A 144,179-nucleotide genomic window follows, 5' to 3' on the forward strand; every position below is an offset into this window, starting at 1 on the left:
TATTTAAAAGGGTAGGGCCGGTGTCTTTGGGCCCAGCAGTCTCATAGAAAGTGGCCGATGAGTTTGGGAATCTTCTCAGGTCACAAGGCTGGAGCTAGATGGATAAATCTAGCATTTCCTTGCCCTTGAACATGATGATGGAGAGCAGAAGCTCTGGGATCAGACTGCCAGCATCTACGTCCTGACTCCACCAGGACAATGGTCTGGTTCTCTGACCCCGGAGCAGTACATCCAATTTCAGTTTGGGTAGGTATTGAGTTATATCATAAGCAGATGTTTGCACTTTTCTTCTTTACTAGATTGTATGCTCCTCGAGGGCAATGATCGTTTCTTTTTCAATCATCCATCCATTTATGTCTATCTGTATAAATGTCATCAAAGTAGGGACTTATAGACGGGTGTTGCCTTACCCTATTCTGTGTACAATATTAAGCTGTCATGTAAACACTGCAGCCCTATAGAAAAGATACAATTAGCTCCATTTTACAGAGGAAGAAACTGAGGTTTAAGTGATTAAGTTATTTACCCCAAGTCATGAAGTTAGTACCTGGGAAAGCCAGCTGAACCACCCCTACCTAATAAGAAGCCAGAAAATGACGCCCAAATCTGCTTGATTCCAAAAGTCAAGCTCTGAAGCCTGACGCTGTTTACCTTGTCTAATCACGAGCAATGCTCGGCAGACCTTCATATCTTGGGGGTGACCGATGTGCTCTGTTTCTTTGTCAGAAGGTCGTCTAGAAGGGCTTCCCCCTCTGTTTTTGAACGTCTCAGATGATAAAAATGTATTCCTTTCATGCTGGCTGTCTTCTGAGGCCCCGGGAGTTTTTTTTTTCCCACCCAATATCTCTTTCCCAAGAAGAACTAAGTTACCAAGTAAAGGACATTGAGTTGTTCTGACTTTGACTTCTCTGATCATAACTTAAAAAAAGTTTTTTGGGGGAGCACTTCAAATCAGCTCTGGATAAAAATACTGCAGCTTTCTGAGAAATATGGCAATTTTGGCCCCCGTGGGAAAGTGTGACTTTGGCCTCCAGTCACATCTTTTATGGGCTCAGAGGGATGCTAATGTGGGAGGTAACAAGGCCATGGCTCCACTGAAGATAAAACCAGGAGCAAGTGGGAATTCAGTATGACCTTATTGTTTCCAGACCACCAGAGAGAGTGAGGCATGTCTTTTTCAATGGAATCTAGTGGGGTTGTGAATATTGGAAACAGTGGGGAGTAGGAAGTCAGAGTAGTGGATACTGGAGAGCAGAGTTAGCAGACCTCAGCTGCACATCTTTCATTTTATTTTATTTTATTTTATTTTATTTTATTTTATTTTATTTTACTTTATTTTTTCTTTTTAGGGCTGCACCCGCAGCATGTGGAAGTTTCCAGGCTAGGGGTGGAATTGAAGCTACAGTTGCCAGCCTACACCACGGCCACAGCCATAGCCACAGCTGTGCAGAATCTGAGACTTGTCTTCTACCTATACCACAGCTCACCACAACGCCAGATCCTTAACCCCCTGAGTGAGGCCAGGAATCGAACCCAGGTCCTCATGGATATTAGTTGGGTTCTTTACCACTGAGCCTCAGTGGGAACTCCTGTTTTTATTTTTGCCATGGAAGTTCCAGGGCCAGGGCTCAAACCTGTGCCACAGCAGCGACCCAAGTCACTGCAGGTCCTTAACCTGCTGGACCACACGGGAATTCCTGCATGTATTTTAATGAATTCAAAAGATTTTGAATACTTTGGCTTTGTGTGCTGACACATTCTGGGGTGAGGCATGGAAAAAATCATCACGGACTCAGCTGTTGGGGGTTTCAGAGGTGGAATGAGACACAGGAGCCTGCCGACTGTGGGATCCCATAAGATCTGGAGCTGAAAGATGGGGAGAGCCAAAGAGGGCTCAGTTTGTGTGAAGTTTAACCACCTCCAGCCCCAACCTGGAAGATGGGGCAGGGGAGTTTGCCCCTGAGTTAGTGAGTCTAGCTCTTGGCACTGGTGGGTCTATTAAAATGATGTTAGTCTGGTTCAGTGAACTCTCCTGCCTTCTTAGCCAGAGAAAGCTTGTCACAACCTTCAGTGATGTAGAGCCAGAAAGTCCAGTTTACTTCTGAAGAAAATAGAGAGGAGTTCCCTTTGTGGCTCAGTGGGGAATAAACCTGACTAGGATCCATGGGGATGTGGGTTTGATCCCTGGCCTCGCTCAGTGGGTTAAGGATCCGGCATTGCCCTGAGCTGTGGTGTAGGTCACAGACACAGCTCGGGTCCCATGTTGCTGTGGCTGTGGTGTAGGCTGGCGGCTACAGCTCCGATTCGACCCCTAGCCTGGGAACCTCCATATGCCAGAGGTGTGGCCCTAACAAGTGAAAAAAGAAAGAAAGAAAGAAAGAAAGAAAGAAAGAAAGAAAGAAAGAAAGAAAGAAAGAAAGAAAGAAAGAAAATAGAGAAAGAAAGGAAGGTCAATGCTGAAGCCACCTATGCAAATCTGCAAAGGGATGAATTACTTTTAGTCAAGGGATTACTCAGTTAAAACAATAACATAACAGACACACATGCACATACATACAAACACACAGACACAACAAACCCAAATGTCCTAGGTGGAAGGCTGAAGGCACTGCCAAACTTCTGGACATGTGTAAGTGATTTTACTTTTCACCGTGATTTATTCAAAACTCACTTGTTTTCCCAAAGAAACTGGGGAGACTCTTGATCCTCTCTCTATGAGTTTCATTGACGTTCTGCTGGTATTACAAGGTTAGTTCTTTACTAGCTAATCCTCAGCACCTGGTTTTATTTTTTATTCTAGGGATTGTCTGAGCTGTTTAACAGATTACTTGTATTAAATATTTGCTGAATGCCGGGTGTTCTACTAGATACCTTACTTGTCTGGCTCATAACTCTTTTTTTTTTTTTTTTTTTTTTTGTCTTTTTGCCTTTTCTAGGGCTTCTCCTGCGGCATACGGAGGTTCCCAGGCTAGGGGTCTAATCGGAGCTGTAGCCACCGGCCTACACCACAGCCACAGCAACGCTGGATCCGAGCTGAGTCTGCAAACTACAACACAGCTCACGGCAACGCTGGGTCCCCAGCCCACTGAGCAAGGCCAGGGATTGAACCCGAAACCTCATGGTTCCTAGTCGAATTGGTTAACCACTGCACCACGATGGGAACTCCAAGGCTCATAACTCTTAAGAGTTGTATATCATCACTTCCATTGTCTAGAAGAGGAAACAAGCTTAGAAAGTTCAATGACTTGGCCTCAAGGCCACAGAGTGGTTGGAGCTGGGATTCAAACATAGTTTTCTCTGACTGCAAGGCCCTCTGTGGCAGATAATACTTCCTGGATTAGGTTTCTTCTTCTATATTGACTGTTAGTTTGCTTAAGACAAATTTGTAGCCTATTTCTGGCAAGGGTACAGAATCTGATGAGATGTGTAGTGAATTAAAATCTGTCTTTCTCTTATTTTCTCTACTTTTATTTCCCCATCTCCCAGATGTACATACTTGTTTGTATCATAGATATGATATACATATATATATAGTAAGCTGTCTATAATGTGTTTTTGGCAAGATATCAGTGTGATATAATAGCAAATGGGAAGGAAATACCTGTGTAAATAACTGCTAATAATTTTTCATAGAGTCATAAAACCTAGCATATCTCCTATTTCTTCTTTTTTTTGGCGGTTGTGTTCAGCAGCTGATGTGGGATCTCAGTTCCCAGACTAGGGATTGGACCTGGGCTGGAGTGGTGAAAGCAGTGAAAGTGCCAAGTCCTAACCACTAGTCCACCAGGGAACTCCTTTATTTCCCATTTCTTTACTGCCTTCCTTCTCTCTCTCCCACTTTCTCTCTCTTATTCTCCTTCCATCTCTCTCTGACTTCCTCTCCCTCTCCCCCCAGCCCCTTTTTGACTAGTAAAAGCCTATAACTATTGCCAGACTTTTGGCTATCAGCAAATTATTTTTTTTAACTGATTGACTCAAATATGGCTAAAGAAATGGTTGGGAGACTTTCCTATTCTTTATTCCGATGTCCTTGAAGTTCAGGTGACTTTGGTTATAAGAGGCCCAACAATTTTTTTTGTTTTGTTTGCCGCATTCCTGGCATGTGGAGGTTCCCAGGCCAGGGATTGAAGGTGTCCTAGCAGCAAGCCAGGCCACAGCAGTGGCAACACTGGATCCTTAACCCACTGAGCCATTAGAGAACTCTGAGGCCCAGCTGTTTGATAACAAGTCATTTGCCTAGAGCAAAGTAGCAAATGAAATGCATTATGCAAAGCCAGTGAACTGCATAGTTTTATCTCTTTGTTGAAAGAGAAAAAAAAAATAACCATCCTGGTCACTGTTGGGCATTTCCTATAACCAGACCTCTTAAAATTATGCTAAATGTGACCTTCTTGCACTGAATTAAAGGTTGCTTTGGTTTCTGTTGTTAGTGTGATGTTGATGGATGTTCTGCTTATCAGCTTCCCTACCTTGCAACAGATCCCTTTATGTCTCTTGAATCATAGTTTTCCAATTTGAGTACCCCTCTTCAAGATTTTGCTTCTATATCCCGTTAACTGAACATTTAAAAATAGGCAAACTATAGCATTTGGAGTGGATAAGCAATGAGGTCCTGCTGTATAGCACAGGGAATTATATATAGTCACTTGTGATGCAACATGATGGAGGATAATGTGAGAAAAAAGAGTATATGTATATTTTTGCAGTACAGCAAAATTGACAGAACATTGTAAATAAACTATAATAAAAATGTTTTAAAAATAGGTGTATAATATTTTTCATCATCACTTTATTTTTTCATTTTTTGGTCTTTTTAGGGCCACACCCACAACATATGAAAGTTCCCAGGCTAGGGGTCGAATGGGAGGTATAGCTGCTGGCCTACACCATAGCCATAGCAATGCCAGATCCGAGCTGCATCTGCAACCTACACCACAGCTCATGGCAACAACAGATCCTTAACCCACTGAGCAAGCAAGGCCAGGGATCAAACCTGGGTCCTCAAGGATGCTAGTCAGATTTATTTCTGCTGAGCCATGATGGAAACTCCTCACCATCATTACTTTAAATGGTTGTCAAGGGTTTATTTCCAAGAACTTTATAAATATTGACACAAAAATAAAACTCTGAGTTCCTGTTGTGGCTCACCGGGTTAAGGACCTGATGTTGTCTCTTGTCTCTGTGAAGATGCAAGTCCTATCGCTGGCCTGACTCAGTGGGTTAAGGATCCAGCATTGCCCCACGGTGTGGTGTAGCCCTAAGCTGCAGCTTCAATTAACTCCCATGTACTGCAGGTTCAGCTGTAAACAGGAAAAACAAAACAAAACAAAACTCATTCATCACTCAATTATTATAACTCCAATGGACTCATAACCCATTTAAGACAAGAACACATGAACGAGTTCTTCTATACCAATCAAAAATTTTACATCACAGCTTTTGCTCCTAGAACTTCACCGATCTATGGTCTGCTGATTGCCTTCCTATGGGTCACATTAAAAAAATCCCCAATATAGAGAGTTCCTATTGTGGCACAGTGGAAATGAATCTGACTAGTACCCATGAGGATGCAGGTTCAATCCCTGGCTTCCCTCAGTGGGTTAAGGATCTGGCTGTGATGTAGGTCACAGATTCAACTCAGATCCCGAGTTGCTGTGGCTCTGGTGTAGGCCAGCAGCTGCAGCTCAGATTTGACCCCTAGCCTGGGAACTTCCATATACTGCAGGTGTGGCCTTAAAAAGCAAAAGCAAAAGCAAAAAAAAAAAAAAAAAAAAAAAATTCCCAATACGGGGGGACTCCTTGGATTAGCCAGCTCAAATCCTGAAGAAGCGCCTCTTTTGGCAGAGGGCTCAGACCTCATCAAACTGTGGTTGGTTGGGGTCATTTAGTCAAAAGCATGGCTTGAGGTAGAACTCCAAGGGGATGCTCCTCCAGTTTTCTTGCCATGTGTTAAAATCAGTGTAAGTTAGATTTTTCTTTTACTTGCAGCTGAAAGCCTATCTAATTGCTGTATTGTTCTTCAGTTGTCTGTGTAGGTGGCATTTCCTCTGAGTTTTCCCAGATCCTCCAACATGGATTTAGGGTTCTCTCCTCCAAGGACCTGAGGATAGTAAGCAGTACCTCCTTCTACCTCAGCATTTGACTGTTAACTTACCACTTTTTGTCCTATTAGACCTTAAAATCCTTGAAGTTGGGAACTGTATTTAAGATAGAGCTGTGTCTTCAGCACTTACAGAGTAGTAGCTTACCCTATGATAATTGCTGTAAATACTAATAAATATTGTCTATCAATATATTTCCTAGAGAAAAGAGCTTTAAAATAAGGATAGAGGGGAGTTTGGGTTTAGTAGATGAAAACTATTGCATTTGGAGTGGATAAGCAATGAGATCCTGCTCTATAGCATGGGGAACTATATCTAGTCACGTGTGATGAAATATAATGGAGGATAATGTGAGAAAAAGAACATATATGTGTGTGTGTGTGTGTGTGTATGTGTGTATGGTTGGGTCACTTTACTGTACAGCAGAAATTGACAGAACACTGTAAATCAACTACAGTAGGAAAAATAAAAATCTTAAAAAATAAAAAAATAAAAACAGCAAAAAATAATAAAAAAAAGAATAGAGGACATCTCTCTATCTCTTATCTATCGAAATACATTCTCTGTCCTGATGGAGAATTTGTTAAAGAACTGCCTTTTGAAAGAAAGATCACAACTTCCCTGGACTCTTGAATGGAGAAGCCCACCTTACCTCTCAGCCTTATTGCAAATATTTTTGTATCCAGTGGCCTAAATTGACCTGGAATTTTTTTTCCTGTATTATTTAACTGTTGGTTCAAAACTTAATTGAGTGTAAGTCCACAGTGTCTTCAGCTGAGTGGATCTTGCTTTTAAAGAACTCAAAGCATCTGCATTTGAACCCAAACCCTGGATAATTAAATTTATGTTGTTTTCTTTTTGATAAATAATATATCATATGGTAAAATGTGTTTGCATACCTAAATGCACTGCATTGTATTTCATGGGTATTAGGCAGCTTGATATTTATTATGAAACCTATAATAACTATGGACTGAGGGCACTTAAAATGGAAAACACAAGATACCTTCTTGGTTAAAAGGTTATTTTGTTCTGTTCTGTTGCAAGCAGCATGCAGAGGAGAAAGAAGAGGACTCCTTTCTGGCAATGCTGGCAATTCTAAGAGCAATGAGTGGAGTTCCCTGGTGGATTAGCAAGTTAAGGATCCAGTGTTGTCACTGCAACAGCTTGGGTTGCTGCTGTAGCATAGGTTCAGTCCCAGGCCCAGGAACTTCCACATGCCTTAAGCTCAGCCCCCACCCCCAAAGAGAGTTCCCACTATGGTGCAGTGGGTTAAGAATCCTAGTGCAGCAGCTCGGTTTGCTGCAGAGGCACGGGTTCTATCTCTGGCCCGCCACAGTGGGTTAAAGGATCCAGTATTGCTAAAGCTGCAGCATGGGTTGCCGCTATGGCTCAGATTCAATCCCCAGGAGCTTCCATATGTCAAGACCAATGTGTGATATGCTGAGTCACCATGGAGTGTAGATTTACAAAGTAATGAGTCATTTCTAGGAGTTGATTGGACATGACCACTGTGCCTTGGGTATCCCAGAAAAACTGGCAGGACAGCATTAGCTGTCCATTTTGTAATAACCCAGATTAACCTGAAACATCACATTCTGTAATCCCACAATGGAAAACCTACTGCTCTAGAATCAAGACATATACTAGTCTCCATTGTGGAAGAGCAAAACCTTAAGAGTTTCTGCACGTTTCTGGCCTAGTAAATGTGTCATGCAGTTTATTTTTCAAAAAGTGACACATAAAACACCCAATTCAATTGAACAATAAGGTTTGGCTTTTAGGCAGTTTCTTGTGTGTGACTTTAACAGGTTTTCCTGGGTTGATTCCAGGCATTTGTAAGGAGTAGTGCATGAATTAACAACAGTTGTGCACTGAAAATTAAGTGTTACCTTGCTATTTATGCTCCTATAGCTCTCGGTGCAAACCCCAGAGGAAGACCTACTTCATGAACAATTCCTAGCAGGATATCCTTTCCATTCCATGATACTAGAGAGGGAACATAAAACATATGAAGGGAAAAAAAAAGCACACTTGGGCTTTTGGTTCCTTATTACCTCAGTGGATTGGTCATCTGCTCTTTTTTTTCAAAGCCATAAAGTTTGATACAATGAAATCCTTCCTGCCAGGTTGCCCAGCAACAACTGAACCTGAGTAAATGAGGACTTGGTCACAGAGACAATTTTGTGTAGAATGAGATGGTACTCTTTTAAGAACCCCCTCTTTCTTTTTGAAAAAACTTTTCTCATTAAAGTATAGCTGATTTACAATGTTCCCTCAATTTCTGTTGTACAGCAAAGTGACCCAATCATATATATGTGTACATTTTTTTTTTGGTACTATTTCCATCATGTTCTCATCCAAAAGACAGGACATGGTTCCCTGTACTGTGCAGTAGGACCCCATTGCTTATCCACTCCAGAGAATCCCCTCTTTCATGGGTTTATTCAGATTTTTAGCTTTCACCCACCCAGGTTCAATGGATGGGGAGGCAGAAGGTTTCAGCTTAGTCCTGTCTCATCTTGTTGGGTGGAGACATACAAGGGGGTACTTGGGACTCCCATATCAATGTTGTCTTGGGAGGAAAATTGGGAAGAGGGCCAAGTGTGTCTTCAAAGCATTTTAATCTGGGATCTCTTCTCAGAATTAATTTTCATGGTCCTACATGAATACATCCTGCTTATAAAAAGAAGATGCTGTGATAAACCTGAGTTTCTCTTGGCCACTCTCCCCAAGCCTAAGCCATTCCCAGAGGCACTATTATTATCAGTGCCTTGAGGAGCCATCCAAGAACATTAACTACATATTTACGTACATGTATATGCACTGCATGTGTGGAGGTGGTGGGATCTTGCTTTGTGTGTACGTATGAGTGTTTGCTTTACAAAAAGGAAGATCAGACTATGGGTTTTGTTTGGCCACTTTCATTTTTCAATCAATATTTCCTGGAGATGTTTTACATACATGCTGTTCTTTTTCACTGCTGCGTATATTCTTCTGTGTGGTGTACAAACAAAAGTAGACTCAGCCCTTCTGTCTTTGATGAACAGGTACGTTGTTTCCAGTGTCCTTTTGCTTTCCGACCTCTTGGAGTTGGCCAGTCTCTTCTAACTCTTGAGCTCCCAGGGTCTGCATGTTGTTTCCATGATGCAGAGAAGGACCTCTTGAGTCTACTGGGTCACCCCTGTCATGTAAAATTTCCCTTCCACCCACCTGGAGAGAAGTGCCAGATTAAACTAACTTATTCTCTGATCTTCCTCCATTTCAGAACTTGGGATGGCTCCCTGCTCCCTGCAAGAGTGGTTCTTAAACATTTATTGACCATCAAGTTTATCTAAAATGCTAACTAAAATTGCAGATTCCAGGGGGTGTGGAGGAAAGGGAACCCTCCTGCACTGTCGGTGGGAATGTAAGCTGGTACAACCACTATGGAGAACAGTATGAAGGTACCTTCGAAAGCTATTCATAGAACTACCATATGACCCAGCAATCCCACTCTTGGGCATATATCCAGACAAAACTTTCCTTATAAAAGACACATGCACCTGCATGTTCATTGCAGCACTAATCATAATAGCCAAGACATGGAAACAACCCAAATGTCCATTGACAGATGATTGGATTAGGAACATGTGGTATATATACACAATGGAATACTACTCAGCCATAAAAAAGAACAAACTAATGCCATTTGCATCAACATGGGTGGAACTAGAGACTCTCATATTGAGTGAAGTAAGTCAGAAAGAGAAAGACAAATACCATATGATATCACTCATACCTGGAATTTAATATATGGCGCAAATGAAACTTTCCACAGAAAAGAAACTCATGGACTTGGAGAATAGACTTGTGGTTGCCAATGGGGAGGGGGAGGGAGTGAAATGGATTGGGAGCTGGGGGTTAATAGATGCAGACTATTGCCTTTGGAATGGATTAGCAATGAGATCCTGCTGTGTAGCACTGGGGAACTACATCTAGTCACTTATGATGGAGCATAATGTGAGAAAAAAGAATGTATACTTGTATGTGTAACTGGGTCACCATGCTGTACAGTAGGAAAATAGGTATTGGGTAAATTAAAAAATAAAAATAAAAATAAAAATGCAGATTCCCAGAATTAACCTCCTGAGAGCCAGCTGCAGAGGTTCTGGGGAGAGAGTCAAGGAAACTGCATTTCAGCACAGACTTTGGGTGGTTCTGTTGGAAGAGTCATCTACATTTTGAGTGACAAGGACCTAATCACACATTTCTCAGCACTTTCCCACCTTCCTCTATCAGATCCAACCTCTCACCCTCTTCTAATCACATATCAGATTCCTCTCTCTTGTCTACAGATAATTATGCTTATGTTTCTGAACTTTTCTTATTTTGTTTCCTCTGCTTTGATTTTCTTCTTCACTCTCCCATTCAAGCCCTAAATCCACCTGGCCAATTTCCACTCATTGCTTAAGGCCCAATTTAAACATCGCTTTTCTCCACAAAACTTTCCTTCACTCTCTCCAGCCCACTATCTTTCATTTGGTCCTTTATTCTGTTAAACTAATACAATGTGTACTTGTCACATGCACACACACACATACACACATTTTTAAATGTCCAGCTATACAGGTCCCCATGTACGGTTGTTAAGGCTGTGTACTGCACAAACCTGGGGGCGTCATTTACATGAATAATTATTGCATGTTTATTTTGAAAAATTTCTGGCAGATGACAAGAAAGTGTCAAGAAAGACAGCTTTTTCAAAATTGCACAAAGGACCATAGGGGAAACCCAAAGGCTGGTTAGATAGGGTCTATTTTCTTCTTAGCCTATGAGTCATTTGGGGAAAAATTACAGAGGGCATAGTGATCTTTGATTTACCAAACTATTAGCATAGCCATCGGCACATGGCCATAAAAAAGTCAACATCTACTGAAACTTTGCTGTGAGTTCTAAAGATTTCTCATGTTTCAGTGTATTAAGGTTACCTAATTCTCACAATGACCATACAAGACAGCTGCAATTATCATCTCTTTTTAGAGATGACAAAACTGAAGCACAGGGAGGCTAAGTGACCTGTCTGAGGTCGCACAGCTGGGATTTAGCTCAAGCTGCTTGACTCCTAGCCCAAGCTCTTAACCATCCAAATACGTTCATTTGAATGATTATATTCTGACCATAGCTAACTTTATTTACTTTTCTAAGGTAATAATTTAGGCACTACCCTGTGTATCCTTAGATGCTGTGGGATAAAACGGATAAATTAATGATAATTGGCATGTGTATAACCTTTCACACAATTACAAGGCACAGTCACATATAATGATAATAATAGTCTCTGTTTTGTTCTTTTTATTAAGTGCTTGTTATTTGTTAAGCATCTCTCTAGAAGATAATTTGCATGAATCCATTATTCATTATTCTGTTGAAAAGACTGCAGTAATATGCAAAAATAGAAAATATTAGTCCCACTAAACAATGAAGAAAACCGAGTTTGAGACTGAGTGATTTGCTCAAGGTCCTGCTGCTCAACTTAGCACCCCTAGACCTGCCAGCAGGAAGAAACAGAAGCTCAGAGAGGCTGAGAGCCTTACCTTTATCTTGTGACTTAAAACTCCTATGCTTTGCTCCACAGCGTGGTGTCCCCTAGATTAGCTTAATATTGGAGCCAGAATGCTCCACTGTCATTTTAACTGTAAGTTAGTGACAAAACTTAATGATAATAAAACTACGTCTCACAGATGGGGAGACAGGCTGAGACAGTTTCAATGATTTGCCTGCCGTTTCCAGGAGCTGGTTAAGTGAGAATGTCAAGCTAGGAATTCTGACTTCAAACACATGATCAGCAGCTTGCAATCCAAGTTCTGGACTTCTACATGAATAATTGTTAATTACTAAGGCAGAAGGCCTCACTTCCCTTGGAGTCTCCCTAGAGTGTCCTTCCAGAGCTAGTGTCTCTGATAACAGCTGGCAGTCCACATCACCACCCCCAAATGACATGATCCTATTTGAACTTCCAGTGATAAAATCTAGGCTGTGCATGGCTCTGACTAGAAGGCTGGCAGCACCCAGCTGGCTGAGATTCACCTAGGAAATGTGGAGTCTTCTGAGGAGTCACATGCGGCCAGGCTCCCCAGAACCCAGGGAGCTGAAGCTATGGGCTGTTTGTGCTTATAGGTCCTGGTTGGAGAACCAGTGCTAGCAAGACCATTTGCACCTGCTCTGAAGCTGTCTTTACCTCACGTGAGTGCAGTTTTGAAGGGTATCTCAGTGGAGGCTGCATCCCCATGGGGATACCTAAGCTCACCAGTCTGCCTCTTTCTTGCTAAAGTGTTGGTTAGCCAGGGCTTTGGGGAATATTTTAAGAGATGCCTGTGTGTAATATTGGAGATGGGCTAAGGCTGGTTTTTTTGGTTTTTGTTTGTTTGTTTGTTTGCTTTTTAGGGCTGCGTCTGTGGCATATGGAAGTTCCCAGGCTAGGGGTCAAATCAGAGCTGCAGCTGCCAGCCTACACCACAGCCACAGCCACACAGGATCTGAGCCATGTCTGCAACCTACACAGCAGCTCATGGTAATGCTGGATCCTTAACCTACTGAGCGGGGCCAGGGATCAAACCCGCATCCTCATGTGCCACAATGGGAACTCTAGCTAAGGCTGGTTTTGAAGGGTTGGATCAGAGACAGACAGCCAATCTGGAGTGAGTGGCAATTCCAGCTTAGGAATTCAAGGCCATTTGACTCGAAAGCCCCAGTTGTTTTCTCCATATCCCAACACCCATCTTATCATCAACTTCCTAATTGGATATTATTCAAATTCACCATTTTTCAGAGCAGAGATGGAGGCTCAGAGGGTTTCTGTGATAAGCTCATACTTTAGGGCCAGAATTTGATTCCTGGCCTCAGGATCCAAAAGGTCCCATCTTTTGCTCTGTGTTGTGTTGCCCTTAGACTAGCTTAATATCATGGCCCAAACTGATGGCTTGTTGAATTTGTTGTTTTGTTCACCTCATTTTTCATACAACAACAACAACAAATAGTCATGGGAACTCATGAATTAGCTATTGGAAAATCACCTCCTTTGCCAAGCCTCATCTGTAATCTAGCCTTGGTATTGGGTTTGAACTGAATGTTCTGCAGTGATGCTGGGGACTAGGAGGCAGGTGTGAGGCCCACTGCAGTCATGTGTTCACTGTGGGCTTGAATAATGAAGTGGGGCTTTGAGATTCTGTGTCAGATATGAGGTCAGGAGGGAGTGTGAGTCAGTGGTTAGTCTCCTCACCACCCCCAAGGGAGCTTTTCATTTACATTTTTTTTTTTCAGGGCTGCACCAGTGGCATATGGAAGTTCCCAGGCTAAGGGTTGAATCTGAGCTGCAGCTGCCAGCCTACACCACAGCCACAGCAATGTGGGATCTAAGCTGCATCCTTGACCTGCATCCAGCTGCAACACTGGATCTTTAACCCACTGAGCGAGGCCAGGGATCTAATCTGTATCCTCATGGATACTAGTCATTTTCTTAACCTGCTGAGCCATGATGAGGAGCTCCTCATTTATTTTTTTAATTTAATTTTTTTATCTTTCTATTTTCAATCTATTGATCTGGCATGAATCCCCATCCCTTCAGTTTATTGTGTGCCAGCTCTGGGTCAGTGAGTCTGGGTGCCTGGCTGTTGCAGTGGGCAGGGTTCACGGCCTCCTCCCTGTGACATGTGGGCTTGAGGCAGTTCCTGGTGGGGGATAGGCACTGAGGGAAGTGGACATCACCCAAGTTTTTGTAGCTCATGTGTTTTGGGAACAAAAATGATTTGGAATGCAGGAGAGCTGGGAAGGCAATCAGGACAACAGAGCAGAAGAAAAAAAAGCAAAGACGCAGGCAAAAGCCAAAACAAAATTCAGGAGCTGGAGCTCAGGTGAGGGATGAAATAATACCTACTTTGGGTGTGAATCTACAGGTGGATGTAGCAAAGGGTACATGGCAATCGCCATGAGGAGCAGCACTTTCTAGATACTAGCAATGCCAGGGTCAAGGAGGGGGGACCTGGTGGCTGTCTGGAGGAGAACAGTGTCTCCAAGGAGAAGAGTCCATCTCCTACCTGGAATGGGGATGGAGAAACTAGGGTCTGCCAATCAGAATCAATATCTGCAAGAGGTGGGCACCCACTGGGCAATGGTTGAGTCTGGTTCTCCACCCACTTGTTGCCATAGGAGCATAGAGTTGATGGTCTGTAGCAGAAAATGTCTGGTGACTGCTGATACCTGGCTCAGGTGAGTCACGGGTTGACAACCTCCTCTTAGGAATTAGGTCCAGTCAGGCTCAAGGATCATGGTGATACAGTTTCCGAATGTACTTCCTGATTTCTGCCTCATTCCTCAGCTGAAATTTAGGCTCAGGCTCCTCCCTACCCTGTTTCTCTGTCTCCACATCACCCAGGTAGAAGCTATGGCCTGCAACTCTGAGGCATAGTCTGATTTGGACATCCCTGAAGGTACTGTGAAAAAATCATGACTGATTGTGGCTGATGTGGTCCTAGAAATCTTTCCTTTCCTTTCCTTTCCTTTCCTTTCCTTTCCTTTCCTTTCCTTTCCTTTCCTTTCCTTTCCTTTCCTTTCCTTTCCTTTCCTTTTCCTTTTCCTTTCTTTCCCTTTCCTTTCTTCTCTTTTTTCTTTTCTTTTCTTTTTTTCTTTTTATGGCTGCACCTGTTCCTGAGCCAGGGGTGGAATTGGAGCTGCAGCTGACCTACACCGCAGCCAGAGCAACACCCGATCTGAGCTGCATCTGCAACCTACCCCATAGCTTGTGGCAATGCTGGATCCTTAACCCACTGAGTCATGACAAGGAATCAGGCTGTATCCTCCTAGAGACAAAATCAGGTCCTTAACCCGCTGAGCCACAATGAGAATTTCTTCACTTAGGATATGATTGTACCGATGAATTAGAGTATAATCCGTGGTGGTCATGTTTCCATGTGCTCCTGCTACTGCAGTTACTTAATTCTTGCCAAGTCCTTAATTAACAATCAGAAAGTATACTTTCTGATACTTTGGGGACTTGGTGGAAATCATATGTCAAGCATGAGAATATTTCTGCTATTCTGTCACAAGGCAGAGACCAATATGGAGAAAAGTAAATCTGATGCACAAACTCCCAGCCGGGATTATTTAGGTTCAAATTCCTCAGCATCTAATAACAAAGATATGTCTTCTCATTAGGATTGCCAGACCACAGAGAGTTTTCCTCTGGAAGTTGCACACATCTGGACTGGAAATTTAAAAAAATCATCACTTACTTCTACACAGTTGGAGATTTACCATAATAGAGATATAAGGGCCAGATTTTTTGCTTTCCACCACAGACTTTCTGATTCACCTGCAAAAAAATTGTTAAATGCTACAACAAGGTAGAGATGCCACTGTGAACATGAGCTCTGAGCTGCTAAGCCTTTAAGACTTTGTTCTCTAAGAATCAATGCTGGTAGAGCAACAATTTTGAATCACTTGGGGAGACTAGAAAAGATCTCCTTGTGAAATGTGGGGTGGGAGGGATAAATTAGGGGGTTGGGATTGACATATATACATTACTGTATATAAAATATATAATGAGGACCTACTCTATAGCAAGGGTAATCTATTCAATACTGTGTAATAAACATATGGGAAAAGAATCTGATTTACTATGTTTATGTTTATTTATAACTGTTTATATATAACTGTTTATGTTTATTTATAATTGTTTATATATAACTATATAACTGATTTACTTTGCTGTACACTTGAACCTAACACTACTTTCTAAGTCAACTCCAATAAAATTTATCTAAAAAAAAATCCCCTTGTACAGAGAGCATCCAAGATCAATTAAATGAAGTCTCTCGGGAGGGGGCAAGAAAGAGAAATTGGTCTCTGTAATTTTATGAAAATTCTCCAGTGAACCCAAATGTGCAGCCCGGGTTGGAACCCACTGCTGTAAGGCCAACTTCCAAATCTAAACCAGGGTGTAGGTGTGATGGGATATTGCTCTTCTTAGCTCTTAGCGTGACCAGGGTTCCTGGGCAGGAGCAGGCTCCCTCTGCCTCAAGCCTCCCTACCTATGTTGCTGAGAAATAGGATCATTTTCTATATCAAACAGGTTGAGAGCAGCTGGTGGTTTAAAACTCATCCCTTTCAGAATACCTTTTGTGGCTCAGCAGGTTAAGAACATGATGTAGTATCCATGAAGATGCGGGTTTGATTCCTGGTCTTGCCCAGTGGGTTAAGGATCTGGCATTGCCATGAGCTGTGGCATAGTTCACAGATGCAGCTCAGGTCCTGTGTGGCTGGGGCTGTGGCTGTGGCTGTGGTGTAGGCTGACAGCTGTAATTCCATTTCCACCCCTAGCCTGGGAACTTCCATATGCTGTAGGTGCAGCCATAAAAAGAAAAAAACTCATCCCTGTCATTTACAGGAAGATGGTGTGAATGTCATCAGGCCACAGCTGTGGATGTTGTCAGGCATTTGGGTCAACCCTGCATGCTTCCAACAGAGGGCAGCTGCCAGGTCTGTGCTCCATCTCTGTCTCTGCCTAATCTGTCTGTGCCTCTGCCTGCTTACCTACTTATCATTCAATTTACTTATTTATCTTTCCAAAAGTTTTAAAGGGGAGCCCTAGGAAAATAGCATTCTCAATTTTTAATAAGTAGGAGATACGAACGAGTGATTGCTTAGATTCCTGTTCCTCTGGATTCATGTACCTAGTCCCTTATTCTAGAATTTCCTTACCTGCGCTCGTTCTCTCGCGTCTCGGGATTTACTTACTTGGTCTCTCTCTGGAACCCCCTCAGCCACACTTCTCTGTTTATGTACCATTCCCATTCCTCATGACCCACACCAGTGCTGCCTTCTCGGTGTATCCTGACATTAGAAATGTAACCTTTTGCATTTTTGAGCTGCTCTAGTACTTGCCCCCTGAGTCTTAAAGCAGTAATTACTTTGCACAGCAAGCAGGTGGATGCCTGAAAATATGTCTGAGCTCCTGGTGATGGATGTTATTGGTGGCCTATCAACCTCCCATTCGCTTGGTGGCAGAGGGTGTTTTCCAAAATATGTCGCAATGGCCATTCTAATCTCATATATCTTTCCAGAATCTTGCCGTGGAATCATCAGGATGTGGAATTTCTGTTCCTTCCCCTTGAAACTGGGTGGGCCTTTGTGACTTCTACAAATGGAGTGAGACAGAAGTGAGGTTTAGTGTGATCTGTTGTGGTGCAGCGGGTTAAGGATCTGGTGTTGTCATTGCAGCAGCTTGGGTTGCTGCTGTGGTGCAGGTTGGGTCCCTGGCCAGGAAATTTCCACAGGCAACAGATGCAGCCCCAAACCCACCAAACCAAAAGAGAATAACAAACAAACAAACAAACAAAAAACAAAAAACTAACCAAAAAAACAAACAAACAAAAAAACAGAACAAAAACCAAGGCTACGTTAGTAAAGGCTACAGAGCATCTCACTGACTCTACATTGGGACTTAGGTCTTCAGAGGCCTGAGTTGTTATGTAAGAGTTTCAGTGACTGGGAAGCTGCCGCACCAGGGAGACCATACAGAGACCACGTGGAGATAGAGAGAGATGCCGAGGGGTCCCTTCACGATCCTCAAACAACCCCCTCCCCCAGCTGATGCCATGTGGCACAAAAAATAGTTGTTCTGACTGAGTCCTGCCAAAATTGTTATTAAGCTGAATAAGATTGTTATTAAAAACGTTTTTAGGCACAAGTTTAGGGTGGCTTGCTCATAGGTAACTAGAATATTACTTTTCCTCCTTCCTAAAACAGTTTCAGTTTTGTTCCACTCTCCCACCAGCTCAAGGAAGAGGAAGCCTGGCCCATCCCCAGCTCTAGGGTCTAAGAGCATAGGAACACTTCCCACTTGCAAATGATCGTTTCAGGGTTCAATTCAAGCTGAAATACAAGGGGAGAGATTTTGTTGCTTTACTATTTTTTTTTCTTTTGGAAAAACTTCTGAAAGCGACTTTTTCCCTCTCCCTTTAGATTTTTGTCATGTGCAGATGTGAGGTCCAGAACCAGTACACTTATATCGTCACCACCTTGAGTTGAGTCTCCTTCATGGAGGAGAGCAGAGGCCAAGGATATCGTCAAGGAATAGAGTCAGAGCCACTAGATCCCACCATTCCTGAAGCCCATGCTACCACAGGACTTCCCATTATATGAATGTTATGTTAGGGTCAGGTTTTGCTGTGAGTTATGTAGACCTAAAGTAACAATGGCTTAAACAAGATAGATGCTTAATTCTTTCTCATGGAAAAGTCTGTGGGAAAGCAAATTAGGGCTGGTACGGTGATCATATTCTATGAAATCCTCAGGGACCCAGGATTCTTCTAGATCATCATTCCACTATCTCTAGGATATAGACCTTATCCTTAAGGTCCAAGATAATGGCATTCATTTTCCAGGAGCCTGGAAGGAGAAAGGCATAAGGGAAAAGAAAGCAAAGTGTATGTACCATCTGTCTCTTGGGGAAGATACTTAGAAGCTGCCAAATACACTTTGGCTTATATCTCGCTGGCTAAAACTTAGTGTAAGGGAGCCTGGGAAAGTAGTTTTTATTTTGAGTGGTCAAGTGCTCCAGTCATCACAGGTGATAAGGCTATGGGATACTGGGGACAATTCAGTCTCTGACACAGTGAGGCAATACTGCTTTACCATTTAGAATGAGTTTATATTATATAGCCAAAGATATCTTGACTAATACAACATTTTTCTAGTGTATAATCTAGAATATTCTCTTTGTTTACCCAGGAGTTCAAGTCCTGAGGACCTCGAATCAACAGGCAGTAAAAGTAGTCATGTCTGTTTCCCCTCACTCATCTTATATCTCTTTTTAAAAATTAAGTATAGTTGCCTTATAGTGTTGTGCCAATTTCTGCTGTACAGCAGTGACTCAGTTATCGTATATATACATTCCCTTTCTTATATTCCATCATCATATATCTTTTAAGGGAGAAGATGTAATAGCATAGGGATAGTCTAAGTCAAGGATGGAAATATCCTTTGTATTGCATGCCAGCCCCATCATATTAATCCTGCAGGAGTCAGGTACCATATCCTATATTGTTTGCTGTGATTACCTAGCACCTATTATAATGCCTAGCACCCAGTAGGTGCACAATAAATAATTGGTTGAATAAATGAGTGACTAGCTGTGTTCTGATGGATTTATATAGATTGCCTGAGGAGCTGTGTTGAGGAGAATTCCAAGGCTTTGTTTTGGCTGAGCCATGATCAATTACTGATATCTTTTGTGAGCTCAGGATGGAGGATGTCAGGATATTTGCCTTTGCTAGTGAGTGATGGAGAAATACTAGGTTATTCTTCATAGCAAATAGCAATTATTATGCATCTTACACATATTATGCATACTTCTAGATCTGTTTTTTATTGAAGTATAGTTGATTTACAAGATTGTGTTAGTTTCTGCTGTACAGCAGAGTGATTCATATATATGTATATTCATATGTATATATACACACATTCTTTTTCATATTCTTTTCCACTATGGGTTATCACAGGGTATTGAGTAGAGTTCCCTGTGCTACAGAGTAGGACCTTGCTGTTTATCCATTCTATGTATACTGGTTTGCACCTGCCAAACTCAGACTCCCACTCTATCCCTCCCCCAGCCCCTTTCCTCTTGGCAATCACAAGTCTGCTTTCTATGTCTGTGAGTCTGTTTCTGTTTCAAAGGTAAGTTCATTTGTGTCATGTTTCAGATTCCAGATATAAATGATATCAAATGATATTTGTCTTTCTCTTTCTGACTTATTTCACTTCATATGAGAGTCTCTGGTTCCACCCATGTTGCTGCAAAGGACGTTATTTTATTTTTTTATGGCTGAGTAGTGTTCCACTGTATAGCATATTTCTTTTCTTTTCTTTTCTTTTTTTTTTTTAGGGCTCCACTGCTGCACATGGAGTTTCTCAGGCTAGGGGTCCAACCTGAGCTGTAGCTGCCAGCCTATACCAGAGCCACAGCAAAGCAGAATCCAAGCTGCATCTGCAATCTACACCACAGCTCACAGCAATGCCGGATTCTTAACCCACTGAGCAAGGCCAGGGATTGAACCCACCTCCTCATGGATGCTAGTTGGGTTCGTTAACTGCTAAGCCATGACTGGAACTCCAGCATATTTATTTTCAATTGAAAACCATATTTTCCTGTAAAATTACATTTTTTTCCCACATAAGAAAAACCTGCCCCAGTACCTTGCCCATGGTAGGAATCAATTAATATTTGTTAAGTATCAATCATGCTTTCCCATGACAGTGCTGTGCACTCAGCATGCAATCAATCAACTGCCACTTATTGAAGAATTTGAATTAAATATTTCTATGTATGTCTCCATGTGAATTTATCCCAACTAACACCTTTCTTTTTTTTTCTTTCTTTCTTTCTTTCTTTCTTTTTGTCTGTTTGCTATTTCTTGGGCCGCTCCCGCGGCATATGGAGGTTCCCAGGCTAGGGGTCGAATTGGAGCTGTAGTCTCCGGCCTATGCCAGAGCCACAGCAACACGGGATCTGAGCCACGTCTGCAACCTACACCACAGCTCACGGCAATGCCGGATCATTAACCCACTGAGCAAGTGCAGGGACCGAACCCGCAACCTCATGGTTCCTAGTCGGATTCGTTAACCACTGCGTCACGACGGGAACTCCCTAATACCTTTCTAATGAAACTTGGTGGTAATGCTAAATTGAAGGAGTAGTAAATACTAGCGAAAGGCTTGAACCAATTAAAAAAACCTACGTGAAGATGGTTTTGCAAGTTCCTGTGTGGCTCAGTGGGTTAAGAATGTGGCATTGTCACTGCAGTGGCTCCAGGTTCACTTCTTGGAGTGGCATCTTCTGCATGCCATAGGTGCCACCTCCCAAAAAAGAGATGGTTTTCATTTATTTCCAAGGAAAATAATTTAAAGTATATGATAAGCTCTAGGAGCAATGACAAGGACAAGAATGTCAAAGTAGTCATGGTGACAATGAAAAGTCAATAACACCCATCTGTGCAACATGCTCTCCCAGTGGGGAAGAGCAGGGGTCTTCTGTATTATTTATTTTTTTGCTTTTTATGGCCGCACCCATGGCATATAGAAGTTCCCAGGCTAGGAGTCAAATCAAACTGCCTGCCTCGGCCTCAGCCACAGCAATGCAGGATCTGAGATGCGTCTGCAACCCACACCACAGGTCCCGGCAATGCCAGATGATCCCTGACCCACTGAGGAAGGGCAGGGATTGAACCTGGATCCTCCTGGATACTAGCTGGATTCGTTTCTGCTATGCCACAATGGGAACTCCGAGCAGGGCTCTTTTGGATGGAACGCCTCATGGAAGAGAAAGGGCCAGTCCCTCTTCTCAGAATCTTTTAGGTACTGGTTCATTTAGAATGCCAGGTCCTGGAGTTTCCTTGTGACTCAGTGGGTTAAGGATCCAGTGTTGTCACTGCTGAGGCTCAGGTTGCTGCAGTAATGTGGATTTGATCCCTGGCTGGGCAAATTCCACATGCCCTGGGTACAGGGAGAAGAAAAAAAGAATGCCAGTTCCTGTTTTTACATCTATATGCCACATCTTCAGAAGAGGCTCATGTGAGTGGAATTAAAAGAAAAATTGCAAGTGAATAATAGTGATTCATAATAGCTATTGATTGAGGTCTTTCTATATACTAGACACTACTCTAGTGGCTTTATATTTATGTGTAATTTAGTTTTTATAAAAAACCATTGAAGTGGCTACTATAAAGGAACTACGGATTGATTTATGAGTAGAAATGTAAGGAGAGTATCATGCAAAGCTTAGTTGAGAAGGATCAACTAAGAGGAGGTTAGGATTGTTGGCTCAGGAATACCTTGCAATTATTTAAGACCAAAGCAGAGTCACTCTCCTCCACGCTTGACTTAGAGAGATGTGCTTCAGAGAAGGAACCCAGGCTGCATGCTAAAGATGGCATTATAATGGTAGTGGGATGTCTAGATGGGTCCTCAGGGTCATGGCCTTTTGAGATGCTGGACTGTATGTATTAGCTTGGATGGAATGGGCGGCCTCTATGGGTATTGCATTTTCTTTCAGTAGCATCACACATAGGATATGCCCCCCTCCCTCCCACACCCTCCACTCCCATCCCCACCTCCACCTCTTAATGTCCCCACCTCCACCCCTTACTGTCCCCACCTCCACCCCACCCCCAACACCTGGTAGAAAAATGGTAGAGGAGACACAGCTATAGGAGAGTTTTCTTTGAGGTGACACTCTAGGATCTTTCTAATCCTTAGAAGTCACACATCTTTACATCAGAAAATCCCCCACTCTGGACATTTTATGAAAATTTTCCATTTCTTCCTCTTTCTCCCCTTCTCTTCCATGCTTTCTTTCTTAAAAAAAATTAGATCACAGTGCTGAGAACAGGGGTGGGAGCATATTAGACAAATGCACTATTGCCTTCTCTTCCACCTTTATGATTTTTGTGGCTATGGGTTCCTGGAAAGAGACAGAATGTTACAGAAATTCGACAAGATCTTGTACTGGGGACAAAGGGGAGAAAGCGATTAACAGAGAGTCTCTTGTAAACCCACTCACTACGAGCAGCTCTTTCATTGCCCTACATCCTCATGTGTTCGATCCTCCTTCTTCCTGGAAACTTCATGAGCAACTCAGAGTATATTTTAAACAAAGCTACTCTACTGATTTCTGTGATGGAACACTTCTGCCCACTGGTCTGGGAAAATGTGCAAGATAAGTACAAGGATGAGCATAGGACCTACAGAATTTGTGTCAACTGGTTTGATTAAAGGCAAGGCGAGGATGGTGCTTGATGTAACCCAGTTCCCTTCCTCAGGGAAGCTCTGAGTTACCCTGGCCCAACGTCTGAAAGTCCATAGAAAATGTCCATGAGATATTAGATTGTGGAGGAGTAATTTCGGTGATAAGGAGTAGAGGAAGTCACTCAACACATAGGAGGTAGAACGTGGGGTTAGCACTGAAATTCTGTTCTCATTCTTGAACATTTTTCTCTCCAGTGTCCCAGCATCTGCTCATTAATGGACCAAATAAGGGCTGTGGTTCCCTCTCACGATTAGAACTCATGTGAAGATATAGAGAAATGAACATAAAGTGGTATTTGTGCCAAGTTTCATAGGTTTTGGAACTAAAATGTCTATAAAATGAGTAATCAAACAAACTAGGAGATTCCTAAATGACTGAAGAAATTGATTTGATATTAATGGGAGTTAAATGACCCAGGGGATGGAAGTGGAAGCAGAAAGCTGCTGTGAAATTAGGAATCCAGTAAGAAGGCAGTTGGCTTCTGGAATTATTTTGGAATCAACTTACCAGCTGCTAAGCGCACACTGGGATCTCGTCCCTTCTGCTGTTTGGACCTCTCATCACTTGAGATCAGTAGCTTCAAAATAAGAACAAAAATGTTTATTGAGTTTTAGGACTCTGACTCTCTGCTTGTGAAGAGACGAAGGTGTGACGTTGGGCTATCTGTTAAGGCTTTGATATCTTCCTATGGTTTGTGTGCTCATCTGCCAAGTTGGCTGCCCTGAAGGAGCAATTACTATAAGAAAAATCAGAATAATCAGGGATTCAATTTTGGCAATAAAATTGCTTTCGTTCCCGGGGTTTTCCCTCTAGGTTTCTTGTTTATTTCAGGAAAACTCTAATGACTTGAACTTCCGGAATACCATCAGATCTTCCTGAGGTCTGCAGTGTTCTCCTAGCCTGAGTCCTTCTGCTTTGTTCTGCCGTCTCCTGCCACTCCTTTATCTTTGGGCTTAATGTGACTTGGATATTTTAATTTTAGGAAAACCAAACCTGTCAAAACCAGGGGATGTGCCACAGGGTCAGGGCTTCTGGGGGCAAAGCTAAGTACTGATTGATTTCCCTTCTGCTCCCTGAGCCAGGACTGGCCCTGGGACAGCTGTACTTTAATAGAAGCTGTTTGAAGAGACTGCTATGATCATTTCCAGATTGTTCTTTAAGCCCAGCTAGGATAAGTTTCTTCAAAGTCTAAATGCAATGTGCCAGGGAAGTTACCTTTATCTCCCAGCCTCTGTTTTGTCTCTGGTGCTAGAGTCCTCATGACCGCCAGGAATCTGGGTGGATTCAACCAGGAATCTAGGTTCTTTTTCTCCCTTCTTTCCCTCTTCCCTCTCTCCATCTCTTTCTCCTTCCTTCTTTCTTTCCTTGCTTCCTTCCTCTCCTTCTTTCTTTCTTTCTCTTTCCCATAGTCAGTATGTTTTACATTAGGTCCTCAGACCTTATTCATCTTAAAGATGAAAATCTGTACTCTTTTATCAGTGTCTCCCTATTACCCCCTAGATAGGAGTCTAATTTCTTGTCCTATTTTTAGTTGTTAACTGGGTAAGTTTCAAACTGGATTAATGTTGCCTATGTCCTCTAAATTTAACCAGGTTTCCAAGTTAAAACCTGACACTGATTCTATGACACAGGTAACTGAGAGGCAATGGTTAGGGGTAGGAAGTACTTTCTATGTCAAGAATTCAGAGGCTGAGAGGAATAATAATGCATTTGACACCTGGGGACTCCTCTAAGGTGAGGAAGGAGCTTGTGATTCTGGAAACTAAACCACTTTTGCTCCAAAAAAGCAGAGGGATGAGCTAGTGAGTTCATTTCTACTGTGAGTCAATACAATTCTTTTTTTTAAACAGTTGAGTTCTTGATGTGGCTCAGTGGGAACGAATCTGGCTAGGAACCATGAAGTTGCAGGTTTGATCCCTGGCCTCACTCATTGGGTTAAGGATCCGGCGTTGCCCTGAGCTGTGGTGTAGGTCGCAGACACAGCTCTGATCTGGCATTGCCCTGGCTGTGGTGTAGGCCGGCGGCTACAGCTCCGCTTAGACCCCTAGCCTGGGAACCTTCATATGCCGCAGGTGTGGCCCTAAAAAGACCAAAAAAAAAAAAAAAAAAAAAAGAGAGAGAGAAAATAACAGTTGATAAAGTTTTCAAAACAACAGAAAGATTTCTTTTTGTTTGTTCCTTTTCTTTTTTTCTTTCATCTTCCTTCCTCCCTTCTTTTTTCTTTTTTTCTCTCTTGCCAGTATTTCCTAATGTAAAGAATCCAAAGCAAGTTACTTCATTGAAAAGTAAAGGATCTGCCCAAAGTACCCATTACATTTTACGATGTCCGGAGTGCTCTATTTATACCATATTGCTATTTTATGATGCCTATCAAGGATTATGGATACAGGCGTTAGGAAAAATTGCCTTTTACGTTTGCTCATCTCATAGTTCCATCATCTACTGCCTTGGCTTCCACATTTAATAGGCAAGAAATGAAACTTGGAAAGATGTGGTGTACCAGGCATTTAAAACTCAATGTAGCCACTCAAGGGGACTATAAGCCTGTCCCTGATGGCAAAGGCCTTGCCTTAGACACTTTCATGCCCTAGAGGATCCAGCCTAGCATCTCACACAGAGTGATGATCATTCAACTTTGTGGAAATGGAGGGTATTAGTCTGAACTGACTGGATTCCTCACTCAAATGTGACTTTCTGCAACGAAGGGACTGTGTCTTTGAGGGAGGAGGGAATGGGGCATACTGAGAGTTTGGGGTTAGTGATGCAACCTATTACCTTTAGAATGGATAAACAACAAGGTCCTACTTGGTAGCACAGCGAACTGTAACCAATATCTTGGGATAGACCATGATGGAAAAGAATATTAAAAAAAGAATGTGTATATGCATGACTGAGTCACTTTACTGCTCAGCAGAAATTAGTAAAACATGGTAAATCAACTATACTTTAACAAAAAAATTTAAAAAAGAGAAACAAACCAACATACTATGTTGCACATACTAGATAGTATGTAGCAGAATCATTAGCTATAATACATAGTTTGTGCTCAATAAGTGATGAAAGAGTTGATTTTTAGGTTTATATGCAACTCCTAGAAGGCTTTTGAGAACACACACAACAGGCATATGCATAGAGTGTTAGGTAATCTGTTTATTCTGCTATAATTTTAGAAAAGGGATGAAAGAACACCAAACCATTATAGCTGGGGCTGTAACAATCTAATTGTATGGTACTAGTGTGGGTATTATTTTGGTTATAATCCCATGTTTTAGAATTCAATGACGGTTGATTATTGGCTTTTACCTGTAGAATATTCCAGAAATTCTCCAGTCATGAGTAACTAGCTTGTGAGCTTCAGGCTTGTGTGAGTTCTATGTGCAGAGCTCTGCAGGGACACTGAAGTTTTGAAGGACTAGGTTTTCCAAATGGAGGTGATATCTGTTGGTATAAAAGAATGTGATAAACCCTAGGCAAGGCCAAAGGGGACCCACCCTAACCAAAGAAAACCACACGTGTGTGTGGTGTGTGTGTGTGTGTGTGTGTGTGTGTGTGTGTATGTAAAATACAACCCACGGAAGTGTTTTTTCATATATAAACTGGCCATTTTCAGTTCAGTTTCTGTAAAATTACTATTCAGATATTTGCCCTTTTTCTATGGAAGATTTTTTCATATGTATCTTAACTCCTCTGCCATATGTAGTTCAAATGTTTTCTTGTCTATTGTTTGCCTTCTGGCCTTGGCATCTCTGTCACATGAGGATGTTTAAGGAATTCACTCTGTTTTCAGAAACCTTTCTCCTATCTTCTGTGGTTCTGTGGTGCTACGGTAACTCTCGGTTTTCCCTTCTTCCCAGAACTATTCCTTTTCCATTTATCTTATTTCCTCTTCTTTTCTTCACTTCATCAGTAGCTCTGAATTCTACCCACTTGGTCTTTTTTCCCCCTTCCCTCAACATCTGGAATATTTATCAATTCTTTGTCACTTCTCACCTTTATTCTGATGACATCCTTGTCTACATCTCTAGCCCTAGGTGTAGATGTACATGTTCAGCTGTCCATCAGACATCCACAGCTGGATGTTTCTCCCTCATTGTCCAGAAAACTTGGGTAAGAATGGAATCTCCTTTTCGTTTATTATTATTAAAGTATAATTGATTTACAGTGTTGTGTCAGTTTCTTATGTACAGCATAGTGACTTTTTCTCATATTATCTTCCATCATGTTCTATCCCAAGTGATTGGATATAGTTCCCTGTGCTGTACAGTAGGACCCCATTGCCTATCCATTCCAAATGTAACAGTTTGTATCTACCAACCCCAAACTCCCCAACCATCCCACTCCCTCCCCCCTCCTCCTTGGCAACCACACTCCTAATACACACTTCCCTGAATTTCTCAATAAAATCAGTCCTCTTTCACTTGGACTTGAAACTTTGGGTTCTCCTTCACTTCCTATAGCACAGCACTTATCCCAGTTTTGTCAAAGTCATTCTTTTCCTCTCTTTGCCCAATGCCCCGTCCTGGTCTAACATCTGTCACCTTGTGAGGAAATACTCTCATTTTTACAGATGGGTAATTGCTCCCATCTGCACACAGTGTTTGGTGTAATGTATCCGGACATGCTCTTGTACTTGGAAGAGTGAAGACACACTTCAGGGTGAAGGTTGTGGGTATGGGGTTTCTGGACAAGAAATCTCCCTGGTAGAGTGAAGTCATGTATGATGTCAATGCCCTGGGGAACAGGTGGACATTCCCATGAATCTATGGAAATGAGGAATGAGTTCCACGGAGATCTTCTCTAAGTTAGATGTTCAGGTAGTTGATTTGTATCACTTGTTTCATTTTTTATTTTTAAAAATCTTTTTGAAGTATAGTTGATTTACAATGTTGTATCAATTTCTGCTGTACAGCAAAGTTACCCAGTCATACACATATATACTTTTTTTCTCATATTATCTTCCATCATGTTCTATCACAAGTGATTGGCTATAGTTCCCCATGCTATACAGCAGGAACTCATTGCTTACCAAATGTCATAGTTTGCATCTACTAACCCCAAATTCCCAGGCCATCCCACTCCTTCCACCTCCCCCTTGGCAGCAACTACAAGTCCATTCTCCATGTCTGTGAGTCTGTTTCTCTTCTGTAGGTAGGTTCATTTGTGACATTTTATTTTATGTATTTTTAATTTTTAAATTAAATTTTAAGTTTTTTATATTTTCTATTATAGTTGATTTACAATATCTGTCGATTTAGATTCCACACATTAGTGATATCATATGGTATTTGTCTTTCTCTTTCTGACTTACTTCGCTGGTATGAGAGTCTCTAGTTGCATCCATGTTACTGCAGATGACATTGTTGCTTTTTTTAAATGGCTGAGTAGTATTCCACTGTGTGTATGCACCACATCTTATTCCATTCATCTGTCAATGGACATTTAGGTTGTTTCCATGTCCTGGCTATTGCTAATAGTGCTGCTATGAACATACAGGTGCATGTATCTTTTTGAATTGTAGTTCTGTCTGGATATATGCCAAGGAGTGGGATTGCTAGATCATATGGTTTTACCACATGGAACACACCAGAAGGTGAAGATCTCAGGTAAGAGGCATGCAGGGAATATCAGCCCTTAGGGTGAGTGTAGTATTCAGAGACAATGAAGATGAGGCCAAGCTAGCTAGGGAAGGATTAGAGGCGTGTTTCATCAGTCAGATTGTTTTTCTGACTACTCTTCCTATGTTTCCACTTTCTTCTCCTTTATGATTTAGTGAAGACTTTTATAGGTGTTGGCCAGGGCAGACCTCCCCTGGAATCTGCATGGTGGTGGTAGTGGGTGGGCTCAAAGGGAAGTTTCCAAGTGGGAGCAGTTACAGTACTTGGGGGGCAGTGTAATGAAGTGATTGAAGATGTGACTGCATAGCCAGACTCCTGTCTCACCACTTTCCAGCTGCATGACCTTTATCAAATTACTGGGTCCTTCCATGTCTGTTTCCTCATCCATAAAATGACAATAGTAATGATATCCCCACAATACAGCTTCTGGGAAGATTAAATATATTGATATATGTAATGTGCTTAAAGAAATGCCTAGCATGTAATAAATATTATATCAATTTCTGCTTACACCAGGAAACTCTATTCTAAGTACTAAGTTTTGGAGAGTCTGCATTTTACTTTGTTAAGGGAAATGACATTATCTTATATCCTTCATGCCTTGAAAATTGTACTCACTTCCCATTTGCCACTCTGATCTGGATTTTCTAGTCTCTAAGTCATGTATTGAATCTTATGAATAGGATAGTCTTGCTCAAAGTCCAGGTTCACCATGACCTTAGGTTAATTTTTTTTACCCTTTGCTTTGTTCATGGTGACCTTGTATTCTATGCTTGTTCCTACCTCTTTGTTTTCCTTAAGAATATTTCTTTACCTGTCATGCTCCTTATTCCCAAATCTTTCCCCTCTCCCTACCTCCCATCCACAAACTCTACCTATCCTTCTAGTTCTGTATTAATCTTAATTTTTTTCCAGGAAGTATTCTATGACCACCTTAGCTTTCAGCTATTTATACATCATCTCAATATATAGTTCACATGTACCTTGAACTTAACACACTTAGATCTGAGCTCTTTATCCTCTATTCCTCCCATTCATTTTCTTATATTTTCTCTCCCATTTCTGCCAGCCCTAGGATATGAGTTGATGACAATCAATCATGACCCAATAGAGTAAGAACACCCAATAGAAACACATCATTATATTTTATCAATTGACTACCATGTTGTCTTGGTTCTACATCCTATGTAGTTCCTTATTCTATCCCTCTCATTAGTTTTTGTCTCAACCACTGAAATAGACTTCTAATTATTTCCTCACCTCTAATCCTTTTCAACCTCAAACCATCTTCCATGCAGCAATTAAAATAATCTTTATACTACACAAATACAATTTATCTATCTATCCATTTATCTATCTATCCATCCATCCATCTGCCTACCTCTGTTTATCTATCCATCCATCCATCCATCTTCTTACCTCTATTTATCTATCCATCCATCCATCTAACTACCTGTCTGTCTATATCTGTTTATCTATCTCTATCTACCTATATGTAAATACTTTAGTAGTTCTCGTCGTGGCTCAGTGGTAATGAACCTGATTAGGTTTGATCCCTGGCCTTGCTTAGTGGGTTAAGGATCTGGCATTGCTGTGAGCTGTGGTGTAGATCATAGATGTGGCTCTGATCCCACGTTGCTGTGGCTGTGGCTGTGGTGCAGGCTGGCAGCTGCAGCTCCGATTTGACCCCTAGCCTGGGAACTTCCATATGCTGTGAGTGTGGCCCTAAATAGACAAAAATAAATAAATAAATAAAGTACTTATAGATAGATATTTGTAGATATCTATCTATCTACAAACAGTTGAAAGTAATGAAAAAATATATATTACTACATAACACATATACTACGTTGAAACTAAGCAGTTTGTTTACAGGTCTGCCTTCCCAGCCAGACTGAGTTCCCTGTGGGTGGGATTATAGTTTTTCATATCCTTCTGGTTTAGCATGATGGTATGTTCTAGGTGGTCCATTAAACACTACTGAATAAATTAAAACAAAATAAATCATACTTTTTACACCTAGAGTGTAAAGTCTGCAAGGGCGAGCACAGGACCTTTTATATACACGTCCGTATCTCACTCATGTTTGGAATTTAGTAGGCAATCAATGACTATGTATCGACAAGCTCCATTGAACTCTACTACATAGCAGAGTCTGTTTTATATTATTAATAAATGTTTTTATGCATAGATGCCATGCTCCTCTAATTAAAGTTCTTTTAGGGTAAGGACAATATTTTATACCTTGCTCTCCCCGCAGTGATTCAGGCAGTGCTGTTTAATGAATGTCCAGTAATGTAACAACCAGGTAGCAAAGCCTGGATTATTTCTTTGCAGCTTTTATGGCTTTTTACTTCCTGGAACAGTATCTGGTCTCTCCCATTAACGGTTCCTAGTGAAGATGTTGCTGAGGCCTCTGGGAACAACAACCTTTGGTGGGCTAAGCAGGGGCTTTAACTCTTTATATGTGTTCTGATGTGCTCTGACAGGAATAACAGCTCTAGGTGTCTCAAATAACACACTCTTGAAAGCACCTGGCCATTGACTTTTGCCAGGAAATGGCAGAGCTCCAGGGTCTGCTCATGCTGGCTGGCAGGGGAGCTGAGTGAATTCTGGGCAGCCTGTCAAACTTGGGTGGCCGTTTTCAATTCTGCCCCAGCCAGCAGCGCGCTTCTCTGTGTTTCCTTATCTGCCAAGCAAAAATGCTAATTGTCTCTCATCTATCTCAATGAGTTATGATGAGGCTAAACAAGACTATTCAATATGAGGGAAGCAGCAGTTGGAAGTGCTTGAACAGCATCAATGCTGAGTAGAAACCGGAAAATTCCTTCTCTCGATATTAATACCTGCTGTGACCTATAGCTGAGTGATGGAAATTATAAATGATGAGGAAGTAGAGATTTGCTCCATTAGAAAAGGATAATTATAGAATTATGAATATGAAACGCCTCTTTTTTCTTCCGTTTTAGTGCATTTTAATCCAATTACAGTATTTATCCTCTTTGAGGATTATGTATTTTATTAGTAACATAAAAGGAATGAATAACATTTTAAGCCCAGTTCCTCTATTCTTAACAGATGGGGCAGATGGGGAGTGCCTCCCATCAAAAAACCAAAAACCAACCCCCCCCCAAAATCCACGATTGCCTGGGTCAGAAGAGTTGTTGTTACAAGTGGTCAGACACTGCCCCCTGGTGGTCCAAACTGATCTCACATTTCCTCCAGAAAGGGAAACAATCCAAAGGCACCACATCCTAGCCTGTGGGTATCTGAAGTTGTCTTTGTGTCTCTCCGGCTTTCTCTCTCCCTCTCATATACAACTTCTTTTCTTACTGGTCTTCCTTACTCCACCATCTTATTTACACCATAATAACCGCCATTATATAATTTTAATGTTTATATATAGATTTTATAACATATATGCCAAAGTGGTTTTGCTTGTTCAGTTTTTATGGTTAAGGAAATATTTATTGAGCACATACTATGTGCCAGGCATTTTCCACCACCTCAGATAAGAATCTTTGGACGACTTTATCTTCTTTAATCCTTTTATTCTAACAAGAGTATGAATCTCATTTTCATGGCCATTTCCCCAAGTTGTGTGAATGTATGTATGTGTATGTTTATACTGATTTGTTGTTAATCTCCCCTCACAATTATGTAAGATCTATGAAAGCAATAATCACATTTCTTGTGCTCAGTATTGCATAGTTAGCACCTAGCCAAGTGTTTGGCCTGAAGGCCTTCGATGGTGTTTGTGGAGTGAATGGATAAAACTTGAAATCATTATAATTGGAATGTGATAATTGTTGATAGAAGCAAACATAAATGGTTACAGAAACAGAGAGGAGAGCCAGCCAGCTGGGGGGAGTGGGAAGAGATGGAGATATGTCCTAAAGGAACCAATGGATTTATAAGCTGCAGAAGGAGGCAAGTCAGTAGAGAGAACAGTGTGAGCAAAAGCATGGGTCTGAAAAAGAGCATGGCATGTATGTGCTGTGATTCAATAATGATGGAGGGTACATGCTTAAGACCATCCAGTGGTCAACTGCCAGCCATTGTAAGACTGTGAGATCCTACATTGGTTTCTTAGGCAGATCACCATCTGGGTGGCCTCAAAACTGAGAATCAAGTTCTGCTCATTTATATACACAAGGCTTGGTGTTTATAAACATTTAAGGAATCACATCTTTATTTTTTTAATGTTTTAATTAAAAAAAATTTTTTTAGGGCTGCACCTGCAGCAAATGGAGGTTCCCAGGCTAGGGGTCAAATCAGAGCTGTAGCTGCTGGTCTATGCCACAGCCACAGCAATGCCAGATCCAAGCCACATCTGCGACCTACACCACAGCTCATGGCAGTGCTGGATCCTTAACCCACTGAGTGTGGCCAGGGGTCGAAACTGTGTCCTCATGGATACTAGTCAGATTTGTTTCTGGTGAGCCACGATGGGAAATCCTCATGCCTTAAATATTCAATGCAACCATGAATCAGTAAGAACAGGAGTAGAAGAAGGACAACCATGAGGATGACTGATGCAAGTAGAAAATAAGTGAAGAAAACGGGCACATGTCTGCGTGTAAAAGAAAGAGCCAAGGATGGAAAATGAATGGGGACAGTTTTCTCAGGTTGTGAGAACTTCATGATAGATCCTCAATGAATGTTGAATGAATCAATGAACTGGAGGACTTGTTACCAGAGAAATAGTGAGCTGAATCTGTTGCCATGAAATTCTACAGAATGGGCAAAGTTTCATTCCATGTATATCATATGCCAGGCACTGGGCTAGTTGAATTAATAAGTTCTACTTTTGTTCTTGGTTTGGTGTTCTGCTCATTCTGCAGTACCTTAGTTGTATATGCCATTTAGAGACTGAGGCCATTGATCTGCTTAGATTTTTACCCAAATTTCTTAAGTTTCATATGTGAAAATAGTGAAGAAAATTCCCAGAAATCTGGGTAAGACTCCTAGAAATTGACCCCTACTTAAAAGTTTAGAAGCTTTGTTCTGGGTGTGCTGCCATGAAAATGATCTTTCGGCTTATTCATAGAGTAGGATTTTACCTTAAACTTATAGGTAGAGCAAAATCCGCTTTGGAGATGTTTTCTTTGCATGCTTTTGTCTTTGTTCCCTTTTAATTTAAAAATTAAAGCATAGTTGATTTACAGTGATGTGTCAATCTCTTTTGTACAGCATAGTGACTCCGTCATACGTATACATATATTCTTTTCCCCATACTATCTTCCATCATGTTCTAGCCCAAGAGATAGGCCACAATTCCCTGTGCTGTACAGTAGGACCCCATTTCCTATCCATTCCAAATGTAATAGTTTGCATCTACCAACCCCAAACTCCCCATCCATACCACTCCCTCTCCCTCTCCCCCTTGGCAGCCACAAGTCTGCTCTCCATGTCTGTGATTTGCTTCCATTTTGCAGATAGGATCATTTATGCCATATTTTATATTCTACATGTAAGTGATATCATATGGTTTTTGTCTTTCTCTTTCTGACTTACTTCACTCAGTATGAGACTATCTGGCTTCATCCATATTGCTGCAAATGGCATTATTTTGTTTTTTATGGTTGAGTAATATTCCATTGTATACATTTACCACATATTTTTAATCCGTTCATCTTTAGATGGACATTTAGGTCGTTTCCATGACTTGGCTATTGTGAATAGTGCTGCAATGAACAATGAACGTAGAGGTGCATGTACCTTTTCTTTCTTTCTTTCTTTTTTTTTTTTTTTGCTTTGTTTTAGGGCCACACCCATGGCACATGGAAGTGTCTAGGCTAGGGGTTGAATTGGAGCTGCAGCTGCCAGCCTACACCACAGCCACAGCAACATGGGATCTGAGCTACGACTACAAACTACATCACAGCCCACTTCAATGCTGGACCTCCCAGCCACTGAATGAGGCCAGGGTTTGAACTCACATCCTCATGGATACTAGTCGATTCATTTCTACTGTACCACAACAGGAACCTCTGCATATATCTTTGTGAATTGTAGTTTTGTCTGGATATATGTCCAGGAGTGGAATTGCTGGATCATATGTTAGTTCTTTTTTTTGATTAGCTAAAATTCACAGGTCTTTTATTTTATTTTTTCTTTTTATGGCCACCTATGGCATATGGAAATTCCCAGGCTAGGGGTTGAATTGGAGCTGCAGCTGCTGGCCTATGCCACAGTCACGGCAACAACAGATCTGAGTCACATCTGTGAACTATACAGAACTTTGTGGTAATGCTGAATCCTTAACCCATTCAGTGAGGCCAGGGATAGAACTCAAATCCTCATTGATACTAGTCAGGTTCTTAACTTGCTGAGCCACTATGGGAACTCCTAATAGGTCTTTTAAATAAAAGTATTATTTGACAGTGTATTTCACTGCCTGGCAAGAGCTTTCTAGAATTTATTACGGTTTCTGGAGGGCCTGAAAATTTAAGAATCTGGCCCAACAATTTACAAGTGGTCTGGATTTTTCTTTTTCTTTTTCTTTCTTTCTTTTTTTTTTTTTTTCAGGGCTGCACCTGCTGCCTGAGGAGGTTCAAAGACTGGGGGTCTAATCGGAGCTGTAGCTGCTGGCCTGCGGCACAGCCACAGCAACACAGGATCCGAGCCACATCTGCAAACTACACCACAGCTCACAGCAATGCCGGATCCTTAACCCACTGAGTGAGGCCAAGGATCGAACCCGAAACCTCATGGTTCCTAGTCAGATTCGTTTCCGCTGCGCCATGGTGGGAACTCCTCTCTTGCATTCTTAAATTTACTGAATTCTTTAGTGGTAAGACAGTGTGGAAGGAACCTGATAAGAGGCTTGAAAAGAAGCTTGATTTGAACTTAAACTCAGGAGGTTTCTCTTTATAAATAATACTTTTTGGATAATTTTTTTTAAAGTTCTAAATTGTTATTAATTACTTTTGGAAAGGCCATTATTGGTAAAAATTCAGTGAGAAACCATTTTAGTTATGTCAAGTAGGAAGAGATTTAAGAGAATTTGGTGCTTTCCAGACCTTTTTAAGTTCTGCAAGAGTGCAAGTCAGAGGCACTTTAGCCGAGTGGTCCAGAAAAATCAGCAAGTGGCTGTAGCCACCGAGGAGCCGGAAGATAGCAGGCAAGGTCCATGGTCACAGCTGTCCTGAAGTGAGGCGTTATTAGGGACATGTGATTGCTACAAAAGGTCAAGTTTGCTGAAGCCCCCACCTCCACTGCCAATTCCAGGGGAGAAAGAATGACTTATACTTCTCTTCCAAGTCTAGTGCAAGCACACATCCCTGGCAGAATTTATAGAGCATCATGGACTCTGCTGGCAAAGAAGATAGGAAGCGTAGTTCCCGGGGTCATAGTCCTCGGGGAGAGTGCAGAGGGATGAGGAAGATGCTGAATAATGTTAAGGCAATATCTAGCATATTCATCAATCGTAAGTAGAAGGGCTATAAATCTTACTGGCTTCTTGTACTGAAATAGTAGATCTTTGGGTAAGATTTTTTTTAGAAATTAGAGAGTACCTTTTATGAATTTGTATTAATTCATTAATTAAATTGAGGTATGGTTGTTGGACAATATTATATGTTACAGGTGTACAATATTGTGATTCACAATTTTTAAAGTTTATGGAGTTTTCCCATGGCACAGTGGGTTGAGGATCTGGTATTGTCACTATAGCAGCTCAGGTTGCTGCTGTGGCACGTATTTGATTCCAGGCTTGGAAACTTCCACATGCCATGGGCAGGGTCAACACCCCCCCGCCCTCCCCCAAACCCCACAATTTTTAAAGGTTATAGTCCATTTGTAGTTATTATAAATTTTCTTTATTCTCTGTTTTGTACAACAGTGTCTACAATAACTTCTAGCTTATTTTATACCTAATAGTTTACACCTCTTAATCTACTTCTCCTATATTGCCCCTCCTGCTTCCTTCTCTCCACTGGTAACAACTAGTTTATTCTTTATATCTGTGAGTCTACTTCTTTTTGTTATATTTGCTAGTTAGATATATTTTAAAAATTCTACATATAAACAATGTCATACAGTATTTGTCTTTCTCTGATTCATTTCATTTAGTATAATGCCAAGTCCATTTAAGTTGCTGCAGATGGTAAAATTCCATTATTTTTTATGGCTGAGTAGTATTCCTTTATATCACATCTTGGCAATTGTGAATAATGCTGCCTTGTACTTTGAGGTGCACATGTATTTTCAAATTAGTGTTTTTTTTCACATACCCAGGAGTTGTTATGTGTTCTTAAATGTATGAAGATATCCTTATTTTGCCTTTGCATTTGATTGATCATTTGATGGATTAAAAAAAAATCCTACATTATTTCCTCAAGACTTCATAGAAATTACTTTATCTTTTAGCATTCAGAGTTGCCAATGAGGGGTCAGAGGCAATTTCATTTTCATCCCTCTGGTGGTAAATTATTTTTAACTCTCTTAGATTTCATCAGCGAAGCCAAGTGGTCCTTTGTTGGGGCTTTTGATTACTGAATCAATCCTGACTTGCTATTGAACTGCTCAAATTTTCTTTTTCTTTATGATTCAGATTTGGTAGATCATATGTTTTAAAAAATGTTTCTGTTTCTTCTAGCTTGTCCAGTTTGTTAGCATATAAATTTTTTATAGTCCGTTAAGATCCTTTGTATTTCTCTAGTATCAGTTGTAATGTTTTCTCTTTTATTTATAATTTTATTTAGTTGAATCTTTGCTCTTTTTTTCTTGGTTAGTCTAGGTAAAGGTTTATTAATTTTGTGAACTTCTCTCTTAGAAATGCTTTTGCTTCATCCCATAAGTTTTGGTATATTATGTTTCCACTTGCATTTATTTCAAGATTTTTTTTTGCCTCTACATCCTTAAGGCTCACACTCATTGCTTTAGTATCAATAGAAAGATGACTTGCTGCCTAATGCTCACTAGAACCTGGAAAGGGGAAAGGAATCAGCTGGGCTACATGCTTGAGATAGATGCTTTCACTCTGACACTTGGTTACCCTGTATCTGGTACCTTTTGACTCTGGACTTAAAGCTCCCCTCAATTGCATCTACCTCTGAAATACATGCCTTCCTTCAGCTGGATTTCTCTACAGACCTGAATTCACCTGTTCTCTGTTTTTTAAAGATTGCTCAACATTTCTGGTCCATTTACCACAATTCTATTTTCCATCATTGCAATGGAATTATTCTTTTATGCCATTTCATAGATTTTAGGCAAAAAATAATGAGAAATAATTATATCCAACCCCCCATCTTGATTTCACTAATGACATCTCAAAGATGTTTTCTTAATAAAAATTGTCCCTTAAGTCATTTATGGTCTTGCTCAAATAAGAGGAAATTACCCTTTGCTTTTAGAATTTTAATTAAAAATCAGTTTTCAAGATATATATATTCAAAATATTTGTTGTGGGTTAACAACACAAAAATTAAAAAGTTACTATTCTATCTGTTCTGATACATTATGTGCAGAATTTCCCAATGCCTGAAAAATCAATGTGTTAATCCATTGAGATTACTTCTGTTTCTGACTTACTCTCCAGACTTTTAAAATATTACATTAGCCATTTTTGTGGGCTGAACTTGTGAAAGGAGATGAATGAAATCGTTAAGAAAACAGAAATGTTTCCTTTGTTTCATTCATTTGTTTTTCATTCGTTTTTTACTCTACAAATGTTTTTAAGGTCCTGCCATAAACTAGGCACTCTGTTAAATGTTGAGAAGAGAGAATCATGGTACTTTCCAGAAACTGAAGAAAGTAAGGTTGTTATGTAGTTTACAGGGCTACAGTGGTAAGAGATGAAGGCAGTGAGATCACAGTTTGTAAATTATGCCAGGGAATTTAGAATAATTTAAGGGTAGAGTTCCATGTGGCTCAGTGGGTTAAGGATCCAGCATTGTCACTGCTGTGACACAGGTTCGACCCCTGGCCAGGAACTTCCTCATGCTGCACATATGGCAAAAAAAAGGAAGAAGAACTACAGAAAAAAAATCTTAAGGGCAAAGAGAAACCACCAAAATATCTTAAGTGGAAAAGTGATGCAATAAGATATCATTTTATACACTCTCACCTTGGCTGGAGTATACGTAACAGACTGGAGATGGGTAAAATATTTTCTTTGCAAAAGACCTCCTGTAATTGAAAATTTATCTTGCTCTTTTCTTTAATTTGCTATTAGATTCATCTTACAAACCATTGTATTTACAAAAATACACACCTAGCCGAGAGAATAAAAACTAGTTTAATTAAGAAGCATGCATGTGATTCTGTAATGGACATTCTATAATTGCTTATGTTTAGTAGATTTTTCCACCCATTTTGTGATAATATATGACTATGCTTAGTTTATAGGTCTGCACCAGGAACGATGTTTCTTTCTTCTGTAACCATCATGTCGAATGTATGACAAGAAAAAAGTTTCCCAGAGAAGTATTACTCAAGATATTAAGCTCTTGGGGAATCTTTGAGTTACTCTTTGCTCCTCATTATTTCTTTATAGTACGTAATTCGGTAATTAACTGTCCATCTCACAGTAGATAATGAAAAAAGCATATAGGCAAAATATTGGGTCTACGTGAGTGCTTGTTAATAAGTAAACAAATATATTACATACAGAAAATTGTTGACAACTGTTTAAATTTAAAATTAAATGTATAATAATGCTTGTATGAAAATCAAAGTGATCCAGGTATAACTAAAAAATGTCTTTCAATTATCTCTTTGTAATGAGTATAATATAAAGTTTATTGTAGAAAACTTTGCATTTCAGTTCCTCCTGAATAAAAATAACCAAAGTAAATACTATTTACTTTGTAAATAGTATGTGCTACTTCCTGGAGGTAGGTTTTTTTGGTGTGTGCTTAAAGTTGCTAATTTGTTTAATTTTCACTATAATTTTTTAAGATTGGTACTATCATCATTCTCTGAATTATAGCTGAAGAAATAGAGACAAAAGGGTTAAGCTATTTATTTACTGACACTTGACTGATAAGTAACCAAGGTGGGATCTGAACCAAGGTTCTTTCGCCCCAAAGTCCATGTTATTGTCCAGAGCACCATACTGCTTCTATACAGTTAGGAGGCTATCTCAGTAATCCAAACAGGAGATGTTGGTAGATTAGACAAAGGTGATAAAGTATGTATGTGTGTATGTACCTATCTATCCTTTGCTTCTTTCTTTCTTTTTATTTATTTATTTATTTATTTATTTATTTATTTATTTATTTATTTTATTTTCCCACTGTACAGCAAGGGGGTCAGGTTATTCTTACATGTATACATTGCAATTACAGTTTTTTTCCCCACCCTTTCTTTCTTCTTTCTTTCTTCCTTTCTTTCTTTCTAGGGCCGCACCTGCATCATATGGAAGGAGATGTTATCTAGGGCACAAATGGAAAGGCTGGCTTTGGGTAGCTCCTCTGTAGTAACAGACAGGAAGCCAGAGCCTAAGTGTGCTAGGTAGATAGATGTGTTGGTGGGAATCTACAGAAATGATCTTCTAATTACTTCATTTGTTCAGTGAAGGAGAGTCACAAACTGAGTTTGATGATAGGAAAGGAGATATTAGAAGTTCAAAGAGGTTTAAGAGTAGAAGAATAAGATTAGAGAAATTGTGATTTCCAGGAAAATTAAGGGCTCACTTGGAGTTCATGTTCATGTATTTAAAGAAAGATCAGTGAAAAGAGCTGTGTGACTTCTTCAGCTATGGTCATCTGCATGGGTACAGGCATGGACTAGATTGCAAGTTAATTTAGCTAGGGTTATGGGTCTGGCTAACTGAGAACAACACAGTAAGGGAGGGTGTTGTAGGGATATGTAAGAAAGAGACTACAATGGAAGAAAGAGACTACATGGAAATAATCTGGGTAAAGAGGGAAAGGATGACCCAGGAGGGTAAGAAACATAAAGAAGTTCTACCAGGGAACTGGAGTCTCAGTGAGATTGATGGATAGGAGTCAAGTTACCAAAATGACTCAGCTGGAAATTTGGAAGGCGGAGATCAGAGTGGGATGATGGAGTGGAAATAATGGAGGAATTTTTTTTTTCCCCTCTCAGAGCTCATGCTCTCTCTCTCTTTCTGTTTCTTTAATTTTATTGGAGTATAGTTGACTTATTACAATGTTGTGTAAATTTCAGGTGTACAGCAAAGTGAATCAGTTCTACATCTACATATATCCATTCTCTTTCAGATTCTTTTCCCATAAAGGCTGTTACAGAGTATTGAGCAGACTCCCTGTGATAAACAGAAGGTCCTTGTTAGTTATATATTTTATATATAGTGGTATGTATATGTTAATCCTCTCCTCCTAATTTATCCCTCCCCCACTCCTTTTCCCTTTTGGTAAACAGAAGTTTGATTCTGAAATCTGTGAATCTGTTTATGTTTTGTGAATAAGTTTTTTGGTGTCATTTTAAATTAGATTCCATATATAAGTAATACCATATGATATTTGTCTGACTTATTTCAGTTGGTATGATAATCTCCAGGTCCATCCATGTTGCTGCAAATGGCAATATTTCATTCTTTTCTATGGCTGAGTAATAGTCCATTGTACATATGTATCACATCTTTTTATCTATCCATCTGTTGGACATTTAGGTTGCTTCTATGTTTTGGCCATTGTAAACAGTGCTGAAATGAACATTGGGGTGCATGGATCTTTTCAAATTATGGTTTCCTCTGGATAGATGCCCAGGAGCAGGACTGCTGGATCTTATGGTAATTCTATTTTTATTTTTAAATTTTTAAATTATAGTTGGTTTACAATGTTCTGTCAATTTCTGCTGTATATCAAAGTGACCTAGTTATCCATATATATTCATTCTTTTTCTCATATTATCTTCTATCATGTTCTATCACAAGTGATTAGATACAAGTCCCTGTGCTATACAGAAGGACTTCATTGCTTATCCATTCTAAGTGTAATAGTTTGCATCTACTAGCCCCAGACTCTCAGTCCATACCACTCCTTCCCCCTCCACCCTTGGCAACCAGAAGTCTGTTCTCTATGTTCATGAGTTTGTTTCTGTTCTATAGATAGGTTCATTTGTGCCATATTTCAGATTACACATATAAGTTATATCATATGTATTTATCTTTCTCTTTATGTCTGACTTCACTTAGTATGACAATCTCTAGCTCCATCCATGTTGCTGCAAAAGGCATTACTTTGTTCTTTTTTATAGATGAGTAGTAGTCTTCCAATGTGTGTATGTACCACATCTTCTTAATCCATTCACCTGTCAGTGGACATTTAGGTTGTTTCCATGTCTTGGCTATTGTAAACGGTGCCGCAGTGAACAGAGGGGTGCATGTATCTTTTTGAATTATACTTTTGTTCAGATAAATGCCCAGGAGTGGGATTGCTAGATATGGTAGTTCTTCTATATTTAGTTTTCTGAGGAACCTCCACGCTGTTTTCCATAAAGGCTGTACCAATTTACATTTCCACCAACAGTGTAGGAGGGTTCCCTTTTCTTCACATCCTCTCGAGTGCTGTTATTTATAGACATTAATGATAGCCATCTGACTGGCCTGAGTTGGTACCTCACTGCAGCTTTGATTTCTCTAATAATTCATGATGTTGAGCATTTTTTCATGTGCCCGTTGACCTTGTCTTCTTTGGAGAAATGTCTATTTAGTTCTTCTGCCAGTTTTTCAATTGGGTTGTTTGATTTTTTGCTGTTGAGTTGAAGGAGTTGTTTATATATTTTGGAAATGAAGCCCTTGTCATTTGTATCATTTGAAACTTATTTTCTCCCATTCTGTAGGTTGTCTTTTTTTAAAAAATAATTGTTTCCTTTAATGTGCAAAAGCTTATAAGTTTTATTAGGTCCCCTTGGTTTATTCTTGGTTTTACATCTATTGCCTTGGGAGACTGACCTAAGAAAACATTTGTATGGTTGATGTCAGAGAATGTTTTGGCTATGTTCTCTTTTAGGAGTTTTATGGTGTCTTGTCTTATGCTTAAGTCTTTGAGCCATTTGAATTTATTTTTGTGCATGGTGTGAGGGTGTGTTCTAATTTCATTTATTCGCATGCAGCTCTCCAGTTTGCCCAGCATCACTTGCTAAAGAGAGTTTGCTTCCTTTGTTGAAGATTAATTAATCCACTATAGGTGTCTGGGTAGGAATTATGATTATTGATAATGATAAAGTCTAGGGAATACCATGAGACTGAGTGAGGAAAAGTGGAGAAGCATAATTGCTAAAGGACAGGAGGTCAAGGAACTCAGAGCAGAATGGGGGAGCTTCAACTATGTAGATATTATCATTAACACAGATATGGAGTTGAAGAGATTAATAGTGATCATAGAGAAATGAGGGAACATGACCTGGGGCTGGTAGAGAACCCCAGCAATGAAGACAAGAGGTTGAATGGCCCAGTGTCATGAGATGCAAGAGTGGGTGATTTAGGGAAGAGTTGGAATGATCTGAAGGTGGAAAACAAGAGCACACTCCTTGAGAAACATACAGGGGAAACCAAATCCTTGGGGAGATAGGGAAAGACATTGTTTCCATGGGGAATTTCCACTGGGAAAGACATTGTTTACCTGGGGAATTTAAGGCTTCATGGAGACAACTCATATACAGGATTCAGCACATAAATGCCAGCGATTTATTTGTTATGAAACCCTGAGAACTGCTGTATTTCCCTATTCCAGAAGAGAATTAAGTTCAGTTAGACTCCATTTTCTCAGGAACAAATGAGAGCTTCAGGCTTCAGAGACCTGGACTAGCTTCTGCCTTAAGTGGCGTGAGTAGAATCAGCAGCCCAGGTAGTGTGATCTGCCAGGACCAGTATTAGCTGGATGGTGCATTGCCAAAAGTGTTACCACTAAATTCCTAATCCAGGATTTGCCTCCAAATGATTTTATTTTGTTTTTCTATATGGTGAGATGTTAAAAGGTTTTCTGTTTTTGTGTGCAGAGATTTATTTCTGATCATCTTAAAATGGTCCTTTGTATACTTAAAAATTAATTTCAAGCTCAAATAACTTAAAACCAAGAAGACACTTTCAGATTATAAAGGAAAGAAAGAAGATGGGAACTAATATTAATTAAATGCCAGTCTATGCCAAACACTGCATTAAGTGTTTCCTCCTTTGAATTCATCCATTCATTTTGTTCATTCATTCATTAACTCACCAAAAATGTGTGTGGTGTGTGTGTGTTTGTGTATTGAACCCTTGCTAAATACTAGGGATTCAACAATCAATTAGACAGATACTCTCTGCCTTAGAGGAATTTATGGCTAAATGAGAGACACAGCTAGGCAAACAAATTATAATATAGTGTGACATGTGTTGTAATGAATAGTTATTGAATATTTAACATGCAGCGGGTGCTGTGTAAAGATCCTTTCCATTAACTCATTTAATCTTGTCGGCAGTCTTCTCAGGCATCACATTCATCACTGCATAACAACGCTGCGTTACAAACCATTTCAAAGTTCAGTGGCTCATGACCATCAATATATATACTTTTCTTGCATATTTTTTTGTTTGTTTCTGTTTTAGACTATTGGTCAGCTGGGCTTGGATCCAGGCTTTTGACTGGGTTCAGATCTGCTTGTGTTTCTCCACATTCTCCTTGTTAGAACAACTCCCCCAGGGGAGTTCCATGGTAGCTTGGTGGTAACCAACCCAACTAGTATCTATGATGATGCGGGTTTGATCCCTGGCCTTGCTCAGCTGGTTAAGGATCTGGCATTGCCATGAGCTGTGGTGTAGCATGTGATGCAGCTTGGATTCCGTGTTGCTGTGGCTGTAGCGTAGGACTGCAGCTGTAGCCTTGACCCCTAGCCTGGGAACTTCCATGTGCGGAGGGTGCAGCCCTAAAAAGACAGAAAAAAAATAAAAGAACAGCTCCCCCAGGACATATTTCTATGACAGATCATAGGAGTGTAAGCTAACAAGCCTCCACTCAGTTAAAGCCTTTACTCTTGGCAAATCCATTATTATTCCATTGGCCAAGGTCTGATGCACAGTCAAACCCAACATCAATGAGTGGGGAAATTGACCCTGTCCCCCTCCAGTAGGAGGCACTGCAGTCCCAGTGGAGATAGTGAAGACACTCTCATAGAAGAGTTGAAACAATGATTCAACCAACCATAGGCAGTGACAATTATATCATCCCCGACTTACGGATGAGGATGTCTAAAGAAGATAAGCAACTTGTCCAGGATCAGAGAGCTAGGAGCCCCATGGTCCATGGACTGGAGCCCATGGACTTGACCACGACATGATTTTGCGGCTCACCAGCCTATTGGGATGTGAAGGGCTCAAGGAAGACTCTATTGGAGGAAGGGCCTGGAGCTGATCCTGGGTAGTATTTGGCCAGACTGGGTTCTATCTGGTTTAGTAGTAAAGGGGTCATTGGCAGTGGTGAAAACTGTTTCCCTGGAGAGGTGAGAGCCGAAGGCAGAGGGTGGTAGGTTAAAGGGTGCATGGGAGGTGGAGGAAGAGAAACAGGTTTTAGAAGCTTGACTGTGATGGTTAGAAGAAAATATGACATTAGGATTGGAATAGGATAGAAGATAGCATTTTTTTTTTTCAAAGACTTGGGTGCTTCAGGCTAACCTGAGAGTGCAGAGGTCCTTTTGGATTAAGGTTTGGTCTCTAAAATATCCATCACATCCTTGCCCTTCTGTACAAGATGGACCCTGCTGGATTGTGGGAGATGAGGGAGAGATAAAAGTTGAATGTGACTCAAAAAAGAGAGAGAAGTGATCATTTCAATGATTGTGCATGCCGTTACATGTAACATGCTGTCTAGTTCAATGTCTGTTATGTAGCCTGCAGAACTGAATTGATACATTCGTTTAACTGGTATTTTCAGTGTGAGATAATGTATTGAACATGAGCAAGTTTGAAAAGACTTTCTTGGGGTCCCCATTGGTTTAAATGGAATCCTTCACAATATTCCATGCACGTTGCAGGAGAGTAACACTTACTCCTTCCTTTCATGTAACAGAAGGGTTCACTGAAACCTCACTCATGGGAATAGAAGTGTTAGGAAATTATAACTTTTAGAGGTAGTTGGCACAGCTATGCATGTGAAGCTTTTTGTATGCTGGCATTCATATAAGGTTTTTAACTTTTTTTCTCTCTTATACTTTAAAACATGCAGGAGACTATAGTTCAAAATAAACCAATGCAGAAATTCACCTTGCCTTTTAGTATTTGAGATAAATAATTCAATTGGTTAGGTCATGTCTCTCTTCCAATATCACAGATTTAATTGGTTTCCTTGGCTTTTAAGGCTCAAATGAATTGAAAATATGGAAGCCACTTGAAAGCTGCTGAAACATTTGATTTCATACTGGGGATAATGTGGCTAAGAGATTTGATGGTGAAAACAATTTCTTCTTTTTTCCTTTTTGCCACACCCATGGCATATGGAAATTCCCCAGGCCAAGGATTGAATCTGAGCCTTAGCTGTGACCTATGCTATAGCTGTGGCAACACCAGATCCTTCCCCCTTGCACTGGGCCAGGGGTGGCACCAGCGCCTCAGCAGCAGCCAGAGCCACTGCAGAGAACAGTGCTGGATGCTTAACCCACTGTTTGACAGCGGGAATGCCAAGAATTTCAGTTCATTAATATTTATTAGTGAATAATAAACAACCTCAAAGTTCAGGGGCTTAAAGCAAAACGAGCTTATCTTATCCCCACTATAGTCTTTTGCAGATGGGCTGTGCTTCTTTATCTTCTCCCAAGTCATGGTAGCAGAGGAAAACTGGGTATGGTGAATTATGAATGTCCTCTTAAGATTTCCACGTGGAAGGAGCACACATCGTACTGAGCAAAGCAAGTCATACAACTATGCCTGACTAGAAATGTCAGGGAAGGGCAATCAATCCCAGAAGGAAAGAAGCCAGAAATATTTAGTGAATAGTGAATGATCAACAGAGGTCATAAGTGCTGTTCTCTAAACTGCTCTCTAATCCCGCTGTGGTCTGTGTAGACCACAAGTTGCCAAATTCTGTTTCCTGGTTCTCTTTCTACCCATCTTCATCCTGCTTGGCCCCAGAGGTTGACACTTCTACACACTGCACCATCTGGGCTCCCTTGTCCCCTGCCTTCTCCTTGGATTTAGCTACTGTGGGACCTTGGCTACATATTGAAGAGCGAGAGAAGAAAGATTCTGAGATATCAATTCTGTGGATCCCTCACTGCCAGACTGTGTTTGTTAGAGGATGAATTCCTTTCCTCAAGGTCATAATCCCTGGACAGATAGCCTTCTTTTACAGCCACAACTCTCTCTTGGGTCTCCAGGCCACAGGTGGAAATGGCTTCTCTCTGGTGGTCCTTCACCATCCTTGTTGGTTTCTTTTATTCTGCCCACATCCCTGAAATAGACTCTTATTAAATATTCTTCATTTATCCCTTTATAGTATGTCATCTATTTTTTTTTTTGGTAGGATACAGACCAATATGGCAGGGGGAATGATTGGTAAAAACTTAATGACTCTTGGACCCACAAGTTTGGTAGGCAGCAAGCTGGCTAAGAAAGCTGCTCAGTTGCATGGAGGGCATATTTTCCAAGGCCCCTATAGGTATGGCCAAGGAGAATAAAGAACAGGGAGATCTACTTAAGGGACAGAGCCGAGAACCATGGACAGGGGAGCTCATCTCTGGGAGCAGAGTAGAGATAGAAGCAAGGAATGTTCCCTATCCCATGGGTAGAGGGACCTCCAAGGTCTGGCCAATGGGACACCAGAATTTCTATCATCAGTGAATGCTGTGATTGTGATGACATGTCCCCATTTCACCATTGTATACTGAATGTTAGAGGAGATAACTTGTCTTTTTAATTTGTCTCTGATCAAGAGGGCTTATATCCACATCTGTTGGAGAGAGAACTATGTGTCACCCAGAGATCCTGGAGCCTGACGTCATGGACAAAGGAGACTTGGAGATTGTATATCTCAGAGGTAGTGTGAGTATATCTTACACATGGGAAGTAGTGTGAACCTGCTACCTGGTGACCAGTAGGGTGCTTGTCATTGATGCCGTTCACCCAGTATTTCCTCCTTCTGAGCTTGTGATGGGGTTGCACTTTGCTGGCCGTTTAGAGTTAAATGTGGTCCTATCACTTACTTTGGCCACTGAAATGTAATGTAGGCTACTTCTGGGTGGAAACTTGAACCAGTGCATGATTTGTCATGTTCATACTTTCCCTTTTCTATAGTGGCCAGCAGCGTTGCAGGTAAACCTTTGGCTCTAGAGTAAGGAACAAAACAGCTGCATCCACCATGACCCAAAGTTGAACAGCAGGAGTAGTAAATAAACCCATGTGGTTTGGGGAGCTTGGGGATGTTAGATTTTTTTTTAAAATTACCATAGCCTGATCTAGCCTCTTCTGACTGATATTATAGGAAAGGTCATTCTAGACAGAGATTATAGCATATGCACAGAGGCCAGAAATATCCTGTCATTGGTATATCAGAGGGAATAGTTTGGCTTGGCATCCAAGGAGAGTATCATTCTTGAGAAAAGAGAGTGATGGTGGGGTCACTTTAATGCCAGGGAGAGAAGTGCAGATTTAATTCTTCTGCTGAAGGATTATGTGAGTATAGAGGGGGCTATAGATTGGAGCAAAAGAAATTCATTAATTGACTGTCGAGAGAGTCTGATAACATCCAAATTAGAGCAACAGTCAGAGTTCCTGTTGTGGCTCAGCAGTAACGAACCTGACTAGTAAACATGAAGACACAGGTTCAATCCCTGAGCTTGCCCAGTGGGTTAAGGATCTGGTGTTGCCATGAGCAGTGGTGTAGGTCTGTGACCCAGCTTGGATCTGACGTTGCTGTGGCTGAGATGTAGGCCGGCAGCTACAGCTCAAGTAGCCTGGGAACTTCCATATGCCATAGATGTGACCCTAAAAAAAAAAAAAACAAAAAAAAAAAAAAACAAATTAGGGCAATGTTATGGAAGTAGAAAAGCAAAGACTGAGGGAAAACTTGGAGGTCATCAAATTGATGCTACATGATGATCATTTGGGGGTGGGAGGTGGGGAGAGTAAGGAATCCAAGATGATTTGAGATAATTTGGGGAGCTTGGGGATGTTTGTTTTGCTTTAGTTTCTGTTTGCTTTGGCAATTTTCAGCACATTGCCTGATTCAAGGTCAAGGACCATTATCTTGTACAGGCCCGAGAAGGCAAGAGGAGACTGATTATTTGGTTGTTCAAGTCCAGGGTGCCATGTTTCCCCCTTCTCATTCTCTCCCTCACTGGGAGGGGTGGTGGGTGCGGGGGAGTGAGGCTATCAGTTACATTGTATCTTTGATTTCTCCTCTGAAGTGCTGTAAAGGCTGGTGCCTGATTCAGGGAAGAGAATAGCATTTATCAACCCTCTGTAGTTTCATACATTTTGAAGTGTAGAAGAGATGAGAGGAGGGTGAATCTTCAGTTCAATGGGATTATGTGAGTTTCCTTTATGGAATATTTCAAAATCATAGACACAATTTAAACATAGCCCTGAAGAAATCAAGACTCTATAAAAAAAATCTGTAAGTGTAACCAGGCGAAAAAACTGGATAATTCACAAAATGGCATTATCCCTGCCAAGAGCTCTTAGTTCATCTCTTAAAGGGTCAGGAGCATCTTCAGATGTTTTCATGTCTATTGAAATAGTACGTTGTATGAGAGATGTAAGGTGGTTGGTTCCCTGACCTCACCTGTCTCTTAGCCCCACCCCAGCCCCTTAGGTGCTTTCTATCTATTGTTTTATTATCCTGCAAGTGCAGTTGTTCATTTTTCTCTTCTTGGCTACCTTTGTGTTCCACTCTCACTTTTTGGAATGAGGTTGAATTTGTTTCATTTCACACCCCGCCTCCAATGGAACATGCCCTGGTTGAAACAGTTACCCTCAGTGTGACTGCCGCCAAGAACCCCCACACCTGGGTCTGTGTCATTGTTTGCACTGGAGCTTCTCAAATGAGTTGGCAGACAAGCAGCATTAGTGTCACCACATCTTTCTTTTTTTCTTCTTTCTTCCTTCCTTTCTTTCTTTTCTTTCTCTTTCTTCCTTCCTTCCTTCCTTCCTTCCTTCCTTCCTTCCTTCCTTCCTTCCTTTCTTTCTTTCTTTCTTTCTTTCTTTCTTTCTTTCTTTCTTTCTTTCTTTCTTTCTTTCCTTCTTTCTTTCCTTCTTTCCTTCTTTCTTTCCTTCCTTCTTTCCTTCTTTCTTTCCTTCTTTCCTTCTTTCCTTCTTTCTGGCTTTCAATTACAAATCATTTTTTTAAAACGATTTTTTTTTTTTGGTCTTTTTAGGGCCATACCCATGAAATACGGAGGTTCCCAGGCTAGGGGTCAAACTGGAGCTACAGCTGCCAGCTTAAACCATTTTTAGAAACTGAAGTATAGTTAATTTAAAATGTCACTTTAGTTTCAGGAGTACAGCAAAGTGATTCAGTCTCTCCCTCTCTCTCTCTCTATATATATATACCCATAAGTATTATATATATTATTTTTCAGACTTCTTCCCATTATATGCTTTTACATGATATTGAATATTTTCCCCTGTGCTATATGGTGGGTTCTTGTTGTTTATCTATTGTATGTATAGTGATGTGTACATGTTAATCCCAAATTCCTAATTTATCTCCCCCACCATTTTCCCCTTTGGTAACCCTATGTTTGTTTTCTATGACTGTGAGTCCACTTCTGCTTTGTAAATAAGTTCACTTTTATTATCTTTTAGACTCCATATATGTGATATCATATGATGTTTGTCTTTTATGTCTGACTGACTTCACTTAGTATGGTAATCTTAAGCTCCATCTATGATGCTATAAATGGCATTATTTCATTCTTTTTCATGGCTGAGTAGTATTCCATTATATATATGTACCACATCTCCTTATCCATCCATCTTTTGATGGACATTTAAGTTGCTTCCATGTCTGGGTTAACAATCTGTTTTTAAAAAGCCCTCCAAATGACTCTGAAACATGCTAAAATGAAGGACCTCTGGTCTAGGGAAGTTTGTAGACATAAGCCTCTCTAGTGCTGTGGGTAGGTCTGGGGACAATCTGGTGATGAGCAGTAATCATGAGAAGTGGGTATTTTGACTGAGAACAAAATTGCTTACCCTCTCTGGACTGTAGTTTCTTCACCTTTGAAATTAGGCAGTTGGTCATCAGTTCCAATTTAGGAACCGACAAATTTGTATGAGAAATTTATTGACTCTAATATTTCAGAAAACTTCAGAGAAATTATGTGTTTCCCCTCAATGTACCAAGGACCAATCAGTTCAGGGCTCAAATAAGCAATAAGCTATGACACTGTGAGCTTCTCATGGTTATTTGTCTTCATATTTCCAGGGCTAATCCCAGGGTCTGGCCCAGTGGAAGCCCTTTAATGCTTTCTGAAGTGTATATAAAAATCGGTGTGGGAGTTCCCATTATGGTTCAGTGGTTAACTAATCCAACTACGAACCATGAGGTTGCGGGTTCAATCCCTGGCCTTGCTCAGTGGATTAAGGATCTGGCGTTGACGTGAGCTGTGGTGTAGGTTGCAGATGCGGCTCGAATCCTGCGTTGCTGTGGCTTTGGCATATGTAGGCCGGCAGCTGCAGCTCCGATTCAACCCCTAGCCTGGGAACCTCCATATGCCATGGAAACGGCCCAAGAAATGGCAAAAAGACAAAAAAAAAAAAAAAAAGTTGGTGTGAACACACAGGTTATCTTATGCTAATCAGAATCTCTGATTGAATTCCCAAAGGAAGATCATGGAACTCTTGTTTTTTAAGGATGTGTATCAATGGCTGCCATGTTAGATTTCCACAAATAAAGGATATTCAAAATAGGGACCAGGTGGCCTCCACCTTAAACTTGGCTTGTTAGATCTATGGACTAGAGCCCAGTTTACTTATTCATAAATCTGTGTGGTTTCAATTATGCATGACTTTCTGCTAAAACTGGATGTGGTTCCTTTGGTCCTGCAGGATCCATCTGGGTCACTGACAGGCCCCTGCTGTGTCCATGTGTGCAGCACATTTGTTGGCAGTGCACGAGGCAGCAGCATGGCAGGGAAATCACATTTCCACAGGCCGGGGAAGGTGTCCTGTGGCTGCCTGGGAGAGCATGACGTGGTGCCGGGAACCTTCCAAGTGCTCTGAGAGGGCTCTCTGCCACAGAATTATCAGTCTGAACCTGCGGTATTGCCTTCAATCTTGAATGTTTTTAAGGGGAACAGATTGGAGGCCTCTCCCACTGTGTTGGCCTGTCAGAGGGAGAGAAAAAAGTGATGCTTCCTGCTGCTCCAGAAGGGAAGAGGATCAGCAGGACCCTGATATCCTTCAAACTCAAATCACTATCTCTTTGCTTATAAGATTTTTCTTTATTTCTTCCTTCCTTCCTCCCTTCCTTCCTTCTTTTTATCCCCCCTCCCTTTCTTTTTGTTTTTTTGGGCCATACCCATGGCATATGGAAGTTCCCAGATTAGGGGTAGAATTGGAGCTGCCGTTGCCAGCCTATACCACAGCCACAGCAACACGGGATCCGAGCTGTGTCTGCAGCCTACACCACAGCTCATGGCAATGCTGGATCCTTAACCCACTGAACAAGGCCAGGGATCCAGCCTGTATATCCTCATGGATACTAGTCAGATTCTTAACCCACTGAGCCACAATGGGAACTCCCATGCTTCTGAGATTTTCTAATCCAATGGCCACCCTTTTGAAATCTGAACTCCAGGGTCAGACACACAGAGGGGCAAGAGAACAGACACAGCTTTATTAGTTCACAGAACTCCAATTCTTTATTAATCACAGCTTGCTCACAATGACATACAGGAAAATAGCACTAATGAAGAGTAAATATGCAGGCAGCAACTTTCAGGAGTTGGGAGTAAGGGGAGAAAGGACTTCAAAACTGCGATAGGTATTTATGATGGATATCTGGTGATTCTCTTAGTTGGCACAAACACCCTGCCTAGCCCCCTTAACTGCATCGGCCCTCACAGATGGAGTAATTTTTTTTTTTTTTAAATAGGCAGGACTGCCTCACACTGGGGAAGAAAGACCAGCTTAAGTGAAAGTCCGCAGTGCTTTTGATTTTGTTTGCGTGTGTGTTTGAATGCAACAACCAGCTCACAGTTTCCAAGTGGAAAAAATATTCAGTAGCATCATGTACTTGTACTATAGGTAAGAGCTTAAAATGAACATCATCAATCATGGCATCCACAAATAAGCCACCTGACACGTTAATTCATTCCATCAAAAGAACTTAAACTAGAGAATTAAGCCCACTTCATGAAGAGCGATTTCGCGGCTGCTTGAACCACTGGGGTTTGGATCTGTGTTCAGCACTTTAAAAGGTTCAGTCTTTTGCTTCTACCCAGATTGATCTCAGATCTGTCTTTTTCATCCATCCCTTTCTACAGCCAAAGCACATTTGTAGCACATAATCCAGTAGAAGCAGAAGTAAATGTTAATGAGGAGTGGTTTTTCTTAGCCAGGTTTTGTAGGTTCTAGGCAGTTAGTAGATTATGAGCAAACAAATGTGGTGGTTTGTGTGGAGTTGTGATACCTGTGATCTAGGTATGGTCTCGGTCAAGTTCAGAGATTACAAAGCTGTCTAGGTCATTAGGCAATGGTGGGTTTCTAGCACCAAAGACTGTCTACTGACCTCATTTTCCCGTTGGAATGAAAAGGGCAGGGGATGGAGTCAGACATGGGGAGCTTCAAAAAGAACAGACCTAGCAAATTCATTTGAGTGGAAAGACACAACATCAAAAGCCTGTTACAGGACATGTAAGATTATGAAATAACTTGCATAATGCAATACTTGTATTTTTTAACAAAAATGTAAGTATTTACAAAATAAGATCCAAGGTATTTTTTAAACATCAAGCAAAACATTCTGCAAAGAGACCGCATTGATTTTTTTTTTATTTTTGATTCTGTTTTTTTTGTTTTTTATAATGAGTTCTTTTTAAACCATGTCATACATTTCCCATACTGATATCGCATGATCCATTATAATATAGGCAGGGGGATTTACTAATGGTGGGGCGTGCCATACCCTCCTGTTGCTTCAGCCAGACAGTTCGACCTGGAGCTCCTTGTTCCTGCGCACCTCGGCGGCATGCCTCTCCTGAAAAACACCCAAGGGAGAAGAAACATTATGAGCCTTGTCCAGTCCGTGGAACTAGGAGGTCCCATCCACTAATTTGCATGCCATGCTCTTGACCGGAAGTAACACTTTTTGTGTCTCTCCAATAGAATAGGAAATGTTCTCATTTCATGAGAAAGGAAAACATAGAACTCAATAAGGGTCAGATTACAGAAGATCACAGAAGACTAAGAGTGTCTGAAAATTTTATCACTGAATTTGATTTAAATGATGACCAAAAAGTCATACGATTAAGAGAATGTTGACTCTCAGGACTACTGTATATGTATAGAGCCACAGACTAGCAATAAGACCTTTTTTTTTTTTTTTGCTTTTTAGGGCTGTACCCGTGGCATATGGAGATTCCCAGGCTAGGGGTCGAATCAGAGCTACAGCTGCTGGCCCACACCACAGCCACAGCAACATCAGATCCAAGCCACATCTGCAACCTACACCACAGCTTATGGCAACACTGGATCCTTAACCCACTGAGCGAGGCCAGGGATTGAACCTACAACCTTATGGTTCCTAGTTGGATTCGTTTCCGCTGCGCCACAACAGGAACTCCAAGATAACATTTTTAATGGTGTTTTTTCCCCCCGTTCCTTAACATTTTGAGGAATTCGTATTTACCAGAGGACACTTTGGGAGGATTAGATACAGGAAGAGGTCTTTTCGGATGCCTCCTAAATTCTTAATCCATTAGTCACATCTTTCAAAACTTGAGTTCAAATGACCTTTCCCAGTTTACCCTCCACCTTTCTTCTATGTCTACTTAATTTTTCGGTTTAACAGAATTGTCTTTTCACATGATTTTCAATGTTTGAGATTCCTGGTCTTTCTGTTCCATCAGTCAGGAGAGTAAACTGACTTTTTTTTTGGCTGCACCCACAGCATGCAGAAGTTCCCAGGCCGGGGACTGAACTCACATCACAGCAGAGCCCCAACTGCTGCAGTGACAACATCACAGTAGGAATTCCTAAATTGAATCTTTTAATTTCTTTAGTGGCTGTCTCTATCTCCATAAAGATTTTCAAGGGACTGAAAATGATCTCATTTTCCACTTGAAAATCTGCATAAATCTTCCCTTTCATGGGGCAGCCACTTTATTCTAACTCGTATTTTGGGCATTTCTGTTCTTATCTGTTCCCTTAAGTAGATGCTTACTTAGAAGCTTACTGAGGACCGGGACTGTATTTTCTCACTTTAGTCCCACTTGCAGGGGCCAGTAGGGTATTTAGCACCTAGTACATGATGGATGGATGTTTATTTACATGAGGAACTGAAGCACTAAACTTTCTGGCAGGGGGTGCTGATGGAGGAAATGTGTAATGGTAATTTTATTTAAAAAATTTTTTGGGGGGTCTTTTTTGTCTTTTTAGGGCCACACCCTCCGCATATGGAGGTTCCCAGGCTAGGGGTTGAATTGGAGCTTCAGATGTCGGCCTATGCCACAGCCACAGCAATGTGGGATCTGAGCCGCCACATCTGTGACCTACACCATAGCTCACGGCAATGTCGGGATCCCTAACCCACTGAGCGAGGCCAGGGATCGAACCTGAAACCTCATGGTTCCTAGTTGGATTCATTTTCGCAGTGCCGTGGCAGGAACTCCCAGGAATGGTAATTTTAGTACACAGTTTTATCCTGGATGATTATAAGCATATGGTCTTGCTTACTAGCACAGGTGCTAAATAAGTGTTTGTTAAGTTGAAATTGAAAAATGCTAATTATTAGCATTGTTTATTTTTCTATTCAGAATACTATTTATATTGCCACTTTTTTTCCCCTGTAGCTTCAGAATTTCTTGTGGGTCTATAGATTCCTTCTGTTTAGGGGCAATGCCCTTGGCTAGTTATAAAGTACGTCTTACCATTAGACTCTATAATCTCAAGAAGTCTCTGCTTATAGGTTCTTTATATATACTAAGCACTTAATATGTATCAGTTCTTCATAAGTCCAGATTTTACCTGTATTAATTCCCTTGACCCTCGCAAGAATCCTGTGCTGGAGGCTCTATTACGGTTCCCATTTTACAGATGAAGAAACTGAGGCACAGACAAGCTGAGTCACTTGCCCAAAGATCACATAATTAACAAGCAGCAGAGCTGAGACTTGAGCCCAGGGAGCCTGGCTCAACCACTGCCTTCCATTCTCGATTGGAGTTTAAGGGGAACATTTTATGGTTGTGTGGAAAAATGTGTCTTTTCAAAGGTAGGTTCTGGGAGAAAAAGACATACACAGCCCGACACTTCCTTCAAAGATAAGAGAATTCAAGTAAGCAGGAAGTTGATTTTGGAGAAAGAGTTTAAAAGCAATTTTATTTAATTGGTTTAAACGAGCCTTTTGTCTATACTCAAAAGCCATGAAGAGAAGGGAAGAAAAGCATGTATAAAAGACTGTTTGGAAACGTCATGGGGGAATCAGCGCAGATACAGCTGACTCTTCCTTTTTTTTTTGGCTCTGCTTTTATAAGGAAAAAGATGCTGCAAGATCTCTTTCTCATGCAGAAAAGAAACTAATTAGTAGGAACTGAGCTCTGACAAAAATGAGAAAAAGCCCAGACTGTCGCTATGCTAGGAATAACACTAGCCTCCTGTCTAAAGATTCATATAAACTCAACCTTATAATATAACAGGAAAGATTATAATGAGTATTATTAGGCTGATTTGGAGCACACTTCTTATTCAACTCAAAATATAAAGAAATGGATTTGTGCCATAGGAAGGAACAAATACAATCTGTGAACTTGAGAAAACAACAAAAAAAGAAAACAAATAAATGCTGAGCTTCTAGGAAAAATATTATTTTCAGGTAGTTTAGTAAATCTATCATTTGAAAACGTTATGTTCAAATCATTAGATATATAGTCAAAATTGTAATGTGACTTTATATGAAAACGTGGGAGAATCAAAGGCAGTATGCAAAGGGCAGTAATTTTCAACATTGTCTGTTTTTCTTTTTTTCTTTTTCTTTCTTTCTTTTTTTTTTTTTTTTTTTTTTTGTCTTTTTGCCATTTTCTTGGGCTGCTCCCGCAGCATATGGAGGTTCCCAGGCTAGGGGTTGAATTGGAGCTGTGGCCTCAGGCCTACACCAGAGCCACAGCAATGTGGGATCCGAGCCTCGTCTGCGACCCACACAACAGCTCACAGCAACGCCGGATCCTTAATCCACTGAGCAAGGCCAGGGATTGAATCCGCAACCTCATGGTTCCTGGTGGGATTTGTTAACCACTGAGCCATGACGGGAACTCTGATAGTCTGTTTTTCTTATCAGCAAAGTGTTGGCAATTGTCAGAAGACCTTGTGTAGGAGGTTACTGAGACAGCTGTGATGATAAAGTTTATCAAGAGGTCAAGTCTAGTCTTTGATCATTTTCATTTTGTTATTGAACTTCTAATATTTGCCAGGCACTGTCAGACACACTGGGCTAAACAGACTAAAGCAGATCTAAATTTGTGACATTCTCTGCAATTTACTTCCTTCCTCCCATCGATACAATAAATAGTTATTTAGCATCATATGCAACTATTTCTATATCATATTTTGATATGCAAAAATATGAGCAGAGGTTTTAGGAAAAATTCTGATTCCTCTAGAAAATGTGGTTAGAGAGATTTTCTGTACTGATAGCGAAGAAGTGTGAGGTGTTTTTTTTTTTCTTTTTTTCTTTACCTTTTAATAGCCCCTTTGCTTTACTAGGTAGCAAATGAAAACATGCACCTAGAACTAGATGATTGAGGGTTTCAATTCCAATCCATGCAATTCAAGATGAGATCAATATCATCAGAATCCTTTTATTTATTTATTTATTTATTTATTTATTTTATTTATTTTATTTTTTGGTCTTTTTTTTTGCCTTTTCTAGGGCCGCACCAGCGGCGTATGGAAGTTCCCAGGCTGGGGGTCTAATCGGAGCTGTAGCTACTGGCCTACGTCAGAGCCACAGCAACGCCAGATCTGAGCTGCGTCTGTGACCTACACCACAGCTCACAGCAAGGCTGGATCCTTAAGCCACTGAGCGAGGACAGGGATCGAACCTGCAACCTCATGGTTCCTAGTTGGTTTCATTAACCACTGAGCCACAACAGGAACAGAATCCTTTTAAACTAACAACTCTGCACTTCCAAGGCAACAAAGTTATTAGGAGAGAGCTGGGAGTGCAGGAAAGCACATTTCCATACAGGAAGATGACACTGGTCATAAGAGTACTGTAAACTTCCAACAATGCTGCCAAACCTGCTTACTGTGCAGTGTTTGATGACTGACAGAGTTACACCTTTAGCTTAGTACAAAATTTCAGAGTCAAAGAGACATGGGTTCAAACGGAGACACTTCGCTTTACTTAGCCATGTGCTCTTGGCTAAACGGCTTAACCTCTCTAAGGACCAGGTCCCTTAGATGTGAAATGGCAATGATAACTGTATTTATTTTTTAGGGTTGTAGTTTTGATTAAATGCGATAGTACATGCCAAATGCCTGGGAGAAATCAGAAAAGGCTAGTTTTAAGCTTCTTTTTTCTTTCCCTATTCATTCATCAGACATATTCCATAGTTACCCAAATGGCATTCGTGAATTAGAATGACAGGAAACAGAGGTCAGATGAGAATAATGAAGGTTACAATAGTTAGAGATGGATAATGGTTGAAATCTATGTCTAAAGAATTACATATCATCAAAATAATTTCAGAAAAATAAAGAATTTTACTTCTTTAAGAAAAAAATTTTTTATCATTTTAAGCTACATCATATTATGTGATATTACTGTCACTAAAATAGTAACTATATATATTTATTCTTTTTAGGGCCATATCTGGTACATATGTAAGTCCCATATTTTTGTTTTTTGTCTTTTTAGGGCTGCACCTGCAGCGTATGGGAGTTCCCAGGCTAGAGGTCGAATTGGAGCTGTGGCTGCCAGCCTATACCACAGCCACAGCAATGCAGGATCCACCAGATTCTCACCACATCTGCAACCTACACTGCATCTTGTGGCAACACTGGATCCTTAACCCACTGAGCAAGGCCAGGGATTGAACCTGTATCTTCATGGATACTAGTCGGGTTCTTAACCCCTGAGCCACAATGGGAACTCCCCTAAAGTTTTCTCTTGACCTTTTCTCTATTGTTTGAGGTAAATACATCCATTACATTGAAACAGCATCTCATTTCCTAAGTGCTGTATTTTGTGGTTGGATAAGGTAAAGTGGTTGTCCAGGAAGTCTGTTCTTTTGCCTCTCTCACTCCAGAACACCACTGAAAGCTCCTTTGGTACCTGTTACACTACTATGAGCTGGGCAGTCTTTGCTTTAGCCAGTGAATGATAAATGTATAAAAGCTAGAAGGTATGTCACAATTTGGATTAAGAGGAGAACTCAGCAAGGTTGAGTAAATGTCCTCTTAAATGACCAGGTTAATTAACATTCCCCATTCTCTCCGTCAGTTCTGCTGTCTGGCATCACCTAAATGTTGAGGCTAGCTCCCTCCTCTCTGGCCTTTCCACTTACCGTTTCTCTCACTGGTCAAGTTATAGGCTTGATTACAGCCTAGCTGCATTTGAAATTTAGCCATGTTATCAATCAATCAATCAATCAATCACGCTTTTAAGGGCCGCACTCATGGCATATGGAAGTTCCCAGGCTAGGGATCAAATCAGAACTGCAGCTATTGGCCTCTACCACAGCCACAGCAACACAGGATCCAAGCTACATCTAAGATCTACACCACAGCTCACTGAAACACCGGATCCTTGACCCACTGAGTAAAGCCAGGGATTGAACCCACGTCTTTGTGGATACTAGTTGGGTTCATTTGCACTGAGCCACAATGGGAACTCCCAGCCACGTTATTTAATTAAATACTATAGAAATGGTATAGAAATTATAAGAGTGGACAGAAAGTTTTGGAAATGCTTGACAAAGTGAAGTATTATTAGATATCGGGTGGATCAACTGGGTTAAAAGCCAGAGGGAAAAGTTGTAAAAAAATTCTAATATTTAGATTATTTTGCAGATGTCTTCACAAAATTAAAAAAAAAAAGAAATTGTAAGTCATAGCTAATGTAGTACAGGTGTGGGTAATGCAAGGAAAGAAAAGGACTTGGAACCCCAATTTACTGATTCATTTCTCAAAAAGGTCCTGGTGCATGTTAAAAGGTTATAATTGAAAGTACATTTAAAAGTTTGATATTGAAGTTCTATATTTAATACATATATGTATTATTAAAATGACTATACCTTCTTTAATTGATTTTTCAAAATTAATTGCTCGGTTCCTGGTTGGGTTAATAGGAGAACTGCTACTACTCAGGGTTCCTGATGGGTCAGATGGTGAATTTTCTGCAGGACACTGTCTAGTGCCTTGGGGAAAGGATATGTTGGTGGAGGGAGAAAGTGTCTCTTTTATCTTTTCTTCATGGCAAAACAGATGTTTCCTCTTGCTCGTTTTTAGAAATAGAAATTCCGAGAATATGAACTTTTAAAATTTCACCACAGTGTCTGTCGTAATTCACAGACTGTAATTTTGAGGCCTGGGTGTGACTATGTCACTCAATTTGATCGACAAAAACGGAACAGCATGCCCCATTCCTAGCAACATACTTGATTTTTCTGTTTAGAGATGAGGTTGAAAGATGAAGGTCAGGTCACAATTATTGTGAATAAAAGAGATAGTGGCTCTGAGAACAGAGCTTCCAGAGGGTCTCCAGCACTGCTCAGCCTGAATGATGGGAATGGGTTTATGTTCAGATTGATGAGGAGAAAGGCACCAGGATGCCAGAACTTGAGGAAATAAACTTCTCTTACTAGTTTTCCATGTAGATTTTTCTACATGAAGAGAATGGTCTTCCTGCTGTTCATAAATATCCTATCCTTCGCTGGCTAAATATTATTTTTCCAAATGTGTGAAGATACGTCCAAGTATACTTGGACCAAAACATTTATAAATTTACTATTATATATTGATTAAATATTAGACTAAATATATTAGATATTTATACATCTAAATATATTATTATATATGTCTATTATTTATTTCTACTTGTATGAAATATTTAATATTTCTGATTTAATATGTTTCCAGTAGATGGGTTTCAAAGATTTGCCTTTTACTAATTTGAAAAGCAGGAATCAGCGTCCCTGAATCCACTCGCCACTGAAAAATCTGACAAAATTCCAGCTTTAAGTCGTCCTCCCATTCCTCTACCACGTTGCAGTGCCTGCTAAGGCCACGCTACCCTGGGAGACCCAGCCCACTGGGTCAGGTGTTCTCTGCACCTGCAGTCGAGTTTAAGTTTCTGGTTCCCTGGGTATCTGAAGGGTCTCCCAGCTGTGCCGCCTATGAGTGATGCATCTGCTCAGGGTTCTGATTACCTTTTCCTGCAGACGTTCAATAATAGCAGCTAGATTAGCCTCACGGTTTTCCTTAATTTGTTCCATTTTCAGGATCAGCTTCTCCTCCGCCATCTTGCTGAAGTTGTTGTTCTCCTCCAAGGCCTTCTGGAGGACCTCTCGCTCGTGTTCCCTCTTCTCTGCCAATTGTTTCAGCACCTGAGCCTCCTGAGACTGAGAAGGAAAACAAATCCATCTTAGAATCACCCAAATGCAATCCTGGTGGAATAACGGTGCCCTGATTCAAGAGGGCATTCTTTCCACAAAAATAGTGTTTCTAGCCTTGAGCACTGTTGTCAGTTCCCTGCTTATCTGCATGTCTTAGCGTTTCCTATAGAATCTGGTGAGCTGGGAAATGTGGTTAGCTGAATTTTCAGCTGTGAGGTTTATAGACAGACTGTTTTAGAAGAAGAAGCATTTAACCCTCATGGAAGAGTTTTTGTTTTTGTTTTCACAGGTTGCTGCTAAGCAATGATGCAACAGGGAATGCTGTGATGAATCGCCAGATGGCAACTTCCTTGGAAGCTTGAGGAAAATAGGTGAGGATGGAGGCGAGTTCCCATCTTTTTTTCTGCCTCCTTATTTTTGATCAGCCATAGGCTGGGCCCTGTGATTTCAACTTTCCCCAATCAAATCATCAAATTCACTTTCTCGTTTTATTCCACCCCCACCTCTACCCCTCTTTGTTTTCATGCACCAAATTCTCTTTTAAGATTTGTGAATAGGGCAAACGTCATGTGCATGTGGCCGTAGACAATAGAAAGTCCTTTTCTGGCTGTGTCATGAACATGTCAAGGCCACCTGGGTCATCTTTGAAATCCTGTGGTTGCTCAGTGACTACAACAGTGACATCAGAGCCCTGTGTACGCCATTCCTGCACATACCCCACATTTTGTGCATTGTGACTCTCCTGTAGCATCAGGAGGCGGTGTGGTTCTGTACGTTAAAAATCATGGGGTACTTGATAAATATGCAGAGGTTAAGAGACACTTAACCTCCAGAGATTATGACTCTGTGATTCTTTGGTGAGACCTAAGAATCTGCATTTTTATGTGCATCCGTAGTGATTGTAATGCAGGCAGTCTACAGTGTACTTTTGGAAAAATACACTGTCCTGGGCTTTGGTGTCAGGACTGTGTTTAAGTCCTAACTGTCTTGGTGACCCGGAATGTATTAACGTATTTCCAGATTCATCTCCTTCTCCACAATTACGCAGCTATGAAAAGTCTTACACAGTACAAACTACCCAGGCTTAAGACTAAATTAATACACATCATGGGGAGGGAGGTGGGAGAGGGAAGGATTGAGAGTTTGCTATTAGCAGAGGCAAACTATTATATATGGAATGGATAAATGACAAGGTCCTACTGTACAGCATGGGGAAGTATATTCCATATCCTGTGATAAACCATAAGGGAAAAGAGTATGAGAAAGAATATATATATGTATAACTGAATCACTTCGCTGGATAGTAGAAATTAACGCAATTTTGTAAATCAACTATACTTCAATAAAATTAAAAAAAATTATTACACATCCTTCCTTCCTGGATAATTCTTTGGGATCAGCTGGTCCACAGGGGTAACTGTAAATGTGAATATCTAAACAATGGTAGATCAAACAAATATCCATGGGCTAAGTATTGACAACCATAAAATACATCAATAGAAAGACATTTCAGTTGACGGGAGCGGTCGTGGGGCCTTAATGGAGAGAGATCTTGATGTATAAACATGAAGTCTGACAGGGGAAGAAATTTCTCTTCAGATAAAAGTCTACAAGAATAGTAAAATCAGATAACCCTTGTTGATGGGTTTATTCTGAAGTTTATAGGGAACAGGTCAAGTGACTTATTAGAGAGGAAACAGACAATTCTGGGAACCAGTCCCACTTTTTGTTTTAATCCTATAGAGGTTTCACTGATGTCTTTAATAGACTCATCTCATTCTTGCTTTGTGATAGGTTGCAAAGAAACTAATAAGAAAAAAGGATGAGAAGACGTTGACACAAAGTGAGTTCAAAATCACATGAAGCCTTTCTGGAAGAAATAAGAAAAATGTATTTTCTAGCTTGTTCAACCTTTTGCCTCTAGGTGGAGCTATTAGTAAAGCATTATACATTGATTTTGCTCATCCTGCTACCAGAACTACTGAATTGTGACACAGGGATGGAGAGACTAAGGGTGTGTGTGTGTGTGTGTGTGTGTATTTAAAATTCCTCTCTAAGAAAAGTCTTCATGGATTTTTTTTTATATGGATACAGATAGTACCGGTCCCAAAGGATTGTCTGTCAGCATCAAATGAAATAATGTTTGCAAGCTATTCAGCATAGTGTCTAATAGTGAGTATGTTATTACTAAGCAAATGGCAGCCATTATCACTGAAAGTAAAATTCAAAACCCTTGTGACAGGAGATGGTGGCAATTGAATGGCCCGGTACCACTAAACTCAAATGTAGAATCTTGGCTATCTCATGTGTGCAGGATGTGTTCATTTTCCTTTGGTTATTAACAGTTAATGGGTTCAGGTGTCTTCATAGTTGATGACAGTCAGCCCTTTCCTATCTCCCTTCTCTGCATCAGCACATTTCCCCAGAATGTAGCCATATTGATAGGACTTTTCACAGTTAAGGAAGCACCACTAGGAAGCAAGAGGAAAACACTCTGATCTTTCATTTCAGAAAGTTCAATCTATGTCACCTCCAGGCCAGGAAATTTGCTAAAGGGAGAGACATCTGGGTTATCACAAAACAAGGGTGCAATACATCTGAGAATGAGGGATAAGCTGGGGGCAGCCCTAAATTTCTCTCGTAATGGGCAGAAAACCACAAGGCAGCTTCGGGAAACAAAGCCAAAAGAAACAAATCCAAAAAAAGCAAGACAAAATGAACTTTTCAAAATCCTCTATAGCAGTGCTTTTAGATCGAGGTCTTCCCCACAACATGGTCCACTGGCCATAGCTGCTGAAGGTAGGTACTTGAACTTCCTGGCCAGTGTGTTAGCAAGTCCTTTCCTCTCCTCCAATTCCCCCAGATCAGTGCTTTCAACACTGCCCTGGATAGGATCTACCTGGATTTTTAAATGGCTCTCAGAGAGAGTTACCATGGGCAGTTATCAAGGGGTGACTGCCTACTTTTTAATTTTCAGATGCTCAAGTTAACTTTGGCCCTCACTTAAATTGTGTTGGAACTTGATGATGTTGATATTTGCAGTCTTAATTTTCTTTGGGGAAAGAGCCAGTCAGGAGACAGCAGGGGAATGGGATTGAGAAGGGAGGACTCTGGAATTAAAAAGGCAAGAGAGCAGCACATTCCCTTTCAAATCTCTTGCCTCGGTGGGACACTTTTGGTCTGTGTGAACCATCACTCCCGCAGGGGCTGAGATCAGTAATGAAGGGAGCCTGATTGCATTTAGTGGAGTGTGTCTGGCTCAGTTTGAAATGCTTCAGTATTTTTGTAGCCACTGGGGCCAAATGAGATCACCCAGCCAAGGTGTCAAGTGCATTTCTTTAGCACAAGTAATAGGGTGGGACAGAAACAGAAGGCAGTAACAGAGTGTTCTCATGTGAGGCTGCTGCTCAGTGATAAAGACCTGCGAGCCTGAGCCTGGACACCTCTCAGGGCTGCTCACTACTTCTTCTTCTTCTTTTGCTTCTTTAGGGTGCATCTTCGGCATATGGAAGTTTCCAGGCGAGGGGTCTAATTGGAACTGCAGCCATTGGCCTACACCATAGCCACAGCAATGCCAGATCCTAGCCGCATCTGCAGCCTACACCACAGCTGATGGCCATGCTGGATCCTTAACCCACTAAGCGAGGCCAGAGAGCGAACCTGCATCCTCATGGATACTAGTTGAGTTCGTTTTCCCTGAGCCACGATGGGAACTCCAGGGCTGCTCACTTCTGTGGTGCCTTTACTTGTACACTGGAGAGGAAGGTTATAGCCAAGACTGCCTCACGATTGCCCTGTGTAGGACTCAATGATTATATATGTTCCAAATATTTAAGCTTGAGCCCATGAAAAAAAATATAGGATAAGCTGATTATGGAAAGAATTCTCACTGAGAAAATGTCTGTCTCCCTCTTTTGATCCTTCCCCATAAGTATTCAATTCCTAAATTCTTCTGTGGTGTTAACGGCCTTGAGGCCCTTGAGCTCAGTGCCCAAGGCCTCAGGAACTCCCTTGCTACAGACAGTCATAATTCTTCCTTCTCACATAGCCTAGAATCTAAATATCACTACTTCTAACCTCTCTAACTTTATTCCTGGGTAGAACTTGATTCTCTTTTGAATGTCGCTTAATCTCCTAGTCACAGCCTCACTGGTTCTGAGTCTAATATTTCTATCCATGAGCAAATAAATATTTAGTCTAGAAAACTACCCCGAAACATAAAATGAGTGTGAGGATGTAAAATGAAACCATCTGATATACAAAAGTGGAAGTGTTTTCCTGTGTTTCAGGAGAAGTTCTGGCGACATGGTTGCATAGGTATTTTGACTCCTTTGCTTGGGCAGATGAGCAGAATGGAATCTTGATCATGCTGAGTGACAGAGAAGCTGGAGAAGTGGGATTTGCCCAAAGTGGTTAAAAATAAACCATTTAAATGAAAAGGATCTGACCACAGAGGAACATTTCTGAGTAGCATGCACCTAATATTGAAGGTCGCCGAAATACTGAAATAGCAAATGAGGGCATGATCATGATCAGCTGGTATAATGCAAATGTCAAGGCAAGGTATTTATAGAACTAAGACATCCAACAAGATGTTCTGGGAGATGAAGGGACTGTCCCCATCTTGCTGTCATAACAGCAGCACCTCTTTTAGGCATAAACTTCCTCTCACTGAACTCCGTATCACTAAAGTAATTACAAGAGAGATACGTGAAGGGAAAAAATAATGAGGTGCTGAGAAGAGTTATTGTACATTTAGGAACACTTTAACTGTATAATTTTCCAAAGAGGTTCATTACCATTTCTTATATTACTGAGTATAAGAGTTTAATTACTGTCTGAATGAAACGGAAGATAAATTTGAGTTAAGTGGCATAATAAAATTCATTTTACTTTGTGTTCACGTAGGACATTTAAGACTATTATTTTAGGTGGTGCTACCTTCTGTTTCTATGTGTTCCGAAGTAAATGCACTTCTACCTCTATTTTCTTGTTTCTTTTCATGATTCCGACCTATGTCTTGCCTTCTAGAATCATTTATCAGATGCTAAATCTCCCAGCACCTAAGTGCTTTGACAGTAGTAGGCTAGTTGATGTGTCTCTAACTTTTGGCTTTACTGTTAACAATGAAAAAAATATTATTAACCCGGCCAAAGTCACAAATGAAGGCTTGTTGAAATACGATGATTGAAAATAACTGTGTAAAACGGAAGGATTTAATATTCACTTGGTGTTGAAGAAGCAGAAGCATAATAAAAAAATTTAAATGATTGAAGTCCAAAGACCTTTAGAATGAGTCCTTCTGATGGATTCTGTAAAGCATTTACTATGGTTAACTTCCTGGAAGAGACCCATAGGTAGGGGGCTCTCCTTGAGAGGATAACGCATGTGAAGAGTCTGTGGACCACGTGTACCTTCTCTAAGGGGCAGAATGTTTCCTGAATACTGAATTGTGCCTAATCCAGCACTTTAGCTCATCATCCATTGCTATACAACCCCTCCTTCTTTTCCTGGGTTCGAATTCAATTGCCACCTGCAATGTGAGACGTCAACAAATGGAAAAATTAAATCTATTGGGTTTGGTGAGAAATGATCCACTTGGACGCTATTTTATTAAAAATAAGCAACACAACTTACGTCTGGAGGTTCAATAACTTTGGAGCTGATTGTGGCAATATTGTCAGTACGCCAATGATGGCTTATCGGGGTGGTTTAAGTAGCATTCTTTTATTTTTTAATTTTAACTTTATTTTCCTTCTTTAATTCTCCAACTTTTACTAAGTAGCATTCTTTTAAATTTCATCTATTTTGTTGTGAGATTTTTATCAATGTCAGTCAAGTCCTTAAGTTTTTCATAATATTAATTTTTTCAAGCTACTTCTAGTTGGGCTGAACTATTTATGTATCTGTTGCCTATCAAACTGTCTACCCTTCCTTATAATATAATAGATAATATTTTATAATATTCAAAAATATTTATGAAATGTATGGTAATATTTCAGTATCTGTGAGAATGAGAAACTTTCTTTATAAGACCATGAGTTTGCTAGACCATCACCTCTGTGAGGCTGGGAACTGGATGTGTTTTTACACAACAACAGCTGATGCTTTCACAGTGCTTGTGATATGCATTTATGTGGAATAACCCTTAATTCTCACAATAACCCTAGGATGGAGTCCCATTGTTAGTCCCACTTTACAGATGGATAAAATAAGACATAGGGAAGTTAGTGACTTGGCCAAGCTCACACAACTAGAAAGTGGTGAAACCAGGTTTTGATCACGGGCATTCTCTTAGCCATGTGTTACCCACTGTGCTTTTAAAGATGCTCTTAAACACCGTGCTTGGCTTATGATAATCACATAATTTATTCTCCAAACTGGGACACTTATGAGATTGAGATAACAATGATATCCAAACAACAGAAATACATGGAGCTGTGCTGGGCCAACTGGGATATATGGTTAGCTTAGCTCTGCTGCCTCTCACTAAATAAGTGTTTGTTGAATGAATAAATGGACGAATGTATGTATAGATATATGAATGGATGGATAGATGGATGGATAGATGACTGCAGTGTTCTTATCACTTCATGGGTAGGCTGCAGTATGGAAACTTCAATTTCAAATCATGAGCTTGAAAGTCAATGTCATGAGCTAATGTAGTCTCACGCAAGTGAATACTGCCTCTTGGAGATCATCAAAGAAGGAAGAAAAAAATCAGGAGAAGAAATGATTCCTTTTATAATAAACTTCTACCAGCTAATCAATGGAACATTAATTCTGGCTAAAAAGTGTACCTGAGGGAGGTGCATTCAGTGTAGTGACCAGATGGAAAGTGGTGCCATAGCATCAAAGATGGGGTGAGGAATTGGTGAAACTTTGAAAACATTTAACACAAAGTGAATTCGAGCCCACATGGAGATGGCTCAGTGGCAGCCTTCTAGCTATAAATCCAGAAGGCCCCCAGCCACACAGCCTCACTTATGCTCACTGGTTCCCAGTTGTGGTCCCTACAACTCCCAGAAGCAGGCCTTTCAAAGGTAGGAAAGGAAGGGGATAGGTCTCTTAATCTTGCTGTAAAAGCCCTATCAGAAATTGTATTTTCCCTCTTAAGTCTACCTTTATTATGTCAATTTAGTGAGAAAACGCTTATTTTATGATGGTGAAAAATATTAATTGGCAATTACAGACTGCTTTGATTAGCAAAAAGGACAAAAGAAATTGATTAACAATTAATTGTAAAATGTTTATAGGCAGACTCTTTAAAAACTTCTAACTTATGGGAAAGGAAATGGAACCAGGGCAATGAGAATGTTGCTGGTCACTAGGCTCAGCTAGAGACTCCTCATTTCTTAGATAAAATGGGTGTGCGCATCTAACCTGGCACTCAAGTCTCTCCACAATCTCACCTCACTATTCCCCAACTCCCTATCCAAATGCACTGGTTCAAACTTCTAGTCTACCCACTGCCCTGAAAACACAGTTTCTACATTCTCACCTCTGGGTATCCTTAGTTCTGGAACCATTCTCTATATCTAGAACAATTTCATGTCTTCTCTATTTTTCTGACACTATTCTTCTAGTCACCCAGGTTTTCAAAGCAGATACTTCTCTGAAAAGATGTTGTGATTCACAAGTAGTGAAATGGTTTTATTTTCCAAATGACCTCCTTTCTAATTTTTTATTTTATCAAAGCTCTTTTAAGTATTTTTAAATGCTACCTTTTGACTTCGATTCCTACCAGTCTCCCATTGCTCCTTTGTTTCCACTCTACTGTCCTCAGTATTTCTCGAATAGTCCTAGCATACTCCTACCTCAGGACCTTTGCACTGGCTATGTCTCTTTACTTCAAATGTTCCAACCCCTGAGAAGAGTTTGCCTGGCTCCTTCCTTACCTTCCTACCTTTTTCTCCCAAATGTTTTCCCTCACTACCTTCATACTTTTTTCGAATGTTCTCATATTCAAGAGGCTTTCTCTGACCACCCCATAGGAATAGCACCTCTCATTCCAGAACCACCAATTCTCTTTGTGCTGCTTTATTAAGTATTGTCTGGGTTGGGCGTGTGAACCAAGACAGGTCACTGAGACTCAATTCCAGGACTTGTATTAGGAAAGAGAAGCTCTCTTTCTGCTGGAGTTGCTAATTTGTGAGGAAAATAATTTGGGACTGACTGAAACTAAAATTCCTTGGTATTGAAACCAATTAGATGCAGAAAGAAATGGAATTCTACTTGGTATTTTGTGATAACCTACATGGGAAAAGAATCTGAAAAGGAATGGGTATGTGTATCACATTGCTGTATGGCAGAAATCAGCACAGCATTGTAAATTAACCATACCTCCATAAAATTTTAAAGAATGAAAAAAAAAGAGAAAGAAATGATAAACAAAAAGAAAGTTTTCTGACAATATGGATCTCCTGGATCAAGCTGTTTCTGAAGCTGTAACTGCTCTGAGGTCTTTTAGTCACATACCCTCTTTTTGCTTTAGTTAGCTGAGTTGGGTTTTGGTTATATGCATATCCTCACTTACGTAGTTACTGAGATATATATATATATATATATATATGCACTTGCTAACAGCTAAGGAAAATTAACAGTTCTTCAAATGAGTGCTAATTAAGTCAGTATGACTGAACAGAAAAAAAATCAATTAATGATTTCTTAAGCTGGCACTTTCTGTTAATTAGTTATGTTTTCTACTAATTAAAACCTTATTGCCAGGACATAATCTATATCATGATTTTTGCCTTGAAAATTTCAATAAGAGCAGATATGTGAAGGAATTCTGATTTTTTTTGAAAGAGTCCCAAAGAACATTTTTCCTGAATGTCACAATGCTGAGTGATTACACTTGTGAATGTCTTTTAGCCACTTGGTTAATTTCTAGTTTAAATCAATTATTTAAATGCATAATTGTTGATAATTTATTGTTGTCAGGGTGTATGAAGTTTACCAGAATCAGTAATTAGTTAACACAGGGAATTTTATGAGAACACCCAGTTAATTTTTATCACTTCTGTGTCCTTCTTTTCCTTTTAATGATTTCTTTTGAATTAAATATACCAGCAACATCCTGAACCATGATGTTGAATTTCCATCTCTAAGTTTCAATTTCAGCTCAAATGCTGACTTTGTGTCCTAATCAAGTCATAGCATCTTTATATGTCAACCTAAGACCTATACCTTTATCTGTCACCTAAAAGATGCTAACGTTTTGGTGAGATTTAAATTGCCTTGACTGTAATACACTGCTACTGTAGTTAGTTATTCATATCTGTTGGTAGCAAAGTCTTGAAGGATTGTAACTAATAAGTTAATTTAGCTTTACTGTGAGAAGAAAGCTGTAAGTGACAACAAGAAAAGCTGATAAATATTTTTAAGCAACTTCCGGTACATATACTTGGGTTATTAACTCAGCTTCCTCTTTTTGAGATCTGTATCTGTAACAATAGTAATTGGCCAAATACAATAAATACGTATGTAGAAATACTCATCAGATGCTTAGAGAACTGGAGTAAACATTGAAATTGGGATGTTACAGTGTGTTACACAATATAGGACAATTTTCCAATCACAAATGTTAAAACAAAAAATATTTTAGGGTTTAGACAGTTTAATCTAGGATTTATAATCTTTGAGCCTTATCTGTATCTTGTTATATGTATGTATGTGTGTGAGAAAGAGAGGGGGGTCGGGGGAAGGAGAGAGAAAAGGCAGAGTCAAGACAAGAAGAGAGAAGAATTTAAAAACCTATGGAAAAAAAGCTACCTTTCTTCTTTCCTCCGCAGCCTCCAGTTTCTTCTGGATCTCCTCCAGGGACAGGTCTTTCTTCTTAGGAGAAGCTAAAGTTCGTGGGGCTTCGGAGATAGGAGATGGTGGCTTTAAGATCAGCTCAAAAGCCTGGCCAGAGGCACGTTTGTTGATTTGCTTCACTTCCATATCTGAGAGATGAATATTGGAGAGTGTTAAGCATACAGAACACAGGCATGGCTTTACTTCAATAATTTGAATTCCAGCAATTAAAAGTAGCCTTGTTATTCTGGCAAATACAAATAAAATGCTGCATATGATTGTTCGCTCTATGTGGCTTTGAGCATATAAGACCTCTTTCTTTGGTATAATTGTGGATATATTTTAACTGAATAAATATCTATAGCATTATGCCATTCAACAATGTCCACAAGGAGGTGAATCATGGTAGGCATGCTCAGGAAAAACTAGCCCGAATTGATTTTAAACTAAATTTTATTTTTCATTTGAATAAATATAAGCCTCCTATGAAAATCAAGTAACACAGATGTAGACTTATTTATTTATTTTGGAAATGACCATGCCTGCAGGCATTTTCAGACTAAATAATGAAGAAAGTAAAGAAGCCCTCCAGTTCCTGTATCTAATCCTGTGGTTGAAAATCATGTTAAAACCCACATAAGTCCCTGAATGGTTGGAAGAATTTGGCCCAGTCAAGGCTAATGTGCAAAGCACCCTGCTGCTTCCTGTTTTGCCCTTCACTGTGTCTGTTGATCTGAGTCATCAACCTGACTAATGTTCACCCTGGGGAGGGCACTGTGCCGGGGTCCCATTCTCAAGGTGCTTGCAGTCTAATGAAGACAGTAAGAAAAGTCCCATGGTAGTAACGGTAATATTTTTGCTTCTGTTTTGTTGCTACTTAGAATGTCCTCCTTCAGCAGCCCTCAGCTGTAGACAGGAGAGGGAGTAGGGGGCATGTGGGAGCTTGGGTAGGGGTAGGGGGGTGGGGGTGTGTGGAGATGGGTGTGGGTGCGTGTGGAGATGGGTGTGGGTGCAGGTTGGGGAGGCATTGTGGTGGGGAGGGGCTTATCTAATTTTCACACTCTGTGCACTTAATATTTAAATTTGATAACTGCATAATATGCATACTAATTAAATCGGCAAAAAACTGAAAGATAAATGCATAATATGATCTATAGTTGAGAAAATAATTTATAATTTATATAAATAAATTAAATATAACTTATAATTTACATAAATTTATATAATTTATATACTTTATATTATAAAATAGAGTGACGCTAGCATCTGCTAGGACATGAATGTAACTACACAACTTATAGCTTAGTAAAATATAATGATTTTAAAAAGCTCATTGGACAACTCTCATTTTCAGATGAGTGTTATTTATTTTTATTTATTTATTTATTTATTCTTGGACTTTTTGCCTTTTCTAGGGCCACTTCCCGTGGCATATGGAGGTTCCCAGGCTAGGGCTTGAATCGGAACTGTAGCTGCCGGCCTACGCCAGAGCCACAGCAACGCAGGATCCGAGCCACATCTGGGAACTACACCACAGTTCTCGGCAGTGCCGGATCCTCAACCCACTGAGCGAGGCCAGGGATTGAACCTGCAGCCTCATGGTTCCTAGTTGGATTTGTTAACCACTGCACCACGAAACTCCTAGTGTTTTTTATTTTGAGCTCCAGGCTGCACATTTCTCTTTTTGGCTCCCCAGTCCTTGCTTTGCCCTCAGAACTGACTCAGGCCACTCTGTGCTGTGTATCACCATCTTTCAAGCATTTGAAAATAGTTACGATTTTCCATTTCAATTTTTTTCCCTAGGCTAACGTGTCCTCGGTGTTCTAAAGTGACACTGTTTCTAAATCTTTACCTCTGTATCACTCGCTAACCTCACAGGACTCGATAATTTATCAACGTCCCTTGAAAATTGTCTCAAGGTGAGTTCTGACTAGGGCAGAGCAAAGAAAAAAATATGATTTCTCCTCATGTGAATACTAACTTCCATTAATGTTCTTTTAACAGCCTGGTCTGTTCACTTTGAGGTTGTGGTCAGGTAAAACAGGAATGGACCTTATTTATTATTTAGATCTGTGAATGCTAAGAAATCATATAGACAAAATCAATTCAATAAGTATATGCGCTTTTTCACAAATGTAAAATTATTTAAAAACTTCCTGAAGGCATCCAAATTTATACTTATATCTTAAATACAATTCTATAAAAATTATGTATTCTTATGGAAAAGGATTTCAAAAGAACATGAGCAAATAAAAACAACTTATTTGATTAAGGTGCTGGGATTTTAAGTGGATTGAGTTAGAGACTGGAATCTGAATTGACTGTATTTGCATTCAAATAGTAAGCCCTTTTAACTAGTGTTGTGATACGGGGAAAGTTAATTTCAATTCTTTAAGCTTTCATTTCCTCATCTAAAGATGAAGACAAAAAGGCACCTTTCTCATAAGAAAGTTGCATAGATGAAAAGATAAAAGATATTGTCCGAATTATTCAAATGATATACATTAATATGTGCGGCATTTTGTATGTTACCTCAATACAGCTGTAATTAAACTTTGGAGTTCCTGTCCTGGCTCAGCATAATGAACCCAACTAGTGTCCATGAGGATGTGGGTTTGATCCCTGGCCTTGCTCAGTGGGTTAAGGATCTGGTGTTTCCATGAGCTGTAGTGGAGGTTGCAGATGTGACTTGGATCTGGTGTTACTGTGGCTGAGGCTCCGACTGGACCCCTGCTAGCTTGGGAACTTCCATAGGCCGCAGGTGTGGCCCTAAATAAATAAATAATAAATTAAAAAAACCTTTGAAAATATTCCAAAAAAAAAAAGATATAAAGGATACTGCATGTAAAACATAGGCCATGGCACTTAGTGCTTATAAATGTAAACAATTATTATTAGTAGTATGAATTCTTGTTATAATTTTTGTCTTCAGTAAACCTTTCAAATTACTATCTAATATAGACACACAAGGCAAGGTTAAAGACTTTGGGAATTTGAAATTTGTTACCACTTCTTTTAGGGAAGCAGTGCCAAGAGTTATGCTGAATTGCCTATTGGGCTTTTAAGACACAGCTTATATTCAGATTTTCGTTTTCCCCTCTCCAATTCCTAAGAGGGCAGAAACCATCACTGTCTTTTGTGTTCTACCAGTAAACATGTATAACCTTTGTCTTAACATGTCACCATACTGTGCTCCACTCACTCATTACGCGTGTATGTTGTATTTCTTCTACTAGACTGCAGCTTCCTTGAGGGAGAGGCTGGAGCTGTATTCATCATTGGAGCCTCAGTGACAACACACAGTGAGATATGAGAGTCTCAGAAGACACATCGCTGAATTACTAGTCATAGCCATGTCTAACAGATTAAAGACCTGAATCGTGTATTTGTTGACTGAATGAACTTATATAAAGTAGGCATGGGGCCTGAATTCTAATGAGAGTTTTGGATGGAGCCTGAAACCCTTTTGCATGAAAGGCATTTCTTTGTGAAACAGTTAATTCATATTTATGATGCTTATACCATGATGGAATCATTTTGGAAGGAAAAAAAAAAACACCTTTGAGTCCTGGAATATTTTAAAGGCATAGAAGGGGTTAACTGCCATAGATCCCCCTCACCTTATCTTTAATGTATTTCTTTATACAACGGAAAAGAAAAATTGTCATGAGCCAAATAGGTAACCAAATATGCCTCAGCTTTATCTACTGCACATATAACTGCACCAAACATTTTGATTAAATGGACTGAATTCAGTGAAGATGGTGTTGTTGGTTATGACGGCTATCTTTTTTTTTTTTTTTTTTAATTTTGTCTTTTTAGGGCCACACCCGAGGCATTTGGAAGCTCCCAGGTTAGGGGTCCAATAAGAGCTGTAGCTGCTAGCCTATGCCACAGCCACAGGAACATAGGATCTGAGCAATGTCTGTGACTTACACCACAGCTCACAACAATGCCAGATCCTTAACCCACAGAGCAAGGCCAGGGATTGAACCTGCATCCTCATGGATGCTAGTCAGGTTTGTTTCCGCTGAGCCATGACAGGAACTCCGACGGCTATCATTTTTGAGTGCTTGCAAGAGGCTAGGCTCTGTGCCAAACATGAAACCATTTAAACTTTGCAAACTTGCATTAAACCATGTAAACCCCACAAAGAATCTAGGTTACTTGTCCAAGGTCATGAGGACAGTGGCAGAACCAGGAAGGAAATCAAATGAAGTAGGAACAAATCAAGATAACCAAACTGCAAGGATTTCATTGCATAATAAGATTCATAGCCATGCCAATTCCTTAGGATTTTCTTTTAAAATCCTCTTTATCTGGGGCATCCATCATAAATCAATTATATTATTGAAAATTATTAGATTGTTGACATGCATACATAAAATATAGGGATTTAGTAAATGCTACCCTAAAGCAAAAGCTGGGATAGTGGTTGATTTTATTCTCCTGAGATTGCTAAGCCTAAAGCATTCTCTTGCAAATGGTGATCTGCTCTAATTATAGCTTAACGTATTATGTTATTTGCAAAGAAAAGCCTCCGACATATTGTGGATGTTGATATGCTTGGAGGCAGCAGCTAATAACAGCTGAAGTATATTTCTTAAAAGATGTTAATGCGTTGTTATTAGCATCAAATTCATACTGTTGTGAACAATAGGCAATCTATAAGACCTAATAGCTAGTCCATAGGAAGGGCTACAAAATAATGATTTCATTATATCGGGAGCTATGAGAGAGAAGCAAACATCCGAGTTTTTTTGAGCTGATCCAGCCAGCAGGGCCATTCTGCTGTAGGCAACTCACCATCGTAAGTATAGATGTTGATGTTGCGAGGTTCCGGGTAGAAGCAAGAGCAGATCAGTGACAGCATGGACAGCTCCTTCATTTTTTCCTTGTAGGCTGAAAGAAAAGGCTCGAGATTAGCATCTTTCATTGTCTGAATTTCCCCTGAATGCTTTTTTTCATCTGAATAATAATGATAGCCTTTTGCAGAATGAAGATCTCTGGGGCCTGTGATCTCTTTCACAAAATGTACGAAAATGGAAACAGAACTCTGGGGTGCATATTCCTTATGAAAGAGGACATAAAACACAACTTATTGCTGGTTAGATGAGAAGGGGGAGAAAGGGGGCTAGAGAAGGAAAGGAAGGTAGAAGGAATTAAGATCTAGTCGGACAGGAAGAAGAGATAGAAAGGACATAGAGGAAGCAGAAACAGACAAAATGAGCAGAGAGATGGTCCATTCTGGTCCATCAGATGGTACATTCTGATGCAGGTCTGCTGTATTGAAGTCAGATTCAGCAGATGTCCTTTGGTGGATAAGCCTGAATGGCCACATATTCATTTGGGGACATTTATTAGGGACAGTTATTAAGGACAGTTACTAAGCAGATACACCCTCTAAGGACCAATGTTGCTGTTTTCTCTTCATCCTGAGCATACTTAGCTCCCTCTTGCCACATACACTGAAAACCTGGCCCTCAGCTCTGATAAGCATCTCCCTTCCTCTGGGCACTCAGTTTAGATGCCAAGCACTTACAGGAGTTCAGATGACTTTCCTCCTTCCCTCCCTCCCACCCCCCACTTCATTTTCCCCTTTCTTCTTCCAGAGGTCTTCTGTCCAGGCAAACTTGAGGGTCTCTTGTAACTGTTGGTTGTCACCGGGACAAGTGAAAACTCGACAGGGGTCAGAAGGTGGGATCTTCTCACTACTGTTGATGATTTAATGAGCAAGATTAACAAGGAAATAGGAAGAAAAATTATAGAGCTATTGTGTACTAACTTGTGAGAAAGTATAAACAGATGGTGATGCCCTAACATATGGAACCTCGCAGGGAACAGGTGCCTCTTGGCAGGGTCATCTGATCATTATGTAACCCATGAGACAGGAGGACCTGGGGAAGGCGGGAATCCGCAGAAGATTGGGCACTCTTGCCAGGTGCATCTGTGGTTGGCCAGGAGGAAAGAGATTTAACACCTGGATGCCTTAGAGCTATAGAAAGTTAGGTTGGGAAGGTTCTAAGAGATCATTTAGTCAACTGTTCACCCATTCTATCATCAATTTTCCAAATGAAACTGGCCCACAGAGGACAAAGTCATATATGGCCAGTGACAAAGCAGGGGCCTCTGGATAAAATGTAGTAAATCAATTTGTGCTAAGATTGCCAAGAAGCTCTACTTTCAGGATGAGGTTCAATGTGCCATGAGGACTGGACATGTTTGTATACTGTTGAACCCTAGGCAAAGATCAAATATTGCAGTATTGCCTATGGTTTAACCTCATGCATCTAGAGTGTCTCTCTGAAAGAATCTCCCTCCCTATTTAGCTTATTTCCTTAAAATAAGCAACACAGTTGGCCTTGTGCCTGAATGGTCCTGCCAACATCCATTCTGAGAGATTTTACTAGATGCCTTTGGCATTTCAGAAGGCTGAAACCGTATTGTTTTGTCTCATGTCTCCATGTAGTTAGTAAAATTATGACACTGATAAAGGTCCAAGCTGATCTTCACATGGATGTTCAGTGTGAATCACAATATCCATCATATGAAAACACTTTGTGGTTCAGTGCACTTAATTCCATGAACTGATTAAAATCAAATGGTAAGGCTTTGCAGGCTTGTACCTTTTTTTTTGGTAAGAGAATTCCAAATGGTGTCCAAAATATTTTGCAAAATTAGGCACATATTAGAAGCACATGATAAAGATATCAACTTTATTAGGGCGGGGCAATCCAAAAGCAAAAGAAAAGATTTTCCATCCATAGAAAAGGGAGCCCTCCTACACTGTTGGTGGGGATATAAATTGGTGCAGCCCCTATGGAAAATCATATGAAGTTTCCTTAAAAGTACTAAAAATAGAGCTATCACATGATTCAGCAATCCTACTCTTGGGCATATGTCCAGAAAAGATGAAAACTCTCATTTGGAAAGATACATGTACTCCAATGTTCAGAGCGGAACTATTTACAATGACCAAGACATGGAAACAACGCAAGTGCCCATCAACCAATGATTGGTTTAAGAAGATGTGGCATGTATATTTCTACTCAGCCATAGAAAAGACTGAAATATTACTCAGCCATAAAAGTGAATGAAATGTTGCCATTTGCAGCGATATGGATGGGCCTAGAGAATATCATACTAAGTGAAGTTGGAAGACAGAGAAAGACAAATATTTTATCATATTATTACATGTTGACTATAAATGAATCTATATTTGTTAGATTATAATAAATAATCTACAGACACACAGATATAGAAAAGAAACTTATGGTTACCAAAGGGGAAAAGGAGGGAGGAAGGGTTAAATTAGGAGTATGGATTCACAGAGACAAACCACTATACATAAAATAGATAAGCAACAAGGATTTACTGTATATAGTACAGGGAATAATATTCAATATCATATAGTAACCTATAATGGAAAATAACCTGAAAAACAAAATATGACAGAATCACTTTGCTATACACCTGAAACTAACACAATATTGTAAATCAACCAGACTTCTATAAAAAAGACCTTGCATCTTACAAAGTAGTAACAGATTAAAGTGGCAGAAGAAAAAGAATTTCTACTGAAGAAACACTCTTCAACATCTGTCCTAAGTTTCCTGGAAATGAAGTTTAGCAATTTTCAGTAAGGTCACTGCTTTAATTATGCTTGAGAAAATGGGGGCATAAACCTTGTCAGGAACCAATAGAGCCTTGTATAATATACAACACTGCCTGATAAAAATCTTTGTTCTTTCCTCTCGTACATGGTCTGGGGGCAAACCCCAGCTGACCACTGTGGGTGATTTCTTTAATAGCATCCTTGCTTTGATTTTTTTTTTTTAAATCAGGGCCTGTGACTCTACATGGCATAACTCTACCCACTAGTAGCCATTGTGTCTATTTTCATTAGTATCATTGCTCTGAATTCTAGGGAGCTCCTTAAATCCAGGTGTAACCACAGCCCAAGCAAACTGATTGTTTCCATGTAGCAAAGGCACTCTCCTGTGAAGATGGGTCTCCTCTCCATCTGCTGCAGTTTGCAAACACTCCCCCAGATGGCCTTGCCCTTCCTAAACCTGTCTTCTCATCTGCATCCTTCCCAAGATTTGAATCTCAATTCAGATCCCTCCCCCCCAGCTTCCTCTCTTAGGGGAACCACCCATATTAATCTCCTATGGCCCTTCGCTAATTGCATATATTGATTGATTGACTATATACTGTTATACTTGATGACATACTCTTTAGGGTCATTCACTGCTGGGTTTTGATGCATAGTGTTCATTTGTTAATCTATAAGCTCTTTGATGGCAAATGTTGCATCTCACTCATTTATGCAATAATTTACAGCATAGTCTGAATGGGCCAGAAAGCAGTTGCTTAGTAAATGGTTGTTGGCAAATTTGATCACTGATTTCAAAACTTTTTAAAAGTTTTTTTGATTTTTAGGACCGCACTCGTGGCATATGGAAAGTTCCCAGGCTAGGGGTCGATTCAGAGCTACAGCTGCTGGCCTGCACCAAAGCCACTGCAATGCAGGATCCAAGCCGCATCTACAACCCACACCACAGCTCATGGCAATGTCAGATCCTTAACCCACTGACCAAGGCCAGGGATCGAACCTGAGTTCTCATGGATTCCAGTCAGGTTTGCTAACCACTGAGCCACGAAGAGAACTCCTGATCATTTTTAGTCAGTCTCTCAACCACTTATGGTCACCACTTATGGTCAGGAGTTTCTGGGAGGCATTATGGAATGACAAAGAAACGTAATATATGTGTCCTCATTCTCAAGGAGCTCCCAAGTCAGGGAAGTGCTGTGTATGGATATAAACATCAATAGAAACATGCAAAATAGGGGAAATGTCAAATAGAGGCACAAATGACTTGTATTAGAAATTCAGAAGAACCTTCAAGCCCTGGGGCTCTGGGAAGGGTGGTAAGGAATAGCTTTACAGTTAGAGTTGCAGGATTTAGCAAATAAAAATTTTGAATACCTAGTTAAGGTTAATCCAAATTTTGCCTGGGACATACTAAAATTCATTCTTTGTTTTACCAAAGAAAAGAATCTTTAGAAGTATCTTGAAAGAATCTTTGAAAGTATCTTGTATTTTAGATGGCAACCAGAGCAAATTGATCAGGATCATAAGACTAAGTCTGGTTGAGAAAGCAGAGAAAAGTGTATTTATTATTGTTGACATGGAAATGGGCTTCTAAGGAGACCACAGGGAAGACTTTTATGGGTGGGGCATTGAGGACTGATGACTCAACTCTAAGGAGCATCATTCACTTCCCGGGTCTTTGTCAATGACTGTTCTCTGAGCTTCGGGAAACAGCATTCTCCTAGACTACACTGCCATGGGGTTTTTAGGAGTTGTGTCCTGACAGCAAGACTTCCTTGAGGTCCATTTTGCTCCAGTATTTTGGATAAGATGTTTTGGATTTTTGCTCATGTGAAAGGGTTGTTGTGACTTAAAACATTATGTTAATATTAAAACAAACATGGATATATGCAATAATATTAGAATATCAAGAATTTTAAACCTGTAAGCTTAAAGCAATTTAAGCTTTAGAGTTTAGTTTTGAGTCCACCCTTAGGGATGTTTATACAGGAAGGTTTGAGAAGCACAGAGTTGGCCATGGGTTGGTTCTCTCTAAGTCCTGGTTTGCCTGCATGGTTCTGGTTTAAGTCCATTGATAACATTCCCTTCTGTTGTCAAAAGTTTGGCTAGTACATGTTATCCTTGCGATAGCAAGCCACTGAACATTTTGAAAGTGGAGTTACCCAAGAAAAGCCTCTTCTTTTGGCTGCTTTATGCAGGAAAGACCCATCACTAGGAGACAGACTTAAGAAACAATTGAACAAAGTTCAGTAGGTCTTTCAGTGTGGCTTTGGAAAATGGTTGTGCAGCAGAAAAAGAAAGGGACAATGCAAGAGACTTTATGAAAGATGAATTGATAGAAAAGAATAACTAAATTTGAAGTCAAGGGCAGATGGAAGAGAGTGAGAGATCCTTGTGGATGGGTAGCCAAAGGAAGCTTTCTGGAGAAACTGCCACTAAAATTGAGTCCAGTAGAAAACAGAGCATGCGTTGAGGTGCTGAAATATGTATACTTGAAAGAAATCCTTTGATAAACAACTACAATATATTGTCATTGTTATTTATTAACAGTGAAACAAATCTCAGCCAAATGAGAAGGCTATTAGAAACACTCTAGTAAGAGTATGCTATTGAAATTTCATACTTTGAATTGACAATCATTTTCTTCACTGGTTTTGAAAAATCAGCATATATTAATCTTTTCCCTACATCCAACACTAAGCAGAGTAGCATGTTTGTAAGGATGTGGGAGGAGATAGGTAATTCCATATAATTTCGTCATAGTTGGTTGCATTTGCTATTACCTATTAATGTTTTCAAGGAAGTGTATTTCTCTAGCAAATTCATTTAAAATTCAACCCACATGACGTATAATGATTTTACAGTAATATCCACTTAACCTAACGGTGTATGCGTCCCATTCTTCCAAATGGTTACAATGAACTATGAATGATGGTAAGAGCTGCTGTTTGCTGAGCACAAACAATGTGCCAGGCATGGTGGGAGCTATTTGCATTATTTTCTCACTTAATCATCTCAACCATACTATGAGAGGTACTCAAATTAGTCTAGATTTACAAATGAAATTAAAAGACTCAGAGAAGTGGTGTAGCTTGTCCAATGCGCAATGGATAAAAAAGTGTGGAGTTTAGTTTGAGTGCAGGTCTATCTGACTTTACATGCTTTGCTCTAAATGTTATTCACTTTCCTAGGAATTTGCTTAGATGTAGCACACACACCTTCACTGTCTACATACTGCTTCTAACAAGAAAATACTGTATATTATTACCGATTTTTAAAATTATGGCATTCCTGTCGTGGCTCAGCTGAAACAAATCTGACTAGTATCCATGAGGATGTAGATTCCATCCCTGGCCTTGCTCAGTGGGTTAGGGATCTGGTGTTGCCCTGAGCTGTGGTATAGGTCACAGAGGCGACTCAGATCTGGTGTTGCTGTGGCTCTGGAGTAGGCCAGTAGCTACAGCTCCAATTCGACCCCTAGCCTGGGAACCTCCACATGCAACATGTGCAGCCCTAAAAGGACAAAAAAAAAAAAGCGATTATGAGTCCAAGACTTTTTTCTTTCCCATTTTTTCCTTTGGCATTTGTTCTTTAACTCCCTCTTGTATGTTATTTTATTTATGTATGTATTTATTTATTTATTTATAAAATTTTATGGCAGCACCCACAGCATATGCAAGTTCCTAGGCCAGGGATTGAATCTGAGCCACAGCTGCAGCCTATGCCTCAGCTGCCATAATGCTGGATCCTTTAACCTGTGCTTAGCAGGGGATGCAACCCTTACCTGCATAGTAACTGGAGCCACTGCAGCTGGATTCTCAACTCACTGTGCTATGGCGAGAAGCCTCTCAGGTATGTTACTGACTACATAGCTATAGCAAAGTGTAAAGGTTTAGAAAGAAAATGTAACTTTTTTTTTTTTTTTTTTATTTGTGGGTTTTACTTGAAGCAGAGATAGCTAGAAAACTGAGGAACAGTTTCTCTAAAGGAAATCTGAGTATATATATTATTATATGAATAAATATATCCTTATACACTCATATTCTAGCTAATGAGGTAAAAAGTGAAAATGGTAATTACCTAGGTATTTTAGGAAAAATGCTTTTACACAGGTATTTAGATATTTTAAGAATGATATATTTTGGCAGTCAACCACCTATATTTTCTCTATTTTTTTTCTCCTCTTTTTCTTGTGTGTGTGCATGTGGAAACTGTATTTTTCCTTCAAGAACAAAGAGTGATTGAGGAGAAAAATACAACTGGTGCTAGAGATTTATTTATTTTTTATTTTTTTTGTCTTTTGTCTTTTTAGGGCCGCACCTGAAGCTTATGGACATTCCCAGGCTAGGGGTCGAATCGGAGCTACAGCTGCTGGCCTACTCCACAGCCACAGCAACTCGGGATCCGAGCTGCCTTTGCGACCTACACTACAGTTCAGGGCAACGGGGATGCTGGATCCTTAACCCATTGAGCAAGGTCAGGGATCAAACCCGAAACCTCATGGTTACTGGTCGGGTTCATTAACCACTGAGCCCCGACAGGAATTCCTGGCGCTAGAGATTTAATTATCAGATTAGGTTTTGGGAGAGATTAAACTGGCAGAGAGATTTTGCTTACTTGGTAAGAAAATGTGAAATAGATGACACACACACACACACACACACACATATATAGATATAATTATAAATAATTATTTATCCCCTTCTTCTAAGTATATATCACAAACTCTATACCCTTTGCAGAAACTTTCAAATACATCTTAATTTTATACATAAAACTTCTTGTGTTTCAACAAGAAAATAATATATATATTATTCATGACAACATACTCCGTTAATTCTGAAAGGCTCAAACAATTAAAAATAAGTGGCTTAAAAATGGTCAGTTTTCTATTTCACTTCGCTTGTGTGGGACTAGCCATCAATATGAGTTCTCATACTTATTTTGCTATTTAACTTGGAATCAGTAATATCACAAAAATACCTTCCATTTATTCATGGAATAAATTCTATCTGACTTCTCAGTTTTGGCTAAGGCTAAGCTTAAAAAAGTAACCATGTGAATTAGACTTCCTGTTCACACATGAAAGACCATTAAGGAATGCTCTGGGAATATCATTAAAATTCTACTTTGAGAGAAAAATATCTCAGGATCTCTTATGTAATGGGCTATTTGTATTTGTCTGTGTCTCAACATAGCAGTTTTTTTTTTTTTTTTTTTTTTTTTTTTTTTTTTTTCCTTTTTAGGGCCGCACCCATGGCATACGGAGCTTCCCAGGCTAGGAGTCAAATCTGAGCTACAGCTGCCAGCCTTTGCCACAGCAATGCCAGATCCGAGCCACGTCTGTGATCCACACCACAGCTCACGGCATCGCTGGATCCTTAACCCACTGAGCGAGGCCAGGGTACGTACGTCCTCATGGATACTAATCAGGTCTGTTTCTTCTGAGCCACGACGGGAACTCCAGCAGGGTTCTTAACAACCGTAAGAACACAGACATTCGGGGCTCTGGCTGCCTGACCATGGACTTGTATTCTGGGGGGAGAGGGGATCCTCTGATGAAGGATGCTCAGAGTCTGTTAGCACATTCCTTTCCCTCCTTTCCTTTCTCATGTTTTCCTTGCTATCACCTTAGTCCAGCAGGGAGGTTTTCTTGGCAAGTCCTAAAATACTGAATTTGAATTCAACCTAAATTTCTTCTTTTGAAAGGTCTCTGAGCAGCAAGTAAAGGGCACATTTAGATGATATACAGAGTGCAGGATATAGGTCCCTTGCACTGGTTTTATTTCTTTTTAAATGTTTACTTATTTATTTGCTTTATTTTATTTATTTATTTATTTATTTATTTAGGGCCGCACCTGCAGTATATGGACATTCCTGGGCTAGGGGTTGAGTTGGAGCTGCAGCTGCCAGCCTGTGCCACAGCCACAGCAACACCAGAACTGAGCTGCATCTGTAGCTTATGGCAACGCCAGGTCCTTAACCACTGAGTGAGGCCAAGGACTGAACCCACATCCTTGTGGATATTAGTGGGTTCTTGACCCGCTAAGCCACAACGGGAACTCCTGCACTAGTTTCCTTGTGGGAACTAGTGCAAATCTAAGCAAGTAAATTTGCATTGGTTTCTAAGAGATCTCATTGACAATATTTCTTTATTTGAAGCTTTCCAATTTACATAAATGATGAAAAAAATCATTTTCTTCTTTGGAGAAAAAACAAAACAAAACAAAACAAACTTGTCATTTCCAGGTCAAAACATCTTTAGGATCTGGCAAAGTGAGAGTGACAGTTGTGAACATTCTCGTGAGTCCTCATTACTGGTGCGAGGATTTAAGTGACAGACCAAGAGAGATACAGGGTATCCTGCTAATTGGTTCTAAAAAGACCCAAGACTTACAGCCACAATCACATGCTGAACCCACAGTCTACCACTGATCTCCTAATTCTGTCTTCCCCTCTCCTTTCCTCCTATCATCTAAGTCTTCAAAGAGATGGGAATCAGTTACCAATATGCTCTTTTTTTTTGGTGTCTTCTTTACCCATGACATAAATTAAGCTCCTGATGATCATTCTTAACTTGATTTTGGCCATATGGTACGTTATTGTGTGTGTGTGTGTGTGTGTGTGTTTTGTGTTTGGTAGTCTGATTGCTTGGGGTCCTAGAGCCCGAGGTCAGATTATTTTCCTAAAGTCAAACCTATCATCCTGTTTAGAAACACTTTTGGCAGCTCCATCACTGTGATTTTCTTCTTGAAAGATGAGATAGACTATAATGATTTTATTTAAAACTTCTGCATACTCTGTTGGTTTCAATTTGAACCTTAAAAAAACCTCTGGTTGATGAATATGTAATTGAGAATTCAACATTTACATGAAAAGAAATCTCAGATTTTTAAAGATCTATTTTAACATCCCAGAATATGCTGATATGAGGTCATGGTCTAGATATTTCTGCTATGATGATGTAATGCTCATTGGTTTAGTATAAATAGGGATTCAGTTTGTATTCTTCCCACTCATGTCTCCCCACAAGAATTATGGTCTCCTAAGCTATAATGACCAGCGAGGTTTTGAAAGATTAATATGTTGATCAGCCAAAGCAGCATACTTTTTCTGTAGGAATAGATCTCAAATCAAATAAAGGGACATTTGAGAAGGTCAAAGGTGTACAACCCATCATCGGGTTTTGCAGAAACATCTGAGGCTCTTAAATTTCAATTTCATTGCTGCATTTCATTGTAAAGCAACTGTGACAAGGAAAAGAAATTGGGAGACATGAATCTGCCCTTGTGATCAAAATTGTAATAAAAGCGGTAAATTGCATCCACTTGGGACCTCACCCTACTTTTGATTCCAGGTCAAGCTCCTGCTGAATTTAATGAGAATTCCACTATATCATGTAGGATCTTATTCTTTTATCTCTCCCCTGGTGAAAGAAATTCTCATAGTCCTACCTGCAGACCAAACTACACTGTGGCTTACAGGAGTAAGGGAAGCAATTTTTCTGTCTGCTGTCAAGGTTTTATCACCAAGCCTAATTCTGGGTACTGAGGAATATATTTTTCTTAAGTTCCCCAGTAGTAGTTACAAGCTTAGGATGACAACTAAATTGGTTGGGACTTAAAAAGACAAGGCCAGAGCAAAAGACTGGAGAGCCTGTCCATCTGGCTGAGTGGAGTCCTCATAGGCGGACGACTCTTTCTTTTCTCCCCTTGCCTGCAGTCTACAGAGATGGATGCGATGGCCATTTGAGGGCTGCCACGACATTCTCTGAATGGTGTCTCCAAAATGGCCGAATGTCACATCCAAATGATTTAAACCCCTTCCCATTACTTTTTAATGTTTTGGCAGAAGAGTGGGAAAATACTCTGCACTCATTCTTAATTCAGCCAAACTCATACTTCCTAGGCAGACTATTGCATTTGCGGTGTAAATTCTAGAATCAAAAATGTTTTGGTCATCAGTGACAAGGATGTTCGATTCCTTGTTCACTAGTTGTAATATGCAGCTTTTCCCTAGAAAATAAGCCCTGGCTTCTCCTTCACATGGATTTTATAATTACATCTGACTATGATTCATGTTTTTATGTTGCATAAAGAAGTATAAAACTACATATATGTTGAATTCCACATCATGTTCTCGGTAAAAGCAGGGGCTTTCAGAAATGAAAAATGCAAGACTCTTATTACAAGAGCAAAACAAAAAAATCCATAATACAAAAATTCACATCAAACATTATATAATATCACTTATACGTTGAATCTAAAAAAAGGGGTACATATGAACTTATTTGCAGAACAGAAACAGACTCAAAGACTTTGAAAACAAACTTACGGTTACCAAAAGGGCCTGGTGGGACTAGGGAGAGGTGGACTGGGGGGTTTAGGATTGGCTTATACACACAGTAGTATATGGAATGATTGACCAATGGGAACCTGCTGTACAGCACAGGGAATTTTACCCAATATTCTGTGATGGTCTATATGGGAAAAGAATTTGAAAAAGAAAGGATGTGTGTACGTGTATGGCTGGGTCACTTTGTTGTATAACAGAAATGATCACCAAATTGTAAATCAACTATCCTTCAATAAAACTTTAAAAAAATGAAAGAAAAAAAAAAAGATTCACATGACTTCATCTCACTTAATGGGCCAACTAATTTTCCCCTTGTATTGACCAGTGGTTTTGATGCTGATGATACAAACAATGAATTCAAAGGGAATCCTCTATCATTAGAAGATGGGGTTGTCTGTCTTCAGATAATGAAACGTGGTTTTTTTGTTTGTTTGTTTTTGTTTTTTTTATCTTTTTGCTTTTTCTTGAGCTGCTCCTGCAGCATATGGAGGTTCCCAGGCTAGGGGTTCAAATCAGAGCTGTAGCCGCTGGCCTATGCCAGAGCCACAGCAACACGGGATCCGAGCCGCGTCTGCGACCCACACCACAGCTCACGGCAATGCCAGATCCTTAACCCACTGAGCAAGGCCAGGGATCGAACCTCCAACCTCACCGTTCCTAGTCGGATTCATTAACCACTGCACCATGACGGGAACTCCTAGAACATGTTAATTTATACAGAACATTAAGAAGAAACATAGTCAGGTTAAGCAGGAACTCTTGTGTGACAAGCCCTATCAGTTATATTCTGATTTAATTCCTCTACCAATCTGAAAATTTGCTAAAAACTCCAAACCATAGTTCTTGAAGAGTTTGCACAAAAACCTCCACTCCCTTGGAATGGTGTAAAGCTTCTATGTATTTGAAGAGCTCCATTTTATTATTTTAGTTCAGAGTGTGGCTTGCACAATCTTTAATACATATAATAGTTACCAGCATCAACTGTGAATAAAATAAATATTTTAACTTGGTGTTATTGCCAAGTTCTATTGAATAGACTCCTTATCTAGGCAGTATAGAAATTATACTTATAGCAGTCTCCTTAATTTTTTTCTTAGGAAATGAATGGTGTATAAATGATGAATAGACAATAGTTTAGGAAAGGCCTCAGAAGCCTCATGTCAAAGCCAGTATTTTGCTTGTTTCCAAAAAACCTAAGAAGAATGCTAGAGTCTTGAATTTTGTAAAATGCCCAGTATGTAACATTTATTCAACAGTGCCCTGAGAGTTGGATTTTCAGAGAATACTTATTAGAGTTCTATTTTATTTTATTTTTGTCTTTTTTTGCCTTTTCTAGGGCCGTTCCCGCAGCATATGGAGGTTCCCAGGCTAGGGGTCCAATCGGAGCTGTGGGCACTGGCCTACGACAGAGCCACAGCAACGCGGGATCCGAGCCGCGTCTGCGACCTATGCCACAGCTCACAGCAACGCCGGATCCTTAACCCACTGAGCAAGGCCAGGGATTGAACCCGCAACCTCATGGTTCCTAGTCGGATTCATTAACCACTGCAACATGACAGGAACTCCTAGAGTTCTATTTTAGTCATCCATTCCAAAACTAGGTATTGAATGCTTAGGTGACAGGAACAAAAATTGAACAATCGGGTAAATCATTTACCTTGAATGAAAACGAGTCTCCTGACCTTGTTAGTCACATGTAAGTAACATGTCTTACAGTCACTCTGTGTCCAAGAGAAGAGAATGAACAAATACCTATTTTTTAAAATAGGAAATACAAATATTGTCAAAATTTAGAACTACCACTGATAGAAAAAAAAATGACTGAGTGATATTCTTGCATATTTCTGAGAGTATGTGGGAGTACCACAAAATCTGAGATGGGCGTCAAGCTTCTTAAAGTTACAGCTCCCGCTGGGTGATTATCTTTTCATCCATTTACAAGGCAGCTAAATAGCATGGAAAAAATCCTCAGGTTAATCTAGATATGCCATGAAAATTGCCTTTTTGTTTTGGAAATCAAATGCTACTTCCTTGAGCTTTGCCATGTAAAGACTCATTTTCTGAAATAGGATTAATCTGATCATATACTAGAACTTTAATTCACATAATTTTCTGCAAGGAATCAAAAGCGATAGAAAAAACGAGTAAGTGATTTGTCAGAAGTTTCTGAATGCCACAGTCAGTATTGTGTCCTCACAACAACAAACAAGATTAAAACATAAAAGACAACTTGGCCTAAGAAAATTTTCTAAATTTTTCTTTCTTTAACATGCTTTTGGCTTCTCCTGGAAATAAAAGCTTTTCTAAGAAATGGTAATTTTTGGTGGCACAAAAGTTTTGTATGCTTGTGCAATAATAAATGTAGTTTTGTTAAGTTACTACTCTTTCCATGTCAAAATATCATTCTTTGCCTTTTTCATAATAAAGCAAATGACTATAGAAAAGATAGAAAATTGGATTTTGATTTACTTGTAATAAGCACATCACAAAAAACCCAGAAAGATTTGAAAAGTAACTATATGTTCTCTTGCATGTGGATTTCACAATATACTTAACCTACGAAATACAAGTAAGAATAGCTGAGTGATTAGGAGAGTTTGTTCTTACTTTAAAAAATATATCGTGAAGGTTTTTAGTTTGTTTTGGTCATGCATTTTGTTTTTCTACTTTTGTGAAATCTGATTGACCTGTACTGGTTCCTCAAAAAGAGTTACTTTAGGTCATCAATATAAGAATGCCTGTTTAGGTTACTAATAAGTCTATATTTTGTCAAATGCAATTGGAATCACTAGCCATAGCATCTTTAGAACCGGAAGGAACAGCAGATATAATCTAAATCTTTTAATGATATCCTCATTTTATAGATGAAGAAGAAGTCAAACCTAATAACCTTTATTTCTTCAAAGGTCTCCCCCCATTTTGGAGATGGTAGTTGGTGAGGTAGTGGTGATGGTAGGACAGAATGGAAACAGACACAGGAAAGGGAGTATAATTTATGAAAGTGATGGTAGACTTAAAAAAACTCAGTATCTTTTTTTTTTTTGATATTTGACTCTTTCTCCTGTTTCTAAATCTGGTTGTATATTTTTGATTTTTGATGTTGGGTGAGATAAAGCAATTTATTTTGCTTCCTGGAGGTTTTTTTTTTTTTTTTTTTTTTCCTGAGACCTGAGAAGTCTTTAATCTCCTCTTTTTTTTTTTTTAAATTTTTTGTCTTTTGTCTTTTTGAGGGCCACACCCATGGCGTATGGAGGTTCCCAGGGAGCTGTAGCCACTGGCCTACACCACAGCCACAGCAACACCAGATCCCAACTGCGTCTGAGACCTACACCACAGCTCATGGCAATGCCGGATCCTTAACCCACTGAGCGAGACCAGGGATTGAACCCACAACCTCATGGTTCCTAGTTGGATTCGTTTCCGCTGCGCCACAGTGGGAACTCCTTTAATCTCCTCTTTCAAAGGAGGTCACTCATTTTGGTTCCTCTTGAGAAGCAAATTCCTCTGCATATAAGAAAGACCATGCCTCTGGAATGGATACAAAGTTACTGAGATGCATCCAGAATGGTGGTACTTGCTGCTTCTGCTGCCCCAAGGCAATTTTTGTGTTCCCTGTATTACTTGTGGAAATCTACCATTTATGGACTTTCATAAAGAATGGCATTTCTCCTTTACTTTACAAAATTATGGCATGTGTTGAGACTCTTTCAAAGGTAACCACACTCTTGGATATCAGCTCATGTCTTCATTAACTCCATTATTTCAGGTAGGAAAATAAATTATCAGGTGGTGATTGGATTATATGCCACTTGAAGTTTTTTCAGAATCTAAGATTTTTTATTTTAAGACTTTGAGCAAGTCATTTAATTTTTCTGGACCTCTTTTCTCATTGAGAGTTGGTATTCCCAAGTTCTGGAATTTTTTCTTTTTATGGCTGCACCTGCAGCATATGAAGTTCCCAGGCTAGGGATGGAATCAGAACTGCAGCTGCTGACTTAATCCACAGCCACAGCAATGCCAGATCCAAGCCACATCTGCAACATATGCCTTAGCTTGTGGCAATACTGGATCCTTAACCCACTGAGCAAGACCATGGAACCATTCCTCATCCTCATGGATAAGAATCTGGGTCTTAACCCCCGAACCACAATGGGAACACCATGATTTTTTTTTTTCCTTTTCTACTAGTCATTTCTTCCCAACTATATTTCAGTTTTTTGAGGGCCAGGAAAAGTGTCTCATTTAATGTCTGCATGCAGAGTTGTGTGTGGCAGTTAGTTAGTGTCCTATACATGCTCACCCATTGGTTGCTGAGGGGGGAGGAGCTGTCTTCAGCTGCAAATGATACCTGATTGTTTTGAGAGTGGCTCAGCTGGCTTCCCCATTGAGACTAGGTTAAGACTGGGGGTTAAGAGCCCAGATGTTGGAGCCAGAGAGAGCTCAGCTCTTCTTGCCACTAAATTGACTAGCTTCAGTTTATGCTTACAGACTGGTATTTCTCTCACTGGCCTGCCTCTCTCCCTTAGCCCTTATCCCATAGCTGTAGCTATGGCGATACTGTCAATATAGTGTTGGTTAATGGTATAACTATAATTACCTGGTTTCCAGGCAAACTTTAGGCAACCCCTCCCACCTCCATCTTTCATAAAGTCACCTGCACAACAACAGCATGTAATCACCTCCCTCTATGCAAGAAGAAAAAGGAGACAGGTGAAGGTTTCCTCTGCATTCACTTATGTTCTTTTGCTTTTTTGGCCACAATACTGACTAAAGATGAGGAAATATTACCTTGAGGTAATGGAACAAATATGAATAGGAGCCAAACACTTGTGCTCTAGCTCAGGATCTATTCAACGTTAACAACTTATAAACCTTCTAAACATGAGTTTATTTATTCACAAAATGGGGATAGGATATCATAAATATTAAATTGAGTAATGCAACTGAAGTGCTAATATAAGACATTGTTCATAACGATTAATCATAATTTGCTCTTTATTCTTTGAGTGATTTTTGAAGTTTTATAGGGTTTGGCTCTAGTGAAATGCTGTGACACCTTGCTTCCTACAATTCTGTGGCTTCTCTTCATCTGTATCTCAACAAATTAGTGCACACAATCAGAGCCTTACTCTGTCCAAGGGAGTCTGTACATATAGTGGTTGACCAAGAAGGCCAAGAGGGTCAGACTTATTTGCTCCAAATCCTGGCCCTAGCACCTACTAGCTGCATGTGACTTTGCCTCCTTCCTTTTCTCACCTGTGAAAATGGGGATGGCAATAAGGTGATTGTCACAGTCACTGCACCCAGACACTAAGTACTCCATTCTCGTTAGCCAGTAGGACTATTACTGCCAGCAGCAAGGGTGCTGTAGGGGAGACACAGTAAGTGAAACATGGTCTAAAAGAAGCCTTCAGGGAGTTCCCAGTGTGGCTTAGTGGGTTATGAACCTGACTAGTATCCATGAGGATCCCTGGCCTTGCTCAGTGGTGTCGGATTCTGTGGCTGTGGTGTAGGCTGGCAGCTGCAGCTCTGATTCAACCCTTACCTGGGAAGTTCCATATGCTGCAGGTACAGCCCTAGAAACAAACACACAAACAAAAAAACAAAAACAAAGAAAGAAAGAACCCAAATGGAAAAAACAACAACAAAAAAACCCTGTAGCCCTCAGCATAGCTGGATATAAGACAAAGAAATGTCTGTAGCAAAACACAAAGTAACAACTGTTCAAGGTGCAGCAGCTGGAGTGAATGTTCGGAGGGTGATCTTTGAAACCTACCTCTGCCCTGAAGGATGTGCGACTTCAACAAAGTCACTCAACTTCCCCAGGGCTTCTCCTTTCCTTTCTTGTCTAGTGGTGATAATGAAACCTAAGAGTTTCCATAAAAATGAAATGGGGAAAAGCGCATAGGGGCACGTAACATGTGACTGGCTCATGCGAGTAGGGGGACAATGAGCGACAGGGAAGACAATGACAACAAAAAGGTGCTACAAGACAGTATAGGACTAATCCCCAAGCTTATTGTTAGACAGCAAACATGCAAATTTCATAGGAAGAAAGACCCAGGAAAGCTAGATTCCAGGCTGACCTGCAAGGCCCATATTCTTTGTTTCAAGGCGTGCAGACCCTTTCTCCAAAGCAATTCTGAGAAATCCTCTTCGACCTCTTAGCCGACTACCCTCACCCTACATAGTCACCATTCCTTCTAAAATTTATCAAAAGTGATATAACTTTGGTGTTGGCTATTTGTTGTTAGGAGAGGTTTTGTGATCCCTTTGTAAAACTGGGTACTTTTCTTTAGCTATGCAAGCAGGACATAAAGTCCATTGTTCTCTCCCAAGTGATATTTTTCTTCCTTTCTTCTCTTTCATACCTTGCAACAGAGTTGTCTGCAATTCGCAACCGATACAGACTGCTACCAGGTACACTTAAAACAATCATTGTAAGAAAAAGTTCAGCAAACAGAATCCAATTCGTTCGAAGTGGCTTCATTCAATATTTCATCAATGTTAATGCTAAACTTAGTAGAAAAAAGTCTCTCCTGGACACTGAATATCATTTTCTTTTATTTCTTCTACAACAAAGTTTTTTTTAAACCAAGTTTTTGGTTGATAGAAGAGATGTGCTTCTTTTTCTCTCCATCTTTGTGTTTTGGGTAGGCATTTCAGAACCTTACTCACTTTTTTTTTAAAGTGAGACAATGTCTACCTTTTCTTTAAAGCTGAACTTTTCTATCCAGTGCAATATATTATGACTTTGTGAGGTGAGGATTGAAATTGTATTGATGCCTTTGTCATTATTTCATGCTTATGAGAAAGTAGGAGTATATCTTATCACTTGCATTTTATCCTATAAATGTGAACAATATCAAGTATTTTTATATGTAGATTGTTATTATCAACTGTATCTAAATTTGAAAAAGGACTATACTTGTAAATATAAACATATTTCTATTAATATTTCTGTAATTATGTCATAAACATAGTTCCAAATTTATGTACCATATGTTTATATGAATTGATCTTTTGGAGGCAAAACAAAACAGTTTTAATGCTCTTTTATCTCCATAGTCAATTATGCTCCCTTAAGTCTTTGTAAGGTTCAGATTTCAAAAGAATGCTAATTTGATTTTGCAGGACATCTTTATTATTTTAATAATTATATTGCACTAACATTTTCAGTGTTTTACTCACTGGTACCTGGAACACTACTGATTGAAAAGGTATTATTTTCATGAATGACTGGAAGAATAATACTAAACTCTAAATATCTGTATTCTTTTTCCCACTATAGTCATCTAAGGAATATTCTGTTGGTACTGTTTGGATCTAGTATTTTTGTTGTGCTTATCTACTAATGGGTGGAGAGGAGGAAGGCTAAATTGATCCAGGTAAGAAATACCTGGATTTATCCCTGAAAGAAAAAATCTAGCTGAAGGAAGGCTGTTCAAAATGGAAGTAGAGGAGCAGGTGAGCTCCAGGCAGGGAAGGGACCATAGAAACAGGAAAGACAGATTATGAAACAGTCAAGTGATGTGGGAGTTGGATGAAATTGATGGGTTAATAAGATTTTATGAACGAAAGACTCTGTGTGTATGTGGTATGTGATATAATTCCCCCTTTCCTGGTCTCCAAGAAACTTCAGTGAAGACTTTTACATTTTAATGCTTCTGGAATCAGTTTTTACTTCTACTGAATGTGACATTTCCTGTCGAGGAGCCTTACTAGGTAGGCAAGAAGGGTGAGTTTTACTGAAGTTATATATGTATCGGGAGGGGGATAAGATATGAAACATTACAGGGAAAACTGAGATATTAATGCAAAAGAAACACACTTTTAATTCTGGCATTACTCAGAATGGATTTACCTTGGAGATACACTATATTGGTAGCTATGTCATAAACATCTCATCAGTTCTTCCTCTATCTCAAAGAATTATTGGGTAATGACCATTTCCTAAATTTTAAGTAATTCTAGTAGATTTGTTATTACAGGTGGAAATGTACAAAGTATAAGAATTTAGTTCTTCAAATTAATAATTTTTTAGTGTTTTCATCATCCCTCTAGGATATCAAGAAGAGGGGATTACTACTTTAAATTACCAAGTGGTTAACATTGAAATATTATTCCTCTCAATAACCACGTGATTTTTTAAGTGAAGTATAACTGTCTTACTTAGTTTCTGCTGTACAACATAGTGATTCTGTATTTTTGCAGATTATATTCCATTATAGGTTACTAAGATAATGGCTATAATTCCCTGTGCCCTATAGTATATTCTTGTTGCTTATCTATTGTATATATAGTAGGTTCTGTTAATCCCATACCCCTAATTTGTTCCTCCCTTTTTTCCTCCCCTCCTTGGTAGCCCCAAGTTTTTTCCCCTATATCTGTGAGTCTATTTGTTTTGCATATAGATTCACTTGTATTTTTTTTTGTTTGTTTTTTGTGATGTCATACAGTATTTGTCTTTTTCTGTTGGACAACAACTGTGTAATTTAGGTTGTATTATTTTCCCCTGAGATATAACTGAGAAAATTGTAGTATAGAAATGATAATTCACTCAAGGATTGTAAGCGAATAGGTGGAACAAGATTTAAAACCATGTCCATCTAATCCTCATACCCACAATCTCTTAGAGCCTTTGGGTGAATCTCTATACTTCCTAACTGATGGTCTTAGTATCATCATGGATGTGTGTACCTGTATAACTGAATCACTGTTGTACAGCAGAAATTATCACAACATTGATAACACACAAATCAACTATACTTCAATAAAACTTAAAAAAATGAAAAAATATATAGTCTTGTAATATTGTAGTGTAATAAAGTTGTTAAAAAGGTGGAGACTTCTATTTATAGTTATAAGCTACTCCTAATGGTTATTAATTTGTTTGGTGTGTTTGGGGTCCTATTTACTTCAAAAGACTAAATTCTCCAAGGGTGAGGATTACGATTATTTGTATTTTCGCAATACCCAGCATAGGCTCCATAACAAAGTTGGTTCTTGAATCTATTTTATTTTAGTTAATGCCATTAAGTATTAATAACTTTAGACCAAAGACGAAGTCTCTTAGTGCATGCCTTTTGTCATTTGTGCATATTTCATTACTGAACAGAAGAAAGTACTAAAGTGCATTAATTTTATTTTTATTATATACTATAATCTTATCTTATATATAATGTATATGTTATATACATATGTATAATATCATATATATATGCAATATGTCATATAATATCTAATAATAGTTTCATCCCAAACTTGACTTATTTTGTAACTAAAAATTTGTACCTTTTAATCTCCCTCACCTATTTTGCCTAATCCCCACCCCCTCCAAAAACTACCAGTTTATTCTCTGTAGCTATATGAGTCTATGTTTTATTTGTTCATTTTTTTGTAGATTTCACATGTAAGTGAAATTTATTTGTACATTTTTTGTAGATTTCACATATAAGTGAAATCATATATATACATATACACATATGATTTCACTTACATACATATTTTTATTAGGCCATATTCTAAAACCACATGTGAACTTGACCAAGTAAATTCTTTGAGCTTAACTTTACTCATTTCAAGCAGAGTAACAAGTATACTATTGCCCATCTCATCAGGAATTCTTGAAGATTAAAAAGGATAGAGTGGGTGAATATATGCTGAAAACTATAAGGTCCCTTATTAATAGATCATGCTATCTAATTTTTTTGTTGAACATTTTCAATCTCCCATGTTCATCTGCTCCTTTTTTTAATTCTGAAAGGAAAAAGTAGGTCAGAAGTAGAATGAAAGATGATTTTTAAAGCGACAGGAGTCTTGGATCATTTAATCTGTGCATCAAAAGACTAGAATTGACTCTGGTAAGATTTCATGTGTTTGAACAGTGATTATGAGAAGGATGCCAGATGGCACTGCTCGGATAAAGCTGTAAGGCTTCAATAACAAAAACAGGTATTAGTATGCTGGAAACAAAAAAGAATTACACAGTAGTGAAGAAAATGGTGTTCCCCAGCAGGGTTCCCTGCAGGCTGCACTAACCTACCGTGGGTTCAAGTTCAAATGCCTGAGATGGTTGGTGTTCCTCCCCATTAGAATCTGGAAGTAATAACAAGTGACATCTTGATGTGATTTTCTGGCCTTTGTTTTGCAACAATCAGTATTTCATAGATTGAAAAAGAAAAAAAAAAAGAAAAGAAAAAAAAGGAAGAGTTGCAGGAACCGTGTATTCGGTGGCTCAGCCGAAACCAATCTGGCATCCATGAGACGGGCAGGTTCCATCCCTGGCCTTGCTCAGTGGGTTAAGGATCTGGCGGTGCAGTGAGCTGTGGTGTAGGTCACAGACGTGGCTCGGATCCTGCGTTGCTTTGGCTGTGGTGTAGGTTGGCAGCTACAGCTCCGATTTGATCCCTAGCCTGGGAACCTCCATATGCTTCATGTGCGGCCCTGAAAAGACAAAAAAAATTTTTTTTTTCATTAATAGAGCTTTATCACATGAGTTAGGTTTTTATTTCCTAGGAAGCCTAAACAGAAATTCTATTATTAGGTTTACTGTGCACAGTTTTGTTGAATGGAAATTAAATTTTATGGTTGCCATTAAAAGGGAAAAAAAATATTCCAGAAAAGGGAGTAGAAGGAAAATTTAAACTTTAAAATGCTTTCTTGTACAAGTATTTGTAGGGGTAAGCTTACATAAATTTTACCCATTTCTTTTTATCCTAATATACAGACATACAACTAAGAGATGGACAGATTCATGTCACTGATGATCTATTGTTATACTAAGTATTTGTGTTAATGGATGATGGACAGACTCTGACATCCAAAGTACAATTATTCCAGAATAACTGCTACATAAGCCCTTTTACAGTCATGACTTTATAATAAAAAATCAATTTCAGATAATATTATATTTAATGTACTTTACAAGACCTGTGATTATCTATGTTTGGTCACAGAAAACACATTTTTGAAATCTTAGAATTTTTCAAAGTGTTAAATATTTTAATCTGGAGGTCAACAAAATTACAAAGGAGAAAAACCGGAAAAATTTTGGTTACGGTTTTGTCATATAATGTATAACGTGTGGCTTCTTAAATACAGTTCCTAGAGAAGCTATATTTCCAGATGACTAGCAAAATGATTGCTGAAATGCATTAATTAACCTTTACATTCACATAAAAGTGTTTTGTGAGAACAAATGTACACAAAATGTTATCTTTAATCATGGCTAATAAAAATGGGTTACATAAACACAGGTTTTACTACTGCGAATGTCTCCTTGACAAATGGCAGGACCGATTCCTTTATTAAAAGATAATTAGAAAGGTTTCACAAGGGATTCAGAGCCTTCCCCCAGATCTCTCTTGCCTGGCTGCCTCCTTTTGAGGTAATCAGATGAAGAGGGACTTGAAGTAATACCCACTGATTACATTAAACGTGAAACCCTGGTCTGCACCTCTCTTTGGCTCTGGATTTATTTCATAAAACAAAATATTAAAATTAAACATCTAGGGTCAATGGAAACAGCTAAGAATTTATTTTGAAATGGGTTAATCAGGTTGACACTGATTAGATTGTTTTTTATTTTTATAGAACTAGTCATCACTGTGTCCACACCAGAAGTCCCTGCTGTGCTGTCAGTTGAATCTCTCAGAGAGCCAGGTGGTTCCACATATTACAGCCTCCAGGGTCTCATATCTCTCCCCCAAAGTCTAAATCACCGCCATTATTTTAACAAGCCTCAGGTTAGCTATGAAAGCTAATCATTCATCCAAAGGTATTTCTTCTTCAAGATAAGTCTGTGTTCAGAAAGGATAAGACCATCAGGCCTGTTAAATAAAATGTCAGCATCCCTGGTTCAACCTCTGTGATAGGGAAATCTCTGACATATTAGCCTCCTGCTTAAAGGGGAAGGTTCTGGAACCAGAAGGCCTGGGTTCAAATTCTGCATCTGACTAACTGTGTGACCTTGGGCAAGTCATTTCTCTTCTCTGGACCTCAGTTTCCTCATCTGTGACAGTACCTACTTTTTAGGATTATTGGATAATGAACATAGCTAATACGAATAAAGTGTTTAGTGCCTAGCATGTGATGCACACTATATAAAGATGAAATCAATACATTAAAGTCCCTTCTTATAGACACTCTGAAATTTACAACTATGCCAGAGAAATGATTCTTTATAATAAGCACTGTCAAAGGAAAACTGTTGATAGAAGGAAAATTTTTGGCTCAGTTCACAAGTTTAGATTTTTGTTATCTTCAAATGAAGTATACACACACAGCCACAACCGACTGCTAGGATTAAATGATTAAAACACACATTACTTTTATAATGCTGTCTTGGTGTGTCTTCTTCCTCTTTAAATGAACCAGGAGTTGCAAAAATTGAACATTTCCTGGCTTTCGAGAGACCCTGAAGGGAACAGTTAAAAACAACAAGAACAAAGAAATGGATAATCTTGAGTCTTAATCCAACTTTATGGTAAATAACAGTATATCCTACCAACCCTGGCTGGTTTTATTTGGGACCATGCTTTTAGTGCCCAATGTGGGAAATGGTATATTTCTAATTTCATATATTTTGTGCATAGTTTCATTTTTGCAGGACAGCATTTCCAGAAATATGGTAATGTTTGCAGTCCCTATTGCATGAGGGACTGACATTATAATATCTTTGATGACATTCCTCAAAGACCCATTTTTCATCTCCAGTTTGACTTAGAAAGTTAGTATTGAATAATGGAGGCCCTTTATTGGTTTAAGTAAGCAGAACACACACACACATAATCTGTTTTCAAATATACATCCATACTCAATAAATTACTAATAATTTCCAGGAAGAAATACTTGTTAGATAATTTAGTAAGTAATAAATATTGAGAGATCATTTTAGTGCTACTCAATCCTCTGTGTCAATTTCTTTAACAAGAGGTGTGTCTGTAATGAATTAGCCATGTGGTAAATGGGGTTACAGGTTTGGCAATATGTTATATTGCACAACTCAAAGGTTCTAAATTGAACTTTTTGTTCTGCACATTGTCTTGTAAATGAGTTAACTGGCAATACTGATTTGTCATTCTTCTCAGCTGTGCTGCAAGCCACATTCGTTTTTTTCTTACACACACACACATGCACACAACACAGAACCAAATTCTTATTTTCACATTTCTCTTGAAGGTCTTCTGCCGAGTCCTGCAACATGAATATACTTTTAAAAACCCAATTAAAAGAGAATGATGGCATAGAACACGTAACTCCCAGAGGAACAGAATCCCTAAGTGTATGAGTTTGAAAGTGAAATACTTTGTAAAGATTGCCATAAACGTAAAAAGCTTAAGACAGAACGGCAGAGCCTACTGTGGGAGGCATATGTATACCACAATTTTGTATTTCTTAACTGATGTGCTGGGTGATTAGAATCAACAGCATCTGGGAGCTTGTTAGGAATTCATGCTATCTGGCTTTAACCAAACCTAGAGTATTAGCATTTACATTTTAATGAAAATCAGAGGTAATTCATATATACATTAAAGTTTGGGGAACCCAGTAATATGAACCTATTAAATACTTTACGCATGGATTATAGCTACATGAAACTACGAGAGAAAAAGAATTCCTTACCAATGCAAACATTAAAAAAATCCAATTTTGATAATCCTAAAAATTAAGGATTATATAAGGTTATGCTTATCTGTTTCTTATTTCATTAACATCAATTTTCTACTAAACTAATAAAACTACTACCAGGAGGTACTCCATAATTATTGAAAACTGACAAAACATTAGGCTTAAATATTCAAGCTGAAATCACACTGGATTTGGTTTAAAAAGTATCCTTTAAATGGAAAAAAAAAAAACCTTAAAAAGTGGGGAAAATAGTAACAGCCACTTTGGGGGGACCCCTCTCAGTATCACTTTGTATCTACCTGTTTTATCTACTAACTTGCAAGTTCATCAAAGGTGTAGTGACATTCAGGTGTGTCCTGAACATTGAGCACAATTTAAATAAATGAATAACTAAACAATGCTTTTGTTTAATTAATTCCTTTATTTAAATACTGAAACATTCTATTCCTATATAATTTTGACATAACTCTATTTTCTACTATTTATCCACTAACCCCCCCAATAACATAAATCATATAATAATAATAATGTAATGATACCAGAAAGTAAAATCATAAGAATAATTAACCTGGGCCTACACTTACTTCCAGATTACAAGATTGCTCATTTCATCTTGTCTCCTTGAAAAAGTGTACAAATCTTTTTTATCCACTAGGTTAAGGACAGCATTAACTTACCAAATAAGCAATTAAGTGCTCCAGATAAGAGAAAAGATGTTATTAAACAGCTAGCATTTGGAACAGGGTTTAAATCAATCTGCTTCTTTGGAGAACCTGATTGCCCTCTAGTGGAGTGAGAAGTTAATGCAGACTCTAAGATTTTCCAGTTTGGAGAACCAGCAAAAGGTTCTTTTGAGCTTCCGTTCTGGAAACATCTGGGTCAATAGCTAATTGCGTGTATTTTTCTTGTCTGAAAAATTTCTTGCATTTTTCACATAAGGTCATAGATCCTGTGTCAACAGATTAATCTGTGTTTTCCTAAGACCAAAGAGGAAACTGGTGTGAGCTGGAGTTAGCTATCAACAGCTTAGGGTAGCCACACCCTAAGCAGGTAGCCACCTGCTTCATCCAGCCTGTGGGAGCAATGGGCTACTGGGGTGGGGTGCAGTGAATAATCACTTGGAATGAGAAACACCAGAGATGGATAAATCAGGGATTTTCCTAAAGATGGTCTGAATTTATCAATGACAAAAATCCTCAATTAATTATGTAATTGATTTACCTTCCTTTTCATTTTTAATTGTACAGATTTAAATTTAAAATCCTGCTTGATAGATACTACTAGATATTCACCAAATTGAGTAACTATTTTAACCTTAAATTCTAGGGAGGAAAACTATTTTATTGTGTGAATTGGCTTTATGCCACTCTGAGAGGACATTTCTTGAATCTACTGAGTAAAATGTAGCTTCTTGCAGCATTTCATTACTGAGATCAAATTATTTGATGGAAAGCATTTATGTCAAATGATTACATGCTTATTCCACACTCTATACATTCATAACTAAAACCATGAAAATAAGTAAAAATGTTTTAATGCAACAAATAAAATTCTGCTAAAAATGTTAATGACTAAGGGCAGAGGCAGTTTCTCTAACAATGAAAACACCCCCTTTCCCCTTGGAATAATTTACTACAAGTCTGTAAATCACATCACAAAACCATGGTTAATTTTGACTAAAGTAGATTTTTATATGACAAACCATCCAATCTTAATTATTTATCATTTAAAAATTTATTTTCTTGCAGAGAATTTTACCATGCATTCGCATTGACAACCTCTACCAGGTATATTAATTTATATCATTATACTAGCTACCTGCCTTGGGCTACACTGGCAGTAATGATTACTGCAGGCTCAGCTTACCTAGTATAAACTAATTATAGATGATTAAGTGATAAGCTACTGCTATTTCTTTGTCAATTTTATTTTGAAATTTTGACCAAATCCTCTTCTTTACATTTCTAGTTATTAAGTATCCATTTAGAAGGTGTCCACTTCATTAGAGAAGATGACAGGAATATTATATCCACCTAGTACAGTCATGCTGAATACAATAATTGTTTAATGAATCAGGAAAAAACACCCGCCCTGGTGATTAATTGATTATGCTTTGCAACTAGAACAATTTAAAAATCCATTATTTTAATAACGCAGAGATTGTGCTTCTTTTCATGATTTGCTTACTCATGGCAGAAGGGACTCTTGCATTTGTCACATTTGGGGTGGGATTTTTACTAATGGGAAGGTGGCTACCATTTCACGATCCATGTTTCTGTGCAGAATTGAGACGGTATCGAGCATCAGCAATTGGAAGAACAGTTTTGAAATAGAAATCATTAAAATTTGTGCATACAGTTTATATATTTATAGATATAGTCTATGGAATACAAAGTGAAGATCATGACATTTCAATCATACCTGGGTATTTTTCACCCATTGCAGTCACAAACAATTCTCTGTGAGAATTTTCCAGCAATCTCTGGCATACAAGCCCTGCCCTTGGCGAGCGCCTGCACCTATATCTGACCCATGTGAACGTACATCATAATCCCTACGGGAGCGGAAACTATATTTGCTTTATAATGTAAAATGAACAGGAAAATGATTTTTTTTTTGAGGGGGTGGAGATTAGGAAGGAGAAAAGAAAAGTGAGTGCAACAAGGGTTAATCCTTATTCAAAGGCAATCATTCAAACCGTCTGAACAAATATGGCCACTGAGTTAAGAAATAATAATAACTATTTGAAGTAACAGCAGTACTGATGATGGTGATGAGTTTGCAGACGCCCTCCTGCAGCAGAAACCTCTTGGTGAGGATGCGGAGCGCAGAGCGCGATCGCCCCCATCCCCCATTCTCCGAACCTTTCCGGACTTGCGGGAGAACCGCGAATTGTGGGAAGTCGGGGTAGTTCGGGACACTGCGCAGAAACCTGTCTCCAGGGCTGCACCCGCGGGGGCGAGCGCCCAGCTCTGGGGCGGGGAACGCGGGGCGCGGCGCCGGGCTCTGCAGGGCTGGCTGCGCTCCACGCGCGGCTCACCACGTGCGCCCCCACCCGGCCAGCGGCTGTCGGATTTGGCCCCCAGCTGCGAAGGGTGGGGCCGAGCTACTAGCTCAACTGACGAGGGTCTCTCGTGCGGAGACCATCCAAGGGGTCTGACCCAGGAAAGCGTGGAGGACAGAGCGTGGGCCGTGGGCTTAGGCTGCGGGAAATAGCCCCAAGGTCCTCCGAATGTGGGAGGGCGAGAAGAGAAACCCTCCCCGCCCTGCTGGGAAGGGGTCACCTCTGCGGTCCCGCGGCCGGCTGGGGTGGGGCCGCCGCCTTTGTGTGGCCTGGCAGGGCTCTAGCCAGCCCGTCTGCAGAGCTACTTTCTAGGCTGGGAGTGGCTCGGAGCTGGCACTCGGAGCAACGCCCGGTGTCGGCTCACTTCGAGGGGCGCCTGGGCTGTTCTGGGCTGCGGGGTTGGGAAAAGGGGCACTGGGACTGCAGATCGCTCAAGGGCCCCTCCCCAAACCCCTTTCTTGGCCAAGTATCTGAAACAAGGGCTTTTGACTCCGCCAGGGAGGGTGGGGCAGGGAGGAGCTGTCCAGAACAAGCCCTTTTCGCTGGCTTTTCCCTTCTCCGCATCCCACACTGGGTCCTGGGGGAAGGGTGTTTCCAGCTGCCACCCAATCTTGGGTCCCTCCCTGCCAGTCCCCAGCTCCCACCTACCCCCTCACGGGGGGGGGGCATTGGAGACGCATGACCCTTTGGGGATGGAGGCCCTGGATCCGGAACTTCGTTTGGTCTCTTCTGTCTCCACTGTCTCTGACACGGGGCTGAGCTTATGAGAATTGTTGGTCTTTGGCCCTGTCTGACCTACAAAACAGATATTTTACTTGGCTCAATTTAAGACGTTGACCTCTTTTGTATCCGGTTATTATATATACTCATATCTAGGTTCCGAAGCTTTTTCCCAAAAACGACCAAATGAGTTCAAAAAGCCTTTATCTGCGTTTAGTCTAATCACCCTAGGTAATGTGTTTTTGAAAAGAAAAATGTTAACCCACTTTTGCCCCCTTCTCTCCCTAAAACAGAACAATGAGGCCAGGGGTGGGGAAGGCGGGGGCAATGGTCAGGTCTCACTCGTAAGCAGAGCCAAGGAGTCAGGAACGCAAAGCACGGGGCGTGGCGCGTGGCCATGCTGTCCCCCAGGGCTGGGCTCCCGGGCGTCGCGCTGCGCTCCCGACCCGGCCCCTTTTCCGCCGAGGATGCTGCGCCGGGCTGCGGGGGAGGGGGGAAGGCGCCGGCGCGGCTCCGCACAGGGTGGGGCAGTCCGCATTGTGAGCCCAGCTCTGCAGGTGCCTCCCCCCGCCCCCAGGGGGGGACTGCTCGTCCTCACACAAAGAAACCCCACCCCAGCGCCTGCGAAACCGATGTCCCTCCACCCCTCCCCAACGGCGCACTTCCCCGCCCCTGCAGCTGCCCACCCGCGCCCTCCGTGCCCTCCCGACTTCCTCTCTCCTTCCCCTCCCTTTCCCTAAAACAAAGGAGTATAAGTCTCCCCGCCGCCCCCATCCCCCCAACCCCGCCCCGATCCCTTCTCCCTGCACCGCGCCCCAGGACTAGCGGTTTTTCCGACTAGACAATACCATAAAATTTGCCCGGTTCTTCACCCGCCTCCCTTGTCTCCACCCATCTTTCAAAAAGCCTAGATAGGACGGCTTTGACTTTGCATTTTTCTTTTTCCTTTCTCTCATACCCCCTTTTCTTCCCTATTTTCTTTCTTTTTCTTTTTTTAACTAGAGAAGAAATAAAGCACGTTACAAAGCACTTTTCAAAATATCGCTTAACCCGGTTTAAGGCATACTGTTAAGATAGCCCCCTCCCCCCACGACTGAGCCCTAATTTAAAATATGGAAACAGAATAAATTTCCTACCCATGGGAAGTCAACTTACCTGCTTTCACCTTAAAAAAAAAAATTCTTCGCTTTAGATGTTTAAGGATCCCCTCTGTTTCCTCCCCCTAACCCCAGTGCTGCTTCCGTCCTTGCCGATTCCTATGTTACCAATAACATCTTTTTCTCTAAAAAATATCTCCAAATGCCTATGAGAGAAGGTGAGAGGTGGGCTCCAGAGAGAGCCGAGGAAGAACGAGGCGCGATGCCTTACCCATTGCTGTTTTAGCCATTGTAGGGATGTGCAGATGCTGAGCGGTGGCGAAGGCGGAGGGTCCAGCTACAGCAGCGCAGAGAGCGAGAGAGAAGACTGAATAAGGCACTGAGTCTGCAGAGTGGGACCGTGCGAGAGAAAGAGCAAGAGGCAGGAGCCCATGAATAATTATCACTCAGAAGCTCAAGCAGATTGGCTCCCAAGGTCCCCTGACATGACTCCCACAGAGTCAGAATCTCCAAGCATTAAATATTGATCGGCCAATGGTGCTGGAGTACAAAGTACCAGAATGCAGTTTGAAATGGAAATCAGTCCTTCCTGGCAGCTCCCCCCGTTTTGGGGGCCTGATAGTACAGTCCAAGTAGAGTGGAGCCTTAGCCCAGAAGCCTTCTAGGAGCTAAGAACTGGGCTGTGCCTACCTGGGAGTCAGGAGGCTTGACTTGATTCGCACATGTTTCATTGCACAAATAGACATATAAGAAGGAAAGGGATTCGCAGGCCTGAGAAGTCTTCACAACATGCTGACTGTTGGAAATAACTGTTTAAACCCTGTTTTCACTAGTTCATGTTTTCTCTTTTACCTTTGGCCACATCTTTGGTAGATGATAGTCTTCCAGGGTGACACCATGTCTGGCCGTGGTGGAAACTCAGTGCAGAACTGCATTATTGTCCTTTGTCTCCTAACACAGCTGGACTCAGGCGTCTCTAGACTCTTGAGGATCTCTCAGCAGAGCAAGGCCTGATGTTTTCTACTCGTGACACAGGAGGAAGGGGCTGCCTGGGTTGCTTGGGAATAGGGACAAGCAGTTATGGTCTCTCTGGGGACTTTGTGGAAGAGAATGAGCATTAGCCTCTTGTGCCTGGGTCCTGTGCGTCTGGAAACAGGGCAGAACCAGGTTGACTGGTTGGCTTGAGGACTGGAGGAGCCAGAGGTGGGTGGATGCCATGCTACCCTGGAGATGTAGAACTGCACTGATTGAAACCTCAGTGAACTTTCTAGGGCTCTAAGGAGAACCCACTGAGAGCTTAGTGGAGATGAGTGGTGTGGTCTGGAGTATTTTTTTTTTTTTTTTCTGAGATGCAGAGGTACCATTGATACAGGCTAAAGAAAGATGTGTTCATGTTCTAGGCTGAGGATTTCTTGAAACCAGCTGAAAAAAGCTGCTTTTCATTATGAACAAGATATTCCTTAATTCACACCTACTCACTTAATGAATGCTATTCATTGGTTCCTTTTTTTTTTTTTTTTTTTTAACTTGACTCACAGAAATACTCATTAAGCATTTACTATGTGCCAAGCTCTGAGGCCACAGCAGTGAGAAACATTTTAGGACTTGTTCTCTTGGAGCTTTTAGTCACTGTTATTTTAACACTTCTGTGACTTCACTGAATCTTCCTCCAATCAAGGTCTATTCAGAAACTGTGATTTTGACATTGGGAAAATAGGCAAATAATCCCCAATTCCATTATATTTGTAAGCTGAAAGAATAACATGTTGAAATTATGTAGAAACTCTTGGCAATTTAATTTTACAGAAATGATAAGAATTTTTCTCATGAATGAAATAAGTTCTTAGCAGCTTTCTATCAAGGCACCCTTTAAAATTTCTTTTTAGCTTCATGAATGATATGAGATTTTGAACACATAAAACCATTTGAGAATAACAGGGCACTCTCCTTGGTGCTGAAATAAATTTCTTCACCTTCTATTACCTTGTGAGGCATTTTAACTCCATGGACATCTTCTGAATGATAGAAAGCTACTGGAACTGGAGCAATTATGACCTGCTGAATCATAGGAAAAATAAAAGATAAAGTAGAGATCAATAAAATCACTTCTTGAACAGGAAGATTAGAAAATATTTTTCCTGTCATTGTACAGATCTGTGAGTATGACACAGCAACAGCAAGAGAGCAATGGAGAAGTTGTCAGGGCCTGGAAATAAATAACCTTTTCTCTCTCTCTCTCTAGCCATTTCCCACTTGAAATGTAAGAACAGGTTTCCTCTCAATGGAGTAGTTACCAGTCAGAAGATGAGGGATTTTCAGTATGTCCATATGACAATATATCTTTAAAGAATTCCTTTTCCCACCACACCCCTTCCCCTCAGGTTATGTGTCATCTCTACCCCATTCTTTAGATTCCCTTGGAGAAAAATGTCCCTAAATCATAGCATTGATGTCTTTAATGACTACCATTGGCAGCTGAACAAGATCTATTGTACTTTTGATCACTATGAGTAAAAACAAAACACACATTTTATGGTCTAATCTTATTTATTCTCTGATAATCATTCCTTACTGATGGATAGGAATGTGAGATAGAGGTCAGTATACATGGTGAAAGTGTCAGCTATGTGACTCTTTTTTATTTCTGACTTTCTAGATGCTAGCAACCTAAGCTTAGTTATGTATGATTTTCAAATAATGTCAAGCAGGGGAGATGGTAGGTTAGTATGGCTTACTATAGAATATAGAGATAGCAGGCTATCGTCAACTGGCTAAGACAAATTAAGTTCAAAGAACTGAGTTACGTCAATTATTGTTTTGCATTTTCTTTTAACATAAAAATGTCAATTATGCATCTTAGCTTGAGAGGGTAGGGACAAAATAGGAACAGAGAAATCTCATATTCGGTAGTTTAATTGTTAGTCATTCATTTGTTCAGCTAATTTATTCATCCACAAAATATTTGTTTAATGAAATTTCAAGCATTATTTTATGAAATCAGCTAATCTTTTTAGTGTCTGAAAAATTATAAAATAAAGGAAACTCTAACTCCCACCTCTTTAAGAAAAATATTACTAAATTTTGCAGGATGAATATTATTCTGTGTATCAATTGGAGTTCTTTTGGTTACAAAGTATAGAAAAAACAATCCAAACTGGCTTTGATGATAAAGGGGGATTTGTTGGCTCATCTAACTAAGTAGCTTGAGTAGGTTCCAGAGGTCTGAAGACGAGAATCAGCTTTCCTTCAAGCAAATAGTTTTGGTGAGGATGGGTGGATACCCAAATTAAAGAATAGGGACTAGATCTATGCAATGTAAATAAGGACAAGACTACTTGTCTTGAAGGATACGGGGTAGAATGAAGTTTTCCCATGTGTAGACTGCCTAAATCACCATGGACATTTACTAAATCGCAGCTTGGGAGTTCCCATCGTGGCTCAGTGGTTAACGAATCTGAATAGGAACCATGAGGTTGCGGGTTCGATCCCTGGCCTTGCTCAGTGGGTTAAGGATCTAGTGTTGCCATGAGCTGTGGTGTAGGTCACAGACGTGGCTCGGATCCCGCGTTGCTGTGGCTCTGGCGTAGGCTGGCGGCTACAGCTCCGATTGGACCCCTAGCCTGGGAACCTCCATATGCTGTGGGAGTGGCCCAAGAAATGGCAAAAATCAATCAATCAATCAATCAATCAATCGCAGCTACTCTGTTTGTTGTTTTCAATACAGTTAAACTTTTTAAGGGTAGGGACTTAGTGCATGTCTTTATATCTTTTGTAGTGCTTGGCTTCATGATTCACATGGTAGATAGTCAATAAATGCTTGTGAAAAAACAATAACAACCACAACAATTTTCAACACTCTTGAAAATAATTCAAGGTGATTGTACCTTGTGAAGCCATAATGATGCTTCCAACCATCCTTCTTTGCTTAGTTCATCTTAGTGAATACTAAGCTGTTTATCAATATTTCTTTTTTTTGTTGTTAAATGGCCACACCCATGGCGGTATGGAAGTTCCGGGGCCAGGGACTGAATTCGAGCCACAGCTGTGACCTACCTCATAGCTGTGGCAATGCTGTGTCTTTAGCCCACTGTGCTGGGCCAGGGATTGACTGGAGCTCCTTCAATCGGATTCTTAACCCACTGGGCCACAGCGGAAATTCCTATTTTTCTTTATTTGTATCTTGACATTGAGGGATAAAGCTCTTGTCAATGGAAACCCCTTGATAATTTTTAAAATCTTTAACAGCAGTAAGAGGAAGTGAAAGTCAAAAGCATGCTAACAGAGATTTTAATTATTGTGGCTTTTGGTGTATTTGTGTATTATCTCTGCAATGAGGCCTTAGATGTTGATTTCTTTCCAAACTGTAGAGAAACAGTTGCTTTGGAGGATTAGCTGATGTCATCTAATACAGTCAATAGGAATATCTGCTAATAATAATGAAGAGTCCTGGAAAAAAAATCTTAAAGTAATTAGTAGAAGTTAATGAAATACAAAAAATATTGTTAGAATTGTATTGTTTTGATCTGACCTCAGTTGACCATAAAGGAAGTTTATGGAAAAAAAAAAAGCCATGGTATTTCTTTAGGTGGTTGGAAATCCAATAAAAACTGAAAATATCTAGAGATGCACCTAAAATAGTAACACATGAAAAAGTGATTCAACTAACAGTTTGATTATTTTGCCATATTTAAACCCTTATAGATTAATGAAAAACAAAAAGAATCAGATGTCTTTCAGTAGAACCATCGAATGTGGTTTATTTAAAAGTAAAATAATTCTAAGGAGGGAGTTAGTATTCCTTATTAACAATGAAATTTGCATTGTTCGGGAATTTTTTCCAGTTGTAGTTGATTCTGCAGTGGTGAATGAACATATCTTACTATGTCCCTCTTAGTTATTAAAAACAAAGAATGCTTAGCCAGTTATTATCTCCTTTTTGTACCTAGGGTTTTCCCCCTGTCCAAATGGGACTTGCACATATTAGTCATTAGAATAATTTACCCAGAAGAAAAGTGACTTATTGAAATTAATAAGCCCTATTGATGATTTTATAGTTGAAATTTTCTGGAAATGAATTTACCCTAATCATAAGAAGGACAATATAAATTTAATAAGTTGAATCTCTATATTAAATGGGTAATGTTGAAAAACTACTCGTTGTCTTGGCAGCAACTAGGTGATGTTTTCCTTCCTTCTGTGAGTTGATTTACAGCTTGAGTCCAAGGAGAACATTAGTTGGACATCACTGAAGCTGGGAAGTTGATTCCCTTTGGGATTCCACTTAGCATTTTAGCTTACAACATTCCAGTGAGAACACAATGGAGACAATATTGAAGTGCCTGGAAGAGAAATCTAGGAGAAGTATGACTCACTCCATCTACCCTACAGGCTTTATTTTATTTCATTTTATTTTTAAAACAGAAGCCCCACTATAAGTTTTGCACTATACCTGCAGTTAGCATTAGTTGCCCAAGAACTTAGTTTTATTTAAGTCACATCTGGGAGGAGGAGGAAGGGGAATTGAGAAAGAGAAAAGCAAAAGCATTTTATTGTATTGCCTTCTGAAGATATTTTCCATTAATCATTTATTAACTTCTTCTCTGACTCTCTGAACTTCCCCCACCCATCCTGCTTTATTGTCAGATGGAATTGAATTAATAGATATAGGTAGAATTTTAAAAGGTGATTTCATCAAAAATTCAATTTGAAAGTAACATTATCCTTGAGTGAGACTCTAGAGTATAGAATCTTAATCTATTTTTTCTCATTTTTTTCACTTCTTGATGGACCCTTCCTCCCCCCCCCCCACCTCAAATGCTTCCTTAATCATAGGGTGAGTGATTACACCTAACTTTTCAGGAATTCAGGTCAGTGACAAAGGAGTAATGTGCAGGTTAGATGGCAAATGGTGCCTATTATGGCAGGAAAAAAAATTCCCACAGATTTACTGTTCAGGTTTATTTATAATGTTGAGGAAATATCTTCTTTTGGAAAGAGGATTTCAAAAAATTTTGCATACATCTTATGCAACTAAAATTAAGAATATTTTTGTGAGGAACAATTTCAAATAAATAGAAAGGAAGAGAGAACAAATAATGAACTCATATCAAGTTAGAAATTATCTCAATTTCCTTGCTTCTATTCTTTTTTCTTTATTTTCCCTTTTGTTGAAATAGTTAAGAGGAAATAGACATTATTTAAATTTGTTCTTACTTAAGTAGGTATCTCTAAAACATGAACCTTTTCTAACACACATACAGTTACATTATGACACTATTATGACAATTTTAATAATTCATTGGTATCATCTAATACCTGGCCCATAAGCACACTTCCATGATTGTTTCAAAAGTGTCTTCTTATAGCTTATTTTTTGAAATGGGACCTAAATATGGTGCATGCATTCTATTCAGTTTCATGTTTCTCAGATCTCTTTTAATCTGGAGCAGACCTCCCTTTGTTTAAGAAATTCCTGCCATTGAGTTATCGCAGAAACTAGGTCAATTGTCCTATGACTTTTTATCATTCTGGATATACTTTTTTGCTTCCATGTGGTCCCTTAGCTTTTTCCCACGTTTCCTGTCAATGGAAGTCAACTTTCCACTCTTGATTAGGTTCTGGATCATCTTGTTAAAGAATAACGCAGATGTATTTAGTTTTATTTAAAGCACAGCAGGTATTTACTCATATGAGATGGAGGTCAATCATGGGACCAAGGCAAGGAACAGTTTATAAAAGCAAAACCACAGCATCTGAGGAATAGTGAAATATTATTATTATTATTTTTATTAAAGTATAGTTGATTTACAATGTTTCTTCAATTTCTGTCATATAGAAAAGTGACCCAATCACACAAAGTTCCCTGTGCCGCTCTACCATAGGAGACCATGGCCCCTTCATTCCAAATATTTCAGTTTGTATCCACCAACCCCAAACTCCCATCCGTCCCATGGGCAAGGTGAGTAGTTAAAATTTATCAGGGGGAACGTTTTCCTCAAAACAAAGTGGCTTTTGTCAGGGACTGGCAGTTATCAGGAAGGCAGTTTTAGTTACTTATGAATTTTCTGAGAAATCCTGTGACTGAAGGTGATGTATTTTATTTCTGGGTATGGCTATTGCTAAACTCTTGGCTAGACTTCTGAGCTCCCTTCCTTAGTTAAGGTAAGACTGCACCATTTCTCTATTAGAATAAAAGCTTTGTCTTCCTTTTGGTCCAAGTCAGCTGAGTCAGCCATAACAGAGTCAGTCTTTTTGATGCAGCAGCAGTTGAGTGTTAGCCTGGCATAGTGACAATGTAGTAATTTTTAAGCACCTGCATATCATTTAGTAGGAAAAGCAAGATGAATCATAAATATCAAGTGAAATGTTTGGAATCCCACTCTTTGTACCCAGTTTTTATTTGGCCTGGAACCAACCAGGAGTATCAGTCCCACAGATCAATTTGGCCAATCTTAAAAGCTCTGTGCCCATATTTTCTCCTCAAATTAAGGATTCCACTTTTCATGGATCAGGTATTTCAGTCCAAGGAAGAAATCCTCATGATTTCTGGTGTCTGGAGTCATTTCTGATGAGTTACCATGTGAGGCTCCCCACCAAAAATATGAGAAGAAGGGGGATTTATTTTGAATCCTAAGAAAGGCAGTGTGATTTTGTCAAAGTGTGGGTCATATTTGATGTCATTAGAATGGGAAGCCCACCTAATTATATAGGAAAAGTCATCCTGTGGGTGTATACAGCGAGGACATAAAGATAATCAGTTGAGACCAGTTGCTATGTGACTACAATTGGTCTAACTGTGAAGAACAAACATTCACATTCCTGGTAGGATTTAAGCAAATCATGTAATGGGTTCTGAATGAGGCAAAAGAGTTGAAACATAACTTGCATTATCAGTCATCTATTCCTTTCTATCCTTACAGCCCAGGGGGGTTGTACAGTCCGTGGGGGACATAGGAGTATCAACAGTAATTGTGGGAGGCCTAGAGTTTGATTGAGACATGTGTGTTAGATGTATTTGGGTTAGCACTTTTTACAAGTATCCTGGGCCAGGAAAGATATTCCACAATTGGCAATGTTGGTGGTTGTGACAATTGCCTGTAGCAATTGTCTATTTCTGTAAATTTCCTGGAGGCCTAAAGGGAGTGCATGATTATACCTCCGATGGGAGTGGATATTTAGATTGTAAGATCCTTAGAACATTTGCATTGGGAAGCATAAATCCATGGATTGTGTTCTGGAACTTAAGAGCAGGATTAGTGGCTGGAAGCACTGGAAAAGGTCCTTTTCAATATAGTTGAAGACTGACTTGTATTGGTTCTTTCCCTATATAACTCAGTCTCCTCATTGTGCAACGGTAATAGTCTACTAGTTGTCTGTTCACTGCAGTCTGCTTCTAGTGGGTATGCCTCGATATATGGTGTTAGGTTTCAAAAATAGCTGACAAGATTAGGATATAATAAAGATAATGTTGGTCAGCAAAAAGGTTGAAGTTTATGAATATTTTGTGATGAGGCTGACCTTATAATTAAGACTAAGGTGAAACTTTAGGGTAAGGAGGATTGAACACTTCTGTACATATTAACTATTATGATTTTAAATACTATTAGTTCATACTTTAAAATATAATGCTTTGATTATATATTCTCAGTTTAAAGACAACAAAACTACTTCCCCACCAAAGAAAATCAAAACCACTCAAAACCTTGAACTCTGAACACTTAATAATTGTTTCTTATTGGTGTAGTAGGAATGTGAGAATCCTGGAACCTTCTTGTATATACAGTAAGATTGAAAAATTGAGTAAATATATTTTTGCATTTCTTATTTTTAGGGGTCAGTCTTGTCTCTGTGGGAGAAGGGAGATATAAATATGGAAAGAATATCATGGCACTAGATTTCAATTGGCAATATAAGAATTCATAGTATGAAAATGCATGCATTTCTAATTATGGTTTAAAATAGACCATATTTATAATAAAAGCCTATCTTTCTTGGTTCTATCCACTGAATGAACTTAGAAGCAATTACACCCCAGTACACTGAGCATAATAGCACCCAGATTTCAGTCTTAAAAAAACATTCTCCGCTAAAAGGAACCAGGGCAGGATGATCTTGTCAAAGTATAGCTCACATTTTCATGTAGTTAGCATAGGAAGGCCATCTAGATACATAGGAAAAAAGACTTCATCAGGGTACATACTGAGGGAACTTACATTATTGAATAATCACGGAGAACAAACACTCTAGGTAGACTTAAACAAATGATGTAATGGTTTCTGAATAGCTTAGGGTTATGGTTGACATTAGGGCTGGGATAGAAAAAACAAACAATGAGTCTGAAATATCTTAATTGTGTCAAAAAGTAAGAATGTTCTGAAAAATAAGAGACATTGTAAAAAGGACACAGGAGTCAGTTTGAAGGGATACATTTGTAAACACTCAATTTATCCTTGAAGGGTGGTTGTGAGTTCTGCCCTTACCTTTAGCATTTTTCCTGGGTGATGATGATTACAGAAAAGTCAGTGTACAATGTGTTTATTTGATGCTCTTACATATTACAAAATGATTACATACCATAGTGTTAGGTAATACCTCCATCACATCACATAATTTAATTACTATTTCTTTTTCTTTCTTTCTTTTTTTTTCTTTTTGGTGTTCAAAACCAAACTCTGCATCCTGAATGATGTAAAGTGGAAAGATGAATTTATTATAAGGCTTTTGACCTGTGAGCCAGGAAACTCAAGGCTATGATAGCAATGAGTTCCAAGTTGCCCACAGATTAGGGTGTCTTGGTGAAGTAAATGTGGAAGCTATTTGGCTTTTTCAACTGCTTAGTTCCCTAGTAGTTTTCTTCCCTATTTGAATCAGGGTAACTGAGCTGGGAAACCAAGAAGTTTCAAGATGATGTGAATAGATTTGGTACTGGGATTGGTTGATTGTCCTCTGATGACTTCTGAGAAGAGCTGTACATTCCTGTAAAGTTAGATTAAGATTCCTTTACTTGCCCATGTTGACCATCACCAATTTGTCCCTGCATGAGTGTTTGTCATTTTAGTTTGGTTCTACAGTGGTGAGAACATTTAAGATCTACTCTCTTAGCAACTTTCAAGTATATAATAAAGCCAAAGAAGACACACCAATGGCCAAAAAACACATGAAAAGTTGCTCAACATCACTAATTATTAGAGAAATGTAAATCAAAACTACTGTGAGGTACCACCTTACAGCAGCCGGAATGGCCATCATCAAAAAGTATACAAACAATAAATGTTGGGGAGGGTGTGGAGAAAAGGAAACCCTCTTACACTGTTGGTGGGAATGTCAGTTGGTGCAACCACTATGGAAAACTTTATGGGTAGTCTTCAAAAAACTAAAAATAGAATTAACATATGATCCAGCATTTCCACTCCTGGGCATCTATCTGGAGAAAACCATAACTTGAAAATATACATGTACCCTGATGTTCATTATAGCACTATATACAATAGCCAAAATGTGGAAGCAACCTAAATGTCCATTGACAGAGGAGTGGATAGAGAAGATGTGGTATATATATATATATATGCCTACAATGGAATATTACTCAGCCACAAAAAAGAATGAAATAATGGCTTTTGCAGCAATATGAATGGACCTAGAAATTATCATGCTAAATGAAGTTGGTTAGGCAGTGAGACACAAACATCATGTGTTATTACTTATATATGGAATCTAAAAAAAAGGATAAAAATGAGCTTATTTTCAGAACTGAAACAGACTCATAGACTTTGAAAAACTTATGGTTACCAAAGGGGGCAGGTTGCAGGGAGGGATGGACTGGATTTTTGGCATGGAAATGTCCTAAAATTAGGTTGTGGTGATGGTTGTGTGACTATAAATATAATAAAATTCATTGATTTAAAATGTGTATAATAAACTATTGGCCAGTTGTTAAATAGATAAGGAATTCATCTTTACCAGGAAGAGAAAGTAAGTTAGCTGGATTTAGATTGGAGCAGCATTTGACTATTAAATGGGGATTGGAAAAAGTAAGATGTTATAGGTGGTAATAAGGCTGAATGAGGAGTGCTGGGTGTTAATTTGGAGCAAGGAAGCCTGCACTCTATAAGGAAGCCATAGTGAAAAATGCTAGGCCACAACACTCTCTGTCGAGACTTTAGTTAATTAAGCCACTGCCATGCCCAGATGTAAACACCATGGTTGAGTCTTAGCTACAGGATCAAGAAGCATACCAAGGAAAGCAATAGGCTTATGATAAGGTCCCAGTTTGGGAAATAAACACCATAATCCACAGCTTTTTATTTTACCTACAAGAAGGATTTTATTTAATTGGGGTGCCTGAATTTGGGAGTTGTAATATCTGCTGAAGAAAGAAAAAGGACTTTTCCCACTCTAAATCCCAAAGAAGGCTCTCTGGGTCATTTATTTTAGTTAGCTTTCATCATGTTTGAGCTAACTGATATAGGACAGATATTATACCTCAATTATATCCAGCATCCATTTGTTGTAATGTAAACAATAAACCTGATGGCCTATTTGAGGAGCACCTAGGACTGTTTGAGTAAAACAGTTATCTTAAGAGTTTTATCAGTCTGAATTCAGGGCCAGTGCTTGGGAAAGACAGTATCAGAGCGATCTGCCAGAGGAAACTGCTCATTACTTCAATATATTAGCACAAATCATAGATGCCTAAAGTTAGGAAATTATTACTTGGTTTAGAAAAAGCAAAATATTTATTGTTAAGAAAAGGGAAAACATTTAGAATAAATACAATAGTAAGTACTAACAAATATGATAGAAACCATAGCTTTTTAGAGAAAAAAACCATAGCTTTATTAAAAGTGATTTAAATTATATGTTTTGCCACAATTGAAAATAGCAATAAAAATTTAAAAGTGATGTAAGAACATAACAAAAACTTCAAAATTATACTCAAAGATCAACATTTTTCTGAACTATGATTTGCAATCTTTCTTTATTAATTAAAATAACATTATGTATAAGTACTTTAGCACATACAAATACATATCAAATTACACAGATGTTTAATATTTTAAAATTATCAGCTTTATCAGCACATTCAGGATTATTGCTTTTCTCACTGAATTTGTATCCCAGTGAAATTGCTTCCATTCTCTTGATAAATAGATGAAACATATCCACCACTGACACAATAGTACCTCTTTACAACTACCATATCATTTATGTTAGCTTCAATTTTAGAAAAAAAAGCAATTTCTAGTCATTCACAGTTACAGAGAAAACTGAGAAGTAGGTAATTAAGAACTGTTATACACTAACAACTCAGCAGGATTTTCCTTGCTTAGGGAATACTATGCAAGCTTATCCATATGGAATTTTCTTTATTTATATGGCTAAAATTAAAATAACTAAAGTTCTACTTAAAAAAGATAAACTATTTGCTGCTCTGATATTGCTGAAATTTATTTTTTTATAATTCAATATAAAAAAAAAAACCAAGGCTATCCATTTGAAAAATGGGCAGAAGACCTGAACAGACATTTTTCCAAAGAAGACATACTGATGTCTATCAGGAGCATGAAAAGAGGCTCAACATTTTTAACCATCAGAGAAATGAAAATTAAAACCACAATGAGATATCACCTCACACCTCTCAGAATAGCCATCCTCAAAAAAGAATAAAAATAGCACATGTTGGCAAGGATATGGAGAAAAGGGAACTTTTGTACACTGTTGGTGGGAGTGTAGACTGGTTCAGTCACTGTGAAAGACAGTATGGAAATTCTCAAAATCTAAAACTAAAATGATTATATGACCCAGCAATTCCACTGGGTTGTATTTGAAAAAATTAAAAACGCTATTATGAAAAGTTACATGCACTCCAATATTCATAGCAGCATTATTTACAAGAGCAAAATATAGACACCACCTAAGTGTTTATCCACAGACAAATGGATAAAGAATATGTGGTACACATATCTACAATGGAATACTACTCAGCCATAAAAAGTGAAAATTTGCCATTTGAAACAACATGGATGGACTTTTTTTTTAAGGGCCACACCTATTGCATATGGAAGTTCCCAGGCTAGGGGTTGAATTGGAGCTGCAGCCACTGGCCTACACCAGAGCCACAGCAACATGGGATCTGCACTGAATCTGCAACCTACACCACAGGTCACAGGGCAACGCCAGATCCTTAACCCACTGTGTGAGGCCAGGGATCCAACCCATGTCCTCATGGATGCTAGTAGGGTTCGTTAAATGCTGAACCAATGGGAACTCCCTGGATGAACTTTGAGGATATTATACTTAGTGAAATAAGTGAGGCAGAGAAAGACAAATACTGTATGATATCACTTACATGTGGAACCTAAAAAATAAAACAAACTAGTGAATATAAATAAAGAAGCAGACTCATAGATACAGAAAATAAACTAGTGGCTATCTCTGGGGAGAGGGGAAAGGGGAGAGGGGATACAAATAATAGCAGGGGATTAAGAGGTACATACTACCATGTATAAAATAAATAAGCTACAAGTATATATTGTACAGCACAGGGAACATAGCCAATATTTTATAATAGCTATAATGGAGTACACCCTTTAAAAATTATAAGTCACTATGTCGTACACTTGAAACATATAATATTGTATATCAACCATCAAATTATTTTTAAAATAAGAATTTTTAAAAAATTGAAAAAGATAAACTATTTGCTAGCCTGATCTAAATTGACATGTATTTGCTCTTTATTTTGTAACTTAGCAAACTAAGTCCATTACTATGATTCAGATTCATATTTAAACTTGTTCTTTTTCTTTGTTTCCTTGTAACTTTCAGCTCTTTCAAGTTCTTAAAGGCCAGCTGTTTAAAAACATTTTTACTTTCCTTTCTTGGATTTTTTATTTTCCTAGGGTAGTTTAAATAAGGGCTTACTAGTCTTTATAAACCAATCATAATAGGATCTCCTTTCAAACTGAAAGAATTTATAATCTAATTTATTAATATTCTCTGGAAAAGACAAAGATACAACAGTATGCCTGTTTAGAAAGTATTTCATAACTCACTCAGGGGAAAAACCTTACCTCATTTCGGGAAAAAATTGGGATTTTGCCCTGTCCTTATGTGCTATTTTCCGTAGTATTTTTCCAGTAGTACTTCTCCAAATCAAGCTAGGGACAGTTCAGCTTCAAGTTTTATTGACATTTTTTGTGGGCATGAAATGCTTTTTTTAATACCTTACTTTAACTCATTTTGTGTATTTCTATGGGATTCCTATTTCTTTTCTGAAGAAAGGAGAAAAAGTCATTAACTTAGAGAAGTTCAGACTTTTCAGAAGGTCATGAATCTGACAAGCCAGAAGCAATGGATCCTTCTCCATCTGCCTTTTATTTCCAGCACATTTATACAACCTTCAAGTCTTTGTTTTTCAAGTAAGGCTAATGTTTAGATTACTTCCTTATTAATTATCCTCGTAATGTCTGTAGGATTTCTGTTTAAGTTTCATCTTTCATTCTTTACACTGGTAAGTTGTCTTTGCTCTTTTTTTCTTGATTATTTTGACTGTTGGTTTCATTGATTTTCTCTACTGTATTTTCTGTTTACACATTTCTTTGACTTGTACTTTTTTCTTTATTATTTCCTTCCTTCTGCTTGCCTGCAGATCTCAGGGAGAGCTACCCATCCTGGAGTCAATTGATGGTTATCAGGAAGGTGTTTTCAGCTATTTTCAAAATACCTTGCATCTATGGAACGTGTGTATATTTTTGGGTAATGGCTACTGGACATCTCCTTGCTTCCTGGTTATGCCAGGAGTGCCTTTTTCCCTTCAGTACGATTCCTTCAAACATTTTGGTAAGAATTCTTCATGGGTTGGTGTGCCCCATATCACGACATATGGTATGCCCCATATCACGTGTACCCCATATCATGACACATTAGGGTGCATGGATTGTCTGTTTTTTGGGGGTGCTAAGAAGGATCGGTGCATTTGGGTGGTGATGATCTGATTCTTCTTGGTCCTTCTCATCTAACAATTTTATATACTGATAATTGAATCAATTATTTCATCTGGGATTATAAAATGTGATTTTTAAGAATACTATACTTTCTATATTACAATCCCATAATTTCATCCACTTTATTCTGTAAAGAAGAACTTTCTCTCATCAAGAGGAATAATTTCTTTTAAGAGGAATGATTTTGAATTCCTGAAATATAGTTAATAGAGTGAAGGAAAAATAGGCACTTCATTTTATCATTTTAATTGACTTTTTTGAAGTAAAGATTTTTAAAATGGTATATATTAACTATGTTTCATTTTTTTCCACTTTTAAAAATTATTTTTTACTTATGTAAAATATATGTGCAATATGTTTCAGACAATTATGTTCATTATTATATCTGATGATGAAATCATTTTGAATTTGGCCAATAGCCACGCTTTCATGCTGGCTCCTTGACTTTTGGAAATGACCCTTTGACTTATATTTTCCTTGCTTCTTGACACAGCAAAATAATTCAGCTTGTATATTTCCAGATTCACATTTAGAATCAGCTATTGTTCTGAAGCCTCTGAATCACTTAAACAGGAAATGGCATTTAGAAACCAGAGTCTAGGTGCTAGTTGTGCTCGGTACTATTTTGTGCCATTGCTTCTAGGCCTCTTCAGTGAACAGAGCTAGAGCTAGGAAATTTGTATTTTCTAAAGAGAAAATAAAAATCAGGATTTATAAAAATTTTTCAAATTCAGATTTAACTTTAAAAAATATAACTCAACATTTTGATCTTATGCTTGCATTGCTTTTCTCTTACATGAAGTATTTTACTATGTAATAATATCAAATTTAATTGTACACTTACATATATAAAATTTCAAAGTAAAATTACCAATATTATTACCAATATTGTTAAGACTTCTTTTAAATTCTGTTTGTCCACAGGATATATTCAAAGTAAAATTACCAATATTATTATCAGTACTGTTTAAATTTCTTTTGAACTATTTGTCCTCAGAATATGTTCCACTAAATATGAAAAGTCAAAAAACTATGTGGGAAAAACAAATGTGTATTTGTTTATGTCTCTAACTTGACATACAAGTCAGGTTCATGTTTTCACTTTGTATTCATATTTTAAGGCTGTTACTTCAATTCTCATCTCTTCTATTTTTCTCCTTTTTTATGGCTACCCATTTTAAAAAACAAGTTTTAATTAGCATAAGTTTAATATCAAAAATTTCAAAAGCAACTTGCCAAATAAATGCAAATTCTTTCCTTATAGAAAAAAAGCACATTATTTATCCTATTGCACATTTTAATTTTCCACTTGATAAAATATCCTGGGGACCATTTTGTGTCAGTGTATGATATGATCTTCAGTTCTTTTCAAGACAATATGATATTTAATTTATGATAATTTATTTAACCAGTCCCTACTGATAAACTTTTGCGTTGTTTCCAGGTTTTGGTACTAAAAATAATTCTGCAATGAATAACCTTGTATATAAAAAAAAATCATAAACTTGCCACTTCTTGACAGATACCTAAAAGTGGAATTGCTGAGTCAAAAAGAAAATGCATAAGCAATTATTCTAGTTACTGTCAACCCCTTCTCTATCATTATTCTCTCCTGTTTTTCCACTGTCACGGAGTTGCTGGATCACAATAAAATGATATATTGTCAACTTTTTAGGTTTTTGCCATTCTTGTTGGTGAGAATTGATATCTTAATAAAATTTTAATTTATGAGTTAGATTGCTCACCTTCTCATATATTTCATTCTTCTTCTGTATACTGTTTGTTAACATCTCTTGCAACTGTTTCTCTCTGGCTGTTGTTCTTTTGCCTCAATTTTAAAGATATCTTTGTGCTGTGAAATTGTCATCCCTTTGTCTATAAGTTATATATGTTTCCTTAGTTTATTCTTTGTCTTTGTTTATGGTATTTTTCCAGTACAAGTCTTTTATTTTATTATTATTTTTTTCTTTTTATGAACTTGCAGCATATGGAAGTTCCTGGGCTAGAGGTTGAATCAGAGCTGCAGCTGCAGGCCTGTGCCACGGTCACAGCAATATTGGATCTGAGCCCCATCTGTGACCTATGCTGCAGCTTGATGCAATGCTGGATCCTTAACCCACTGCAATGGGGTCTCCTATTTTAGTGTAGTCAAACTTACTATTTCCTTTATTACTTCTGAATTTCAAATGGAATATTTTTCCAACTCTCAGGTTATGAAGAAATTCATCCTTATTTTATTTCTCCATTATGTAATTTAAAAAATTTAATTTACTTTTTATATTTTATATCTCTGATTTATTTGGTGTCAGTGTGAAATGCAAATCCAATTTTATCTTTTTCCAAATGGTTACCTTTTATTCCAATACCATTCAAAAATGTCTATCTTTTCCTCACTAATTTGCAATGCAACATTTGTCATATAAAATAATATACTTTTAAGGGGCAAAAGTTTATGCAAATATTTCTGGTATTAGAGCTAGATGTTCTATTCAACAATCTATCTTCATTTCAAATAATGCCAATTTAAACTCATCCTTGAACTTGGCTTTAGATATTTTATGCCAGGTCTTATTTAAATGCAAATAAATTAAAAACAAAAGCAAAAATTCCAAAACTCTATCTGATGCCCTACTACAAATATATATAAGGCATAGACTTTGTAATTAAGAACTTATAGTTTAATGAGAGATAAATATGCAAAAATACCATTTCAATGTATTTTTCCTTTTTTTTTTTTTTTTTTTTTTTTTTTTTTTTTGTCTTTTTGCCTTTTCTAGGACCGCTCCCACGGCATATGGAGGTTCCCAGGTTAGGGGTCTAATCAGAGCTGTACTTGCCAGCCTACACCAGAGCCACAGCAACACGGGATCCGAGCCGAGTCTGTGACCTACACCACAGCTCACGGCAACACCGGATCCTCAACCCACTGAGTAAGGCCAGGGATCGAACCCACAACCTCGTGGTTCCTAGTCGGATTTGTTAACCACTGCATCACGACGGGAACTCCTCAATGTATTTTTCCATATAAAGCATTTACAAAGATATGTATGTGGACTTGGATGCTTCAAAAACAAGGTATAAAGAAACTATGAAGGCAAAACAATGGTATTTAACTTTTGTCTACTCCTTGATTATTATTGGCCTTTGCTCTAATTCTTACTTTCAAAGTAGCCCTAGAAGACTAACAAATCAAGCTGAGTAGATTATGACCAAAATGTATATAAGGAGAGAAAATTACTGATGCACAAGGCAAAACACAGGGCTGATAAATTCTTTGGGTTCTGGTGAAGAAGGAAATCTCCATTTCATATTTGAGGCCAGGGTACTTTGTGAAAATAAGAGAAACTTGGAATTCTCTCCATATTTAGTATCTGAATGTTTTTCCACTTAGGCAGAGGTTTCCAACTTTGTCATTCCTGGGGGGAATGGAATGACAAAGATGGAATACTTTTTAACCCAATGGTCACCTGGACTTGCTTTCTGCCTGAGGTGAGATTTTTTTTCTTTTTTAGGGCTGGACCTTCAGTATATGGAAGTTCCCAGGCTAGGAGTCAAATGGGAGCTGTAGCTGCTAGCCTGTGCCACAGCCACAGCAACTCAGGATCTGAGCCATTTCTGTGACCTATACCACAGCTCATGGCAATACAGGATCCTTAACCCACCGAGCAAGGGCAGGGATCGAACCTGCGTCCTCATGGATACTAGTCACGTTCATTACTGCTGAGCCACAAAAGGAACTCCCTGAAGTTTTTAACTTTTAATTGACTTCCCCCTCCCTTTCTGGGGGTTTAAGGATTTTCATTACTGGGAAAGGGTAGTTCTAATTTTCCAGTAAGAAGGTCAATTAAAGATCAGTTTTACTCCTTCCTGCTTGACATTTGAGTGATTGGAAAAACTTTTCCTCATCTGTCAGATGCTTAGGAAGCTAAATGAGAGATGGATTCCTGGGTCAAAGGCATATGAGCGTGTTTCCTCACTGGAGAAGCTGTTCAGGAAGGGCTGCAGGTAAATGAATTTCTCTTTCCGAACAAATGTCAATTCCAGACTAGCATTGTGTGTTGAAATGCTGCCCTGGGGAGAGAAGTGGAAGAAAGGAATGTTAAAGAGGCTTCTTAGCTAATGGCCTTATGTGAGAAATAGCATACCATTTCTCAATCAATGTCATTTCCAAGTCGTGCAAGGAGATTATGTATGGGGAGTGGTTATCTGGCAATTCATACATCATTTGTATCCACATCTGCCCCCTGGGTTTGGTCAGATGGATTTAATTTTAAAAATATCACTTTCACCTGCTCCTCTGCAGTTCGATTGGCCTCCCACACTGAGGTTTTATTTGTACTCATGGAATTACTGCATTTGCTTCCTTAAAGCAGGGTAGAGGGGGATATTTGAACACATATCATGGGACATAAGGAAATCATAAGAATTAGAGATGGAAAGAAAAATGAAATTGATCATCTACCTGAAAAAATTGGACTTCCAATATACTCTCATCAAAAGGGGACACAGAAACCTATCACTTCTAAAGGGCTTCCAGGTCAACTAAATATTCTTGATGTTTAGCTCATTAAATAAATGAAGTATAACCACTTCATATTAATAAATATACATTTTTGAGTACTTACCTTGTACTAGGCATGATGGGCTTAATCTGTACATTACCAAATTTGATTTAATCCTTGTATCAACTCTATATGATTGATACTATTATCCTCATTTTACAGATGTGGAATCTAAGGACCAGGAGAGGTTAATAATTTGTGCAAAATAACAAAAGTATTAACATTTGGATCCAGGTCTATCTGATTCCAAAACACACATCCTTAGAAACTATGTTTTATCTGTATGGAAAAGTAAAAAAATATTTTGGATTTATAACTTTATTTTAGAGTTAAAATAGATGTTAGAAATTTTGTGTAGTATTTTGGGGAAGAATGAGAAGAGGTTATGACAAAGGTTTTGAAGTCCAGGAGTTCTCTTGTGGTGCAGTGGGTTAAGGATCTGGCATTGCTAATGCAGTGGCTTGGGTTGCTGCCATGACTTGGGTTTGATCTCTGGTCTGGGAATTTCCATATGCCATGGACACAGTTGAAAAAAAAAGTATTTGAAGTCTGGGATACCAATATCTATGGTATAGTATATGAATTCCGACCATCTGTATTTATTGATCTATGTGTGCATGACTGAATAATTGAGGAATTAAGTGTTTGGTTGAAAATTAATATTTATATGTGCATAGCTATAGACATACACATAAATTCCTTACCTATGCAATTGTTTCATGCTGTATGTTGGTACTGCTGAACTTAGTGTAAAATTTCCTGTGAGATCATGCTTATGTATTAAGACCAATCCATAGAAAGTCCATAATTTTATCTTTTTTTTTTTTTTTTTTTTTTTTTTTTTTTGTCTTTTTGCCATTTCTTGGGCCGCTCCCATGGCATATGGAGGTTCCCAGGCTAGGGGTCTAATCAGAGCTGTAGCTGCCGGCCTACGCTAGAGCCATAGCAATGCAGGATCCGAGCCGAGTCTGTGACCTATACCACAGCTCACAGCAACGCCGTATCCTTAACCCACAGAGCGAGGCCAGGGATCGAACCCAGACCCACGACCTCATGGTTCCTAGTCAGATTCGTTAACCACTGAGCCATGATGAGAACTCCTTTTTTCTTTTTATGGCCTTCTCTGTGGCCTATGGAAGTTCCCAAGCTAGGGGTCAAATTGAAGCTGTGGCTTCCAGCCTATGCCACAGCCACAGCAACACCAGATCTGAGCCACATCTATAAATCTATTACCTACATAGCAGCTTGTGGCAATGCCACATCCTTAACCCACTGAGTAAGGCCAGGGATTGAACCCACATTCTCACAGACACTATGTTGGGTTCTTAACTGGCTGGGCTGCATCAGGAACTACCCCTCTCCCCCATTTTTTCTTTGTAGTCACATCCCCAATCTGGGAATAAAGTAGATAATAAAAAAAATACATTTTGTTGAACAAATGATTGAAAGAAACTGAAGAATATTACTAATCCCATTAAAGATGTGTTATTTATAGCATTGCTTCCATTGAAGGATGCCTTCAGAATTCTAACTTGGATGTCGGTAATTTCTCTCCTCTCCCTCCTTTCCTGAATACACAAAGATAGAAGTAGAGACTCCTCATCAAATAACTTATTTTTTGCAGTTCAGAAAGAGATTTCCAGCAGGCCTGGAATCATTGCTTTAGGATGAAAGGCTGAGAAGGGGACCCAGAAATAGGGAGTGAAGGATCAGGAAGAGGATTTTGAAGAGGTGTGGGGGGTACGTTGTGTATGTGAGAACAGGTTAGTGTGGAAGGAAAGGGGGGAGGGAAATATTCACTGATGATGAGGCAGAGATAACTTCTCTTGCAGTCTTGTTGGGGTGGTGGCGTGGAAGAATTGTGTGTATTAGGGTGTATGTATGTGTGTGTGTATGTGTGTGTGAGTGAGATGGGAAAATATAATCTTTCTTCTTTTTTTTAGGACTGAACCCGAAGCATATGGAGGTTTCCAGGCTAGGGGTCAAATCAGAGCTGCAGCTGCAGCCTAGATCCGAGCCGCGTCTGTGACCTACACCACAGCTCACAGCAACGCCAGATACTTAACCCACTGGGTGAGGCCAGGGATCGAACCTGAGTCCTCATGTATGTTAGCTGGGCTCATTACTGCTGAGCCATGATGGGACCCCCTGGGAAAATATAATTTTTGTTGTAAATTCATAATAGAAATCAGTCATTTTGGGAGTTCCCGTCGTGGCTCAGTGGTTAACGAATCCGACTAGGAACCATGAGGTTGCGGGTTCGGTCCCTGCCCTTGCTCAGTGGGTTGACGATCCGGCGTTGCAGTGAGCTGTGGTGTAGGTTGCAGACTCGGCTCGGATCCTGCGTTGCTGTGGCTCTGGCGTAGGCCGGTGGCTACAGCTCCGATTCGACCCCTAGCCTGGGAACCTCCATATGCTGCAGGAGCGGCCCAAGAAATAGCAAAAGGACAAAAAAAAAAAAAAAAAAAAAAAAAAAAGAAAGAAATCAGTCATTTTGTAGCCACAGCACAAGTGTGTGCATTCAAACACCACATCCCAAACCGGTCTTCAAAAGAGGAGATTCAGCTACACTAGACTGACAGGATTTGGGAGCTAGGCAATCACATTTAGGGTATAAAACTGAGGAAAATGTAGCTGTTAGTCCATTTTTGATTCATTTGTATTTCTTGAGAAGAGCTCCTTATAAGCAAATGATGGTTTGTGAGATTAAAAAAAGAAGTCCAACGAAGCAAACAGAATAACTGCATGGATGTGCTTGGAAAAAGGCTGTTTCTTTTTGCATTATTAGTATTTATTGATGTAAAAAAATGTTAGCAGAGTTCCCATTGTGTCTCAGTGGTAATGAGCACATGACTAGTATCCATGTGATCAGGGTTCAATTCCTGGCCTCGCTCAGTGCGGCGGGGATTTGGCATTGCTGTGAGCTGTGGTGTAGCTTGCAGACAAGGCTCGGATCCCTGGTTGCTGTGGTGGTTGTGGCATAGGCTGCAGCTACAACTCCAATTTGACCCCTAGCCTGGGAATGTCCATAAGCAGTGGGTGTGGCCCTTAAAAAAAAAAAAGGGAGCAACTCTAGAAGCGGAAGCTATTTTATTTCTTCCACATATGCTTCCAAGAAGACCTGAGCTCTCTAAAATTTGTATTAAGGCTGATTGCTGTTGTGTCAATAATATCTAGGTATTGTATTCTTTGTCTGAATCTTTCTTTTGGCCAACCCTTAAGTCACTTCTTAGCAAAAAGCTTGCTAATAAAGGAGACTCTTTAATCCTTTCAGTCCCCAGGATAGAATTTGTGCATGACAGTAATACTGCTTACAGAAAAATGTTTCAGAAAGCCATAAGGAAGTGTACAGGCATAAATCTCAAACTGCAAAGGCATAGCCAAAGTTTCTCAAAGTAGAATCATTCTTACATAGAGTTTAAGATCAACTTGTATCTAAAGTTACAAAAAAGAAGTCAGAAAAAGAAAGGCAAATACCATATGATATCACTTATATCTGGAATATAATATACGGCACAAAGGAACCTTTCCACAGAAAAGAAAATCATGGACTTGGAGAATAGACTTGTGGTTACCAAGGGGGAAGGGGAGGAAGTGGGAGGGACTGGGATCTTGGGGTTAATAGATGCAGAATGTTGCCTTTGGGATGGATTAGCAATGAGATCCTGCTGTGTAGCACTGAGAACTCTGTCTAGTCACTTATGATGGAACATGTAATGTGCCATAAAAGAATGTCTACATGTAAGTGTAACTGGGTCACCATACTGTACAGTAGAAAAAAAAATATGTAAATAAATGATTAAAAAATAGAATAAAATAAATAAAAATAAAACAAACAAGCAAAATAAATAAGTAAATAAATAAAACGTGGGTCCTGGGGTTTCTCTCAAATTTTCTTAGCCACCCTTAATTATGTATCTATTTCTGTTGTAATCAGCAATCATTTGATTGCCACTTACCAAAACCCACTCAAATTAACTTAGGCAAATTGGCAATATGTTAAAGGGATACAGTGACCTAATGAGAGGAACTAAAGTTCAGACCCCACAGAGAGCTGGGTGGAAGTGGGATGGCTTCCCGCCCATTGCAACCTAGCCCTCCATCTCCCACCTTGGGATCCACATGGTATCTCTGCTTCTTCTCTTTCTCGACCCCTTCATTTTCCTCCCTTAGCAGATTAACTCACACACTGAGTAGAACATGGCCTTCTCAGGCCCTGAACTGTCCCCTCAATTTGATGCTTACGGAAGCAAAGGGAATTGCCAAGCCAGTTCCCCGTAGAGAAGATCTGATTGGCCTGGTTTGAGTCAGGTTTCTACTCCTGGATCAACCACCTGCATCCAAAGAGGAGGCAGTATGGTGGATGCAAGAGTCCATTCCTGAAGGGTGCAGTGAGGCAATTTTCAGAGAACGATGACAACAGCATTCATATAGCATTTACTCTATGCCATGAACTCTCCTAAGACCTTTATATCTATCAACTCATACAATAAGAAAGCACTGCTCGGTTTATGTCTCAAAAGGTGTCCAGTGCAATTTAGCACTTTTCAGGGTCTATATTGACATTGTAGAAATGGCTCCCTATGTACAGTCAAATAACATTGGAGTGAAACTTGTTTGTGAGTCCTGTTTAAAGAAAAACACTATTTCATAGATGACTGTATCTCCAGTAGACTGTGATTTAATCTGTATTCTCTCTCCAACTTGAACTTGGTCTTAGTATTCTTGATCATTTTTTATGATTTTTTTTTTTTAGTCACAGAAACTCATAGAGGAGTTCCCGTTGTGGCACAGCAGGATTGGTGGTGTCTTGGGCGTAATGGGACACAGTTCGATCGCAGCCTGGCCCAGTAGGATAAAGATCCAGCATTGCCACAGCTGTGGCTTAGGTTGCAACCATGGCTCAGATCTAATCCCTTTCCCAGGAACTCCATATGCCTAAGGGTGGCCCAAAAAGAAAAAGAAAAAAGGTTCATAGAGATTGTGGGTTCTTCTTTGCTAAGTCTCCAGTACTTACAGGACAGGGTAGTGTTATAAAAAGAATAAGGTCTTCGGGATCTGGCAGAAGGGGTTTAAATTCCAGCTTGGTCACTTTTAGCTCTGGGACCTTGGCCATGTCTTTTAATCTTTTTGAGTCTTGGTTTCCTTGTGTTACAATGAAGACATATGTATACTACATGTAGGATGAGAAGTAGTGTTTATAAAGGGCCCAGGACATAGGAGGCCTTTAGTAAATCTCACATAGTAATATTTCTTCTTTATATTTATTTCTCGGTTTGTGTGGGTATGGCATATGGGCATCTCAAATGAAAATTTTGGACATGTTTACATTGAAACATAATCAAGTTGATAACTCACTTGACTCTTACTGTTGCAAGACCCCTTGCTGGTGTGAATGAAGAGGGACTAGAAAGAAAGTGGCAGGAGGTGGTGAAACAGGCATTTGACCAATGATCAAATTATGAACACTGGCAATTAGAATACAAATGCAAATTTGTGTGGGTGTGGGTGTGTGTGTGTGCGCGAGAGAGAGAGAGAGAATATTTTTTTTTACAATTGCCATTCAGAATTGCAAAGCTGAGACTTCCATCTGTGATCACTCATCATCTGAGGTTGTCTCTATTTGATTTGTAATATAAATACAGCCCTCTTGTTCTTCCAGATATTCACTCTTCAGAGTGTGAACGTGAAATTATGTATAGATTTATTTTATCTGAAGTTGAGGGGAAAGCCTTTTGCAGGGTTGACTATTTATTCCTTAATCTCCTGTTAGAATTTCTCTAGCTTCATTCTTCCAGCGTCTAGAATTATTTTCATCTACTGATTTTGGATGTATGAAAGTTTCTTCATTGTGAGGTATATATTCCCTCAGGCAATATTGCTTTTAACTTTTAAAAAATGCTGAATTATTTACCCACTATTATATAATCCATCTCCTCTTCTGGGAGAGTGGGAGTTTAATACAACTCAAGCTTGTATTGCTGAAATTAGGAAATTTAGATACAGAGGTAGAACAAGGAAATAATGAAACCATGCCTTACTTATAAGGGTGACACAGTGGACTAACATGTAAAGATCTTTGCAGTGATTGGCAGGTAGAAATCACAGTGTGTGGGGGTGTCTGTGTGTGGTGCCTCACACCATGAGGAGCAGAGAGACCTACTGCTTAGGAGTCTGGCCTCTGGAGCTATACCGATTTGGTTCAAATCCAGGCAACATCACATACTAGCTGATTTTGAGCTGCCTTCCTAACCCCTTTGTGTCTAATTGAGGCATCTACAGAATTGGAATAATGGTGTCTATCTCAACTGATGTTGTGAGGATTAAATGCCACAATTCAGAGTAAAACTCATAGAGCAGTACCACCTGGCATCCATAAATACTTGGTAGATATTTGCTGGTTGTTGTTGTTATTCGGGGCGTGCCCACAGCATGCAGAAGTTTCTGAGCCAGGAATCAAACCTGCATCACAGCCGTGACTACACTGAATCCTTCACATGCTAGGCCACTGGGGAACGCCTAGTTATTATTAACATTTAACAGTTTTTTTAAAATTAATCATCTAACAGTTAACTTCTCTTCTCCATCCTTCATAATATTACATAGAAAGGAATAAACTGAGTTGTTTTTCCTGTGATATTCCACAGCTTCTATATAGGCAATCTCTCTGATTCTTTGCAACACTGGATGAACAGCTCTGGGCAGTTTTGTATACTTCTGGTCACCTTCTGTGGAAAGGAGCCCTCGGTACTGAGGCTCCCCAGTTTGAAAGACCCCAGGAAGGCTAGATGAGGGGGAAAAAAACCCCCAAGAGTTTCAGCTATTTTCCAGTGTCCTCAAGAATCTATTTTTTTTAAATACTGATTTTTATTTTTCCATTATAGCTGCTTTACAGTGTTCTGTCAATTTTCTGTGGCACAGCAAGCTGACCCAGTCACACATACATGTATACTTTCTTTTTTCTCCTATTATCATGCTCCATCACAAGTGACCAGACGTAGTTCCCAGTGCTATACAGCAGGATCTCATTGCTTATCCATTCCAAAGGCTATAGTTTGCAAGAATCTATTTTGAAATACACATTTCTGACTTAGAAAGGAGATAACTGATGGAACATTCTTGAAAAGGATTCAGTATTTTCGGGACCAGTTTTACTCAGAGATAACCTCAGTTGTCTCAGCCACTCAAAGGAGACCAGTGAGTTAACTCACTGTCATGCTCTTTCTCTATTTTAGTTTAAAATCTTTTGGTACGAATCTGTGTTTTTACCCATGCCTATAAATCTGGATGTCTCTGAAATTCTTTTAAGGCGATGTGAAAGACATGCGAAAGCCTTGCAAGAAGATTGCAAAGGATTATGTTGTGGTTTGAATGGGTCCCTCCCAAATTCGTATGTTGAATCTTAGCCTTCACAGGGGATGGTATTAGGAGGTGGGGCTTTTGGGAGGTGATGAAGTCCTGAGGTGGAGCCCTTAGGAATGGAATCAGTGCTCTTAGGAAAGGCTTCAGACAGATCTCTTACCCCTCCCACCCATTGAGGGGGCAGGGAGAAGGAAGAGAACCCCCATCAGGATGTGATCATACCAGCACCTTGATCATGGACTTCCATCTCCAGAACTGGGAGAAATACATTTCTGTTTTTGTTAAGCCACCAGTCTGGTATTCTGTTATGTTTGCAGCCTGAACTAAGACAGACTATAAAGTGTGTCTTTACTGTAAGCATGTCATTAAAAGGGACAACTGAGCTGTCACTTGGAAGTCAGCTTTTTTCCTTTGATTTTATTTTTTAATTTTTATGGCCATACCTGCCACATATGGAAGTTCCCAGGCTAGAGGTTGAATCAGAGCTGCAGCTGCCATCCTGTGCCACAGCCACAGCAACGTTGGATCTGAGCCCCATCTGTGACCAATGCTGCAGTTTGCCGCAATGAGGGATCCTTAGCCCAGGGATTGAACCTGCATCCTCGTGGATACTAGTTGGGTTCTTCACTTGCTGAGCCACAATGAGAATTCCCAGCTTTTTGTTTTTGAATTAGGGTTCCATAGAAAAAGATTAAAAAAATTCAGACTGTAACATGGTTCCCTCGTAGGATAGAAACGTATTGAAAAATAAAATAGATAATGGTTCCATGTGGGACACTTGAGTGAGGAACACTGAACTCAGGGTCAAGAGATCTGAGCTACAGTCACTTTGAATATGGACACTCCATGTGTCTTCAAAAGAGCATGTCACTGCCAAGTGGGCATCACAACTTGACTCTGTTTTGAGCATAACATAATTTGAAATAGAAAAGAACATTGTAAGTTATTTTCATCAAGACAGTAAGTCATCAAGAGTTGTATAGACTATTTGACTTTTGAATGTTTACCATATGCTCACAAAAAAGTCACTTAGCCTTTTAATATATCTTAAATGGAAATATTTACAAATAATTATTGCAAAATATTTGACAGCTTTGGCAATGCCTAGTTCCAAGCTTAGATGCAAACCAGTTTAGAGTTTGTAATTACTCTCCTAAGAAAGTCCTTTAAAAAAAATTGGGGAAGTGATACCTGAAACATCCGCTTTTAAAAGCTTACCCTTTGGAAAAAATATTGCATCTCTCTGCAAAAGACAATAGTTCTAATTTGTTTGATCAAATAAATGCAATTTGTAGGAGTTCTCGGTGTGGCTCAGTGGGTTAAGAAGCCAACTAGTATACATGAGGATGTGGTTTTTGAACCCTGGCCCCCTTGCTCAGTGGTTTAAGAATCTGGGGTTGCCACGAAGCTGAGGTGTAGGTTGCAGATGTAGCCTGGGTCTGGCATTGCTCTGGCTGTGGTTGTTGCATAGGCTGGCAGCTGCAGCTCTGATTTGACCCCTAGCCTGGGAACTTCCATATGTTGCAAATGTGGCCCTAAAAAAAAAAAAAACCGCAATTTGTGCCTTTCACTGTCAGGGGTAGCCTGTAGGCATATGCCTAGCATCACTGAAGGAAAATGACTCCCTTATTATACCTGAAAAACTAACGATGGTGAGGCCCAAGCAAAGAAAGGCTATTGCCTCTGCAGTATGAAAGGGGACAAGTCTCAGAACTGGAAGGGAATGAAGTGGAGCCTTTGAAGACATTGACTCTCTGATAAGAATTCAAGTCGGAGAACTGAGGAGGTTTCCCTGCAGAACACACAGCACATCTTTGGGTGTACACCTTTGTCAGGACTATTTTACTTCTTTAAGCAAGTTGATCACTTGGAACAAAGACTGGGAATCCAGCTTCCAGGAGAGAAGGATACAATTGGTCCCAAATGGAATTACTGGGCAAAAAAGCTTGAAAGTGAGACTAATTCATGCTCAAAAAAACAAGCAAACAACAAAACAACAAAAAACAAAAATAACTCTTTGGTAGGGGGGAGAAAAGTCCTATGGGAGACTGTCATTTGGGTAACTTCTGGTTTGGGACCTAATCTGTGATCTTTCATTACAGCCACATCAATGTTATAAGTCACTTGAGAGAGAAAATACAGCCTGGGAAAGGCAGGTGGCTGATCTGATGTCCTCACTTCTCACCTCTTTGGTTCCCAAAGCAGCAGCAGCTGCACCAGAGAACAGAGGCTCACATGTACCTTAGCCTCTGGGGTCATCTCTGTTTCCACTGGGCTGCGGGGTCTTTATGAAATTCTAGCCTGAAGACCAACCTTCTTGTCACCTTCCTGATGGGCTGGCCCAGATTCATTTTCAGTAACCAGTCTCTTGCCTCCATCCTGTGGGTAGGTCACTGCCTTCTTTCAGTAGCCAAATCCCAGATGTAGCCCCTCTGTCCTGGTTTGTTTCTAAGACTGCAAGCTTGCCTCATGCCATCCCAACCCTCCCAGTGATGGGGTGAAGGGCAGGCCTGTATCACAGCCCCCTTGGCCATGCACTTCTTTTCTACTGGTTACCTTGCTGGCTGCAAGATTGCCTTGCCACCCTGCTCCACTGTGCTGGGGCCACCTCTGAAGCTGGCCATGTTCTGGAATGTAAGACCCATGAAGGCAGAGATCTTCTGTCTTGTTCAGCATTGTATCTCTAGGATTCCGAATGGTGCCTGGCACACACTAGGCATCTGGTAAGCTGTTTGTTTGTTTTTTGCTGCTAAGATCTGCTCTAGTCACTTGTGTTGCCCTGACTAATCCATCTTCTCTAGTTCTGGATGTCTGAGGTCTGACCCTCCCTCTCTGATTGATTTCCAATACTTACATACATAATTTAGTTGGAGTCTCACACTAATTATTATTCATAGGAATACTTAGCACTTTTCATCATCAAAATGTCTTCCAATTTTAGTTAATTAATCAACCACAGATTTGTATGGAGGTGACTCTAAACGCTGATGAGTGGTGATAAATTATCGTAAAGTAGCATGACAGTTTATATGGAAGGAGATAAATGTGAAGTTACTTTCAGATGAACCATTGTGGGGAAGTCAATGAGGAGTGTGTGTGGTGGCCGCCATGGCTCCTCAGATTACCTCTGCACAATGAGTCAGGGATGAGGGTTCAATCTCAAATCCATCAATTTCTGCCTGAGTATCATGGGCAGGATCCTTAACCTGCCATCTCAGTGTCTTTGTATGTGAAATAGGGGTAATGCTAGGACCAACATTGAAAAGTGATGAAGATTAAATGGAAATAACATGCAGAACACCAAATACTATGCTTGGTATATAGGGAGGGCTCAGTAAATACCTAATAACTATGTAACTCCATACACTGCAGCTCAAACCAGACATGTCAAATGTCCTGAAATTTGGAAGCCATGGAAGTTTACTTTTTGGTGCAGTACAGAGTGGAAGACTGGGGTTTCCTCTCCTCATTAGATGGGAGGACATGGGTAAGATATTTCACACAACAAACTTGTACAGCTCCTGGGAAAAGTGACTCAAGAGGAACGCAATGGAATAGAGACCCTTGGAGCTTGATCTTGTATTCTGGCACCTTGATTTCCTTAGCTATAAAATATACATATTAATAATTACTTTCCAGAACTGGAATGATTATTTGAGGCAGTGTTTATAAAGCCCAAGACCTAACATATAGTAGTACTTGATAAATACCTATTATTTTGGAAAAATACAAGCCTATTTAGTGCTTAATACCATGTACAGAGTTAGATTGAAAGTCATCTTGGGTAATGAATATTGAAATACATTATACCCACCTTGATTTTGAAATAAAAACCATAATGTCTAGATCTAGGAAGTTCTGAAGAAAATGTCCACTTTATAAAGAAAGCAAAATACCCTTCAGAAAAAGGATGTTTTCTCCCCAACTCTTTTTTCCTTCTTCCTGTAATGCCAGATCTGAGATGCACCTGTGACCCTACATCACATCTTGTGGCAACGCCATATCCTGAACCCACTGAGCAAGGTTTGGGATCAAACCCACATCCTCATGGATGCTAATCAGGTTCTTAACCCACTGAGCCACAAGGGGAACTCCAAGTATGTGTTTTAATGTGTGCCTTCTTCATTGGACATAGTACACAAACAGGTCTCTGCCTTCATGATATATTATGATATTGTTTTCCTTTTTTTGTCTTTTTAGGGCCGCACTCCGTGGCCTATGGAATTTCCTGGGCTAGGGGTTGAATTGGAGCTATAGCTGCCAGCCTACACCACAGCCACAGCAACCCCATATCTGAACTGTGTCTGTGACCTACACCATAGCTCAGAGCAATGTTGGATCCTTAATCCACTGAGCGAGGACAAAGATTGAACCTGCACCCTCATGGGTACTAGTTGGATTCATTAACACTGAGCCACAGTGGGGACTCTGATATTGTTTTACTTTTATAACACTTTTCTACAGTTTCTATCAAATTAGTTTGTCTTTGATAGTTAACGTGTCTGTATCTTGTGCTTGGTTTAATGATCCCAGGTTATATGCAAACATCTAGGCAGAGAATCAAGATATTAAAAAAAAATGCACATTTGTGGGACATATCCAGAAGGGATGAAAACCACTGGGCTAGGTGACATCTTGAAGTCTCAGTCTTTGTCTAACTCAGAAGAGCTGGAAAATATTATCAGGTATCTCTTACTATTGCCCATAAGTGCATCACATGAAAAAAGAAATTTATGTCCAGGAATGGAGAGAGAACATAAAAGGCAGGAATGGAGAGAGAACATAAAAGGCATATTTTAGTGGTAATTTTTTTTTTTTTTGGTCTTTTCTATGGCTGCACCTGTGGCATATGGAGATTCCCAGGCTATGGGTCTAATCGGAGCTGTAGCTGCCAGCCTTCACCTGAGCCATAGCAACGTGGGATCTGAGCTGCGTCTGTGATCTACACCACAGCTCATGGCAACGCCGGATCCTTAACCCACTGAACGAGGCTAGGGATCGAACCTGCAAGCCTCATACATGGTTCCTAGTTGGATTCGTTAGCTACTGAGCCACGACGGGAACTCCTTTAGTGGTAATTTATAGGTCAAAGAAATGTATGGACAAAAAAAAAATCCTCACAAAATTAGTAAACAATTTCTATTTATTTGCAAAGTGTTCAGAATTGCCATGATGTTCTTTTAGAAGAAAAGTAATTTTGGGTTTTTACATGAAGAAAATATAGAATTGTCTTATTTTCTCCAAATCAATATCTCATTTAAAAAAATTTAAACCAAGTGCACAGATCAAGATGGTGACATAGGTCATCTACAACTTCAGTCCCCCTCACTAGAAGACCAACTAGTCAATATCTGCTAAGGCTAAACACCATTGTGAAAATCCCAGAAACCCAGGGGTGAGACTGAAGCACACCAATGGACCACAGATATATGGAAGGACTTTAACCTAGAAAAGTTGAGGCGGGGATTCCTGTCTTGGCTCAGTGGAAACCACCCTGACTAATATCCATGAGGAGGCAGGTTCGATCCCTGGCCTCACTCAGTGGGTTAAGGATCTGTCTTGCTGTGAGCTGTGGTGTGGGTGGCAGATGAGGCTTGGATCTGGAGTTGCTGTGGCTGTGGTGGAGGCCAGCGGTTATAGCTCTGATTCAACCCCTAGTCTGGCAACCTCCATATGCTGCAGGTGTGGCCCCAGTGGGGGAAAAAAAGGAAGTGTGGGGGGGAGTGGCTACACTCTGGTTACCTTGCCCCTCCCCCAGGAATGCACAGCAACACACTAAGAGGTATAGAAGGATGGATTAGGGATTTAATCTCCCCATTTACAGCCATTGATTAAAAACTCTCCTCCTTTAAAATATCTATTTAAAATCTTTTGAAGCTTTAATCCTTGTGGCTCAATAGTGGAGTGCTCTTGAAAAAGAATACAATCAGGAGATCCCACAGTGGTGCAGTGAGTTAAGAATCCACTACAGCGGCTTGGATCACTGTGAAGGTATGGGTTAGATCCCCAGCCTGGCCTAGAGGGTCAAAGGATCCTGTGTTGCCAGAACTGTGATATAGTTTGCAGCTGTGGCTTGGATTCAATCCCTGGCCTGGGAACTTCCATAAACTGTGGGTGTGGCCATAAAACAAAAGAATAAAATCCATGCAAACTTAAATATTTAAAATATTTATGATTGCCAAGACATGGTAGCAACCTAAGTGTCCATCAACAGATGAACAGACAGAGGGTATGTGTATATACATATATACACACACACACAGATACTCACATATACACACACACAGTGGCATACTACACAGCCACAAAAGAACAAAGTTTGTCATTTACTACAACATGGATGGACTTGGAGCATATTATGCTTAATGGAATAAGTCAAACAGAGAAAGAAAACCTGTATGATATTACTTATATGTAGAATTGAAAAAATATGACAAACTAGTGAATACAACAAAAAAGAAGCACACACAGAAAGAACAAACTAGTGGTTACTAGGGGAGGTGGGGAGAGGCAATGTAGAGGTGAAGGAGTGAAGGTACCAACTACTTACTGAGTGTAAGATAGGCTACAAGGATGGATTGTACAACACAGGGACTATAGCCAATATTTTGTAATAAGCATGTGGTATAACCTTTAAAGACCATATAAAAATCAATTAAAAATAACAAGAGCTTTAGACTTCTTAAAAATTATTTAAAAATTTATTTTATTTTATTTTATTTTTCCTTTTTAGGGCCATACCCATGGCATATGGAAGTTCCTAGGCTATAGACTTGTTTTTAACCACAAGAAGGACCCATAAATCCTCCATACTTTAAATTCTACTTTTCTCCTCCCACTGACTATTCAATTCAGCGAGACAGCTCAGGACCTCATCTCCTCAGAACCCACTCTCACTTCCCCCACCCCACCCTCACCCTGCTTTTGCTCGCAAGTTCAGATATTTCTTCCTATTCCATGTTTCCTACACCTCTGAGCTCTTTATTATGTCAAATTGACAATTTCTTTGCTAAATGGTTGCTTTCTTTTTTTCTTTTTTTTTTTCCTGTCTTTTTAGGGCCACACCCATGGCAGATGGAGGTTCCTAGGCTAGGGGTTGAATCAGAGCAGTAGCTGCTAGCTTATGCAACATCAACGCCAGATACAAGCAGCCTCTGTGACCTATACGACAAGTCACGGCAATGCCGGATGGATTCTTAACCCATTGAGTGAGGCCAGGGATGGAACTTGTGTCCTCATGGATGCTAGTCAGATTGTTTCTGCTGAGCTACAATGGGAACTCTCAATTGTTGCCTTCTTTTAAGTATATACTTATGTCCTAAATCTGTCCTTCTGATTTGCCAACACCAGAGTAGCTACTGTGCACTTGAAATGTGGCTAAACCAATATGAGATGTGAAGCAAGTGTATACACACTGAATCTCAGACAAAGTATGAAAAAATAATGTAAATATCTCATAATAATTTTTATATCGACTATAATTTGAAATGATAATATTTTGGATATGTTGGCTTAAAATATATTATTAAAATTAAAAAAGAAATAAACCAAATGCACAGGATTCACCTTCATATAACATTTTCCAAAGCCTGAAGTGAGAAGAACTTTGGTTTTATTGTTCAGTGTTTTGTATATTCAAACTCTTTTTTCTTTTAGTGCGTGAGCCCATCATTTTTCATGTTTTCATTTTGATAGTTATAGCCTTAATAAATGAATCTATTTTATTGCCATCAAAAGAAAAAAAACCTTTTGTTGCACTGCAGAATCAAAAAAGATTATGAATAATTATTCATATAAGGTAGGTCTGCAAGGCAATTAGAAGAGCAATTCAGTTTTATTTTTTTTTTACTATATCTGCAAAATTCCTCCTCTGACTCTGCTATTATAGGTCTATGCTTTCAAATATGAAAAATGGAAGTAACCTGATTTTCAAATGGAAAATTATAAAGAGAAGCACTGCCTTATGAAAATCAAACATCCAACCAAGAACTTTATTCCAAGGTATATCTTATCTTATTCTTTCTCTCCCTTACCTGTCCCATTACATAAGAATAAAATGAACCCATCAAACCATTTTGATTTAGAGCAATTTGTTGAACTTATTCCAGGCTAAACTGGGAAGTAGGCAATGCTTGCACTTAGCATCCTTTTTGAGCCACCTTATTCTGTCCTATTCATCTGTCTTGTCCTCTGGCCACTTGAGGAGGGCCCCCTATTGAGGTGAAACACTGGATTCCACCTTCCAAGATGTTACCCAGCATCGGAGGTTTCTTCCTTCTCTACCCAATTTACCTGTGCCTAGTCTCTTTTCCTCATCATTTTATTAGGTAATAGGCTCATAATTCAAATAAGGAAATTTGTTCTGAGAAGTTAATGGCTTTTTCCTGCAGAAGGGTAGTAATTCTTTATTTTAGATGGTGTTTTAGAGATTGTCACATACTTTCCCATGCGTCTCATTTGGTGTTCATGGAAACCTAGGAACCAGAGATTTCTTTCCTTGTTTTGCAAAAGAAGGAACTTTGAGGTTCAGTGACTCCATTAAGTTTAGGTAGGTACTTAGGAAAGAATCTGGGTCTCTTGATTCTAGGCTTTTCCCCTCTTTTGTAAGTTCCCTAATCTGACCATGGGTGATGTATTTTCAGCCAAAGAAGAGACAATATAACTTTAGGCACTAGGAGTTCCTGTTGTGGCTTAGAGGTAACAAACCTGATCTATATCCTGATGTGCGGTGATCCCTGGGATTGCTCAGTGCGGTAAGCTCTGGCGTTGCCTTGAGCCGTGGCGTAGGTTGTAGACATGGCTCAGATCTTGAATTGCTGTGGTTGGGATGTAGGCCTGGGGCTGTAGCTCCAATTTGACCCCTAGCCTGGGAACTTCCATATGATGCAGGTGTGGCCCTAAAAAGCAAAAACAACAGCAACAACAACAACAACAAAAACTTCAGGCACTATATTAGGCCAGCATGAGGTTGTATTATTAGAAAAATCATCTTGTTACCCATCAAATCATATCACACCATTAATGTCCTCTTTTGCTTTTACTGGTTATTCTTTTTTTTTTTTTTGGCCATGCCCCAGAATGTGGAAGTTTCTGGGCCAGGGATCAAACCCACATCACTGCAGTAACCAGAGCCACTTCAGTGACAACACTGGATCCTTAACCCTTTGAGCCCAAAGGAACTCCTTTTACTAAGCTGACACTGAGATTGCTTTCCACCATTCCGCTATTAACAAATTAGGAGACAGTCTTGCTATATGGATACTTGGTACTAGGATAGCTTGAATTGAAACCATTTGGAAATTACATATGGCTTTCATTTTAGAATACTGTAAGTCAATTTGTAAGACTGAGGATTTGTTAGACAGGGGCAGTAGTGGTATAAATTGCATTTGGATGTGACTAAGAATTGACATAATAGTCATACTTAAATTTCCTCATTTTCTTCCAATTAAAGCATTGCTATATTTACCACCACTCTTCCTTCCCAATCTCTTTAAACACTTCCAATTTCAGAGGATAATCAGTGTTAGTATATCAGTTATCTATTGCTGTGTAATGGATCATAAAAAAAAATTATGGGCCTAAAACAACAACAATTTTATTGGCCATGAGTCATTAATTTGGGCAGTTCTTGAGCTCAGCTGGGGTTTTTCATTGTCTTTTCTGGGCCATTCACTTTGTTGTAGTCTTCTAGGGGCTCACTCACAAGTGAAGCAGTTCTCAGGTTGTTCAGCTGGCATGCTCTGCTCTACTCCAAATGGTCTCTTCAGTAGGCTAGCTCAGATCATTTGCATTGTGGCCTTGAGTTCCCATGCGAAGTTAAAAGGGAGCAAGCCCTGATGTGCAAGCCTTTGTTCATCTCATGCTTGCTAATATCACATTGGCCAAAGCAAGTCAAATGGCCAAGCCCAGATTCAAAGGGTGGCGAAATAAAACTTCACATCTTGCAAATGACCTACCGCAAAGAGAAAAAAAAAACCAAACTGATATATGATTATGCAAAACAGAGAGAAGTCCAAATGGCAAATATATTTTTTAACCTTTTTATTTAAAAAAATTTTTTTAATTGTTATTTCCTCAATACAATTTTTTTTTCTACTGTACAGCATGGTGACCCAGTTACACATATATGTATACATTCTTTTTTCTCCCATTATCATGCTCCATCATAAGTGACTAGACATAGTTCTTAGTGCTACACAGCAGGATCTCATTGCTAATCCATTCCAAAGGCAAGAGTCTGCATTTATTAACCCCAAGCTCTCAATCCACACTACTCCCACCCCCTTCCCCTTGGCAACCACAAGTCTATTCTCCAAGTCCATGATTTTCTTTTCTGTGGAAAGGTTCATTTGTGCCATATATTAGATTCCAGACATAAGTGATATCATCTTGTATATGTCTTTCTACTTCTGATTTAACTTCACTTAGTATGAGAGTCTCTAGTTTCATCCATGTTGCTGCAAATGGCATTATTTTGTAATTTTTAAGGGCTTAGTAGTATTCCCATCGTCTGTGGATGGACATTTGGGTTGTTTCCATGTCTTGGCTATTGTGAATAGTACTGCAATGAACATGCGGGTCCATGTGTCTTTTTTAAGGAAAGTTTTGTCTGGATATATGCCCAAGAGTAGGATTGCTGGGCCATATGGTGGTTTTAGGTACAGTTTTCTAAGGTTCCTCCATACTGTTCTCCACAGTGGCTGTACCACCTTACATTCCCACCAACAGTGCAGGAGGTTTCCCTTTTCTCCATCCCCCCTCCAGTATTTGTTACCAAATGACAAGTATCTTAAGAATAAAAAAATAGCACAGAAGAACAGAGTAGAAGGTTATAACATAAATTAAAGCATTTATTCTAAGCATTAAGCAAATAGAGATGTAAGTAAACATTTTCTTAATATCATTGAAAGTTTGCTTTTTTTTTTTCGAAGATGGTTTTATCCAGTGGAAAAGATTATATTCAACATCATTTAAATATTTAAGCCCTGAGGCATTCCAGGTCATGAATTGTATTAATTTGTGCAAAATGAAAGTTTGCATAAATAGCCAAACGTAATTTCCATCCTAGAATATTTTATCATAATTATGAAATATCATATTGACGTGTGAGTGGATTGCTTGAGCAAACTAGAAACATATCATCAGTTCAGTGCTCTGACTGTGAAATGAGCAGTATTTACTCTTGAAAACTTCACTCAAGTAATGAGGCACATTAATTCTGAGCAGAGTTTCAGTTATTTCTCTGAATTTAATCTGATCTTTTAATTCTTCTTTGCCTATAAAAAATTCATGGACTGGGTCTGATGTTTCCCACGTTTCTGGTATGCACACACCTTGCTTCTAATTTGTGATATATTTAAGAACAAGACAGGCAGGGAAAAGGCTTGATCTTGCTATAAAGTACAAAGTACATGACCAAAGAGAGCTCATTAAAGTAAAAAAAATCTTGTGTGAAATTTTGTGGGAATCTCTGCCTAACTCTACTCTTGTGATAATCTACTTTGGAATGAAAATACTGCAAAAATACTCCTTTCTTCCTTGATAGGCCCTAAGCGCTAATATCATCCATTTTTGTCCCTCTGGCTTATCCTCCTCTTTCCTGCTTTCCCCACACCTCAACACTCATTTGAGTTCAGCTTATCCATTAATTTTACTCATAGACTACCCATGCTTATTTCTTAACTATCTTCTCCTATGGCTTTGTTGTTTGTTTTTAATGGTCTCACCTGCG

The 144,179-nt window shown here is 39.4% G+C and overlaps 1 protein-coding gene and 2 long non-coding RNA genes across 3 annotated transcripts; 2 read left to right on the forward strand and 1 right to left on the reverse strand.

Annotated features, from left to right (window-relative positions):
• STMN2 (stathmin 2) lies at nt 52,299-106,075 on the reverse strand. The gene is made up of 5 exons (XM_001928556.6): nt 105,788-106,075; nt 75,840-75,935; nt 71,010-71,182; nt 61,050-61,241; nt 52,299-53,662 (listed from the first exon to the last, which is right to left on the reverse strand). Exons 1-5 carry the CDS (start codon nt 105,804-105,806, stop codon nt 53,603-53,605), a joined length of 540 nt encoding a protein of 179 aa, XP_001928591.3. The 5' UTR covers nt 105,807-106,075; the 3' UTR covers nt 52,299-53,602.
• Nucleotides 71,771-74,880, forward strand: LOC110260269. The gene is made up of 3 exons (XR_002343241.1): nt 71,771-71,880; nt 72,837-72,952; nt 74,270-74,880. It is a non-coding gene; the product is annotated as an uncharacterized LOC110260269 (long non-coding RNA).
• Nucleotides 119,625-125,281, forward strand: LOC110260456. The gene is made up of 3 exons (XR_002343767.1): nt 119,625-119,936; nt 120,167-120,357; nt 124,435-125,281. It is a non-coding gene; the product is annotated as an uncharacterized LOC110260456 (long non-coding RNA).

The sequence above is a fragment of the Sus scrofa genome, chromosome 4, assembly GCF_000003025.6.
Source record: "Sus scrofa isolate TJ Tabasco breed Duroc chromosome 4, Sscrofa11.1, whole genome shotgun sequence".
Classification (NCBI taxonomy): domain Eukaryota; kingdom Metazoa; phylum Chordata; class Mammalia; order Artiodactyla; family Suidae; genus Sus; species Sus scrofa.

What these genes read in the sequence shown, in the direction of transcription:
- STMN2 (XM_001928556.6), bottom strand. An exon ending in CAACATCTATACTTACGATG is followed by an intron (nt 71,183 to 75,839) that starts GTGAGTTGCCTA and finishes TTCATCTCTCAG; the next exon opens with ATATGGAAGTGAAGCAAATC. An exon ending in TTGAACGTCTGCAGGAAAAG is followed by an intron (nt 53,663 to 61,049) that starts GTAATCAGAACC and finishes GGTGTTTTTCAG; the next exon opens with GAGAGGCATGCCGCCGAGGT.